This window comes from Acanthopagrus latus, chromosome 20 (genome assembly GCF_904848185.1).
Source record: "Acanthopagrus latus isolate v.2019 chromosome 20, fAcaLat1.1, whole genome shotgun sequence".
Taxonomy (NCBI): domain Eukaryota; kingdom Metazoa; phylum Chordata; class Actinopteri; order Spariformes; family Sparidae; genus Acanthopagrus; species Acanthopagrus latus.
In genome coordinates, this window is record NC_051058.1 from 18,473,653 (window position 1) to 18,593,417 (window position 119,765).

Here is a 119,765-nt window from a genome sequence, read left to right on the forward strand (position 1 = left end):
TCGATGGTGCAAAGAGCCACACAATCAGCAACACTACCTTTTTTATTCGCGAGGTCATGGCACCGCTTACCTTACCCCAAATCCTCCATCTCAGTTTCCTGCATCGATTTAGGATCATAACTGGCCTCATAAAAAGTTTGAGAGGGGACGTGAGAGCCAAACTCCAGACCCAGCCAGCGAGTTTTAATGGTACAGGTTTATAATGAAACACTCCTTGAGCCTTTCTCCCAAAGCGCTGACGTTATCCACTGGACACACACGCATATTAAAAGCGCACGCTATTTATAAAGTGTGGGACTATCAGCGAGGCACGGCGGCGGGGTGCTGAGAGGATGTGGAGCCTCTCTGTGTGTGTGTGAAAGAGTGAGAGTGTGTGTGTGTGTGTGTGTGTGTGTGAGAGAGAGAAAGTGACCGTTACCCGCAGGTTTATCTGCCTCGGTTGCACTCTTTTGTCATGAGGGGTTTTCGGCCGTTCGAGCGGATGAGCAGCGGCGCTGTGTTGTTGTAAAGAGCAGATGTTTTGAGGTCACCGCTGCTCCATCCGCCTCCCTGCAAGTGTCGACACTTGTGGGTTGGAGTCGTACTTAATGAGGGAATCATGATGTGTGGGTTGCGGCTCATAGGAAACACAGAACGAGCACCGCAGCCGTTCATATCCTCCACGACGATGATTAGCAGCAGCGGCCCCCTGCCGTTCCCCAGGTCTCATCAATCCAAACTCTTAATTTGTGCACAACGGTGCCACTTGATGAGACTTTTATTTAAGGTGGTTCCTGTAATTGCTCCTCCGCCGCAGCCTCCTCAGTCCGTCCACGTCGAGCCTCCACCTGCTCCGTCCACACACGCTCGCATGATTTCCCCCTGATTAAGGCTGAAATATTCCCAGGTGTGGTCACCGCCAGGGTGCAGCGCGTGGTTAACTCTCACCCAGGCTGCCCATTTTCAACATTCCTGCCCCGTCCGGCCCATTATCACACAGCGATGATGTCATTTCCTGCTCCAGGCGCTCCTATAGACAGTATCTGAAACATGAATCAGGTTAGTCTCGATCTGATACCTCTGAGCGTTCCCTCCTGCGCGACTACTGGACGGGGGGAGAGTCATCTCTCAGATTGGCTGTTGGTGTTTCCCAGAGTTTAAAAATACACACTTTGATGCACGCGATGCCTCAACAGCTGCAGGACTTTAATCTTCGGTCTTCTTACTCTTCGGAAAACACTCTCAGAGGAGCATTGTGTAAAGTTGAGGTCGTTATCACGTGGCTGACACATGGAAAACCCAGTGACTTAATGCATCACAGGAGGTTAGAGTGTGCCTTTTTTTTTTTCTTTTTTTTTTTTCCTGCGTCTGTGATTGGAGGATGCTGAGGCAGGAGTACACATGAACTTCCATCTCCTCCGAGGCAACATCACTGATGAACTCTGTGTGTGTGTGTGTGTGTGTGTGTGTGTGTGTGTGTGTGTGTGTGTGTTGAGCCACAGCAGGAAGTCACACCAGTCCAGTTTCTTCATTCATTGTTCTTCTGCTGCCATCTGCTGCCGATGAGGAGAAACACGTCCTCGAACAGAGATTCGTCTGCTCAAACATTCTTGAGAATTAGCACTTTACTACAATTATCTAAATTAAAACATGTTGCACTGTTCTTCTACAGTTTCTCCACCTCACATTTGTCAGCATGACTGAGGTTGTTTCCAGTTACCACCGTTAGAGTCTCCGCTAAAACTATACTATACAAATCTAAATATAAAACTTGAGTGACACTCAGTAGAGCGCATACATCAGTCAAGGCCCATCAGACCCCTTTATCCACTACAGATTGTGCTCATATATAAATACCAGCCATCTAAATACACTAGGTTTTGTTTTGTTTTTTTGTCATCAAGATCAGCAAAAAAAAAAAAAAAAAAAGTCCCACAGCATCAAAGAAAGTGAAAAAAATCCCAGATTCGTCCTTTTATCTGGATCCGCACCGAGAGTTAATGGGGTCTGTTCAGGGCTGAGACTCATCCTCCATCCCAGTTTGGTGGAAATGACATTATTTGTATTTGGAATTAATTCCATCTGAGCACTCTTTCAGCTCTATCAACCATGTTTGTTGACTTTCTGATGTTTCATCGCAGGGATTAAGGCCACTAGAGGGGGGTAAAGGCAATATGAGGGCAATGACAGGCGACCAGATGACGGTGACGGTGAATAAAATTACAGATGTCTTTGGGTTTAAACGTTGAAACTGAAAAATAACAAATATTAAATGAAAAGGAATCAATAGAGAGGCTGACTCTGAGAAAATACCCTGACGTATTATCACACTGAATGATGATATATTATTGGAGAATGTTGCATAGACTTTAAGCTTGAGGTTTATTTTTGTTGTGAACAACAGTGAGATGATGTGTGATGTGTAGACTGGTTGGACTTCCTCACACTACCAGGATGTTTGACTGTGGAGTGACTCAGACTGTCAGCGGAGGAAACAGACGCAGAAACAACTTCCTCCTGATTAAAACAGAAACCTCTTCTTTAAATTTAGTCCACTGAAGGAGTTTGTATTTGTTCAGCTGCTGGACGCGGCTGTGAGTGTGTGCAGAGGTGGTGAGTGATGTGAGTCAGATAATCAGGATGGAGGACTCAGTGTGGAGGGGGGTCACATCAGATCCGTGTTTGGGTCTCAGACAGTGTTGAGAACGCTCACCTCAAAATCAGCTCAAAAATGAATAAACTCTATTAACAGTGTCCTGACCTTTGACCTCATGACAAATCAGCTCTTTCATTGGTTAGTTCATCATTGTCTTTGCATCTTCTTCCTGATGTGTTACTCTATCACAGGTACACATCTGGTTACATTTCAGGAATATCTTTCGTGAAAATAATGTTGTTAATAGTGTTGGGGGTTTTTTTTGTTTTTTTTCAGGAAATCTTTTATTTCTTTTATTAAATCTTTTGTATTTCTTTCCAGAGATTTTTTAAAGTTTATTTCACAGCAAAAGTAGATGATGAAAAAAAGACATTTTCTTGTCAGGATTTTTTTATATATCAGAAAGGAATTGTTCTTTTTCAGGAAAATATAGTTTAGAATATTTTTCAGAATTTCAGAAAGATTTTCACAAGATTTTTAGAGGAACTATTTTTGCAGAAGAACTTTTTTTTTTTTAGAATAATCTTTTTTAAGAAAAAAAATGCATGTCATGATCATTTTCTCTCAGGAAAAGAATATATTTTGGTAGCTTTTTTTCAGAGGAAACGATTTTTTTAGAGGAAATTACTTTTTTTCCTGAGAAAGATTACTTTTTTCTGAGGAAAGAAAATACTTTTTTCAGAGGAAAATTACTCTTTTCAGAGGAAAATTATTTTTTTCCAGGAATTTCTTCAGGGAAGAAGAATTTTTATTTTCGTGATTTTCTTTCAGGAAAAAGGCATTTTTAGGTAAAATTCTTTCCAGAGAATTTTTTCTTTCAGGAGTATTTCATTCAAGACTTTTTGCTTTTCTAGGATTTCTTTCCTTTTTCAGGAAAGAGGAAAGATATTCTTTTAAAGAAGAAAAATATTTTCTTCAGGAATGTTTTTTCAGGAAACAGACATATTTAGGTAACATTTATTCAGGAGAAATTTCAGGAAGATTTGTTTTTACGTGTGTCTATGTAAATAATACCAATGTAAACAGTGTGCATTGATATCCAGGATTTATTAAATGACCCCCAGTACTTATTGCGCATTATTACCTTAACATGTCTGGGTCCTTCAGGAACATTCAGATATTTCAGCTTCTTCTGAGCAGTGCAGTGGTTCATTGTGACCACAGGAGGGCAGACTGCTCTCATGCTCACCTGACTGAGCGGAAACAGGACAGGTGTCAACAGGTGACTGAAAACAGCCAACTGGGTGGTTTGGAGGATTTTCTGCAGAGATGTTCCTGCCACAGAACAGAAGACAAAAGCGACCTGATAATAACATTTTAAGAACTCGGTTATAACGTTTAATAGTTTAATCTAAGCTTTATTATGAGCACTTGAACTTTATGATGTCTACAATGCCTTTATTATTTCTAGTAACTTTTTAGAAAATGTCTTCACCTGCCTGAATTGTCTACAATTAACTTACGGTTACACATTTTTCTTGTTTTATCACATTGAAAGCTTCAAACTGACTCCAGAGGTCCTTCAGTTATCAGCAACCTTGAAGAAATAGTGTGTCACAGTCAGAGAGACAGGTGGGAGGGAGGGGGTGACTCTTGTCTCTCACAGCTGATCAGTATCACAGTGAGCTACATGGCTCATCCTGCGGCTCTGCGCTGCGTCTGGATGTGGAAACGTTGCGCGCAGGCGAGGCGCGCGTCTCCAAGAGTCAATGTCGGACAGACATCCGAGCGCGTCAGTCCATCAGGATGAATCTCTCCTCCTCGCTGAACTCGTCCTCCTGGAGAGCAGAGTCGGTGGTCATCTCTCTGGGCTTCTCGCTCATCTTCCTGGTGGGCACCGTGGGGAACTCTCTGGTGCTCGCGGTTCTGCTCCGGAACGGTCAGATGAACACCAAGACCACCAACCTGTTCATCCTCAACCTCGGGATCGCGGATCTGGGCTTCATCATCTTCTGCGTGCCCTTCCAGGCCACCATCTACACCCTGGATGAGTGGGTGTTCGGTCCTGTGGTGTGCAAGGTCGTGCACTTCATCATCTTCCTCACCATGTACGCCAGCATCTTCACCCTGACCGCTGTGTCCCTCGACAGGTGCGTCCAACATGTTGTTGTTTGTTTGTTTGTTTGTTTTAAAATAAATGTTAATATACAGAAAAGTTCTTTATTTTTATTGTGAGAAATAATTCAAATGTAAAGTCATATTTTATTTAACTGGTTGTGAACTGATGCAAACCGATAGGATTTTTGATGGATGGATGGATTTGACTTCATGTGTTAAAGCAGTCAGGAAATAACATAAAAATTAGATCAGTGAGACAAGATAGAACTTAAAAAGTCAAATTAAACAGGCTACAATAAGCAGATTACAATAGAAAACAATTAAAAGAGGGAAAGAAATCTTAATTTTTATGTAAATCCTGTCACGTAAAACTAATTAATTCCAGGACAGTGAAGGCATCACCTCATCTCCTCTCAGATCAGCAGTGATTGAAACACGTACACACTCAGACAAACTCTCCATTAGCAGCTCAAGCTCCATTTGTGTCCTGGTATGCACACCAACACACCCAGAATCATCCATTTCCTGCTTCCTGTTTTATACGACTGTTTTCCAGCAATTTTAAATCACGTCCAGTTTCCTTTTTTCAAAGTCAACATCACAAAGTACAGCAGTTTGATTTGTTGATTCATATCTTTCTGTAATAAACTACCTGCATGTAGGAGAAACTCCCAACTTCTATCTTAAACTTTTGCCCAGATAATATTTATAAGTTCCTTAATTTTTTTTTCCATCACTGAAAATGTTAAATACATAAACATAGAGAGAAATGTTTTTTTTCCCATATATTTCAGGAGTTTCTTGTTGTTTGTCTGGGAGAAAATGTTTCAGAAGATTTTTCTTTTTTTCAGGATTTTTTTTTTTATTTTCTGGGAGAATTTTTCAGGATTGTTTCTTGTTTATAGGGAAAACACATTGTCAGGAGATTTCTCTTTTTTAGGAGAATTTTACAGGATTTTTTCTTGCTCATCTGGGAAAAAAATTAGGAGATTTTTTTTTTCTTTTGCAGGAGAAGGGTTAGGGTTTTTTTATTCCAGGAGAACTTTTCAGGAATGTTTCTTTATCAAGAAAACACATTTTCAAAAGATTTTTTAGTTTTCAGGAGAGTTTTCGATATTTCAGTAATCTTTAAAAAAATAAAATAAAATAAAAAATCCTAAGATTTTTACTTTTATACTTGGCTTAGTAAATGGAAAAAAAAAGTTTTTCTCTGAAATTAACTTTCCCCCATTTTCACAGATGAAGAAAAAAGATGTAACTTCCAAAGATTATCTGGCAAAACTTCTTTCCCACCAGTTCTCAAGTCATAAACACAGGAGAGTTAGACAAATCATTAAAAACAAAATCATCACTCTCCCTTCAGCGCTTCCATCTTACCCTGCCAGAGAAGCTAACACTGATGCTAGCTTGGTAGAGAAGCCTGTGATAAGTGTAATAAGACGGTTGAAGTAGCAGTTATGACATCTTTTCATAACAAGGCCCTGGCTCACGTCCTCTCTGCTCTTACAGGTATTTAGCCATCTGCTACCCGCTCCGCTCCAGAGAGATGAGAACACCAAAGAATGCCCTGACCTCCATCTGCCTGGTTTGGGCCTTGGCGCTGGTTTTCTCGGGCCCGTATCTCAGCTACTACACACAGATGGACCTGGCCGGCGCTGTGGTGTGTATCCCCGCCTGGGAGGCCAAACCTCGCATCATCATGGACGTGTGCACCTTCGTCTTCGGCTACCTCATCCCCGTCCTGGTGCTCGGCCTCACCTACGCCCGCACCATCCGATACCTGTGGACCAGCGTGGATCCCGTGAAGGACATGTCAGAGTCGAGGCGCGCCAAGCGGAAAGTCACCAAGATGATCATCATCGTCGCCGTTCTCTTCTGCCTCTGCTGGCTGCCCCACCACTTGGTCATCCTCTGCATGTGGTCTGGAAGCTTCCCCCTCAACCACACCACCTACGTCCTCCGCATCCTCTCCCACCTGGTGGCTTACACCAACTCCTGCCTCAACCCCATCGTCTACGCCCTCGTCTCCAAGCACTTCCGCAAAGGCTTCAGGAAGGTGTTCAGCTGCTCGCTCAGGAGGGTGGAGGTGAACAAGGTGCACGTGGTCCAGGCGGTGAACACGGTCAGCAGCGTGGAGACATCCAACTGAAGACAGCAGCCAAGAACCGGAGCAAGATGGAGGAGAGGGAGAGCCTACTGAACACCGTGAACTATGAACATACCCAGAAACTGTCTTTAGATGACTCTATGACCCAAAAGTGTTAAATTCATTTCAATGTCTGTTGAGTAAACTTGTCTATGAGGAAGACTTCAGGAAAACAGAACAGCTGCTGATGAACAGAGGAAAAACTTTACTGATAGAAAAAATATTGAAGGTGATTTTTTTGTCTTTCAGGAGAATTGTTTTTTCAATGTACCAAACTGAGTGAAAAAAAAAAATCATATATATATACAAAAAAATGGAGGTCATCTCGCTGATCACTGGTGCAGTCAGACTGATAAACAGGAGTGAAGATAAATCCACTTTCAATCCCAACAGTTACAAACTAATCTCTGAGCTCTCCAAATGCTCCAGATCAGAGCTGAATTTCAATGTGACTCTGGGTGTTTATTCCTCCAGGAGGTCCGGCTCTGCACCCGACTGCAGCTTGATTGATTTCCCCCTTCAAGTTAATTACACATTGTGGGTTTAACTGAAGATTGAAAGCCGCCTCGCCTGATTTAGCTCATCACTGTCACCCAAGTTGAAGAGTTTTTCGATGGCTCACTACAGTTCAGGATTTTTTAAAAAATCTCAGATAAATCTCACGACGATCTAAGACGATTCTGTCTGAGGAGCTGTGGGCGGTTTTGGAATTGAATGATTGATCGTTATGCAACCAACAGTTGTCAGACAGATTTTCAGGGACTTCACTCGAATATCTGAATATAAATCTGTTGTGCTGCTGATTCAGCGACTTGTACAGATGCCTCCACAAGCCTCGGTGTCTTTTGAAAACGTGCTGCATGATGATCTATTATCAGTGGAAACCTGAGTGTTGTAATGTTGAGTATTTATGACCTGCTTGTCACTGAATATAAAACAGGTTTCCTTATCTGTAAAGTGAGACACATTTGTGTTGTGATGCATGCTGACAGTATTACCGTGGTGTGTACAGAACACGCAGAACAAGAGCTGTTGGAATAATAAATCCATCAAGTTGTTGCCTAACTCGTCTCTCTGTGTGTCTGCGCATCGACATGTCCAACTCCAGACATTAAGTGTCTGCTGCAGCCCTTCAGTAGATCCTGACATGTTACACCTGTCGAGTGGCTTCCTGGATGTGATGTTGCATGATAGCAGTAAATACTGAGAAAACCTCATCCATGAGTGTGAGGTTTAATGCAGTTACAATGAGCATCAAACTAAGTCTTAATCTGTGTTTCAGAATCAGTCCTTGCTTCTATAATGCGAGTCATCAGAGTCAGAAATTTGACGGAGAAACTTCTGAGAGGGAGGTTCATCTTACCTGTTTTGAATCTCCCCCCACAAAACACGACCTCCCGTCATCACACCAGGCGCCAGAAACACCTCATTTATCATTTAGCAGAGCTCGATCAAGCAAAACACTTCATTCAGTCTCTTCGAGCGGAATCAGGCTCGTGACACAGAACAGGACGGTGTAACGAGCCATGGTCACCGATCGATGCTCGACGCTTTTTATCGCCAAGGACACAAAACTCAGGATGTTGAGAAGGGCTGGTTGCCTTGGCGATAAAAGGCAAGAAAAAGTGTCTTTACCTCCGAGCAGCGGGATGGAAACACTTCACCATCCAGACTGAAAGATGACTGCTCGGGCTTCAGTGAGCCATTTGCTGGAGGGTTTAGTGTTTAATGGTGAAAGTCGTTCTGCTCCTTTTAGTGAGCATTTTGTTTTCTGCACCTACAATCCAGAAAATGAGAGGAAGAAAAATCAGATCATTATTTTTGCCTCGTCTGTTGGAACTCTCTCAGAATTCTGATGATTGATGATTGATTAATGATTGCTGCCGTTGCACAAAAGCCTCCTCCCAGCCCGTTTCCTCTTCTTCTTCTTCATTCTCATGAATGAATGAATTACTGCTCAGTTTAGACGAGCAACAGGCAGATGACCCAGATGATGAGTGATGTAATGAATGACCCACTTCCTCAAACATTATATATGTATGGAGCCATTTAATGATGCTCTTCAGCTGTTTTTTTACATTCCCCATCTACTTCAGAACACTGCAAAGCTGTTACGCTCATCTTTTTCCACTCTGTATATTACTGCACTATTGCACCATTCTTCACTTCAGTGCAACTTATGCTGTGATAATGCATCGTAATTAATCAGCTGATTTATATTGTCTCAAGAATTTGAATCTGCAAAGTCACTGAAGCTTTGAAATAACTGTAATGGAGAAAGAGTATGAAGTAGCCGAAGAAGGAAATACTCCTTTTGATTGATTCCACCACTGATCCGTCCATGTTTCACGTCCATGTAGTCATGTAATCAGTTACCACGTCAGAATATTGATAACAGCGGCTTCAACATGACAGAACGAGCTCGGGTCTGCACACCAACCTGTCAGCGGAACACCAGACGCTCGTTATTTGTCTGAAAACCAAAACGCAATCTAGAGCGAGGCGCTCAGCAACAACCTGTTCAACAAACACACACTTCCTCTGTTCAGATGTCTCGAGCTCGTTAGGTATTTTTGTTCCAAATGTGCACATGTGGTGGAGACGCCTCGACAACCCTCGAAGGCTCATTAGGATGCACAACATCCGGATGCTCCTGGTTTTAATGATACGTTTCTGCTCTGAGGGAGAGAAAAGAGCAGCTTTCCCCGATGTCTGCTCGCTCATTCATGCAAACGAACGCTCGAAGTGGTGAGAGAACAAAAAAATGGGATAACAAACGACAAAAGGCTCTCAGTACTCAGCCCCGTGTTGTGTCTCATGTCAGTTAAACAGTCTAATTACCTGCTCTGTGTTCTGTTGTTGTGCGACCGTCATCGACAAAACAAATCACAGCCACGGCCAGTTCACAGAATTCCCTTTAATTTGTTTGAAATGCTAAGCTGGAACCGGAACTAAATGACATAAATACATCATGTTGTTATCTTTATACAAAACATTTGTCAGACAGAGGAGGGTGACGTAGTGTGAGGAGAGTGCTGCTGGAGGAGCTCGTGTTCTGCCCGGGGTGAGATGTGTTTAAGGAGCGTGGGGAAGTGGAGCCGCGGATGATCAAAGTGCAGCTCAGGCGGACGTGTCGAACAGCCTCTCGATCATCTCCTCCACCTCCTCCGGTCGATACTTGTGGTACTTCTCGGGGTTCTTGGTGAAAGAGATGTTGGCACATCTGGATGAGGCAAGAGAGGAAAATGGTCTAAATAAGAGGCGTATGACTCCTTTTCTGTTGTTTTTTTTTTTATCGTGTTACATTCAACATCACGAACAGCAGAAAGCAGCCAATCAGACCACTTGTGGGTCTTAAACCAATGACGCGCTTGTCACGATCCCTGCAGTGCTCTCGAAGAATCGCCACAAACAAAGTGGCTCCTCTAATTCAGTTACAAACACGTTTCATTTCCTGTAACTTCTTCACAATAAATCAAGTCATTTAAAAAGCATCATTTTATCATGAAGCAGCTTTACAGGAAACGTGTTTGCTGTAAAGCTCGGAGGCATTCGTCTGATGGATCGGATCATTTGGATCCAGTTCTCAACGGTTCTCTACTCCATCCAGACATCCACCAGGGATCCTTTAGACTGTTGAATTAACTGTGACATTAACATAAACATATCAAACTGTTTTAAGTGTGTGTTTCCACCGGCCTCACCTCTGCAGGAAGGACCTGTAGGCGTCCGACACCACCTTCTTCTGAGACTGACGGATGAAGTCTCGCTGCTCTTTGTCCGGGATCGCCCAGCCCTTCTGGATCTTACACAACTCCTCCAGGCCGTCGTTAAAACCCTGCGAGGGAAAAACAGGTCAGACTTGTTTGTTCTCTCAGGTTCCTGATATGACGGTGTGGATTTTTAGAGCATTTGCTATGTTGAAACGTCTTTGACCTCTGACCTCTCACCTTGAACTTGTCCTTAATGACCTGCCGCTCTTTATCTTTCAGCTGGAGGGAGCAGAGACGGCAGTTACTAAAAAATTTAATGGAAGATTTTACACAGTATGCATTCATCTTTAACAAGTTTTCTAATTTCCCAAATGTCAAAGAGCTTTTAAAAAATTCAGATTCATCTCATTTTTCTCACGTTAGCAGGTCAGTTTTAAGCTACAATCTGAGTATCTATTTTTCACGTATGGACCAAAGAGCTCCCAGTGGTGTCTGCTGCTCTACGTTTGACCAGCAGGAGACACACTGGACGCAGTATCAACTTTTCACCGCTGCCAAAATATCATACAGGCGTGTTAAAGTTGACACGTCTGTACCAAAGTTGGCTTTTCACAGACAGCAAGAGATGATAAAGTTCCGACCTTGGTGCCAGGTTGGAAGACGGGCATGTTCCTGTCGGCCAGGTGCTCGGTGACTTTGTGCCAGCTGCAACAGAGTTTAACAGATCAGGTGAGGACGAGCGCAGGTGTGACGGACGTATGAAGCGTGTTGGAGTTTGATTCGTCTACCTGCTCTTGTACATGTAGATCTGCTGCTCGATCAGCTCTTTGTAGGAACTCTCAGCCTTCTTCTGCGTCACCGTGACCAGCTGGATCAGCTCCGACCTGAAGAGACATCCAGATGTTTATGTGCTGGACGGATTCACTCGCTGACGACAGGTTTTGGACAGAATGTTTCAGCCCACTTACTGATTAATCATTTTAATTTACAGCAAACTATGCTGCTGGATTTCTAGAAGTTTAAATTTATTTTCGTTGACCTTTCATGCAGCGATGGAAAAATCCTTAAAAATGTTTACGATCAATTTCACACATGGGAAAAAAAAACATCTCCAGGAGAAAAAGAATAAAAATTCACTCTGTGTGAATTTGTGAAACGTGTGAAATGAAATGAAATTAAAAAAAAATGTTCCCTTGGAATATTGTTTTTTTTCTCCACTTGATTTCACAAATAATTCATATCAGACATCAAGGACGTGGAAAAAGAAAACTCACTTCTCCAGCGACTTGAGGATGTAGTTGTAGTTGTTGTGCAGAAAAATGGCGCTCAGAGCCGAGTCCTCGTACACTTTGGACTTACTGAGCAGGTTCAGCTGCAGGTTCCCCAGCACCTTACCTGAGAGGAGAAACTCAGCCGTCAGGTCTGAAATCTGCTCACGTTAACAAGAACAGGCGGTGGTTTGTTTCCATACTCACATATGTAGGTGCTGAGGAGCCTCTTGTTGAACTCGGAGGTGTAGCTGCTCGCTGATGAACTCGTCTCTGGAGGAAACACAGACGCCTTCAGCACCAACGCGACTTAGAATTCACTCAACAACCCACAATTATCAGTTTTGCTGCTTCATTTAATCTAATAACACTCGCTTCATTTTCTCCAATGACCAAGACTTAAATCTTCATCTGCACTTCATCTCCCCTCTTGATCACAAGTATTAATTACAGAGGAGGGACTCAGGTTTCCATGACAACACCGTAAGTGTCTCCTTATGAATCAGACTCCTCTACAGTCACTCTGCATTAATGAGCTGCAATTATAGTTGTAAAAATCGGCATGAAAACCACTTCAGAGCACAGAAAACATTCAGAGTCAGCAGCAGAGGTGGAAAGTCACCATGTACATTTACTCAAGTACTGAACTTTAGTGCACGGCTGAGGTACATGTACTTCCACTTTATAATATTTCACAATTCTGCATTACTGCATACTGCCATTGTGTTCAAAATTATTATGCATATACAGTTTTTCTTTGCATTAGGAGTTTTCTTTTTCTAAATTCTAAGCTATTTCAATCAAAAACATTGTAACAGATCAAGTTACACTTTATGCCCACAGCGGCCAGGGCCTCAGTTGGACTTTGGAAGTGGAATTGAACTTTCCCTTGAAGCAGGATTCTCTTTACTCTTACATTTATTTGTACTTGAGTAAAACATCAGAGTGCTTCTCCACCACTGCTCATCAGGAGCCTCCACGCAGTCTGTTTCTTACCTCGGGGGTCTAAAGGTATATTGTAAGTGTCCCCCAGTACTAAAAAGGGCCGAGGCAAGGCAGAAGAGAAGAGAAGAGAAGAGAAGAGAGGCAGAAGTGCAAAAAGGTTAGAAAAGATCTGTTAGTGCAGAGTAAGCAAACAAGTCATCAGCCAGCAGCGAGGGGTCGAGTGTTTGAAAGGAGACGAGTAATGAAAAGGAGACAGGAGGGAGCCGGGGAGCTGCAAATACTGATTTACAATCCACAGAGGAACGGCGATTGGATTATGATTCATAATAAATCTGATTTAAACAAATGAATCAATCTTTTATTTAAGTATTAGTGGGACTGACGCAGAGTCCCCGAGTCTGAACACATGCTGGTCACAGAGTCACAGAGGCTCCCTGTGAGAGAAGAGACAACAACGTGAAGCTGCGAGAGGAGAGGAGGAGGTGGAGGAGGGGAGGAGGTGGAGGAGGGGAGGAGGTGGATGAGAGGAGGAGGTAGAGAAGAGGAGGAGGTGGAGGAGAGGAGGAGGTGGAGGAGAGGAGGAGGTGGAAACATACAGAATAAGTGAGGGGAGAAACTGAGACAGTGTTGGACTGCTGTTCCTGAGGGAGGGTCCATGTGATCTTAGATCCTATATATTCCTCTGTGTCTGGATTCAGACACAGTGTTCAGACAGCGACTTGTTTTCTTGTCAGTTCAGAAAGAAATCTAATATTGTTGTGAAGCAGCAGAACACACACAGAGATGTTGAAGTTGTAATTACCAACATAGGAACACTATGTGGAGATCTGTGCTGTAGGACACATACTTTTTCTAGAGGAAAAGAAGAAATAATTTTTATTTCGCCTCAGGACTTTTTCATGTGTGAAAACAAGCGAACAAACTTTTTTGGGGGGATAAAGGTTTGACCCCCCCAAAAAAAGAATTTTTTTTTGTTGCATGTTTCCATCTGTGAAAATATAAAAAATAAATAATTCAAAGTTCCAGTTCAATATTACTACTTTCTTTTAAATAAGAAGAACATGTGGAACATGACGTAATAAGAATATATATTGAGCTGGAAACGTTTGTGTTCAGAAGTTCTGCTGCAGTTTCCTTATATTTAAATCCAGAACCAAACCATGAAAACACATCACTGTCCAGATACTTCCTGACACATTAATGCATGTGGTGTGCAGGTTAACAGAGGACCCGTGTTAGTGTGGTGACATGATTAGAGGAAGCAGCATCGTGTCAGCCCAGCTGTGCCACCGGAGGTCTGAGATGACGACAGCTAACGAGTCGTGTCGGCGTGTCTCTACCTTGTGAGGCCAGCATGGCTCCGGCTGTCTCGTGGAAGTCCAGCAGCTGCTGCAGGAACAGGATGGCCTGCAGAGAGAAGTCAAGGTGAGCATCGCCTCGGTTTATTCATTAAACCGAGATGCTTTGCTGTTTCCAAGGAAACCACCTGGATGCCCCAGAGACGGACAAAAGGCAGAGTCCTTGCAGGACGGTGTTGAGTGTGAAGTGCAGAGAGAGCAAATACATCCAGAGACGTAACCTAACAGAGAAGTGAGAGAGCGTTGGCTTACGTTGCTGGTCAGCTCGTGAACTGTTCCATCCTTGGGCATGTTGTACTCTTTATCAGGATCGTTCTGTGGTCAGACAAGAGAGAAATCAGCAAACAGCTCTAGAGTATAAACAGAAAAGATATTAAAATGTGTGCTTGTTGCCTTGATGCTGTCTGCAAACTCCTCCAGAGCTTTGGCTCCAATCGTCTCCATGGAGGTGATGAGAGTCGGCAGCTTGTTCTTGGTGCTAGCTGCTGTTCCCTGCAGACGAAGGATGACACAGTTACGTCAAAAAAATCAAGTATTATTTATATGCAGCAGCATTCTGTGTAAACAACAAGACTGAAGTGATTTAGACCTGCAGAGTCGTGTCAAACTCCGACTTGTTCATCTTCAGGTGTCTGAGGATGGGGAAGATGGTGAGGACGGCCGAGTAGTCGTGACGCATGATGGCTCTGCGAGCTGCAGACACGATGTTGTCTCCCTCCAGCATCAGGTTGTCCAGCGCCTCCTGTGGACAGACGAGGGGACAGGACGGAAGCAGATATAAATGTAATGGAGACGTGGATATTTTCAGCTTTCTTTTCGTCCTTTTTGACAGTAAACTGAATATGTTTGTGTTGCTAACAAAAGAGGATGTTTAAGGACGTCATCCTCAGCTTTGGGAAACCACTGAAGAAGACTCAGGCCATCACGCGTCTGACCTGAATGAGGGAGTCGAAGGTCTTCTTCTGGTGGTGCTCGGGGATGATTTCTGTCAGCAGGGCGTACTCGCTCTGAGCCAGCTTGACGAAGGCACTGATACAGTGGATGTAGGAGTCGATCTCGATGTCCAGAACGTCGTCCTTTCCTGAGAGGTACACGAGGAAACATCCAGTCAGTCGGGAAGCAAGAGGAGTTTCTTTTATATATACAAAGGCATGAGGTCTGGTGCAGTTACTGTGTGTGTGTGTGTGTGTGTGTGTGTGTGTGTGTTCAGATGCAGGGCAGTAGTGAAACTGTACTTGTTGGTTACAGATAATGAGATGTGTTAAAGCTGCAGCAGGTGAGACCCACATCAGCCTGTTTTTGTTCCTTCTGTTCCCCACATGTTCCCGTCACTCACCTGCGGCGGCCCCGTGCTTCTCGGTCAGGGCGTCACTGTGGTGTTTGACCCGCAGGTCGTGATCGTAACCTGGTGGGTGAGGTGGGGGGGCAGCAGGAACACAGGCCTAGTCAAACCACCGGGGTCGTAACTAGGCCAAAACCTGAAGCTGGAACATCTGTACCGACCACCACCAAGCACCCAGCAGGCAGGGGGGGGAGCAGGGACACCCACTGAAGTGCCCACAGAGGCTTGTTTTATGTGTGTGACTCATATCTACGTTAGTCAGTGTGTGTTTCAACTACAAAGAGAGCTGGAAGAGGAGCGTCACAACAGCTTCTGATTCAGTGCAGCTTTAAAGGTGAAAGACATCCTTTCATACTGCGACACTGTTTAATATTTTAGATGTAGGTGGACTGACTTCCCTGCAACCTGTTTTGTCAACTTCTACTTTCCTACGTTTCCCAGAATGCCTTTCAACACCTCCCACAGAATATGTATCCCTAACTTCCTGAGGATCCTAAGTGTGTCTTCTATTGGCTTCTTCACCAGCTATGTTTACATGGATGATGTTTCTTCATTCTTTTAAAAAACACTTTAAACTACCTCACTGTGCCGTTTGGTTTGGGTTTGTTCATACGGAGCATTTTAATCTATTTGGACAATCAGATTATAATCTGAATATTAGATTCTATGTAAACACAGCCACAGTTGTGTTTACCTTCTGTGTTGTTGCATGAACCCTTGAGGTCTAATGAACGTGTTGTATCCATTTAATTTAAACCCTGTGTTAAGCCCCACCCTAGATGATTGTGATTGGTTAAAAGGAACACAAACAAGGCAGAGCCTTTTATTCCCCCGTACCAGAATGAGCTGGAAGATTCTCCAGCGCTGCTATGAAAGATCAGTTGATTACTAGGTCGTCTGAAAACAACAGTTTTGACAAGTGAAACTTTAACGTTTGACAGTAAATGTGTTATTCATGAATCACAAAAGTCAAACAAATTTTTGAGGTGTTGGTCGACCAAAGCGAGACGTTTGAAGACATCACTTCAGACTATGGAAACTCCAGTTTTTTACATGAGCCACGAAAAAACACTGCATTGCATTATGGTCATCTGAGGCGACACTGACTTCCTCTGTGATTTTGGGGGTTATATCAATCTGTATACTCTGTAGTTGAACTGTTAAAAAACTTCATGTCTTCTTCTGTACTTTTAATGGCTGCCGCATGAATTTTCCACTTGAGGCAGTAAACAATAAATTCAAGGTGATTGATTTGTTTTTACCACGGTGGATCTAAATATAGCCCTCGGCTGTTGAACTAATGTTCATCATTAATATAAAAGATCAAATTAATATTTTCTCCGGTGAAGTTCACTGTGACTCTGCAAGAGATATGATGCTGTGATGTCTATATTTGGCTGGCAATCTATATAAATTATGATTATATACTATAATATATCATACTCTAAATTAAACAGCGTCGAGTGTTTCAGGATGAATGCGTTTACTTTAAATGACTTAAATAAATTGTCCCATCCAATTGTTTTTTCTTTGATTTATTACAAATCATCTAAATGATTCTGAAGCTGTTGTGACTGTCATCAGGAGATTTATGTGCCTGTCGCTCTGAAAGAGAAACAACACGGCAGCACGACATGAGAAACACCGGTACACTGTCAGCGAGGAGGCAGAGACAGACACCGAAGAGAAGACCGAGGTGCGTTACCTTCCAAAGGAGTGAGGTTAGAGCCCCCCTTTTTCCCATCCAGCCCATGCTGTGAGTACTGTTTCAGAAGGTTCTGAGCCTTGCGAATGGTCCCTGGTCCCATAAACACAGAGACAGAGTCCAGAGGAGGAGGGGGGAGGGGCCAGGTCCAGACAGCCAAGAAAAGAAGGAAGGACGAAGAAGAAGAAGAAGAAGAAGAAGAAGAAGAAGAAGAAGAAGAAGAAGAAGGGAGAACTAGGAAGTGAGTGATGAAACACAGACACCACCACCGAGACAGGCAGCAGAGGTTTGTACGTGGCGGAGGGGGGGGACAGCCTAGCACCACAGCTACAACAACAGGATGTTCAGGAGAGAGATGGAGCGACTACGTCATGAAAAACACATCCGAGCACATGTGCTCTGACACACAGCGCCCGGAGTGATGTGAGAGCAGAATGAACAGGTTAGGTCAGTTTAAACACAAAACAGCCATCAATTAAAACAATTAACAGTCATATCCAGCATTAACATCACTAACATTACCACAACATGTTGTTACATGGTTTAGATCTACAGGACATTCATATTCTCAGGATTAAAACACAACATCTGAGCTTGGTTAGCTGGTTAGTAAGCATGTAGCATGAGTAAAGCTGCAGTCGTTGATTTATTTTTTTGAGAATAGATGATTTTCCGCATCATGGGCTTATTGTTGCATTTTCAGCAAACAGCTGGCTATTAACACATGCAGCAAACACAGAGCAACCTTATGGCGTTTTTTTAAGTCCAATATCTTCTTCCTCTGAATCCGTCCTCACTCTTTACCGCTATAAAACCTTTCTAAACCATTTTATTTTTATTTTTCCGGTGTTGTTATGACACTTCAGCGGAAGCATTAGCAGGACCGAGCTGTGAGTGCACGTTGATGAAATTGATTCAGATTCGAGCAGCACTGATGGCTGAAAGATTATACTTAGACTGAATTTTGTTTGTGCTTGAGGAACCAGAAAATCAGCTACAAACTCTACGCACGGTCCTGTTAGACACACGATCCACTCTGCACAACTAATTTACACAACACTGAAACTCTGCAGCCTCTAGTTTCATGGTGGCAAACTGCTACAAATGTTTCAACGGCAGGTTTTCATTGCAACACGCATAATGAACCTGCAGGCTAAATGTTTTATTTGTGGAGCCTACTTTGTTTTTGTAAAATGTTCTTTACATTTTGGATCGACAATGCAACCACAATACAGTCAGCTGTTAATGGTAAAGGCTAGTAAAGGTGTGTAACACTACATTTTTCATGCATTGCAGAATCCCAATATCTGAGTTTATTAAATAAGGCACAATTATTAATACTTTTCCAGGTAATTATGGAAAAATTCACTGGTGCCAGGTTCTCAAATGTGAACATTTCATGGTTTTCTTTGATTGTGAACTGAATATCATTGAGTTTTATGTGTCCGTAACAAATAAAAGATTTAAAGTTGTCACCGTGTCCTCTGGGAACCGCCGATGGACATTCATAACTTTCTGACAACTTCAGACCAACACGCCTAATTGGTAAATAAAATCAGAACTTCAAGATGCATTGTGGCTCATTAATAAAATGTTTTTTTAAAGTGTACAATGACTTTTAAGTATGTCCCGTCTCCTAACAGAGGGGGCAGTGGTTACGACCGCATTAACTGAGCCAGCCACGGGGGGGCAGTGTTGGAGAGTTAACTTACAATATATAACGGACTACATATTACTAGTTACTTTCATATGAAAGTGATAAGCTACTTTTTAATATATTACTGTTTATGTTTAGTAATGTATTACTGATTACACTACTTTTGTGTTACTTTGATCAAGAACCTTATAACAGTCCTAAATAACTACATGTACTGTGTCAGTAGATTTTATGTTTTACGTTCACTGACACATTTCCTTATTTTTAAGATGATGACCCAAATGTTTTCTATCAAGCAGCTGCAAAGTAAACTTGTTCCACCCATTCAGTCCCTTGCAGCAGTTTCCAGCAGCACATTCCACAGTGAAACTAGAGGTCCACATCTATCGTACACTGAACACAACCTGTGACATCTCTCCAGAGAACATATAAACTTCTGCGCTCTCACGGTCCTACTTGTCACAGCTAAACAAACTCATGCTGTCACTTAATGTGGCATCCGCCGGACAGAAAGCAAGCACGAGGCACACACTGAAGCTTGTCAGTTTACCTGGGATGTAGACTGTCATCACAACATTGGGATTATGAAAGAGGAAAGGATGAAGGATTAGTTGGAGCTGAATGTAAAATCACAGAGAAACAGTGTGGAGTGGTAGCGCTGTACCGATCAGTGAGGAGGATAATTAGAGAGACACTTGAAACAGAATAATATGGCTGGATGGTCGTCTAATCAAACAGACCTGATGTGGTGAAGACTGTGTGCTGTTATCATTTAATAATCAACATTATGCAGAATCACACTCTATCGTGAGACTAATCTGTAAAAGAGGGCTTCTATAGAGGAGTGTGATCATGACTGAGGTGGAGTGATAATGGAGTTCGTCTGAGGAGGAGCGGTTGTTGCTGACCTGGTCTCTTGGGAGCCTTTTTGGTGGGCGTGTCCTTGCGTTTGGTTTGGACAGCGGGCGAGTAGAGGATCCCGGAGGAGGCGCTGTTCTTACGGAAGTGATCCTTCAGGCCCTTGATGGAGCGATCGAGCTGGTTGGACCTGATCTGGAAGTAGACGTTCATGAAATCTGAAGGAGGGAGGAGGGAGGAGGAGAGAGGTCAGGACAACTGCAGTCGTACTCACTGCCAACAAATCCCATAAAAAGACTAACAAGGGCTCCAAGTGATCCTCCTGAAGGTGGAAGAAGGTGAGAAAGTTGAGGCTCTATCTTAAACCTAGAGTAAAGTGGTATTTACAAGCAGCAAAACATCATTTATATCGTGTTCCACAATGATGCATAATGTAATAAATCACATGAGCCGATTATACTTCCACCTGTTAAGGGTTTATAAATTCAGTAACACAGCCTGCTCATCATTAACTGAAGCACCATATTTCTGGAGTTTCAGAGTTTGACAAATGAAACTAATCTTAAATGGCCATTAAAAATATTAACCAAAGATAATAAGTAGTCAGGAAAGCTCATGTTTTATGACACAGGACAGAAACCCTTACAATGCCGTGAGAAGTCCAGAATCAGGTTGGCACAAACTGACTTCCGACTTATTCTTAGATCATTATCACACGCAGAGCAAAAAGTAATCTCTCCCACTTCAAATCTGTCCATCTGTTCTATATTGAGGTCCCTACAGACTGACATTCTCTCCAAACCACCTATGATGTGGTTTTAGCCTGTTCCCGCTGTTTCATTCTCGCCTTCTTCTCTATGGAGCTGATAATGTGACACTCTGGACCTGGTCTGACACCTGCATCAGTTCAGGGGCCACAGACAGGACATAGACCCTCAAAAGTGATGCGTGTGAAAGCCTTTAAGATGGAAGCTGCATTGATAGTGACAGTTGTATTTTCTGTTTTCACTCTAGAGACACTAACCAGGCGTGAACAATCTCATTTCTCTGTAAGAGAGCTGCGAGACACGAAAGACTGAAGAGAAAAGGTAGAGAAGGAGCAGCGCATAGCAGCAGGATGTACAGCCATCGATATAAAGCCGTACCCTGGTTACGTCCGTACTCCACCAGCCAGCCGGCAATGCAGATGATGTCTTGGAGCACGGCTTCCGGCAGGTGTTCGAGCACAATGTCCTCCTGAACCTCCAGCTCCTCGTCCACACTGATAGCGTCCAGGATGAGGATCGGGGGAACAGGTTTACTGTAGCGGGTCAACAGGCTGCGGAACTCGGCCTCCAGCAGCTCTTTACCCTTCTCAAAGCGCGCTTTCTGCAGAAAACAGACAACATTTTGTGTATTTTCAGGAAAATGATGGTAAACATGAAGAACATTCACAGCTACACAACCTTTGATATTCAAAGTGAGGTGGTTTTGTTTTTTCCTGTGTACAGTAGTTCTGGAAATATTTGTAGGTCTACAACCAACAACAATTTTCATTAGTCTACAGATTAGTTTCACAGTCAATCCATTAATTGTTAACTCAATGCACATCTTCAAACTGTATGACGATAAAAGGTAATACTGTACCACTGTGTTGAGTTCGGGGCTGTCAGGGTTGTTATCTTGAAAGTATTCAACAGCCTTCTGAATCTTTGCAATACAAGCGAGGTACTCATCCAGTCTGCCCGTCGGCCTGAGCCAGAAACATCCAGAGTAATGACACATCTAATGTTTTGTACATCAATTCCCCGACACCAATAAAATACCAGAATCTCACCCCTCTCTGATGATCCTGTCGGTGTCTTTGGCCACGTGGTAGTAGCTGATGACGTGGTCCATGCAGGACAGAGTCTTGTCCACGTTCTCCTGCAGACGCTGCAGGTTCTCTGTCTGTTTGTGGACCGGGATGATGGAGTTCTCCAGCTGCATCAGGCGACTCTCAAACGAAGACAGGATGGAAACCTTCGAGGGCGAGAACGACATCAGCACAGGTTGGAAACAGACATCTGCTCATATGACCGACCTGAAAAAGCTGTGTAGCTTTTTGCCCTATTGTTCCTTATTGGTTTATTTGTTGTGTATTTATTTTGCATTTCTATCCCCTTCAAACAATTTAAACCGGGTGTGTGAATACTACAGATTGAGAGCTAAAGACCAACAAGGAGATGAGGTAACCAACATGTATTTATACTTATATATAGTAAAAGTTCTTTGTTTGCAAGTCATTAAATAAAGATGTGTGTCCCCTCTGTGATGCAATAACAACATTTGCTTCCTGACAAAGTCTAAGGTTAAACGTATTCAAGTATGTCTGTTGTGTAAAATGTGAACTGCAATCATGTTCAACCAGGTAATCGTGACATGAAATTTTCATATCCTCCGATGTGTTGTGGGCACAGAAGAGGTCCTCTGTACGTGACAGAGATCAGGCTCTTATGCATGGCAAGTATAGCAACTAATTAATAATGGATTTAGGACAATTGCTCTTCATCTATGACTAATGGAGGAGTTACATCTTTGAGTACCATTAGAGGTGTGTGTGTGTGTGTGTGTGTGTGTGTGTGTGTGTGTGTGTGTGTCATACCATCCCCTTGGTCAGCTGATCACTCTTCTCCAGGTTTTCTCTGATAAATGACAGCGTCTCCTGCTCCTGTAACATCACACACACAACCAGTGACTCACTTCTCTCATGTTGACAGCACCAAGTGACGTCTAACTTATCAATAAATAACAATTCAAACGAGCAGTGGGGGCCAGTTTGATAAATAAGCCACTGAACGGCTCGTTTGTGATGCTTCCTTCCTCTCCTGTCATGTCTGACCTGCTTCAGTTTCTCCTCTATCTCCCGCTTCCTGGCGGACGCATCCTCGGTGGGGATCATCCTGGAGGAAATTCCCAACAAAGGACGGCCGCAGGTGAATTATAACCGATTAATAGATCGGTTTAGGGCATAAAAATGACAACAACGACGTCCTGGGGCTAATGTTGTGGATAGCTAGCAGCAAAGGTGTCAAGCTAGGCAAGATAACGGCTACAGGGTCGTGTTTCCGGTTAGCTTTTCAAAGTAAATCACCCTGCTGTTGTATAGCGACCTACCTGACCTTATTTTACACTCACTACTTATCAATAGTATCAAGATCATTGCGACTTGTATGGTAATACTTTCATGTGCTTAAATATATTGAGTCTGTCTACAGATTTACCGCACAGGAAAGAAAAGTCCCTGTGTACAGACTGAGTATGCTTTATCTTGAAAGTACACTATTCCAAGTTCCGGAAATGACCACATCATCAACTTGACAAAGGCGAGGCTTCTCTTCCGGGTCCGCCTGGTGATCCTGGGCCGGTTTGGAACAACACTGACGTCATGTTTGTTGTGACCAGGAAAAATATTACCAATTATAAAATAATTATACTGCGGCTCATACTTACTGATTAATACGTTTGTGAGAAATACAAAACTCATACCAGGCTACATGCAATAACCCCAAATAAACGCTGGGGGTCGTTGCAGTCTAGTGAGGCACCAAAACACAAAGTAAATAAAGTGTTCAAAACATTAGATATTAAAATTATTATTATTAATAAACCATTATATTCACATGTAAGTATTCCAAACTGTGTGAACTGTAATCTATTGTATCAAATGTTTAAATTCAGCTGAGTATCATATTTGCTCACCAATCCTTTTGTCATTACAAAGTGATTAATTGCACGTAGTCATAATTACTCCAGCTGTTTTTTCCCCCTAAGCAGACCAAAGCAACAGCCAATAACTTAACTAGCTCTGAATAGTTTGGCTTGACTGAAAGACAAAGATTTTGTGGTGTAAAATGAATAAACAATTTTGGAATTTTGGGGAAAATTTGGAAAACTGCTGTTATGACACAAAAACAAATGGCTGGAATCAAACAAAAAACAACCTACAAAATCTTAATGATTAGATTTTTTGTGTTGTTTGTTTTTAATGATAATTATTTCAAATTAACACAAACTGGGTGATAAAAGTAAAAATCCCAGACTTCTTCTCAAACCACTAGCAAAGAGAACTAACCAGATTTAACTTGTACTTTTTTCCTACATTTTACAGTAAATAAATATACTCAGAAATAAAAACAACCACCATGTTCGGAAAAACGTTACAAATGTATTAGCACAAAAGAAGATGTTCCACATAGTTTCTTTACATACATATTTACAAATCTCCTGGAATACTTTACACTCATACTTTACAATCCTGTCTATTGCTCAAACAAAATGTTTGTACAACACCTCTCACAAACAAACTCAATTATTTACTTATATAAAGATTGGAGTTAGAGGGAATGAACAAAAACTAACTAAAGAAGATACCAAACTAAATGAAATGTCTCCGGGAGCTGTGAGACTACAGGACACATTGAACCTTTAACATGTCAAGCCCTTTTTTCACTCATGCATTTACACTTCAGTGTTAGCCAGAGTCTGGGGGTTTATTGCTGGGCTCCAGTTACTGAAAACAGCTACCAGACCTCAGACCTCTCTCTATCAGGACTGATTGAATCACACATTACATACACAAAGAAAGAAACGCATCACAAGGTGTTATTTCAGTTCACGTTGCAAAAAGATTTCTCTGTGTGTATCCGCTTGCTAAAAGAATAAATGTAAGAGCATTAATAATAATGCAAACGTGTTAAAATCGCAGAGCGGCAGTCTACGATTCCTCTTCTTTAGACAGCGCCTGTGGATGAAAACGAACAAGACACACGTGAGACTTTGTTTAACAAAATAATGTAAATATTCTCTGTGTTCTAGTCAAAATGTAAAATCACCTGTTTAAGAAACTGTCGTCCAAAATAATTCGTAGCCATGTTCTTTAAGCTGGTCTTGCCTCCCACTTTACACCTCACGTAGCCGTAGAGGTTGGCTCCTTGCAGCACCAGACCCATGATCACTACAGGCTGCGAAGGGACAGACAGAGTTTGACAGCAATGGGACATTATTTAGTATTCAGTCTTTTATATATCACTTCAGGTTCACTGCATTATCCATTTCTCTGATTACCAATAAATCACAAGACGAGACTGAAACTAACAGTGACTGTATCTCCTGTGTGTATCACAGCCTGAATTATCTTCTTCCTCTGGGCCGTAGAGATCCATTGTTGTCCAAAAACTATTTAAATACACATCAGTCAGCCACTAGGACGATGTTTCGACGTGAACAGCTTGAACACACACACTGTAGTTTAGTTTGACTCAATCCTACACACACCATCCTGCTGCACCAAATACTCACTAAAGTCGGGCTGCAACTAACTATTATTTTCTTTGTCAAGTATGTACTTGATTAATCTGAGTTGCTGAAAATGCTGAAAAGTGTCAGTCAGTGTTTCCTAAAGTCCAAGATGATGTCTCCAATCTAAATACATTCAGTTTACTGAGGAGGAAAGAAACCAGAAAATATACACATTTGGAAAGCTGGAATCAGAGATTTTTTTTTCAGAGATTTCCTTCTATTAATGTAATGTTTGTGAAATTACAGAGCCTTTCGTTGAAACAGGATTTCCCCTACATTCAATTACAGCAAGTATTCATTATCTATTTTTAGAGCTGCCTCTCTTCAGTAACGGTAACCAACATCCTGACACATTAGAAACCCTTCTGGATAAATGAGACCCATAGAACAGGGAGTGCAACCAAATGTTCCAGGAGCTTCACCACAATTACGGTCTGTTCAAGGATTATTATACTTATTTTAGGATGAGCCTGTGATAGTTTTACAGTGACGTCAGGCACTTTTCTGCTACAAGATGAGTTCATTTTAACTGAACAGCACGCACAAACACTTAAAAGCCTCTAGAAACCAAATGGAAAAAAGACACCCATCACTGCTAAAACTGCTCTCTGTCAGATTGAGCCCTCACACTCTCTCTCAGTTTAGTCAAGTTTCGTAAAATTTGCAGCTGGTTAGGGCCAATGTCACTTAGTTCCACACTGGTTTTGATAGTTTCAATAGGCTGCATCATTAAAACGTCCTTCCTCCACATGACGCCCAAAATCACAAGGTGTGTTTTTTGAGGTGACTTTATAAAGCACACTGCTGAATAAAGTCACAGGGAAAGAGAAACTGAGACAGACAGGGTAGGTGCCACAGTGATACTGTGGGAAACACTGTGGAAAACGGCAAAATAAGCCATTTTTCCCCTTCAAAGTTGAGAACTTACCACCCATTTAATCCTGAAGGAAAAGAGGGTGCTGAAAGCGAAGATGACCCAGAGGACCGGACAAACGATAAGTCCGAGCCAGAAGATTCGGGACTCGGCGTCTGACCCTTGTTGCTTCCCAGTACCCTGAAGAAAACAGGATATTCTCACAGTCAGAACAGCTGCAAATAGTATAAGTTTGATCGGCAGTAAACAAGTACATTCATCAACTCAAACAGTACAAGAGGTCAGTGTCATATGGGGTTAAAGAGTCACATGTGGGACGGAACATTTACTGTAACAGAGAAGTAAACTGGAACAAACTGAGGAGCATCTCACCTTCCTGGACTCAAACACCCAGTGGCTGCGTCCATCATCGTCCACCTGGTTCCACCACCGGAGTCCAACCATCAATCTCCCAGTGATGTTCTGTAAATGCACAGTATATATTAACATCAGCACAGTAACAATAATTCCTGTTTTGACAACAGAGTTGTTATAAAATAAGTATGAAAACAAACCTTTACTGCCCAGAAGTCACATGAGAGCAGGAGGATTATTGTCACCATGTAGGCGATGAAACTTCCACCCATAAACTCACAGAGCAGGTACACAATGATGGCCATGACTCTGAAGAAGAGGTGGAAGAAGGAGGCCACTGGATGCCTTGTAAATGAAACATATAATATAATTAAACTTTATTACTGAAGCTGTAGTCAGAACATCTGGCTTAAAGTAGTAAATCAATGGTCAAAGTAGTTGTTGTTGCTGGTCTGCTGTGCTGTACATCAGCCAGTTCAATCCATCAGCCATGTGTTAACTTACTTAATGTTCGTCTTCTTCGACCTTTTCCCCACATCTTCCTCCGCATCAAACAGAGACACGTCTTCATCATTGGTATCCTGAGGGATCAATAAGGAAGAGCTAAACCCTCGGAGACACAGTACACACACTCATCTCCACCAGAGGCTCATTTTTTGTTTACATCTGATCACATGAGCACAAATTTTTGAAGTCAGTGTATCATATTAATCAAAACTCCTACACCACGTTGCTTCCAGTGGGTTGTTCAGAAACTAATTTGTCATCAGTATGAGAAAATATCTCTGAATGTATTGTAAGGTTACGTCTTTTTATGTGTGAGCTTTACTGTCTGTCGCTTGATGTGTTACATGCTAATTGCCCACTGCTAAAACATTTGAACACATTTGCTCACTAAAATTAAACATGGCGAATAACAACGCGATCCCGTTGACAGATCTGCGAATACATACTTCTATTTGATGAAAATAACGATGTGTCAGCAGAAAGGCAACGTCTCTAACTTTATTTTACTACCGCTAGCTGACAGTGAAGCACTTCAGTCTGCTAGCTTAAGTTATCTGGCTATTAGCGATAGTGTTGACGCTAAAACAACCCGAAAAACACATTTAGGCGTTTAGCAGAACAAAACTGTACATGTACTGTGTTTTGAAACGATAAAATAAAGTTAAGGTCGGCTGTGTTGAAATGTAAATAGCTAACTTGCTTACTAGCATGCTAGCTAAGTAACTAGCAACATTAGCACGACAGCTGTTCACCGCAGCTGGGAGTGTTTCTGTGTCGACGAACTCGTTTTTCAGCAGTTTTTAGCCCCATGAGATGAAACGACATCATCTGATTGACATATACTATATGATGGCTAAAATATAAATATTAAAAATTGCCACTTACGGTTATCATGTTGAAATCCGAGCAGGCTCTTCCTGGTTACATGCTCAGTTGGAAGACACGTCACTGTACCAGGCGGTCACGTGACCACAACGTGCCACGTCGGTACTACGTCATAATTTTTGTGGTTGGAGTTATAGATTTAATTGAATTGTTTACATTTTCATTCTTATTATCTAATAGCTCTCAGAACTGATGCATTTCATCACAATGTATATATCTGATATTTAATAATTCTTTTGTTTACTGATATTGATTTATTGTGTATTGAGGCACAGTATCCCAAATAATACAGTTTACAAGTGGGTAAACATCTGGACATCATTTGCATTGTTTATAACTATGAAGAACCTTTTTAGGTCCCTGCATCATTTATTCAGACAGCATTTTATTATGTAAGAGACTGCACTTTAAGCTAAACCATTAGTTTACTGAGTTATACTACATGATTTTACTGTATTTCTTTGCTCCTTTTTGTTGTGTTAATTAGGTGATGACAGTCAGTCCTACCTTGGACTTACATACATACAAATACAAACATGCTCAGCTCCATGTTAAGCTGTGAATACAACATCTCTCATATCAGTAGTGACATTTCAGGGCGAGATAATTGTCTAAAACAAAATCAGATTGAGGTGAGCCTGTTGATTAAATATACTGAATATGATTATAAAGAAACTGACATTTTTCTGGCAAATGATGATACAAATGATTTATTTGCATACAGAAAAAATAGAAGTCCTCTGAATTCACAGTGTGTTGAAAAAGTAACATTAGTCCCAAAACGTACACATGACCTGAGCCCAGACATACATGACATAAACATTCATCATTTATCCAGCAGTTGTATGAAACATTTGTGGCAAGACTCTCAATTTCTTTCCCTTACAGTTTTTTTGATTTGTCTGTTATTTTTGTCGTTGTTTTCTTATACAGCAGTAGTCTTACATTGTTGAATTGTCACTTAAATGATCTAGCGCAAACAGACTTTTTTTCATTTTATTCATCGCTACGCTGCTGGTTTTGAAACAATAGCTCCGCTTGCAGGTGAGGTGGGAGGAGAGGGACTTTTGAGCCGTAATGGCTCCCCAGGTGCCACCAAGGCTACAATATTCTCCTTCTTGGATAACCAGAACGCCGGGTAAAGAGGCTCCAGGAACTCTGCCTCGTACTTGTGGATGAGCTTAATGGTTTCATCCACGCCGTAGAAAGCCAGGAGGCCTCTGCTATAGTCCACATAAACCCCGATACGGGTGAATTTCTCCATGTTCAGAGGGGTTTCCACGTCGCTGTGCCAGGCGGAGAAGGTGCGTCCGTTCCACTGGAGGCACCAGGAGAAGTTGTTTCCTGTGATGCAGCTGTTGCTCTCGCTGCCCTTGCGGTCGATGCTCTTGTAGGTCACGCCGATGTGCGTTCCCTCCCCGCTGATGTCTACCTCGAAGTAGTGCCGCCCCAGGTAGAAGCTCTCCGTGGCCAGGACCTGGCGCCAGCTCTCAAAGCGCTCAGGTACATCAGGATAAGGATGCTGCCAGGGCGTGGTGTTAGTCACCTTCCTGTTTTCTTCTGTCAGGCGCAGGAACTTGTGAGCCGTGTCAGGGTCGAAACTCACGTGGGCGGCATCTGGGGGAGGATTGTGAAAATATTTGTCAACGGTGCAAATACCACGGCTGTCACCAAGGCCATCATTTTGTTATTGTTGTCTACTTTCTCCTCCACTTCATCGTCAGACAGCCAAAGTTGTGTCAGTTTAAATCTTACCTAAAAAAAAACATCAGCTTATGATCGCTGCAAACTTGATCAGTGCAAACTTGTAATGTCATTTATGATTATGTGAATTATGTGTCGATCACAGGGCCCCACTGACTGCGCTTACCTTTGATTCTTTGATTAAATTCATCTGATTACTTCTATACTTTTGCTTACAAAGGAACTTCTACTTTCCACATTGTTGCACTGCTACTTTTACCTACAGTGTGGAGCATCCACCTCTGATGCTCTTGACATTGTTATTTGAGTAAAGTTCAACTTGGTTCCTTTAGTTCCCTTTCCGAATTGAGTAAAAGTCCAGGGATGGTCCAAAGCAAACCAGGTGGAAACAATGCGGCTCTGTTATAGACCTGTCCAGGTGTCTTTGGTACCATGAATGCTGGAAAAGGCTTCAACCCACTGTGTGTTTGAACAAGATGAACATTTACAGATGGACAGATGAAGGTTTTCAGTGATGTCTTTCTCTAGGTTATTACTTCCCACCTCCAGCCCTTCAGGCCAGATACTTTTTTCTTTCAGTATTCAGGAAGTTGTCCACCTGGTTTATCTGATCCAGAGCCTGTTTGGTAGCTAAATGGCCTCAAGGACTGTACCTGAAACAACTGTCTGAATGTGTCATCTTTACTCTGTGATGTCAGGGAAGTGGAGCGCTTTACCTCAGCGTATCTAAAATCACTACGTCAACCATGACCGCCCTGTCTCTGCCCTTTGGCCCACATTCATTCACACATCTTGAAAAGCACTCACACTTGAGGAAGTCTCCATGAGACACTGGATCCGGTATGGACATGTTCTGCTTCGCTGCAACAATCTGCTGCACCGTTGTCTTTATCCCCATTTTGTCTGCAACGAAAGGGAAAACAGCACTTCAGTGTCTGATAACATCACAGTTTGGATTCATTTGCATGAAACTTCAGCTGGCGCGACAATGCATCGCAGGGAAACAAGTATGTGCTGTCTCTCGGCTTTAGTCGGTGGCACACAAAACAGGTGAGTCACGGAGCTCACAGGTGGCTCATGAGCATATTTATGTAAATGCCATCGCCCACGTTACCGCCTCTGTGTACCTGAGCTCCACAGCGATGACACGCAGGCTCGAAATTCTTTACAGGTGTGAACACGCCCCAGACAGACAGTCTGTACAGAATACTTCTGTATCTTAGTGTGAACCCCGCCGTTTTATCGTGCTATCTTTTCTCACCGTTCTTGCACGTCTCTTTAACTTTCTCTATGTATGACGACACGAGCATGGCACACAGCTCCTGCGTGGAGTCGACGATCACGCGGCTGAAGGAGTTCAGGCGGTCCATGAGGCCGATGTAGACTCCAGGCAGGGAAATGTCAGTGGCTTCTTTCTTCCACTCTGAGTACTCCTACAGAACCAACAACAAACATAACAGACGTGAGGACTGTTGCAGGACTTTGACCTCCAGAAACAAATGATCTCGCTCCTGCTGGTGTTACCTGTAAGAAATCCACGTCATTTTTGTTCTTGGAGAGCTTCTCCATCTGCGCCTGTGTCTTCTTCAGCTCCGTGCACCTCTGCTCCAGGTGGACGCGGATGCCCTCGGCCTGCCTCAGCGCCTGCTTCTCCTCGCCCTCCAGGATCTCCGTCAGCTCCCGCTTCGCCCTCTCCACTACCGCCTGCAGCTCCTCAAACTGCTGCTCGATCGTCGCCCGCACCTCCGTCACTGAATTCTGTGGAGTAAAGCTTTTAGTTCAGCTCGGCTGCCAGAGTGAAAAGTTTACAATTTACGTTTCTGCAAACTATGAATACGTTAAATTCGTATGTATGGTGGTTTCATGACAGCTGTGCGAGAGGGTGCAAGGCAAGAGACCACTGTTAATTTCCTCTAACACCGTTAATTCCCCTCTTGAGGAAATCTATCTATCTATCTATCTATCTATCTATCTATCTATCTATCTATCTATCTATCTATCTATCTATCATTTGTGGGCGTGAAACCACTGAATATCAATAAGATGTTTCATGATGTTTGCGGCAACAAAAGTAACTATTTTTGACAAGATGTTGAGATATAGGCGTGAAACCACTGGATACTTCTTAACAAGACTTTGGGACATTTTCAGGGCAGGGTTTTTGAATAAGCGTGAAACCACTGCATATGTTGATGTTGATTTTGGGACATTTTCAGCTGTGTTAGAGGCATCAAAGCCAGGTATTTTTGATAAGACATCTGTTTTCCGGACGTGTTTTGGGCAACAAAAATGGATATTTTGATAAGACGTTTTTCAAACTGTACCTGCGGCGACTAGACCGGGTATTTTTAATGAGACATTAGAGCAATATGCCAACGTAGTGACAGAGCCAAGTAAGCCAAAACATGATCTTCTCCGAACCCTAACCAAGTGTTAGGTTCAGGTGGCAGGTAGGGAATGCATCAGGTCACATGATGGTTTTACATAACTGGCAGCTCACTGAGGGATCGCTTGGTTACCTCACCGACACTCAATTAAATGAAAACATTGATTTCGCCACACACCGCAGGGGAACCTGTTCGGTCAGGGGAGACTCCGATACCTCAGTCTTTGCAGTCTGGTGGTTTCACAGTCCAAAAATAACCTGCTGATATTCATTAAGTATTGTGACAATCATGTGACATAATGACAGGAAGCTTGTTTGTGATTAGTCATGTGGTGGGTTTACCTCAATGGAGACTGTGTTGAGTTGAAGCTTGTTGATGGCGTTCTCTGCTGCCGTCATCGTCTTCACCATCTCAGTCTGCTTCTGCCTGAGCTCTTTCTGTGAGCATCAGAAGAAAACTGAAGTCAGCACAGAAAAAAAAAAAAACCACAGCCATGTTCTCATGCCGAAAATATGTCCGATCCTAACAGATGGAAAATAAATGAATCTGGGCTGATGTAAACATTCAGGCTGTTTCTTCAGGAAAACTAAGCTGTTTCCTCTTCTCTCTGTATGAGGGGGCACACATCCTATTCTACACTCTGGTTTTCAAAGTCTGAATTCCTCGGGCATGTCCGGGCGAATCTGGATGTGAAGCTGCTACACAAGGAGATTCTTTTCCATAAGATTCAGACCCTGAGGGGAACATTTCCACTGTGATGGGGCATCAAGCCTATGATCAAAAACCAACCAGACATGTAATGTGGAATTCTTATTAAAATACCCTACAGCTGTAAGCTGTTGTCTGAGGAATTTCATGTACCATGAGGGGAACATGACAGGATCCCTTCTCTACCCCTCTCTTTTTCTGTCTCAGTACAGAAATATCTAGATCCAAAAGTGTGGCTTAGTTATGTAATTCATCTTGTCATGTACATACAAACAACTGGCCCAGATCGATTTGTGACAACTAAAAAGTTGTAGTTGTTGTTTGCTCTTTTAAAGCTCCACCTGAACTTCATCAGTATAACAGCTTGTTTGGTACATATAGGTGACAGTATTTATCGCTCATTTTTGTTCATAGTGTTTGATGTTTAGCCAGTCAGTTAGGCTAGCTGGCTACTAAAAAGAAAAAAAAAGCACCGATGACTTTATGAGCAATGAGTCTGGAGCTTTACTGCTCATGTTGTCAACACAATATTCATCAGGCACTTTGATTTTTGGCAACTCTTCTGAGCACTGCGTGTAAAGCAGTGAGCCATAGCAAGCTAACGTTAGCTAAGCTCTGAAAATGGAGCTAACGCTAGGGCTACACTGAGTAACTAGCTAACGTTGCTTGCTAGTGGTTATCTGTGACACTGTGGGGGTTATCAAAATGATCCAAAATGCTACTGACAGAAAACAAAATGTTAGATACGTTACACTATGTAAGTTGACTGGAAAAAAGTGACCTAACTAACTTATGGATAAAAAAATAACTGTTATTGCTGAGGTTGGAGGCTAACATTTCAGGACGTAATCTAACGTTAGTTGACAGACAAGCAGTCCGCAAAACAGATAAGTCTCAGATAAGTTGTCTTGTGGAATAGATGATTTGATGTACCAGATCACAAATCTTATGGACATACCACTCAAGGATTTTACTTGTGTTCAAGCTCAAAGAGACACAGAGTCCATCCTCAAAACCATATTTTTTCTTTCATTAAGCAGGTGATGGAATATTTCTTTGTCCAGGTGGCAAAATAGACTTTTTAAACAACCCTCTGGATTTGGGTTATATGACGTAATGCTAAATAAACAAATTCACCAACACAAATTCCTTCTGGACGCAAAAGCTGAGTAGCTGTTGGGTGTGTTATAGATATTTGTCACGGTGCCAACAAATGAATTTGACCTACTTGTTTGGCAGAAAAGTGTTTCTGCTAACACTTGCTGTTACTTGTCAGCACAAGCCCTCTGCTTCTACTCTTGGCCTCGTGTGTCGCCACAGAGCTCAAACTGATGGATGAGTTAACATGTCAAAGTCAAGTCACATTTTAGCATCTATACTTTTTCAATGAAAGAAGGACTTTTTTTTTTTTTACATGTTTCTCAAGTTCAAGTTTTGCTCGACTTATACAACATGAACCACAAGTAAAAACTATATTTCCAGTTACATTTCTCTGTTTTATTGTCACTGAGTATTCATTCAAAATTATGCATTAAAATTTGGCATTGAACCTCGCCTTGTTTAAAGGTGAGGTGAGCAATTCAGGAGAAAGACAGTTGACCATTGAGTCCGGCAACCTGGGGCGTGAAACTCAACGATCAGCTGCCTTCCTCCAGGTCCGCTCACCCCACCTGTAACTGGGGCGAGGCCACGGCAAAGCATCGGTGGACGGTAGGATCAAACAGAGGTTTGAGTTATGTCAGGAATTCTTCAAAAGGAGGAATTCTGGTGCGTAAACGTGGAACATAAACTCTAAGGAGGAAGTTGTTTTACTCTATTGTCCTCCATGTTTTTCTTCCTGTCGATGTCTGTCCTGTTTGAGTAAATCTCTTTGAAGGAAAGTTCTCCTTTAGCAGAAAATATCAGTATTATTTATTACCCTCTTTGTTTTCCATTCAAACACAATTAGAGATGTTATAAAACATGTTTTGCAACTGTGACTGATATTCTACCTGCATTTTCCAACAGCTTTATTGACACTACGAGCTTCCTGACACTGTTTGCTTTACTGCTCTGATGAAGCACTTTGAGGTTTTGCAACAACACACTTCGCAAATAACAGGTGTAGGCTAAAAGCACCAGATCTCTGCGGGAATCTGGACTGGAATGCTTGAACCTGTGGGTCACGAAGTGTCAAAACCAAAGACAAATGAGACTTTAGCTGAAGCTTGAGCTTTCTCTGTGTCAGAGGGTGGAAATAGACCCGAGTATTGAGTTTCCAGACTGACAAACCATCTTGTTAATCACAGAGCAGACTATGATTTGATGAGCTTTACAGTGGATAATAAGTCACAACGACCATCCTAATTAGATTTAAAGTGATCAGAGCTGCATTGTAGAACAACTGTGATCCACGCAGAAGATACAGTTTATCCCTGTCGCACCGGAGCTGAAGGTCACGGCCATCAGCTAGACATCGCTATAAATATCTGTTCTTCGATGTGCGAAAGCTGCAGGCTTTAAAGGATTAAAGGGATACATTAAATTCCATCACCATCCACCCACCTAAGATCCCAAACTGATTTGAAAATACGTTATTTACACTCACTGTAGCTGCTAACCCTGTCTGAAGTGGGCACACCAGCTCGACCGCACATCAGTGGTTAATAATCGAGATCTCAGGAATGTTTTGTGGCTTTACATCAGGGTTAATTTTCAATTCTGGGTGAAATTAGAGTGGAGCTCATCTTGCAAATGACTGTCATATTCTCTACTTTTGATGTTGAAAAAACTTCAAAACTTAAGTCCTCAGTGTGCCTGCTCAACCCGGTGGACTCCACCTTTACCACCCATCGTAAAATAAATAAAAGAAAACACACAGCGATCAGGTAACAAAACCACACTGGAGGCTTGTTGCAATTTGAGAATATTGTGGACTTAAAATGCTGCTGCAACTAAATTAGGATCATCATTAACAATAATTTTATCTTATAAAATGTCTTACACTGATCCTTAAATCTCTGCACTGGCTTCCTGTGTGTCAATGGATAGATTTTAAAATCTTCTTGCTTCTCTGTAAAGCGCTGAGTGGTCTCAGGCCTACACACCCCTGATAAAGAAATATATGTGACGAAGCATTCAGACTCCTCAGTTCATCAAAGACGAGCTGACTCAGTGTTCCCCCGATCAAAGCTGAAGCAGCTTTTAGTTTCCATGCTCAGCACCTGAGGGACAAACCTGAGGTCTGCTACAACCGTCAGCTCATTTAAAGGTCGTATTTAACACCAACAATAAAACGTTTAAAAATATACTCCTTAAAATGTTAAAATTTAGAATTTAAGATTTAAAAAATGTTGTCAGGTCCAAAAATAATAGTTTGTCTGTTTCTGTGTAAGAAGTCTGATGTTTGGTTTGAGCCTCTCACAAGCCAATCACATGTCAGCGTTGCTGTCACATGGTGTCTGTGTTTTGTTACGAGCAAACGAGGATCGACCACAGTAAACATTGTTGGAGTCACACCGAGGTGGCCACGTTTCTCCTTGGTCAGCTGGAGTTTAGGGCTGGTGGCTAATGCGAGCTAGCGTTAGCAACACTGACGGTAGCTAGCTAAAGTTGGTTAATTGGGAATATTCACTGACACTTCTAACACTTCTGTATCGTTGACAACTGGACTTGTTCCAGTTTCTTGAGGAATTTTCACCTCTTGTCCAAGAAGCTTCTTCAGTTCTAACTAACCCGAGGGGAACTGCAGGGTTTGTCCTTACAGAGTCGTTAAGGACACGTGTGAGCTCTGAGTTTCAGAGTCGTTAGGGCCCTCAGTGGGTCGTTGATTTAACCGGCCTCAGTGTTGGTTGCGATGGAGTAGGTGAGCCCAGGTGTGAATGGTTGTTGTTAAGCTGTCTGGGGAGAGAACTCAGACTAAATACGACCAGAAATCACGGCATGTAAGTAAGTAATGCATTAAATGCATCATTTCTACTTAATATGCAACTATTTATTTGCTCATTGTGGTTCATTCATTTTTCTTTTAAATGCAGTTTATTTAACCCTACTTTTGTCATCTGAATTCAATTTTACCATTTCCTCTGTCTTGTGTTTAATCTGTTGCTGTGCCTCTGTGCAGCACTGTATTGCCTTGTGTGTGAAAAAGGGGGCTCAATAAATAAAAGTGCCTTGCCTTGGCAGAGAGTCCAGGAGCCCAAAGATCTCATGATATAAAACAGACAGACAAGCAAATCAAACAAAATCTGAAACCAGTGAATGTTTGACATTTTGGTTTATAAATATTTTCCACCCTGAGGGCCAGGAACCGAGGGATTAGTTCTTCTTTTTTTTTTTTTTTTTACTTCTTAGCTTATTTCTTGTGAAATGCAGAATACTTTCACCTCTCCAGGCTTCCAAAAATCCTTCATAGAGGACACATCTGTACAGAAATAAGTACTTTTTACTTTAGCTGTTCTCAGTTTGTATCTAAACTGAGCTGTCACCTGAGACAAGGGTCCTTAAATTTATGTGACATAAAATCTTTTTTTTTCCTGTTTTTTTTTTTTTTGGATTATGTTTCTGTTAATTTCTTTTAATATGATATAAGTGACCACTGATTAAATGACTGATTGATGATATTAATTGTTATCAAACACAATCAGATATAATCAGAGAATCATCTCAATGTTTGAGAAGTTTAGTTATACAAAAAAACGGTGTATTTAATAGATTACGATGTATAAACATGCAGTTCTGATGAGCTGTAATGAAAGTAAATGAATCCAGCATATGAGTGAAGTGTCTCTCACCTCTATCCGTCTGCGAGCCTCCACCACAGGGACGATGTTGTGGCCCTTGTGCTCCTCCGTCACACAGTCCTGGCAGACGCAGCAGGAGTCGGCGCTGCAGAAAAGCTCCAGGGGCCACTTGTGGCTCTCGCAGGTCCGCCTCTCGATGTCCCGCAGCGGCTCCACCAGCCGGTGGTTCTGAAACTTTGTGTTCTCCAGGTGAGGCCGGAGGTGAGCCTCGCAGTAGGACACCAGGCATGTGAGACAGGACTTGAGGGCCCTGCGGGGGTTCTCGATACAGGAGTCGCACACCACATCGTCGGGGCCCAGAGGTTCCTCCTTCACCTCCTCTTCTTTGACCTCCTCTGCCTCTTTCTTCTCCTCCTCAGGCGTCTTGGGATCCTCGGACTCCTTCAGATCCTCTTGGATCTTGGTCTCCTCGGTGGTCTTGGGGTCCGGCTTATCTTTGCTCTCGATCACAGGAGCTTCAGCCTCCGTCCCGTTCTGTTTCGGGCTGTCAGGTTCAGGCTTGTCGGGGCTCTGCAGGCACTCAGGACATCCTTTACTCTTGTCCTCGAGGCAGGAGCCGCAGACGGAGTGACCGCAGGCTGCCGGCTTGTCTCCGCTCAGGGCACCTGAGCAGACTCCACACAGCGGCTGGTTGGAGATGGGAGCTGTTTCTTCTGCTGCTGTATTTGCCATGTCTTCAGCCGCTCTCCTCTGCTCTCTGAGAGTAACTGGCTCAGCCACTTTCTGTCAGCTGGTAGTTCCTGGATCTCACTGAACAGCAGTGAAAGCCACACCTAGAGGATGTCACTTGAAGTCCATGGTTTCAGCCTAAATGTTACCCACTCACATGCAAGCAGGCGGGCCAGCACACAAGAGATACACCCACGCCTGAATCACTGCCCTCCCTTCCCCAGAGGAAAAGAAACCACAGGGTGGAGCCCACGCTGTAAGGAGGTGTAGAGTTTCTCCCACATGCACTGTGTCTGAACACAAAGCAAATCTGACTGCTTAAATTGTTGACAGATGTTTTTTTCTCACCTCACGGATTGATTCATTCACTGTTCTGTCGCCTCTGTTACAGCATGATCGAGCCGTCCTGATAAAAACCAGGAAGTGATTGCTGCAGCCTTTTGTCAAGTGAGTATTTCTGCTGCTGCTGCTCCAAAGTACAAGTGGAAAATCCAGTGGAAATGTAAATACACTGAGTGAATCAGCAAAATGATACTGCCACCATGTGACCACAGACTGTGGTTATCAGAGAGCCCAGTGTGAGTAAAAGTTACAGTGGACATTAAGACACATTTATCAGATGACTCAAGAGGAACTTTCAGCACAGATGTGGTCATGTGATTAATCACACGTGTGTTCAACCAATGAGACACATGGATTCGACCTACTGTACTTCTGCCTTCAAAACAACATGTTGAATGTTTTACTCTGCAGAGGCAAATATGATTTTGATGATTTAAAGGGTTATTTTTATTTGTAGGTGATCTTTAATTTGCACAATTCACACGTGAAATTATCAACAATTTGCTTCCAAGTACAAAATAGTGCTGCAACAATAAAAAAGTGAAGTGTTGTGTGAACTGTTCATTTTGCTGCCCCCAAGTGGCAAAAACATACATCAGCACTACTCAATGTGTTTTAGACTGTGTGAGTGTGTGAAGGATGAGACATGACCCCCTGAATCCTGGCAGGAATGTGATTTGTCCCCCATAATATTTAATTCTAAACACAACTCATTTCATTTTTATTTCATTTCAGTATCATTAACGCACATTTAAGACACACTTGAGCCATTCGGCCCTCAGCAGTGACACATGATGCAGATACGTCACGTATGTGTGAATGTGACTCAGTGGCTGACCTCCAGTAAGTTGTTCAAACAAAGGTTATATTTATGACGTTTCTTCCCACAGAATACAATAAAACACATTTAAAGTCACAAGTCATCAGATCTTGAGGACATTTCATGTATTTCCCCTCTAAAGCTGACATCAGATCTGCACCCCCCAATTTCATTAAAGCTGCCTGTAGGTTTAAAAGAAATTCTGGATAAGTTTAATTTCCATATAAAAAGACAATCATTTATATTTTTTTTTATCAGGAATGTCAGTTAAAGAACACCTGAACACAAGCAGCACCGATGTTTGAATACTGGACTCTGACACAATAAAGGCAATAAAAGACATTTAATTCTTTAAAATTCATGTTAAAATTTATTATCAGAAGACATTAAACACACTGAGACAACTCTTTAACGTATGTGCTAACTTTATGTGCTTGTAGCTACAGTGCAGTCAGGTGGTGAGACAGAAAACAAACGTCTGTCACTATGGAAACAGGAGCCTGTCTCATGAAGCAGGTGTATTAATGCCTGCTGTGTGGTTATCATATCATTTCTCTATTCCAGTTGATTGTTTTAATATTCTGTGGCTGTGTTTACTGTTTGTAACTTTACCCCAAAGCAGCCACAAAGAACTTTTATTTATTGATTATGGCGCCCCCCTGTGGACCAAAGCAGTAAGAGCACCACAACCTCCTGTAGGTCTTGACCTGGCTAAAGAATGTTAGCCACAAATATGTCCAAGGTTGAGATTGGTACCACACAAGACATATCACCTTTCACATCAGCAGGTGGGGAGGATGGTGGTGGTCTTATTATAATCCAGAGGCTGCCCAAACCGTTTTTCAAGGGAGGTCAGACCATCTCCATCTGTGATCGTGGTGACCAAAACAGGTATTTTAAGCCAAACCGCGATGTTTTCCTAACCCTAACCAAGCGATCCGACATGAGAGAAATATAAAATACAATCTAAAAGGTGCTACATGAGGTTCAGAGTGAATAACACCAATTTGTTTATATCTCATGAAATGAGATCCTCTGACTCTCTTGATGTTGCACGCTGCTGTTAAATGCCATTTATAACAGGCGGTTGGTAAACCGTCTTGTTGAACCAGTTATCAAGGACCAGCCGGTGCTCACAGAGAGAATCAGTCAGCTGAACGAACGGCTTCATGAGACAGACTCCAGGTCAGCAAACATCAAACTCACTCAAGTCGGCTTTTGTTTGAGCTCTTAGCTTTGTGCAATTCATTAAATTACCTCTAATAGAGCAGGCTATTCAGTCAGTTAATATGATCATTAAAACAGCTATCATGAGGATTTCTTGTTGATTTAGCTCCTAACATCATGAGTGTATGTGTTATTGATTAAAACCTATCCTGAATGTTAGAGACTATTCAAACCTGGACCGTGGAGGCAGAGATGTACCTAGACACTGAAGTGGTGGCGGCGACAGTCTTTAGTCTGAATAGTTTTTCCCCTTCATTACTGCACCCCCACCAGCTCTGTGATCGGCGGGGCGAACACCATCAGCTCCTGGTATTTGTGGAAGAAAATGTTGAGGCGGGAGAAGTAGCTGTCCTGCTGGTACGGGAGCTTCTTTTCAGTCAGGTACTTGGACACGACGGGCTTCACCTGCAGACACACAGGGTCGGTTTAACATGTAAATCTTTCTGCATATTTGGTTTGGTTAACCTGCTGTTGTACAATGTTTATTTTTTATATTTTAAAGGGATAGCCCACAGCTTTAGTACTGCATTCCCTTAAAGGTAAAGGGCTCACTAGGGACAGATTTAAAAAAAAAAAGAGAGTCAAAATTGAAACGGCAGAAACATCTTGACTCGTCAGCTCATCGTCGGGATCATTTTTCATTTTCATGTCTTTTGAACGTTAAAGATTTTAAAACATACTTTATAACCAAAATTTCCTGCTAAAATTGAAAGTTTCAGGCTCAAATGAGGAAAAAAACATCACACAAGTTTTCACAGGTTGACTTGAACTCATCATGCGACCGCACTGATTAATAACTGTAATCTCGTAAAGCTCTTATTGATAAACCAAAACAAATAAAGCTGTGTGAACCAAACAGTGATATTAAGAAATCGTTATCAGTGTTGGTTGAAATCATTTGGCTGCCAGATTAACTGTGATATAATGGTGTAATAATGACGGTCATGACTAAAACAAATGGAAGCTTTTTATTTGTTGCCGGTCATTTTGTTGTGGCTCTTTGATAATGAAAAGCTCCGTTTGCACAATGCATCAACTTTTATTAACGAGGCATTTATGATGTAATTACTGGTCAAATAAAACAAACAATGCCACAGAATTATTACTGTTGATTAATGCCAATACACAGCATATGAGTATTTATTTGTCTGAGAACTTTTTGACTTTTCCTCCCTTCATCTGACTTACATTTTCAAAACAGGCTCATTACCTTAGTTTGAATGCATCTGAGGGGAATTATGAGTTATTTTTCTTTTGCATCATTACACGCTGCCTTCTCAACATCACAAGACTGATTTCAACCTGTCAGTGCACATCACACATGGCAGACGTAACGAGATAACAAGATAAAGCCACATGTAGACTGATAGTACATAATAGTTTTCTCACCTTTAAACACATGTTATCAGACAGAAAGGGGAAGAGATGGTGCTCCACGTGGCAGTTGATAAGCGAGTGTCCAAATATCCAGTCGAGCACGGGGTTACGCGGCAGGTTCAGGACCCCGTGGGTCATCTGGTAGATCCTCTTTGGTCGGCTGGTCGGAGAGAACATGTCGAGGCCGATGTGCTGCAGATCACACACGGTGTTAGTTTGGTTTGATGTTCACAGGCAACGCCACAGGTTATGAAAAGCAAATTAGAAAATAGAGGTACACTGCACCTGGATTTTATCTTTACATTTGATTCTTAGGAAAGAACGCAGAATAACAGTTTTTGTTGTTTTATGGGTTTGTGTGCATGTAAAAGGTCTTAAAGTTAAAAAGGTCAAAGTCAGCAGCAACTGAAGAACAGATGAAACTGAAAACCCTGGATATGTTTCCTTTAAAACAAAGAAATATTTATTAAGAGTGCTTCCTTCTCTTCTCCATTTCTCTGTCCGTCTCTCACTCACTGAGGAGGATGAGACGCATCTGTAATTTACTGTACCTCAGGCTGTACAGTGCTAGAAACAGGTTGTGATAACTATAAAGACGAAATTAAAATTTGTCATAAAAAGGAAGAAATAGGGCGGCTGTAGCTCAGCGGGTAGAGCAGGTCGACTAGTGATCGAAAGGTCGCTAGTTCAAATCCCGGCTCAGGGCAAGGCTGAGCTGCATGTCGAAGTGTCTTTGAGCAAGATACTGAACCCCACATTGCTCATCAGTGAGGGCCCTGCGATGAGCTGGCGACTTGTCCAGGGAGTACCCTGCCCTCGCCCTGAGACAAGGCTGGGATTGGCTCCAGCAGCAACACCCCGTGACCCCATGGAAAGGGATAAGCGGTTACGGACAATGACATGACATGACAAAAAGGAAGAAATAGAGGAGAATTCTGACCCAGGGAGGAAACCTGGGGAGGGGGGGATGAAAAACACAAATCTCTTGTTTTGTTCATTTTGTAAATCAAGAACGAGCTCAACCAAACTGGATTTCAATTCCTCGAATTTCAATGTTTGCTCGCCATTGATGAAGCAAAAAATCAAAAAGAAATCTTCCACCACTGCTGCATGAGTCCAAAATAAGGGATATAACATATTTTCACTTTTTATCCACTGTCACTGTTTAGTGTTTTCATATAGAAGGGAAATGAGGAGAGTTTTATTATGACATGTTTTCAAACGAGACACCAGAGTCGAGGTAACCAAAGGTCATCCTCAGCTAGAAGTCCATGGGAGCACTGCGTTCAGGTCAGAAATATAGACCGACAGCCAAGAACAGCAGCAGCAGCAGCAGCAGGCAGGTCTGAACAGGTCTCAGTGTGACCCCCCACAGAGAACAAACCCTGCTACACCTCACATCCAGAACCTGTGTTTTCTAATCCACCTTCACACGCTTTTGATCAGAACAATGCACAATGACCTGCCGGACTCGCACTCCATCACGCATGAATTGTTCCTCTTGATCCCCTCGGCTGTGTGACCGATCTGATCTATGAGAACACAAAGCTGCATTGAAGCAGAATTTCTCAGAGTGCAGAGTAACAAGAAAGTGCTCTCATGCTGGTTTGGCATGAAGTGACACGGCCACAGTGTCAGTCTGAATGCAGTATAGGAGCACATTTAGGAGATAGAAGGAGCTTTCAGTCATATCACGAGATCTTTATCAGCAGAGGGATTTCACCGAGCTGTCAGGGAGCGACCTGGGAACCAGACGGTCCTGAGAGTTCATGTTTTATTTATCAAGATGTGTCTGATTGTCCATCCCTCAGATTTTCATCCAAACTAAGCTGTGTTGGGTTTATCAGAACCATTTATCCAATTTGAGGCGGGTTTGATACCTCTACAGTCTGTAGTTTGATAAGTCTAGAGTCCAGAAACAGAAGTTCCAGGGAAAGTCCAGGAATTTGTAGCTAATATGTGATTGACTGACTGATTGATTTACAGTAATGAGCTGCTATGTCAGCCTGAATAAATAGAGATGAAAGGACTCTTGATTTGAAAAGACATGATTTACACCCGTTTTTTTTGTGCTGAAATCTTCACTGTAGCTGCATGACTTGAAGTTAACTCCCGGTCTGAAGAGCTCAATTACGTGTCAGGGGTGTAAATAACATATTTTCAAATCAATCTTTAACTTGGATTACACCGGACGACCTGTATGGAGCCATTGTCTGTTTTTTAAAGATGTTTTTGTCCTTAAAACAAGTCCCCAGCTACCTAAAAAAGGTCAATGTTCTGTGGACCTACCAAACTTCCCCTGACGTTCCATCAGCATGAGGGTGAGGAGATAACAACTGGATTTACATTTTGGAGGTGAACTGCCTCACAGAGATAAGACCATGTGGTGAGCAGGTACAGTACAGCAGGCCGGCTGCAGGTATTTCTCACCTGGAAAATGTTGACGTGGATGTACGGCACCGAGAACATGGCTCTGCACACCAGCATGCAGAGCAGGGCGGTGAGAGGCGACTGGAAGCCGGACACGTGGATCAGCAGCCAGTACTGTGAATACAGGCCCAGTGTTACCATCAGCATGGTCCTCACGATGAGGGCCACAGAGTGCCCTTTGAGGTGAGCTGCATGACCAGAGAATCAGAAAACTGTCACATGCGTGAGAATAAACTCACAGCCGAGTGAGAGAGGCGAGGTAGCACGGCAACATGAACAGGATCAGATGGTTAGAAGTCTCAGTTTTACGCTGAGTCACATTTAATGTTGAAATATTTGCGTGAGCTCATAAACCATCTCTGGTCCTGTGGCGCCTCTCACCGAGTACAACGAGCGGCGTGATGATGGGCACCGTCAGGGGAGCGATGAACAGGTAGATGGTGCGAGGCAGGAAGGGGACCTTCCACACGCTGGAGTCGCCCAGTCCAATGACGTTAGTGTGGGCGTGATGCATCTTGATGTGGCCCTGAACGCCGGCACGGGCTGAGAACGAGCCACAGATCTGAGGGGATGGAGGACACATAGCAACACAGATCAGTGGAAATCATCAGGAAGGAAACTGACTGGATTATTCTTATCATGTGTTGATAGGCAGGGTGAAAGAACAGCAGAGGTTATGATACCGTCTGTTTACTTTTCATCCACATCCATATTCACAGGTTCAGAAGTTCACTGTTAAGACAGCGGGGCTGTTAAACTCAGCTTTACTGACCTGGTCCACATCCGTGAAGGGTAATCATTCACCCTCGTGAATATTACTGTGTCAAGGACCATACATGAGCTGGTAATTCACCTTTCACCTGCACTGTACAGGCTTCTGATCTGGATAGTTGTGCAAATGAGTGCATCTTTAATTAGACTGCCTCATTTGCATATCTAATCATAAGATATTAGAAAACTTGCAAAGGAAAAAAATATTGTCTTACTGTACAGTGATAAATAATGGAAGTTATGTGTCCATGGTGATATCTGTCTGCTGGTTGTGGCTGTTATACTGCAGCATACATTTAAACACATTTTCCAACATATTGAGAAAGAAATTCTTTAATCCTCTTTTTGTATCAAGACAAATGTGCTTATTTTAAATCTGGCTATTGGTTAGATAAGTTTTAAGGTATCTCTGAAATGAGATATTTTCACTTGGTAAGTGAAATCATCCTTGGGTGAAAATTTGTCTTATTTTAAATAATATATATTCCATTTAATTGCAGTTTTTCTTGTTTTTCTTTGGGAGAGGATTGGGCCCACCAAAATTATCTTTTGGGGTGATTTGGACTTCAATCTCTTTAATCTCACTTTTTTTCTCTGATTTTAATTCTGAGATTAAAGGTGCTATTTGTCAGAAAATTTGAGTTTTGAGTCTCATTACCAATTGTTAAATACAGATGCTTCGGGATTGTAGGGCGGGTCAGCTGCCAGTCCTAAAGCATCAGTTTTTGACGAGTTGGGAATGAAACTCAAAACTCCACTTTTCTTTTGAATAGCACCAGAAAAAAAGTCAAATTTTGAGAAAAAAGTCAACCTCTCAGTTAAAAGTATATTTACACACAGTATTTATTTATTTATGTATTTTTTGGTTGAAAACTATCTGTATGATCTTTCCAGGAATTTTTTTTAAAAAACACCAAAATACCAGTAAGAATATCTAAAAATACAACAACACTCAATTGATTTGGACTTGGACCTGAAGCTCTCTGCCACAGAGCCACATGTGATCATACTAAAGAGAAGCGTTCCCTCAGGTGTTTCATGACAGCCGTCAGTTTATTTCCGAACATCACACCTCGATGAAGAAGACGGCCCAGAACTTAGCCCAGGCCTGAGACTCGCTGAGCGCCCCGTGGCTGGCCAGATGTGTCCCCTTGATGGTGATGACAGCGTGGGCCACGCCCATCAGCAGCACGCCGCCTGAAAACCACAGGAGCCGAGAGGAGCCCAGCAGCAGGAAGGCTGCAACACAAGGGCACGAGGAAACAACGTCAGTACATTCACAAAACATGACGTAGTGATGCTTTGACTTTGTTAATGTGACAACGACTATTCACACAGAATATTATCTATATTATGTTGAATTTACTTCTACCTAACCTTTACATAAACAGTTACATTTATGATCCTTTGAATTATCTTTAACAATCTTTATTTGAGAGTCTTTGTTTTCTAAATTCATGTTGGGCGCGTTTACTGACCTCTCACAGTTCAGCAACATTAAAAGTCTTTATTAGCGCCCCCATGAGGCAACAATGTCCCCTGCACCAGAAAACAAAGCTGCTGGATGCATGAAAAACAGAAAGACAACCTCTCAACTTCTTCTTCTTCTGAAGGGAACTTTTGCTACTGGCAGCTGCAGAAGGTAAACTTTGTTTTATTGCCACATCATAAGACTGCAGAGCAGCTTCTGTCCTCAGACTACGAGCCTCCTCACTTCATCCTCAGCACTCCACCATAAAAAATAGTTTTCAACTTTATGACTCGTGCATCGAGCAGCTGTGAGTTTGTCGGTTCTTGAACCTCGAGCCTATGAGTTGGAATCTGACCCGGTGACAGACTTTGTGGAGGAATAAACACCCGCATCAGATTCTGTTCTGATCTGGAGCTGTTTACTGAGGGAAGGGGGGGATCAGAGATTACTTTAAAACTTTTGGGATCATAAAGTGGATTTATCTTCACTCCTGTTTATCAGCCTGACTGCAGCAGGGATCCACGGAGGTGAACTCCACTGTCGGGTGTTTATGATCTGTAATGTTGACTGCTGACTGGAGCTGGAAGGGAAATGTGCTTTACTTCCTGAACGTTACGTTCCGGAGAGGAGAGAGAGAACCAGAGTCTCTGCTGACTGCTGAGTTCACTGAGAGTTCACCTGAATTTAAACACACAGAGGCGCTAACGTAAGCTTTCATCTGGGGTACAGTAATCTGTCTTTTCGGGGCAGATAAACACTGCATGAGTTACGCTCATAAACACAAATGATCCTGCCATTTCATTCACCTTAAATTTAGTCTTGAACATTGTTGGTAGTACACAACTCAACAACATCTATACATATATAACAAAGGTATTTTTAATACAGAATTAGTTAGTATTATATATTTAAGTGTTGGACAAGTGGATGTTTTAATCTCACATGAAAAGTCAGGGGTTCACCAGAGACACCTGGTTCCATTCTCTGCTCCATAAATGGCTCTTCTCACAGTTAATCCATCCAGTAGTTGGACCAACAGACCAACTGAGCCACACTTCATCCCCACAGCAACGCCGCTGTGTGGCTAAAAACATGCAGTGTTGTCCCTGTTATCTGTGAGCAGCCACCCGTTTATTCCACTGCAGCAGCAGCAGCAGCGATGGTGGTGTTGGTGGTGTTACTTTCAGCCATGACAGGCGGAGGATCAGGTGGAAGAAAGAAACTTTATCCTTAACTGGAGGTGACTGTGCTGCTCTGTGTGTGACACTGTTTCATCTCACACAACGGGGTTCCTTTCAGGATTACATCACCGTGTAATGTCTCTGCTTACAGGCTTCCACGTGATGCAGAAACAAGCATCTGAACTCTGTTGGTTTTCTTGACTGTGAAGTCAGTTTGATCACAGAATGACCTCACTCTGATCACATTTAATAATTCATGAGACGCAGCAGATCGATGTGGCTGCGCTGTGGTTTCAACAGAGTTTTAACTGACATAACTCTGCAGCACAGGCAGCCAGTGACCAGACCGACTCCTGCAGCCGGTTTAGCAGCCATGTTTCTTTCCTAACCCAATAAAACTGTGCTAATAGGCTGCACCTCCTATTTCAAAGCAGCCTATTTCGAGGTGATAAGTCACGAGCTCTGATACACAACGACAGGAGACTCCTCGGCTCCACTGTGAGACTTAGAATCAACTCAGATGTGAGCGTTTTCTTCACAGTCAGAGAAAAAAAACACAGCGAATCTAAACTTGAACCAGGCGTCACGTAAAGCTGCTGAGAGCTGTCACTTCCAATGATCGAATGACAGGAGCGACAACAGACTCTCGTCCTAATTGAGGTCAGTAGCTGCCCACCAGTGACCCAGTTACAGGGGGGCCATGAGAGACTGGGAATGTGTGAACCAGTCATGATAACAGACTCAAAGATCTGTGTTTGTATGTCAGGAGGCAAATAAATGACCTTCAAATACGAGTGTAGGGAGGTGGAGAGAGACTGTGACTTAGAGAAAACGCATACAGCAATAACAGAGTCATTCAATTAGTGAAAAGACACACCTGATATATTCATATATCAATATTTGTTTTCTTTTTTTGGTAAGGCACTTTGGGACCCTGTTTAGGAGTGCAATATAAATAAAGTGTATAATTATCACATTAAATTTGGACAATTTCAGTGGATTTCAGCTGATAAATTGATTTTTTTTAACTGTATGTTCAGACAAAACAAGCAATTTAAAGTCATCACTGTGTGCTTTGTGAAGTTATGATTCACATTTTTTTCATAAATTGCAGATTATTTATAGATTTAACAGTTAATATTGAAAAGAACAGACAAAAAGACACTGTGAAATGCTTTTTCTGATAAAATAGCAGCATAATAATCATCATCCTAAGTAGGTTAGAACATTTCTGTGTTATAGGCGGATGTAACACACTATGAGCTGGTTGGAAGTCACTATAACACAAGTTTAGTCAATGCAAGAAAAAGCACACAAAATGCTGTTAAATGCATGCAATAAATGGAATGTTATATAACTTACATAACCTATAAAGTCAAAGTAATCCATAATACTAATGTAATTACTGAAGTAATAATCATATTCATGATATCATCATTTATCAATCATAATATTCATAAGTGCTTATAACTATAATTATAAGGTGCTATTGGAGAATTATAACACATTCAATGTACATTAATAACATGTAACAATGAGTTAGAGACATTGGCTTCATAGATTATGTTACCCGATACTTGATAATCACAGAAATATTTCCATGACTGAATAAACAAGCTGTCAGGGGAACTTAAGGCCCCCAGAACACTGTTCAAAACTAGAAAAGGTGGCAGGGTCCGCCAAATGTAAACAAAGTAAAACAGTAGGAGACTATGTTGACCTTTAAGGTCAGTTTGTTTATTCAGTTTTTCAGTTGTAAAACAAAGAGAGTTTATTTATTTTATTTGTATAAAGTGAAGACCAGCACACAAAACACTGCATCAGTTAATTATTTAAACTATCACCAACATACAATAACAGGATGACTCCATTACGAGTTATGATTATTGCTATGAGGAATTATTAATATTTATGAGTACTTATAATTATGATAAAAGTGCATTAATAATGCATTATAGACTTGAGATTCATACTGTAGTGAAATTGTGTCAGATTAAGCCAAAAGGTAGATTATTCTGAGCAGGTAGACATCATGAAACAACTCAAAAACTTAAAACTACTGTTTAAGACCTTTATAGTTTCGGTGATAACTTATTTTTACCTGTTTACCAACAACATTTAGTAACTTTTTACTCTTTGTGAAGCAGCCGTGTGAAGTTTCCTCACACTGTTACTCACCAGGTGGCAGGCAGAGGAATGCTGCTGCCAGGATGCTGCAGTCGATCCCCCTCCTCTCCCACCAGCTGCTCTCCTTCACCATCTTCTGCACCAGCCTCGTCAGCTCCATCATCAGGGACTCCTTCTCCACCTCCTCAACGCCTGTCCCTCCATTCTTCTTGCACTCCTCACTGTCCTCCGAGCCCACCCTCCTCCTCACCATCCTCTCCTCTGGTACATTCTGCATGTCAGCCCCTGTGCTGATGCTCAAAACAAAGTCAGCAAGCAGCCGGAGCTGAACACTGCCTTTTTCACGCTGCACCCTGAGCGCAAAGTCCTCAGGTCAAAGTAAGCATTGCGAAAGTCCTTATTGGCGAGAAGCATTGTCAGGGAGGCCCAGCCCCCTTCCTGCTGCTTCAAGAGGCTGGTGGACCCTCCTCTTCTCTCCTACCTCCTCCTCATCTCTCTTACAGTTTCCTCTCTTTCTCTCCCCCTGTCAGCTGACTCCTGGTGCAGTCTAGCAGCAGAGGAATGTGATGTCCCACGGCCTGAAGATGTAGGACTGCCCCCGTGACGTGATGGATCCAAAAACTACCAGCCGCTCGGCTCTGCCTCTCCCTCCTCTCTCATGCATTCTGCATGTCGTTCACCCCCTCGTCTCTCTTTGTGTCAGCCTCCCCTCCCCTCCCCTCCCCTCCCCCCCTCTCTCCTCCCATCTCTATAACCTTGGCAAACGTCCTGGGAAAGGAGAGGGAGAGAAGGAGGTGGATTAACAGAGGCCGGTCAGTTGTTTCTTCACTGGGGGAAAGGTTCAAGATGCTGCTGTGCAGGAATGAGCCCCCGATAAGTGGGGGTGTGTTTATGTGTTGGCTCAGGTGAGAGTATAAATATCTGCGTGCACAGATCTAATGTCAGCGCTGCTTTTTATTCTGGAGGGAGGCCAGTGTTCTGGGCTGGAGGCCAGGCTGCAGTGTGCACTTCAACAGAAACTGTGTGCGTTTTTGAGGCCGCAGGACAGCAGGTTCTGCAGAGGAGGGAACATAAGAACACCAGGGCGTCTGACAGATCTGCTTACATCCTCCCACAGCCTTCAGCTGCTGGGTTTTATTTATGCAAGCACTAATCGACCGTCAGTGTCTGCGTTTTTGTGCACGCAGGCCAGAGAGGTAAAGCACACAGTCAGCAAACAATGACCCTTCAGAAAGAGACCACACTTCTGCTGTCAGTGTACTTCTCTAAATCGAAACAATAAGAGTATGCCTTTTATACTCATCAGAGATATAGTGAACTAAATCAAAGGTCCACTCTGTGTCATGTTTGAGTGTCATGTCAGAGTCTTCTCACTGTAGGTCGAGTCAACAATCCCAGAGCATCAATACTTGGCAAGTTGGGATGATAAGACTCTGAGCGAGACTAAAAAAATTCACGTATATTTGGTTTATACTGACAATTACAGAGAAAAATCTTATAAATTCAGTTTATTCAATATTCAGCATTTTTCTGATTATTAGATCATTTCTTTAATTGATTGATTGATTTCTGATCAAACACCATGTAAAGTGTTCTTTGGCTCTGATGCAGTATGTAATCTGCAAAGTTACTAGAAACTACAATTATTGAATAAATGTAATGGAGTAAAAAGAAGTACAATATTTGCCTCTGAAATGTAATAGAAGTATAAATCACCTCAAACGTACCTCAGGTTTGCGCAGTAAATGTACTTAGTTACTTTCTCTCACCGCCTTTGACAGTCTTAAATTACTATTAAACTGTAGCATTCCATCACTACTGCCAGTATAAAACTAATTCACAGTAGTTGTAGTTTGATATGAACTACTTGTGTACTCAAAGTTTACAATTAAACTCAGAAGTTGACTTTTATAATCTAAAACAAGGTCCCAAAGTATTAAAGTGGTACACTTGTAAGTTAACTACTAGTGCACTGATATTAGTGTTCTTACTTGATAAAGTAAACTTGAGATATACATGAAGTGTTCTTAAGTTTACTTGATAAAATGTACTTTTATGTTATTTTTTTTTAGAGTTGTTGGGAAAATAAAGATTTATCAACACGAAGAAAACAATAATATTTTTCCCTTTATTTTAATAAAACATCATATTTGGAGGAACATCTTCAGATACAAAAAACAGATATTTTTAAAACAACATTCATGCACAGTCATCCTCTCAAGTGCACACACACACACACACACACTCACACAGACGGACCTTCAGTGAAACCAAATACGCCTGCAGCAACCTGAGATAACAGTGTTATCTAGCACACACTCACACAGCCCCACAGAACCACCCCATTGTTTTTACTATTGCAACAGTGTTTGCAGAGCAGCAGTCAGTCTGGGGCTGCTCCATTCATAAATAACCCCATTAATAGTAGGTCACCAGTGTTTATGTGCCACGGAGGGATATAACGTGTTTAAAGTAATACAAACGTACAATGAAGACGTCATGAAGGACACGTTAGATTCACTAATACATGAATCATTCTATGATACATGAGTTAATACAAAAACATCAGCGGTTACAGTAACAGACACTGGATGATGTTGTGGAATTTCAGCTCACTTGACCAATCAGGAGAGATGAAGAAGACTCAGAGACATCGATGACTTACGTTGAGATAACAGCACGTCTCTCTGCACAGAGTGTTGCCATGATAATCCTAACGAGTCTTCCCAAATGCCCAAATTATATCTGCAGCTTCAGGAGGCAGTGCTTCCACACATGAGCAAGTGAGGGGAGTAATGCAGAGTCTCTCCCCTCTCGCTAGAGGACGAAGAGGTAAAATAGGTCAGGATTACCCTCTAGGTCTGCTGATGTAGACAGATCGAAGGCCTCCTTACGAGTTTTAAGCAAACAGTCACCGTTGTCGTGGCTTGCCAGACATCTGCTCTGTAGACATGACATCTACAGCAGCTTTGAGTATCTAGGTTGCAGAGACCATGAGATCTATGCTCTATGGGCACCCTTCACTATCCTTATCAATACTTTAACGTCTGCACGAGATACTTATGACCTCCTCTTGTATGGAGACAGAATGACGTGGGAGAATCAGTTTTCTTCTCCAACAGATGAGAGTTTGTGTATGTGGCAAAGTTTGAGTCAGATTTCTGGACTCCATGTTGTCTTCACTGACTGTACAGGAAACTGTGAATAAAACAAAGAAACATTTACTCGATGTATGACTGATGAAATGTATAGTGATAAGCAGTATAAGTGCATTGCAACTAAAAGGGCTTAAAGGCATCCAAAGCTATGAAATCTGATCTGGTGTATCACTTTGTGCCACTAGGTGGTGCCATTTAGCCTGTAAGAAAGCCAAATCTATCACAGCTCAGGTTGAAGTCGGGTGGAGGTATTATGGAAGTTTGCTCTGGAAACTGAAGAAGCGGTGCAGTCGAATAGTTTTTCTTAGCTCAGTAAGGTTCTTAACTGAGTGTAGCTAACACCTGGTATAAAATGTGATTATAACACAGATTAAAAACTTGGCTATAGTTACTGATTAAACACATATTCTTACATTTCATTCTGTTATTTAACAGAACTGTGGGAAAAATGTATGTGATGCAGGTGCTGCAACAAACCAGGACAATCTGAAACAAACAATCTTTCATACAAAGAGAGGAATAACTGAATGTCTTAAATATTCCAAATTCACGAGAGGTCAGATAATTAAGAATTTATCACAGACACTGTTTTACTAAGTTCATAAAGACTCCCTGAGCTCCCACACATCCCACAAAAATCCAGGATTTTTAAAGGGAGTCTGGGGCTGATTTATGCCAGGTATAAATGCAAAGGCAAGAATGGATCATTTTTATTCAGAAATATATAGCTTTTTAATAAACATTTGCTTAAAAGTGTAAGTAAAGGACAGTGTTTCTTCCCATTAAAACAAACTGTTGATTACTCCACACTGACCTTCAAAGCTCTGTGTCTTCAATGGCCTCTGGTTCATCTATCGTTTCCAGACGTCTCTTGCAGGCGTCCAGAAGTTTCTTCCTGGGGCCCAGAGGGATGTGAATGCTGGTGAGGTCCTGATCTGAACACAGCAGCAGAGCCTGCAAGTCGATCTTCTCCCTCCTGAAGATCTGCATGAACTCACTGAGGCTTTGAGAGGCCAGGAAGGTTTCCAGAGGACTGTTCTCTGGCTCCAAGTCCTGATCCAGAGCAATATCGGTCTCTTCCCAGGGCAGCTCCTGGAGGTTTCTTTCCTGCAGGCTCAACGCGCTGCCGATACTGTCCTCATCGAAGCTGGGCGAGCGTCGAGGCAGACGTCCTCGTAGACGAACATTCGGCGCCCTGCCCACAGGTTCACTCCCTGCTACACTCCCCTCATCCCTCGCTCCGATCCCAAACATGCCTCCACTCATATAGTTCCTCCTGAACACCATGGTACCGAGCCCAGGTCGGGTGAACAATGAATCACGTCCGGAATCAGCGCTGATCTCAGAGTACGCAGCCTCATGCAGGCCTGGGTCACTCATGGCACGGGAGACGGTGTCGGCGTCGTCGTCATTGTCTCGGTGGAACATGTCGCGGATGTCGAGGCGCGACCGCTCCCTGGGGTTGGCATATGTGCCCTGTTTGAGGAACATGACATCGTTGCCGAGCTGCAGGCCGGACAGCGAGCGCACGCTTTTCCTCCCGTCCTCGTAGATCTTAAAAGTTCCATCGACCTGCTTCTTCTTCTCCAACTTCTTCTGGATCTTGGCCTTGCCCTTGGCTGTGGAATGCAGCGTGGTCTGAGAGGGAAGTTGAGACAGTAAGGAGTTAAAAAAGACAAACTGAATAAAAGTCTTGCTTCCTCTCCAAGAGCTTAGCTAGATAATGTCTTTTCTCATCTTTCATCAGTGCTGGCTACTCCAAGCTAACATCAGTGTTAGCTTCACCAATAGCAAATGGGAGATTCTTGCTAAGTGATGAAATAAACTCGTTTTGGGAAAATATGTTGAGAAGCAACAGCTAACAGAACAGTAGCTAACTGTAAACCCAGAGTAAAATTTAAAGAGTAACCACCTGTGAGTATGGCATGTTGGAGGTGACGGTGTTGAACTTGCGGCTCAGTGTGCTGCCGCTGGTGTAGCTAGAAAAGCTTATAGCGTCTAAGTTGTCCAAAGCCGCCGACTCCTTCATGAACCTCCTCTCCATTCGTTCATGGTGCTTCTTCTGGAGTTTCTCGCAATCTTTGATCCGGCGCTCTGCGGCGCGGAACGCCCGGTCCTTCAGTTTGCCGACCAGCTTCGGGTTGAGGGTGATCTGCTTGGCGGCGATGGAGTCCAGGTAGCGAACGCAGTCCATGTGGCCCTTGGTGGCGGCCATGTCCAGCGGTGTGTGGTAGTCGTTGTCCAGACACCACACATTGGCACCGAAAGCCACCAGGAAGGACAGGCAGTTGTGGTGGCCATTGGCAGCCGCCAGGTGGAGCGGCGTGTTGCCCCAGATGTCACACTTGTCCGGGTCACCTCTGGAAGACGGATGATACGATTTCAGCTGATAACCTTAAAGAAACATTTTGCGTGTTTCTCTTATCTATTACAAATGATAGGAACGTTTCTCACAGAGATCGACTACAGTGCAGACTTCAACACAGGTTCACTGAGAAACTCAAGCTCACCTTGCTGATCCTCTTACACAACAGACTGAAGTTAGGAAGTAAGATGACTCACATGACCTGCAATTATGTCACTTCATCTCCTGTACAGAAAGCTTGTAGCATGTTATTACTTAAGTCAGGTAATGAAACGGGTCACATGCGATGATTATCATCCACTATAGTAAAACCTTGACTCAAAACAAGGCATCTAAAGACACCACTGTGGATATTATTCACAATTCTTTGACCTTAAACCAATGTTGTAAGAATTTCCTAAAAGTATACTTGAGTAAAAGTATCTGATATTAAATGTACTTAAGTATCAAAACTACCCATAATGCTGTGCAAGCAACAACAGTTCTAGCAACAACAACACAGTCTGGACTTTGTCTCTTGGATACATATTGATTACAGTTCACTGACACACATGCAGCATATTGACTCTTCCTCACTTCATATACAAACATGTCTGCTTGGTGTTTGTATTGACCTGAAGCCCCTCCCCTTCCTGTTCTCTCCCCGCCCCTTCACCGCCGGGCCGCGGCTCAGCCCTGATGAATAATTGAAGTGCCACAGGTTAAACATGACAGAGGTGACTCTGCATTATTCATCCCACACACCAAGTCTTTTTCTCTGCAGACACCCAGAGACACGGTCACCACACACTGCGGGGTCACCACCGTCATCGGCATCAAGCCTGATTTTCAGATCCGCACTGCACGCTGGCCGAGCAGACAGATATCTCAGGTGATATCGGAACAGACAGTACGAGGTTTATTTTTATGTTCAGAGAGTCGTTCTTTACTTTCATATCTGTCAGCTGAAAGGGCAGTGGAGCAGATCATATTCCAAAATGAAATGTATCAGTGTAGCAACACCGAGGAGGAATCACACCGAACTATCACTGATAGTAACTGAACCATCTGCTGCTCTGCCAGGAGCTCTGAGTCAGGGACGACACGCAAAAATCACACAACACATGTTTATCTCCTGTATAACTCCTCTTCCTAATACAGGAAGGACAACATCGTGTCTTTGGTACCAACTAAATATACCTGGAGCCCGATAATAAAAACTCAAGTTCCCACGGCCGGGCTCAGCTCCGAAGGAGCGTCCTAACAAAAATGTGCTTGTTGAGCTGTAACAGAGTGCACAGCAGGCTGCATGTGAGGCATTGTTATCTGCTCATAGACCCAGAAACTAACTTGTGGTAATTGAATATCACCGTGATAACAGTGTGGCTCTGGAGATGTAAATGTGGGTCTGTCAGTTAGTCCACCACCTCGATCCGGACTGAGCAAGCGTTGGGTGTTTTTTCCTCCAGTGCCATCACCAGGTCCAAAATGTATTTGGTCCTTTGCTTTTGTTAATTACCAAATACTTGAACAATCCTACACATTCCCATCAGCCTCAGTTGTGAATCAGCTAGATTTGATGACAGTCAGTCAGCTGGTTGTTTGGTCACATTAAAAGTACGTCCACACAGTCCTGATGATGCACATTAACTCATTTAGTTCAGTGTTAAACTTAAAATAAATAAAACTTCAGGTGTTATTTAGTCAAACATATCATATCATACAGAAGTACTTCAGATCTGTAGCCAAGCTTTCAGGGCACATTTTACATATGCCCCCTCTTCAAGGTATTAATATTAAGTAATATTTATAAAGATCTAGTTCAGCTGATATTGAAACTAATTCAGTCAACCTATGCACGTACCATAAGTTGGTTTATTAACTTAAGAGCTGCAAATTGAAAGAGAAGCAATTTGATGATATCACTTTCGGCTCTTGGAAATTGTGATAACAGTGATTTTCACAATTTTTTTGTCATTTCATCGATTAATCCTGAAATAAGTGACAAAAAATGAAGATAAACCCAAGTTACAGCCCTGGTTAACGTATATTTGACAACTTATATCATAGTTTTTTGTTGTTTTGTTCTTTTTTTTGTTTTGGGTTTTTTTTTTCACATTTTTTACACTATATTTTGTTTAGACAACGTTTCCTTCATCACTTTGGTGACTTCAGAAATTTGTCCTATGTTGTAAAATAATTAAAAAGTTTAAGCAGGAATATATGTTCAGCACTTATAATTAAAAAGAAAGAAAATAAAATCAGAAAAGTAATTCAAAGAATAATGACAACATCTTCTGTTAAATCTTCTCTGCTTCTGTTGTTTACCTCCTGCTGTGAGCTCTGACCTGCAGCTCAGATTTAGTCGTCTTCGTTCGCCTCACAGTCGCTCTGCAGGGTCGCTCTGATGAAGAACTCATACCATCCATCACTGTGACCTTTCCTGTGTCTGCAGTCGCTCCAGCATCAAACTCAACTGCCTCCTCTTTACTGTTCGCCTAATAAACCTGCCAGCAGCAGCATGACAGACGGTGACGGTAAATATCATCCTGCCTGAGAGGCTGCTGCTCCAGAACCTCCGACAAAAGACCTTCTGATACACCACCAGCAGCTAATCTCACAGAATATAGACTTACACCTGAATCCTCTTATAATTGTCTCATTTTTCACTCATATCTAAAGCCTGTGAGCTTACAGTCGGTTTCTGTTCAGCCGTTTCAGTAACTGATCGGTATAAAAAACGTCTCAGATCAGATTAAAACCCTCACCTGCACTCACCTGCTATGTAACGGATTAGCCTGAGCCACATTAGATATAAAGTTATCACACACTCTCTCTGTCTCTGCGCCTTATAGAGTGAGAGTGTGTGTTTATGTTCCACATGCTTGATCTCCTGCTGCAGTGACCTTTCTCTGTAATCAGGCTGTTAAAATGTAAAGAGCTCCATCTGCAGCTGCACTGATTAGATTAGTGACGGAGGCAGGAGCGAGTGTGGCTCCATGTTTTTAGATTCAGGCTGATATGAGCTGGCACATCAAGAGTTTCCATTTCTGTGAATACATTATTTTATATCAACTAACAGCAAAATGGGAACTGAACTACAGATGACGTCCTCAAATGTCTAGTTTTGACAACAACGCAAAGATATTCACTTTACTGTCATCAAGAAGAAAGAAACCAGAAAGTATTCACAATCAAGAAGCTGCAATCAGAGAATTAACCAATTAATTAATTATTTAAATAGCTGCAAATTTATTTAATAGTCAACAAATGATAGATTAATTGTTGAAGCTCCAACCCACTTTATTCTTTGTTATTCTTATATTCTTACAACTTCCTGTTTACAAAATAGTGATGTCATTATAGTGATTAAATCAAGTGAGGTTGTATGGAAGCCCATTTCTGCCAGTTAAAGAAAGCACTGATTAGAACTTAGCTTTACTATATATATATATAGTAAATTAGTAAATAGTAAATTATAATTATGGGACAAAAAGTCTAAAATTGTCGAATAACAAGACAATTATGGGTTAGAAAGTCAAAACGCTGACATAATAAATCTAAATTATGGGGGGAAAGTCATAATAATGACATGCAAAGATAAAAAAAACCCAAATTATGATATTAAAAACAGTAATTATGAGATTAAAAAACGTCGACTTTATGGGGTACATTTTTACTTTTTATCCCGCGATTATGATTTACTATAGTTACTTTTTTTTTTCCACCAAGCTTCCACAGATCTGTGACTGAAATAATAAAGTACACTGACAGTTTGTCCACTGAACTTCTCCTCAAAATGACACATCCTTCTCTCAGGAGAGAATAAATAATCTCCCTCTGGTCGACAGGAAGTCTTTCAGGAGCCAGGTCCATTATTTCACCCTCTCTGACAGCTTTAGTTGACAAAGTTAATAAGATAAACTCAAACTCTGATCCTGGATCAGATAACTGACCGTATCCAGCTCCCGGTTCTGCTCCTCGGACTCACCCTCTGCTCACGATGAGCCGCAGCGCCTCCAGGTTGCCGTGGTACGCGGCCCACAGGGTCGGTGTCATCCCATCCTCGTCCGGGGCGTCCAGCTCCTTCCGTGTAGCCTCCTTCAGCACGTCCAGGTAGCCGTCCCGGGCCGCCCGGTGGTACCGGTCGTTCATGGCGGCGCCCTGCGCTCACTCTGAGCACGGTTCCATGGAGGTTCTGGACGGTTCTGTCCCGTTTTCTGGACCACGTTCAGCCCGGGACTCGGCGTGTCCGGTCCGGACAGGCTGACAGGCTGGTTACTAAGGAAACGAGTACGAGGCGTGCAGTTGTCAGGTAGGGGCGGAGCTACGAGTAGTGGACACGCCCCCTCGCTAAGAGCCAGTGTGAATATAATAGAGTAGAACTGAACAGAACAGAATATAATATAATATAACATAATATAATATAATATAATACAACTGTATAGTATATACTGTTCTATTCTGCTATGTTCTATTATATTATGTTTTATGTATATTTATAAATATATAGTAATTTATAATTATATATATTCATAAAGCAGGAGTATGGAAACTTCACACACAAAATGAAAAAGTATTTCATATTGAAGCTCGCACATTGCTGATTGATTGAACCCCCTTCAGATGAGTGTCTGCAGTGTATTTTGCAGTAAACCAGAGTTTTTTAATGTCATCTCTGTAAACACTCTGCACTGTCACAGCAGCAGCTATATACGCCATTAAGTGCCACTAGAGGGAGACAAAAGTTCAGTACTCCAGCTGTTGTTCCAATGTCTAAACATAGGCCTGAAAAATAAAAGTTAATTGTTCTTTAACAGGGGCTCTTGCATTATTTTTGCTTTTACATTATAATTAGTGTCAGTGGCATAAAATGGTGTTTAAATGATAATAATGTTGTTTCATCGCTATTATTTCTGTGGAACAAAATGGTCTAATAAAAGGTAGTTATCATGACAGTTCTACCTGGCATGAAAGGTAAAATAGAATAGAATGGAGCTGACAAAAGCAGCTAAATAAGAATCTTAGTGTGGAAACAATCGTTGTGATTCTGTTACAACTCCAAATTATTGTGTTATTTATTATGTCATAATTATCCTGTTGTTTGATATGGACGACTGGCTTTCAACCAAAATCCATGTACTTCCTCCTCTATCAAGAGAATGCATGTGAACTGATATAACTTTGGTTTTAACTCTCATTCACACATCTAAACGGAGGAAAAGCAAATTCCATTTTTTCCCCAACTATATCATCTGATAAGAAGACACGCTGTGCTCTCTCCTCAGAGTTTATCGGACACTTAACACACTTATTGATCTATAGAACAGTTGTCTTTTATCTATTAATGACTTATTAACTTATTTCTTTTAATATTAGTTGGAATACTATACTACTATACTACAAACAAAGTAAGTCAAATAAAACGTGTGAGAAAATGAATGAAAGAAGAAGAGCAGATGAGAGCAGAGCAGAGGTCAGTGTAGTATCTGAGAACATGTGGACTATTGGACTGAGATCAGCTGTAATAAAACACAATACAATAGCAGATGATATTATAAACAGAGTCCAGTGCTGTGAGAGATCAGACAGGTAGAAGACAGCAGCATGTAGACAGTGGAATATAATAGAGGACAGTAGAGTAAAGTAATGTGGACTACTGTGCCAGAGTGGGGGGGGGGGAGAGTAGAATTGATCGGGCTGACGTCACAGACTCTCTTCCGGGTGTGAACTGATTCTTCAGATGATTGACCAGCAGCTACAGGTGAGTCGATCAATTTCTTATCAATAGATCAGGAGACAGATCATGTATCGCGATGTGAATTTGTCAGGCAAGATCTCTCTAGAATGTCTCTCCTATATTTATCCCCAAAGACTCAATTAAGTATTAGTTATTAATTGATTGACAAACAGGAGGGCAGAAAATAGGGCGGAACTGAAACTTCACTTGATTTGTTTGATTATTTGACTGCGCTTACCTCCAGAAATGTAAGTATAATATAAATACAGATGTATTTACTCAGGAGCAATCAGGTGTAAAAACACTTTATTTAATCTAACAGGCCATAACAGTGCTGACATGCTCCTCAAACCAGATAATCGATGTGTGCAGGCAGCATGTTTGGTGATGTTATGAAGCAGTGATTGATTTATCTCCACCTGACTTCACTTCACATCAGTCTGAAGGGCTGCAGCCATGCATAAACCCACAGAATGATTTCAGCCAGACTAAACAAATACTTGATTTACACAGTGGAGCTCTGCTGGCTGCAGTTTTACTCCTGTGGCATCTGACTTTTGACTGCTCATTGTCTCGTCTTTTCACAAAGACTGCGACGGTTTAATTAACTTCAGTTCATCTAATAAATCTCACTCCTGATGTATTTTTTCAGCAGTGCGTCATGAACCCTGATGGTCTTAATAATGTGTCTGACTTTATGACAGGCTGTGTATTTGATCAGCTGCTGTCTGAAGCAGACAGATGGGAGTTGTTTAGTCGCTCATCTTCAGCTGCTGTAAAACCAGACCACGAACTACACATTTATACCTCCACTCACTGTTGTGAGGGTCATTGACAGCCCAGTTACCAGAATGAAATGTTGGCATTTTAGCCCACTGAGCAAAAACATGTCCAAAAGACATCTTTCAACGTTAATGCCGATGTTGAGAAGATGTCTGCCGGAGAGCCAGATTAAAGGTTCCTCAGTTTTGACCTCTTTTCAGCATTTGCTAGTGATGTCCAGGTGACATCTGTACAGGGTTCAACTGTTTTACATCAAGTTTTCACAGTTTTATTTCAGACATCTTCAATTTCACAGTTGACGTCTAAAGAGCTTCTTGTGGTTCAAAATGAGGCATGTACTTTACCAGGTGAGCTATTTATCAGATCTTTTTTTTTTTTTTTTTTTTACCATGTTTTGCTCATCCAACCCTATGAAGTAAGTTTATATTCAAAGCGTGGATAAATCGGATGAACAGCTCACCTGGTAGAGGGCAATAAATGGGCTCAAACATGCAAAAAAATTGCAATGACCCTTTAACTACAGCACTCACTCCACAGCTCACATTTAAGAGTGTGTCTGCAAATTCTGACTCCTCAACTACGATTAACATGCGATGTGATTTGTCAAAATCTCTTTGCATCCTTCAAAGCTGCATTACATGATAAACTTGACTTCCTCAAATCTCCAGGAATCACTGAGGGTACGTCCTCAGTCTTGGTTATGTTCATTTAAATCAGAGTTAATACACACAGATATGGTTGAAAACTGATATTCAGAAATGTATCTTATCTGCTTTCTATCAGTATTGATAAAATTCTACCTGATAAATGAAGATGATATGAATTTATCAACTTGGGGTTAACTGTGATGGACTTTCTCTTTGGGTTTTCACTCTGAAATGAATGAATGGAAAACCTTTATATTTCTAAAATAAATCAACATGTTTGATAAAAGTTAAAGCTGTGATGTGAAGTTTGAAACGTACAAAACCTCCCGTATGATCATTCACACCAGAGAGTGAAACGGAGCTGCGGCAGGTTATCAGCTCTGACTGAGCCATTAGCTGCTACTTGAGGCTGTGCAGTGATAAGAGCGAGGTGAGATTTATAATCAGTTCCTGGTGTCGACCGTGTGCAAACAGTGACGCAGAGCCCGGCTGATAAACACCTCCAAAGTAAAATAACCTCACTGACTTTTCGAGAAAAACTCAGCTGAAGTGTGACAGAGACTCTTGTCGTCTGGGGCCGTGAAGGAAACTTTGTTCAGGTGCTCAGGTGAAGGTTCATCAAGTGGTTTGACAGGGGAAAAACAGGTGAGCATGAAAAGTAAACATGATACCTTTTGCTTTTCCTGTGAAAGGTGTGTCGTTATTAATGCTCTGGATCGTGACCACGCCTGCGCCAGCGCTGGAAGGCAGCTCAAGAGGAACACCAGCTCCTTTCATGCCCTAACATGTTGAGAGAAAAGCCTGAAAACTGGATGGAAAAGAGAAAAAGAAGACAGAGGGCGGAATAAACTAAAGAGCGAGTTTAGAAGAAGAAGAAGAAGAAGAAGAGGAAGCACTACAAATATGAATCCAGATCCTATAGTCACAGAGCTGGACTCTCCCAGCAATGAACCAGTCCAGAACTCAGACCACCAGGAGCCAGAGCTGGACCCTCTTCTGGTCTGGGCCCCCAGCGGCAGGCGGCTGATCTCAGGTCTGCTGGGTCTGAACGTGGTGCTGCTGGGAGCTGCTCTGGTGGCCGGGGAGGCTTTTAACCCCACGGGACTGAAGCACCACGAGCCCCAGGTGTTCATGCTGCTGCTGCTGGGGGTCAGTCTGGTGTGGCTCCTGTGGTACCTGCTGTGGGCCAGGAGGCAGCCCGACATCTGCCCACATAAAGACCACCACGCCGGGGGGATCACTGTCACCGGTGAGCTCCAGAGGTCCTTCATCACAACAGATTATAAGTTTGTTCTGGATCTTTTACTTAAGTTACTTCCTCCTCCCTCCAGTGGTCCTGATGCTCTTTGCTGCCTTCAGTCTGCTGCTGTACGTCTTCAGGATCGGTTATCTGATCAGTATGAGGGACTGCAAGCCGGCTGCTAAAGTGGTCGCTCCATTCATCGAGGCGCCTTTCCTGGCTCTGCAGGTAAAGATATTTACATCCTGGTGGAGACTCTGCAAAAGAAGTGTTGAAAAAGCAAGAATGCAGAAAGTAAAAATATGCTAAAAATTGTGTTTCATTATGTTCGTCTGTTACCTGTGGCTACAAATAAAGTAACCTGCACCTGAATACATTTTAATGTATTCAAACTATAATGTGTGAGATGTGTTATATCAAAGTATTGAGGGATTTATGAGATATGAAATCAGCGCTTCTGTTATCGACCGGATGCAAACCAAAAAATGCAACAACAAAAAAAGACCTCTGGCTCCTTCACACTTCTGTCCAACAAAGTACTTGAGCATCAGAGATTGCATTATAAAAAGAAATCATCTTAATATATCAATCTTTCATTTCTTAAGTATCTGTCCTGATGGCTCTGTTCTTATTCCCCACTGAAAATGAGTTTATTTTTCCTTTGCAGACATATTTACTGTGGGCTCACTCCAAAGACTGCATCCACAGACACAAGATAATAACCAGGTGCATCTGTCTATACTTTATATTTTATTGTCTATGTATTGCATATGTGCTCTTTGTATTTATGTCTTTACCTTCATATTTAAATCTGTTTATATATGCACGCTGTGTTCGGTGTAGGTCCGGCCTGATGTTGATCCTCTCCGCTGACCTGCTGCTGTGGCTGAACGCAGTGACCGAAGACACCATCCACACAGAGATCGAGTTAGAAAAAGAAGACAGGCTCGATTTCAGCAACACAAAATCATCTGGAGCAGACGTGACTGATTTAACAGGTAGCTCAAGATATATCATGTGACATTCCTCCATTGAAATGTCTGGAAACAACAAGACATTTTTTATCGAGCTGTTTACTTACATTATCCCAAACGTGAGTGAGGAAGGAAGTCGGCAAACATGAATAAACTTATCGTGAAAAAACGTTACCTCTTCTGTGAAAATTTGTGCTTAAGTCACATCAGAGAAGCGCGGATTAGACCATGAAATCTTTCACGTTTAATTGCGTTATTCAAATGGAAAGGTACTCATCCCAGGAGTGAAGATAAATCCAGTTTTATATCCCACAAGATAAAAAGTCAAAGTAAAAGTAAAGTATCTCAGAGCTCTCCTGCCTTCCGTTAACAGCTCCAGATCTGATGTGACCTCTAGGTGTGTGAGGGTGTTTATTCCTCCAACTAGTCCACAGATTGCAGGTGATTATTCCTCCAGAAGGTCTGACATGACTGTTTATGTATTCCTCCGGACGCCCCATGTGACTCTGGGTGTTTATTCCTCCAGAAAGTCTGATATGGCTCTGGGTGTTTATTAGTGACAGTGACCAGAGAAAACAGTGTCTCTTACTGTCCATCCATCCATCATCTGTACATATTCTATGTACGCCGCTTAATCTTCTGCAGGGTCGCGGGGGGGCTGGAGCCTATCCCAGCTGACTTAGGGCGAAGGCAGGGGACACCCTGGACAGGTCGCCAGTCCATCGCAGGTCTCTTACTGTTTTGGTTGATGCTCTTCCTTTGCGTCAAAATTCAACCTTCATTTTTCGAGGAAAAATCTGTCCTGGTAGTTGAAAAGTTAAAGCAAAAAAAGTTGATTGAGTCTGTTTCCTCGCCTGCTTCCAGGAGTTGCCAACTCAACCTTCTGTCAGTGCAGTGCGAGTGCAGCCTGCCTCACCTTCAGGAAAGCCATCGAAGTCCTTTACCCCTTCAACATGGAGTACTACCTGATGGCCGGCTGCATGATCTACGTGATGTGGAAGAACGTGGGCCGCAGGATGAGTCCAGATCACCACCACGTCACCCAGAAGCTGACCCTTCATGTCGTCTATGAGGGTGGGATCATATTCGGCCTGGTGCTTGGCGGACTCGTCCTCGTCGCAGGGGTGACCGTCTTCATCTTCTACCAGGTTTGGGTGGGTCAGAAGCAGCTTCGCCTCACCGCCTTCCTCATATTCTACGGCTACCACTTGGGCGTCATGCCCGTGATGTCTCTCTGCTGCCTGGCCGGGATGCTGGTCCACAGGCTGGAGAGGAGGGCGAACGAAGGCGGACACAACCCGACTCGTAGCCTGGACGTGCTCCTCCTGGTCGCCGCAGCTCTGGGCCAGCTCGCCCTTTCCTATTTTTCCCTGGTGGCGGCCCTCGCCGTGGGGACCGAGGGGCCTCTGGGGAGCCTCGACCTGTCTTACTCTCTCCTCAGCCTGCTGGAGCTCATCCTCCAGAACATCTTCATCATCGAGGGCCTCCACAGGCACCCCAGTCTCCTCGCCAAGAAGAAGGAGAAGCAGCGGAGCAGCATTTTCAAGGTAAACGCCACCATGCCTGCATTTCAGCGAGGGTTTTGTAAACTTGCACATGTAAAGGTTTTGTTTTGCCCCACAGCCGAGGAAAAAGGTCACTGCGTCGATACAAGAGGAGAGGAAGACGGATATTTCACTCCTGGAGGGGAACACACCAGCTGCAGTTCAAGAGCATGATGGGAAAAAACCCTGGACCAAACAAGCGTTAAAAGAGATCTGCGCTTTCCTCATCCTCTCCAACATCATGGTAATGCCATGTCTGCAGAGAAACACACACTCCTTCGCTGTTTCTACATTTATAAAACTTATCCATGTGTCCTCTCCCTGCAGCTGTGGGTCATCCCTGCATTCGGAGTCCACCCTCAGTTCGAGAACGGCCTCGGGAAACAGTTTTTTGGCTTCTCCGCCTGGTTTGTTCTGGTGAACCTGGGCCAGCCGCTCAGTGTTTTCTACAGGATGCACTCAGTGGGAGCTCTGATGGAGCTGCTCATCACTGCATGACGAGAAGCAGACTACATGACTGTCACAGTAGAAATAGATTATAAATTATTTAGTTTACATGTTTTGTCGTGGCTGCTTTTCGTGGTTTGAGCTCTTTAGTTCATATTCAAGGACTTCTTAATGCTACAGCGCGCAGTGATGTTTGATAAATGTGTTTGTATAACTTTGTGTTTGTCTCTTTCCTGTTTCAACATGATGAAAGCTGCATTCCGCATACTTTCTTTTTTTTTTTTTTTTTTACCTTGGTGCATACAGCAGCTGACCTCACAAAGTACACACTGTCAAGTTGTCACCTGTGTTCTCTCGTTGGCTCAGTCGATGTAACGCATCATCCACTGTGCAGAGGATTGTGGGTCTTTTATCCAAGTTCGGTGTGGAAGAACACGACCAGTTAACAAGATCTGAAACAAAACTACAACATTTTACAACAATATGCGAAAAAATTAAAGCGAAATTGTGCTGGAAAATGTATTATTTCATATTTGTATACCTGATTCAATTAACAGCCCTTAAAATGTTTGAAATGCCTTTATTTGACTGTCTCCATGTTCTGTTACCTTATACTTCTACTGAACTACATTTCTGTAAGTTAATATCGTACTTTTTGCCCCACTCCATTTATTTAATAACTTTAGTTTAGTTTTTTGCAGGTATGTGCAAAGAGGCACTTCATAAACTTCATCTGCATCTAGATAAAAAAAATCACCAATTTTAATTTAAAAAATGCAGAATATCAGTTATATCTATAATTTACTTCTTCTTGTACTTTTAATAATAAAGTATATTCAATGTCAGACACTTTATGACTTCTTCTCGACCACTATTTGTATGGGTGACTGAACGGGAGTCTTTGCAGCAGGATCAACATCTGGAGGAAGGACAGAAACCAGAGGAGTCGAGGCGATTAATCACTTCACATTCACGTGGGTGTGATGATGAAGCGTCCACACACTTTTGGCCACATAACGCTTGAACTTGAACTTCCTCTGAGCTCAAACCGATGTGAATAGGTTTTTAATTCAGCATACAACACACTGTATTTACATTTGCAGGACAGTTTCGGTTCCCTTTCAGCTCGGTGTGAAAGGCTTCAGCACAACAGTTTCCTTCAGTCTGCTGTCTGTTGTATCCAGGAGTTCATATTTGGCGAAGAGTTTAAAAGACAAACAGAAAGTGTCGAGTGTGTTCTTCCCTTCCAACTACTAATTATATTTTGGCAGAGTGATTACATTAATATTCAATTAATGTCAGATCTATTTTCACATATAATGACAATTTGGCATTTCTTTCTACTCCGACAAGACGTTTTGACGCGTTTTGGTCTGGATCCTGATGGTTGGCAGGAAGACTGATGATCGTCTCTTCCTCTGGTCGCAGCTCAGGTGTGAGGGAGGTGAACCGGATCTTCTCTGTCAGGGAGTGTGTCAAGAAAAACAGCTGCTTTAAATCCTCTGGATCTCAAAGAGCCTGATGTCCGTGTCGTACCAGATCGGAGGATCAACGTTGCTACAAAGACGAATCAGGGAGAAAAAAAAAACAAAAACAGGTCATTGTTAAAACTAAAGCCGTGACAGCCAGAGTCTTACTCAACACTCGTCGGGCTGGTTTGAAATAAATGTTTGTTCTTCCACGTTAATCCACCAACTGCTTCCTTGTTATTATCCAGGTCCACACACATAATAAGTAAATTAAACAGGCGCGGCTTGTTTACCGTAGGTAGATGACTCCCCACATGTAGGTACGGAACCACATGGCCGTGCCGGCGTTGGCCTGGTACTTCCGGATGAGGATGGGATGGGGGACGGGCAGGAGGCCGACCAGCGTGCCGTGCTGAAGGAACTTGAGGATTTCTGACTCGTCTGTCAAACCCCTGAGAACAACACGATCAGACTGAAGTTATTTTTTTCTGAATAAAACTTTTATCATCATCATCATCTGTGAATGTTTTCAGAATTAACTTCTTTGCGGTAAAAGACAGGAAGACATTCAGAGGTTATTATGTTTTCCTGGCCCACTTGAGATCAGCTTCGGCTGTTTAATTTAAAGTTTCTAATAGTTGCCAATCCAAACATCTGGTGTTGGAGACGTTGTTACTAAGAGACTTAAGATTGAGAAAGGACAGGGATTTATTTTATATTCCCAGCAGCGGCGGAGGCAGTTGTAATATTAACACAATAAACAGATAACGAAGCTCCTGTGATGTCGCTGTTTCAATAAAGTGTGCCGGAAATTGTGTCCGACGAAGAAAATCACCTCAAACCTCAAAGGTGCGTCATTCAGTTTGATTGTTTGGAAGGTTTTTACAGCCAAACTATGAGAGCAGATCAATGGAAACATGATGATGTACCGTATGAGAACATTAACCAACATAATGATGTAAAAAAGTCTCTAATTTATTCAATATCACTCTCACTTTAATGAATATGGTGGATGAAACTGCACCAGAAGATACATTAATGTTTTGTTTCAGCAAAATATATCTTTATATCAAGGCCTTTGGGACAGTTTACAGTAAAACAGTGCAGAGTTACATCTATATTTAATGTGGCACCATGTGGATGAAACAGATTTAATAACATGCAGGCGTCTGGGACTTTTATTGCATGCGATTATGAGACTGACACTATTAATAGCCAGGTGAGGTTGTTTTAAACTTCACAAGCCACCAGAGGGCGCTGTGTTCAGTGAGGACCTGAAGCTTCAGGAGGCTCCACCTGCCCATCGGTAGGTGTAGCATGAACACCAAGAGTCACAGCGACTGAACCGGCAACACAAAGTGCCCCACAAATACAAGACAACACAACAGTAAGATACAACACCAAAAAAGTCACGTAATCTATTTACTTCAGGGTTTAAAAGTTAAATTGTTCCCTACTTGTCGATGCAGATCTTCTCCACCTGAGGGACCAGAACCTGTAAGAGCCGCATGATGGTCTGAAGAGGAAGCTTCACTTTCCATGACAACACCTGAGATGCACAGGTAACAGAGGGAGGAGGAGCACACGAGCTGTGTTACACTGTACGTGTGATAGTGTCACATCTTCTATAATATTAAAATTAAAATATCTATAAATGTTCACACTGCTGTTGGATGTTGAAGAATACAATTGAAGATTACATTTTGTGTTAGTATTTAAGATAAAGGTCAAAATATATGTGCAAGTAGGTATTAACAGGACACAAAATAACATTTCCAACAGTTCAAGTTCACACAGTTCTCAGTCAAATTGTAACAAATTAGTTCCACATTTGTACAAGTATCACCTGGTGTTGACAGAAAACCTGTGAGTTGATGATCAAAATTAATATGTTTGATTGAAGACTGAAACTAAATGAAAACATCAGAAAACAGTTTAGACTCTTCCGTACCCAGTCTGTGTTTGGGCTCCAGGCTGCTGATGACGACACGCTGGACAGTCGACTCCTCGTCGCCTCCGACTCCGCCTGATACACCTGACGACAGGATAAATCACTTTAACAGCAGATGAAGACGAAGACGTGGCGAGAACATCAGTGATGTGAGGCGCCGTTACCTCGTGGTCTCTCTCTGAGTTGGACTCCGTGTCGCTGCCTCCGGCTGCAGCGCCGCAGTCAGCTGCTGCCTGTGGAGAGTCCGAGTGTGGCACGGCGACCATGGTGCCGTCCTCACTCACCTGAGCCTTCTCTGTTATCTTATCGATGCCTGAGGGACACAAGAGAGAAAAGGCAGATATTTTAAGCATACAGTCTTCTCCTTCTGTAAGGCTGGAACGACGAGAAGGTTGTAACTTGTTTCCTTCTTACTGAATAAAAAGCGTTACAGGAGACAAGTTTGCCTTTCTTTTTTCTTTTTTTCCTTGTATGACACGTTCGTCATCACAAACGCGCCAGAAAAAAAAAGAACAGCAGAAAGCATCAGATCACTTCCAGAAGACACTGAAGTCGGTTTAAAAAGTCTTAATCAACAACATTCTGAATCGGACACATTGGGTTTTTTTTTTGTTTGTTTTTTTTTTTTACCAGAGCTGATGATGGCAGCAGTAACCAGTGAGACCTCTCGCTTCTTTCTCATCTCTGCTGAGAGTTGCACATGTGCAGTAGCGACCAGGCGGCTGTCAGGCTCAGAAGCCCCTCCGGTGGATGCATTTTTAATATCTCTTACTTCTGTCACGTTTTCAAACTCAACTTGGAGCGCTGCTTGAACAGAGGCGGGTGGAAAAGAATTAACAAGCGCAGCTTCACAGCATCGCACCGGAACAAGGGGCAAAACATGAGCGTGTTCGTCTGGATGTTTTCATGACAAACGATCAGAGCTGGAGCTGACAAACACCCAGAGATCTGAGCAAAGTGTTGCTGGGATCTTAGTCCAGATGAAAGAGGTATAAGAGTTCTTAAAAGTGAAACTTTCAGTGTTTACTGTGATCTTCCTTCCTACCTGGAGTGGCCTCTAGGCTGGCTTTGAGCGTGCCCGGCTCGGCAGGTACAGCCGGTCTGGAGCCCTCCATGGACACTGTCTCTATGGAGTTCGTTCTGGAGATCCCAGACTTCTTCTTCCTCTGCAGGGCCTTCTGGATAGACGCCATGTCGGACGGCAGGTTGGCCAGCTGGTGGAAAACGTTCCTCTTCCGGATGATGGCGTACACGAGGTTGCAGTTCCCTGTGAGGGAGATTCAGTCGTCGGTAGAGGCTGGTGGGATATTGTTTGATTCGACCTGAGTTGACGATCTGTGTTCTCACCATCAAACTGATACTGGATGATGTTGTTGAAGACCTCCAGCAGGAAGAAGACCAGGTGGTGGTTCTGGGGTGAGGAGAAGAGGAACCAGGGGGTGGAGAAGGCCTCCAGGAGGTGGAGCAGCTTGTTCGCTGCCACCATGGACAGACTCTTCAGATACGGAGAAACTGCAGGGAAAAAAAATAATAAAACAGGAAACAGAGTCACAGAGACTTTAAAACACGCTGCACTTCTTCTTTTGAGCCACCAGATGGCGACCTGTCCCGTGTCATGTCACACTCACTGTTCACTATGACTGTGAGCAGGCAGTCGAACAGAGGGTGGAGGCGCTGGTGTCCACTGGTGATGATCTTGTGGAAGATCTAAACACAAAAAGTAAAAGACAAAATTGACATGATAGTCTGGAAACACATAAAATATTCTTTAACATAAAACGTCTTCACTACGGGATTAAAATGGAGGGTCTAATTTACCAGATTACCTCAGATTTAATCTGTGGAATATGTCCTTTGTCAGCCTCAGATGTGCTCAGCAAGTAAATCTGAATTATATAACTCCAAATCACAAACTCACCCAAAACATCTACACTTCATTTTGATTAAAATGTCCCCTTTTAGAGTAAAATGTGGATGCTACTATGCTAATGTTTAGCATGTAAAATACAAGTTGCTATCTGGGCTGAATTTAGTGGCATAAAATAATAATTATCAGTTTCGTGCACCCATTTATATTTCGTGCCGGCCCTTCAGAGAGTCTATAGGTGCCACTTCCTGTGTATGTCATCCTCTAGAAGGTGGCAGATGTCTGTAATTTGATTATTTCTTTCTGTCCCTCTGTCACTCAAAGACTCTAATACAACAGCAGAGTCGACTGAAAACTGATTTCACCTCGGAGAACCTCTTACCACGATGAGCAGGTCGGCGTGGGTTCCTGTGAAAACAGGAATGTCCATCGGGATGCGCAGGATGAACGGTTTGTTCAGACGGACACCGAAGTTTCTCTCTCCGCTCAGCAGCAGCAGGATGAACACGCCGATGTGCATGAGGCCGACACGAGCTGCAGAGGAGAAGGTTTTTAATAATGATCCCCGCTTGTTAGCACTTAATACACATGAATTATATTTAATCTTCCCACACACAGCGCGCAGGGCGGCTCTGACTCACACTGGTCTGCTCGGGCATCGTTCAGGTAGAAGAGGATGGGAACCAGCATGTCCAACACATCACTGCTCTTCAGCACAAAGAAGAGGAATTTCTACAAAAACACACAAAGTTCAACTTTTAACTCCCCCACATAAAAAAAAAACAAAACTACTGGAGCTTTTGTTTGAGTTTTCAGAATATGAATATTGTGCACTCAGTTACTGTATTTTTACATTTTAACGATGTTCATATCAACCCTACTGTTCTTTTCTACATTAAATACAAAAGTGGCTTCAACACCATCCGTAGCTCGAGCTCCACACCTTGTTGAAGTCACAGAACTTCCAGAAGAGGATCAGCAGCTCCTGGTGGAACTGGATCTTCTTGGTGGAGTGAGGCAGGTACGTCTGGACCAGAGGGTTGTTGAGCAGCCGAGCCAGACCTTTGAGGATGAAGCTCAAGTCCTGGTGAGCACAGAAAACACATTAAAACACCCTGAAGTACGTCCCCTCTTCACGGGTTGATGGTCAGCTGTGTTTACCTCTTCTCTGTGGATCCTGGAGAGATAATTCACAAAGAGGTTTTCAGGTCCCGCTGACTGAAAAAGGAGATAACTTAAAGTCAGAATCACTGTTTTTTTTTTGATTATGAATTAAAAAATGACTTCTTCATCTTCTCACCTCCTGCTCCTCCTCAGCTGACGGAGATGCAGACCCGTTCAGGGCCTGCAGGGCGAAGCCGGCAGCCGACCCGGTCTCTTGCTCCAGGGTGACGATGAGGATCTGGACCGCCTGCTCCACCAGCAGCCCCCGCTGGTCGGAGAACAGCAGGTGGTTGTACGGGAAGCCGTAGCCGACGGGGTCGTACGCACACACCACGTTGAGCAGGGAGGTGAAGAGCGGCAGGGCGTGTCTGACGGGTCACAGACGGGTCGAGGTCAGAACGTATATCTCACACATGGAGGCCTATCAGTGTCCCAAGTGTTCAGAGCAGTGAAGGGCTCTTCAGAGGGGACATGTCATGTTCCACAGTGTGGGTTAATGCACAGCAGGTCCTATTTCTGTCCCCTTCTTTGTGAACGTTTCTCTGAACATTTTACTGACTGACAGAACAGACGAGTCAAGAAAAAAAGTTGTAAGCCCTGGGTCTCGCCTCTCAGGTTACATACCTCATCTTATCTAATTATATCATGGATTTATCAAGGATATAACAAGGAAAATCTGAATAAAGTGTTGAAGGCTGGACCTGATTCATTATTATGTTCCTGGGTCCAGTCCCGGCTATACAATTACCTGGATCTTCCACCGCCCACAAAGCGTGCACACTTCCAGCTGACCTACACTTTAGGCCTCCACTGACATTTTTGGGGCTTACATGAAAATTTAACTGCGCAGCTCTTATCTGACCGAAAGGGATCAAGTTATGAACGTGACATTAAAAATTCTGCACGGGTTTTATGACACTCAGAAAAATTGCCACTGTGTCACACTAGTGTTAAAACCTTGCTTAATGCAGTCTGAGAAGAATACCTGCCAGACGCTACTCAGGGCTGAAAACATGGAATTATGCTTGTTTTTTCTGAGATTACATTTGTATTTACAGTAACTCGTGGAGTTCCAGGCCGATTATTGGCCTCTCCAAGTCTCTTATCAGCTTCAAATAAACAGTAGAATCGTGTACCTTTGTGTGTGTGTGTGTGTGTGTGTGTGTGTGTGTGTGTGTGTGTGTCACCTGTTCTCTGTGGAGCAGAAGAAGGAGACCCAGGGGTTGAGGTTTTTTCTCTCGGAGGATGGAGGGAGATACATGGCTTCAGAGAAACAGGTGAGGAGCAGCTTCAGCAGCTCCGTCCTGAAGACACAAGCAAACAAGAAACGTATTTACATTTTACAGTAGAAAAATTAAAAATTTAAGTTGTCAAAATCCCTCCTAAAAATGTGCTAAGGCAGAATATGGTGCTGTCCAACAATCCTGGCACTGTTAGATCTGGATCTGCACCACTAAGTTAACGAAGACGTCAGACTCACCTGTTGATGTCGTGGACGTAGTTTAGAGGTGGAGTCTGAGCGAAGCCCACCCCGGCCTCCCAGATGTACTCACAGCTGTCGATGGACTGAATGTCCTCAGCTGCATCCTGATGAAGAGACAGAAACAATGACAGAAAAACTCCTTCCCACTCTCCCACCCTTCCTACTCCTCCTGATGTTTTATTCTGATCATTACCATTATAATTAACTGGTTGAGTCATCATTACTGCGAGGAGAGTCTGTGAGTCATTAAATTAGCAAAACATCAGACGTTCTCTAATTCAAGCTCCTCAAACGTGAGGATATTGGGTAGATAAATTAAAAAATAAATATTATTTTGAAAAAAAAAATATGCCTATGAAACAAAACCTGAAGTTAATAAATAATATGTATAAATAAAATTCAATATAAATATAAAAAAGAGTCAATATAGTATTATATAATAATATTCTCATTCTTAATTTCAAGATTTATTTTGTAGGCATATATATATATATATATATATATATATATATATATATATATATACACTATTTTTGAATCTAGTTTGGGTGAAATATTAAAAACCTTTTTGCAGAGTGTCTTCTTCTTTTTTGTTTTTTTTAAACGATTTAGCCACGTTAATAAAATTTCCTTCCTTGTTGAACAATCAATGATAAATATGTCATTATTCCCTGCTGTAGTATGATTAAAAACTCAGGTCTCTGTGAGAAGTCGATGGAGGTAAACCACAGTCAGGACCAAACTGTCAGAAACTTAATGTTATCAGCCGAAAAACAAACAGAAGCGTTTTAAGGTGAACTGAGTCCCGACTGACTGGTTAAACTGAGGATTATCAGTGTACAGTTACCGACCGCCTTTATAAACCGGGACTCAGCACTCACAGTCTGCTTATATAACCATTAGAGACACATTCGACTGTGTTCACACCTACTTCTTACCATGTGATTCAACAAGTGGACTAAGCTGATGATGTGTGTGTGTGTGTGTGTGACACATCAGCACAGATAACTACAGCTTCATGAATAGATCCGACGAGGCGCTGCTGTTGCTAGCTTCATGAGTAAACTGACAGCAGAGGGCACCGAGCCGAGACACACAAAAATGTATCACACAGGAAGTGACTGACTCGCTGGAAAAATAAATGTTTTGAAAAATAAAATGAGATTCATTCAGTAAATGACGATGTTTAAGAGGTGTTGATGCTAAAACTTTGGACAGAGTCAGCCATGCTAGCCTTTCCCACCTGACTCCAGTGTTTATGCTAAGCTAGGCTAATCACCAGCTGATTCCTGCTCTGTACATCACACCCACATGAGGCTGATATCTCCTCTAATTCTCTCAGAAAAAGTTAAGTATTCCCCAAAGTTTCACGCTAATCTCCCAACAGTCAAACAACCTTCTTCAGCTCAGTGTTTGCTGAGTTTCTGCCTTGAGGCTACATCAGTGTCAGTCCGGTGCTGCAGGTCTCTCTTAGTCACCCTGCGGCAGTACCAGTGAGCTCTGTTATCTCCCTCACACAATCTCCTCAGTCAGTAGCTCCAGTTAATGAGTTACTCCTCATGAGGCGGAGGAGTGGCCATGTTTGTCTACTGGGCCGCGGAGAACAGGGCGGACGCTTCTTAACCCGGTTGAGCAAACACACGCAGTGCCGGAGAGCAGGGAGGTGACACAAAATGGCTGCCCTGAAGGCCCCAACCCCTCCATGATCGGATCGCTCAGAGGAAAACATCAGAGTTCACTGGAGCGCGAGTGAAACTGTGACGGCGCGGCAGGTGGAAAATGACCTCCGGCTGTCGTTTGTTCTCACCTCGGTGACCCGTGAAGCATGAACATTCTCACGGAGTTCTTTCTGTCTGAGCTTTCACTTCATGGTCAGGACTTGGAGGTCAAAAGATGTCTTCATTAAAGGTCCTGTTTGTCAGAAAAGTCCATTTTGGAGTCTAATTCACAACCTGTCAAATACTAATGCTTTGGGAGTGTAGGTCGTGTACGCAAGCATCCCAAAGCACTTGATATCAGTTCTTACAAAGAAGACCTTTAATGGTTCGTTTCACCCAAGTTACCAATTTATCGGTGTATTCCTGATAAACCGACGCCTGTGGAACGACTAGACATGGTCCTATCCCCTTACATCCGTCACCAAGAGGGGTGGAGGCTCTGCAACTCGGGCACCACTTGGCAATTCCTCAGCCTGCTCAGTCGTCCTCCTGGATCCACACTCATCATATATATTTTATAGACTTTGTAATCTATGATATTGCTGTTCTGTTCTGGACATGCAACAGCTACTGTCTGTCTGTCTGACCTGGGAGAGGGATCCCTCCTTTGTGGTTCTTCCTGAGGGTTTTATTGTCAACATGACGAGTGTTTCCTCATGAGAAATCACAAGCAAAGTAGTAGAAGTGTAAAAACAATGTTGCTGACAAGAAAACACGGACTCCGGGAAGAAATGGTTGAACTGAGCCTGGCGAGCCATTTCCCCCTGCTTACAGACTTAATGCTAAGCTACGCTAACCACCCCAGCTCTTCTCGTCTCGTCTTGGAAACGAACGTTCCCAAATTGTCGACTGTTCCTTTAAGCAGCCCTGGCTGTGCTGCAGAAACGTCACTCGCATGTCAGTGAATGAACCCGAGGCCATGCTCTGGTAAATCTGTAATTAAATACTGAATATTGGCAGGTGTTTGTGTCCAGCTGCACTCTGGGATAATGAGGCCGCAGCTGAATGTCAGCGTAACATAGGAGGCGGAGGACTCACCGCGCTGCTCTTCTTGTGACTCTGAGTGGTGAAATCTGGACAGAAGAGCAGGTCGGCGATGGCCAGCAGCAGAGACTCAGCCAGCGGCCGCGCCTCGTCCTCACCGTCGTCTTCATCCAGGCGCTGGAAGGCGAAGAGACGAGTTAGGAGGCGTCGCAGATGTTACAGACTGTCTGATATTTGAGAATATGATGATCTGAGCATCATTTTAGTCCAAAACATCAAACTACCGCAGCATCACAAACAGCCTCACCAATCAACATCTGCAGCATCGTCATTTGATTTATCTCGACAGATGTTTACATTAGTGTGTCCACACCTACAAATAGGAGTTCACTTATACTGCATACAAATAAAAATGTCATGGATTATCTATAATTTCAGTTTCTACATTTCTTGTCTTTGGATCGTGTCAGTAGCAGCATCTCTCTGCAGAACCACAATCTGCACTTCACCTCAGTCCCACACTTTAATTAAGCGACATTCAATCCCTCCTTAATTCAACCAGTGGCCAGGAGGACGGGGGTGGGGGGACACAATATGGGCAGTGTTTGGACTGTGGGTCCCCTGCCGACCAGGTAACCAGAGAACCAGCTGCCGTCAGGAGGAGGGAGGAGGGGGGAGAGCAGGGAGGGAGGGAGGGGGTTGTTTTTTGGACAGTGACCTCGACAGCATCAACAGCTACAGCCTCAGACAGCACCATCACTTCTAACGGGTGTAGGTTTTAACCGGGAGTCTCAAAGGGGCCTCAGATCGTCTGATGTCTGCAGAGCTGCTGACAGATTAAAGTTCTGCAGGAGGATACAGTTCCTCCGTCTGATGTTTCAAACAGCATGTGGTGCAGTTGACTCAGACAGCAGAGCTCTGTGAGTTAGTCTGAAGGAAAACTCAATGATTTTTTTAAAAAATTAATGAAGATTTTTTTTTTTAACAGGGTGCCAGATTTGTGTGATCTTCACTGTCGAGATTTCTCCAAATCAAAATGTAAAGGTTCTCTGCAGAGTTCTCTTCCTGTAAACAAAAAATCTTCTTTACATTCACAGTTTAGTTGGAATATCATCTTTGCTATTCGTACATATTACCATGTTAATTTTTCTCTATATTTTATCTTTGTTTATGTCTTTGACTGTGAGGCATTTTGTGACTGCTGTCTGTAAACGGCAAACATTTTCTTGCTGATTTAACAGCCCATTTTGTGAATCCTTGAGGTCCAACACATGTGCCAAAAGTGTTTCCTATCTCATTAAACATTAAGCAGACTCTTATCAATATTCTGATCCTTGCATTGTTCACTATGTCTCCTTCTTGGCTGCCTTTTGCAACAGTCCTTGGTGTGTTACTGCCACAAAGAAGCTTAAAACCTTTGGCAGGAATCACATCGACTGTCTGGGACCACACAGAGCTCCACGGTGCCACTAGTGGTCAGAACCTCCACTGGATGCCTTTAAGTTTTGCTAGCATGATTCACTGGATTTTGACTGTTGGTGTAATGTAAGTTGATTCCTGAAAGTTCATTGTTGACCCTGAAACTTTAAACTGCATGTCACAATCAGAAGAGCGGCGATGGGGCTGGAAGTTGGAAAAAGCTCCAATGGACACTGAGTTACAAAGTCAAGTACAAGTCCAAATTAAAATGGTAAAATTAGTAAACATTGTCCTTCCAGACATGATCGTTTTACCAGTCAGCATGGCAATTGACTTGTTTTTCTTTGAAGTTCACCAAAACTGGTTTTATACTATTTTACATCTTTTAAAATTTGGTAAACTGCTCCTTTAACATGTTAGGGAAAAAAAAAAATCTGAGATATTTTAATTCTTTTTTTGCCGTGTATGTAATTAGTCAGTGTTTTGACATTAAACTGAAAATTGCTCTGCCGGTAACTGTCAGGGAACAACTTCCTGTTAATAACAGATTAAAACAGTAATTTAGATAATAAGAGAAGAAGAAAGAGCCTGAAAAGATCGCAGCCAGGTCTTGTGTATCGGTACACACACTGAGGTCGGTTAACTAGTAGAAACAGAATCCCTGCTTCCTGTTCCAGCCCACACACAGAACTGAAGTGACTAACAGCACCAGGAACTCTTTCAAACAGCCGAGCGTGCAGACGTTACATCAGGCCTCAGCAGAGTGTTTGTGGCCTCTCTCCAGAACACTTCCTGTGACAGATTGTGTGTCGGAGTGGAGTGGTTACCCCCGCTCTGCCGGCGCCGGGCACCGTGGACCAGAAGAAGCCCCTCCAGTCGGCGTCCTCGAATATGTAGGGCAGGATGCGGGTGAGCAGGCGGACGCAGTTCAGGACGATCTGCCGCTGTTTCTCTGAGGGGCAGCCGGAGTCTGCGGCCTGGACCAACCTCTCCACCGCCTGAGGACAAAAACACACATGAAGAAGAGTTTAAGACCTTAAAGCTACTAAATGGGCAAAGAAAGGGAAAAGTGGTTGAAATACTTACAGAAGTTTTAATGTTAAGATGTTAAAACAACAGGTTGTGGTTTAATGACACTCTCTGCCATAGACATTTTTTTTTACATCTCTTTTCGTTTAACAAAAAATATAAAAATTCTCAAACGTTATAAGTCGTCTGAACAAATGGAGCTATAAAAGAACTCTGTCGAAATGGGAAATAATGGGGGAAATTCTGACTTGAATCAAAAAATATCTGATCAAACAATGAACTAAGACGCTTACGACTCTGAACTCGTGCTTTACCTGTAACTGTAGATCTGTTCCTTGTTGCAGGAATTTGTAGAATCTGCTTTTTCATTCTAATATCCCCTGACCTTTACGAACACTGATGTGTGTCACGTTTAAAGTGTGGGAACGACAAACAGCAGCATTCCTTCGACTCTGACTGTATCCAGGATGGAGCCAAGACACCAGTGGGAGGTAACTGAGTACATTTACTCAAGTGCACAAGTACTTTGGTACAGTTATTTGCCTCGTTACCTGAGTATTTCCATTTTATGTTACTTCATGTTTTTACTTCACTACATTTCAGAGGGAAATGTTGCACTTTTTACTGTCTTAATTTATTTTAATTTACTTAATTTATACAAATATCAAAGTACATCTTCTTAAACAGCCTCTAACATTGGTACAGTATATGTTACCTTGTAGCAGAGGGTTGCCAGGTTGGACGGAGACTCCTCTCTGACGGCTCGGATCTCAGCCGCCGGCACCAGAGCGAAGACGTCCTGGATGGTGGTGGAGGAGTCAACCCAGAACTGATCCCAGAAGGCATCGTCTGTGGCCTCTACGGGCTGCAGCAGAGGACAAAACAGGTGAGTGCAAGTGAACTGTTGTTTCAGTTGTACATCAGCTAATTTCCTTCATTCACTGATTCATTGTTTTTGTCAGAAAATTGTCATCATAACTATCAACCTAACAATCAAGTAAAAAACAAGACCACCTCAAAGCTTTGCAGAGCTTTGAGGTGTTTTGTAGAAACTTGTGGAGTCCATGCAAGCTCGACTACATGTTGTCATTACAGAAAAAAGGGTTGTGGTTCGGTGACTGTGGAGGAAGGTCCATGACCGCCAGGACTCCTCGGCATTCTTTGGACTTCAGGTAGCTCTGTCAAAGCTTTCAGGTGTTTTGGACAAACTTGTGGAGTCCATGCCAGTTTGAGTGTACGCTGTCATTACAGCAAAAAGGTTGAGGTCAGGTGACTGTGGAGGAAAGTCAATGACAGCCATGACTCCTTGGTCTTCTTTGGTCTTCAGGCAGTTTTTACAAAGCTTTGACATGTGTTGGACAAACTTGTGGAGTCCATGCCAGCTCGTGAAAATGATGTCATTAAAAAAAGAGAGGATTGAGGTGAGGTAACTATGGAGGAAAATCAGTGACTGTCAGAACTCCTCAGTCTTCTTTGGACTTCAGGTAGTTCGTACAAAGCTTTGACGTGTGTTGGACAAACTTGTGGAGTCCACGCCAGCTCGTGTACATACCAAATACTAAGATATTCTTATTTCATGGGCATTTTATAAAAGATTTGACTTCACACTCATATTGTTAAACTTATGTCATCATCTGTAATGAAAACAATAGCATATTTGTGGTCTCACAGTTTTTGACCCGACTGTAAAAAATATATTTTTGCTTAAAAATGGACTGAAATGATTGATCGATTTTAAAACAGTTTGCTTGTGAATCACTTTAACTGTCTAATCGTCACAGTTTGAATCAACACACAGTACTGAAACAGGAGGGGAACCTTGTATATTCAAGTACTAGTTAGTTCCACCTTAAGTCCACCTGTTAGGATAACACATCTCTGCTTCCTGCTGTAAACTAATTCCGTTCAACATGTTTCATGTTACATGTTTATGTTATTAAGAGTGATCAGCTAAATAAGCAAGACATTGGAATAAGTGAAAACAGCAGAACATAATGATGGTTTTCATTGACTTCAACAGGACAAATATTAAAACTAAAACCTAAATATTGCAGGGGATGTCTTTATATTTAGTCTGAAAACCAACAATATAGACTGACTGTTATGTTTTCCTTTTCCTCTCCCCTCTTTCATGTCATCTGGGCTGCAGTTCAGGCTACCATCTGGCACTCCAACTTTATCTCCACAGCCAGAATTAAAACCACAAACGCACGACCGACGCGCTCCACGCTCATCTCCGTCATTTAACGGTGTTCAGTTGTAATAAACCGACCTGAGTTTTGGTCGTGAGCTGGATCACCGCCTTCCTGAAGTGAAGTTTGGTGTCGGCGTTTCCCATTTTGTGTCACTAAACACCTCCTGCCTGTGTGGATCCGTGTTAACACTGAGTCGCAGTAAAGGAGGATAATCTCCGTCCTCATCCACCGCTGACAGCCGCCGCGCTGCTGACGCCTTCAGGGGAGGCTCGGAAACTACAGCTTCCAGAGAATGTAGGCCAAGACTGTTTTCTTTTTTAGAGAAAACAGTCTTGTGTGTGTGTGTGTGTGTGTGTGTGTGTGTGTGTGTGTGTGTGTGTGTGTGTGTGTGTGTGTGTGTGTGTGTGTGTGTGTTTTATTCAGCCATGGTTATAAGCTTTATCTGTCTTGTATTCCTTATGCATGCTTGCTAATTCATAGGCCTGTGTATTTTATCGTTGTATTGTATTGTATTGTATTATTATTAATAGTATTATTATAATTTATTATATTTTTAATCACCATATGACACTTTTTTGTGCTGTAACTGCCAAAACACGAAGATAAAGATGTAAATATGTGAAGTGTTGAATTGTGAAAAATGTGATTTGTAATTTTTATTTGATTCCATTTTAATTTTAATATATGGGCCTGTAGAGCTAGCACATCTTTTGAGAGTGACAACCAAAACAAATTAATTATATATTTTAAAAAAAGTCAAGTCATGTAGCACCTTTCAAAGTCGCAAAGTGCTTTACATGGGAGAAATTTAAACAAAATCTAGTATTACAATTACATGTAATCAATCAAAAAGTTCAAACTGTGAGTTCAATAAAATAGATTATGTAAAAAGTAATACAAAAATTCAAGTAACATTACCTGGAAGTCAGGTATGTATTAAAACATGAATTAAGGGCTTTTTAAAATAAAACCATTACGATTTAAATGACACTTCTTGTCCTGCAAACATTATGCCGCTATAACAGTGCTAAACAACATTATTTTCCGGTATTCCCGTGTTTTTAAATACTGTTATGTTCAAGAGTTTTTATAATTCCGACGGCCCATAAAGGTTGCACAAGCCAAGCAGGATCCAAACTCGGACACTTCCGGGATCCCACTGTTTGCTCTCGTTCAGGCTCTTCATTGGATGAAACTGCCCTCATTATCATAAAACCTCAGACTCCAGGTGCAGGTGTGAAGACTGAAAACTCATCATCATCATCATCATCATCATCATCATCATCATCATCACATTGCCTTATCACTATTATTTGTTTTCAGTGGTAAGTTTGTTTGTTTGTTTGTTTGCTTGTTTATTTCTTTGTTTTCTAGTCTCCTCAGCAGATGGACATTTTTTGACACTTCAGGTACAGTCAGGGTAACTGAGCTCTAATGTTCAGAGAGCAACAGTGACATCCAGTGAATCAAATGTAAATTACACCAACATACTTTTTTTTTCTTTTCTTTTCTTTTTTTTTTTGGTTTTTTGCTTTAGTTACAGTACAAAAGGGTCCAAAAAGTTTAGTCAAGAGGCCACAAGTGAAAATACTTTGATAGAAATAATTTTCCATTTTAAATAATAATATAAGGCCAAAAACTGGGTTTTTAAAACATTTATAATTTCACTCTGCTGTGATCAGGGGAGTTGTGATATACCAATAATGACAATAGTTGCATTTAAAAGGAAATATTGATATTGTGTCAATAATGCACTTATTATAACATCATGTAAATAATCCATAATCTCCCATAAACCAAAACAGCCAAACTACAAAGGCAGAGAGGTGACATGGATGTTGTTGTTTTTTTTAAAATGTGCATGCAAATGTGTGATATGGAAATGTTGTCTGATGTCACAAAGTCTCTGATTCATGTGCGAGACTGCTGACGAGGCGTTTGAGGAGCAGGAGTGTTTGCTGTGGGAGAGAGGAGCTTGTGTTGGTGTGAACTTTGACCTTTTTAACTTTCAAGATATCCACACGCACATGCAAATTTAAAAAATGAAGAAAAAAAAAGGACGTTAGCAGTGGTCACTTTTCTTCGAAACAATTTATTTATAAAATATGTCATATAACAGAGACTTTGTGAAATTATGTCAAAGGCACACCCACGACCCACTGACACAGTTTCTTCTCCACATGATCATTATAAGTATTTTAGTATCACTTTCCCAATATTTGCTGCAGCGTCACTGATGAGACCTTCTGAGGTGTCACTGGGTGTGGACACCATCATGCTGCAGCGGCATGATGTCCAGACGGTCTAAACATGTTTAACACTCTGGTTTTATTATTCATCCACGCTCACTTTAATCCAGATTCTGATAAATTCACCACTCAAACAGCTGTGTGTCCAATCTGACACCCCCAGCTCCCAACATACCGAAGTTACTGATGTGCTTCCTGAGAATTACAATGAGGATTAACAACTCTTAGTCATCCGCAAACGCATATTTCTTCACATCAGATCGTGTGGGCCAGCTCCCCTCGGCCAATCACAGCGCTCCCCTCCTCCCTGCACGCAGCAGTCAAAACACGATGAACCCTGAGGAGGTTCCCATACAGCTCTCTGCAAGCACACGCCTGCTGTTCAGATTCCAATCTGTGCAGAGATCCAACATGATGATGATGAAGAAGAAGAGTTTCTGTGCTCTGATCTGCAGCCTGGCAGCTCTGTTGACTGCTGAAGCAGTAAGGATATTTTTATTTATTATATACTTGATTGTTCTGAAATGTTGCATTTATCTTCATGAGAGCTGATCAGACTTGTTGTGTTGTTTAGGGCTCATTGAGGGACAGAGGACGGGACAGATCATCTGTTTTTTCTTCCTCCTTTCCTTCCTCCTTCTCCTCCTCCTCCTCCTCCTATTCTTCATCCTCTTTGTCCTCTTCATCCTCTTCATCCTCTTCGTATTCGTTCTCCTCCTCCTTCGAAAGCTCAGGTAAGAATCCGTCAAAGCTCTCTGGTTCCCTCCAGGCTGCACCGAGCATGAACTCAAACGTATCCTCTCTTGTTATCCAGGTGGGGTTTGTCTGAATGGGGGCACCTCTGTCCCAGCCTTGACTTCTGGGGAACACATGTTCTGTTTGTGTCCTGACGGCTTCACAGGGGAAAAATGTGAAACGGGTAAGAAGCTTGAACGCAAACCAAATTGCACTGATCTTTGTCAGGGTTTTCAAAACAGAACACTGTCCTGTTCCCTCAGTGAAGAGTGGCGACTGCTACGAGGGGCTGGGACTTTACTACAAGGGCACGGTGTCGACATCGGCGAGTGGACGGACGTGTGAGGAGTGGGACTCAGACACCAGGCAGCTGTACCTGTCTGCAGATGTGAATTCAGGGAGGCACAACTACTGCAGGTAGTGCTGCTTTATGATATATATTCAGCCTGTGAGTACTCAGTTTTGTTTGGTCATTTCACTTCTGTGGAGTTGGAATTAAACAATAACTATGACACAGTGTAGTCAGCCGAGACCAAGACCAGAGCGTGAGCAGACCGAGACGAGACTCTGAGTGGTTGAGATCAAGTCAAGACTGACACAAAAAAATGTGGATCCTGTTAATCCAACGTGAAAAGTTTGATAAAAAAATAATGTCAAACATGGTTTCAGTTTGTTCCTTCTTCATGTTTTGTTCTAAGTTTCCCTGCAAGAAAAATGCTTTGTGCTTCGTATTATAAATGAAGCTGTATTTCAGTGAGAAAAGCTTTTTCAAGCAAGTTTCCTGCCAAGCAATGCGTAAAGATTGATAAATACGATGGCTGGATACCATAAACTCCTCTCAAATTGATGCACATTTACATAAAATCTACCCCAGAGTTATGTGTATGTATGACTTTCACATGATTTACTTGATTTCTACAAGCAAACAAATACAAACACGAAGGAGCTGAAATGAACTTTTCCATGTTTAACCATCAGCCCATCACAAGACTTTTCTTGTACAAGCATCAACTTTACTGGATGGTTGTTGTCCTGAATTACAGAACCTAGCAAACAATTCAGTGATGTTCCTGCATTATCGAGGTAAAATCCAGTCCTCTGTGTCCAAGACCAGACGGAGAGCAGAGCCGGTGCTTATTAAAATAAACAGTTTTCCTTGATGTGAATGCTGCTGAGCTTAAGACCTGAAAATCTTACATGTTTCCCTGAATTTAAGTTTGGTAACTGTTGGTCACTTATAGCTTCTCTCGCCTCTAATGTTTAAATCCAAATCCAGGACGTTCAAGTGATGTGCATTCACAAGTAATATCTTCACATGTTATAGTTTGATTGATCTGATGTGTGTTTTCTCCTCAGAAATCTGTTCTACAGACGGCGTCCGTGGTGTTACGTGCGGAGGAACCTGCGGCTGGTGTGGGAGTACTGTGGCGTCCCACGTTGCACCTCTGAGTCGAGTAAGAGCGCTCTCTCTTTACAGAAAATCTAAACCAGAGTTCATGTTTTATTGGCGTTAATCTCTCTAATCTTCTAGTTCCAGCTCCTCCTTCACCTGCACCTGCACCAACTGATCCAGAACCAGGTAACTTCACCCCCCTTTCTGAACTCATCACATCCTACTGTCGTGCGTTTCCCCTGAAGTATACTGATCCTGGTTTCACCCCCCAGCTGCAGACACATGTGGCCGACGCAACAGGAGAAAGCTCATGAAGATCGTGGGTGGATCAGTTGCCACTGTGGAATCCCACCCGTGGGTCGCTGCCATATTTTGGCGCAGCGCGACCAAGGAGAAGGTTTTCCGCTGCGGGGGCAGTCTGATCTCATCCTGCTGGGTCCTCACAGCTGCCCACTGCTTCCCTGACGGGTAGGAAGTGAGGTCACCCGCTGTAACAGCAGCAGGTGCTGAGGAACGGCACGTTGATCTGACTTGTGACCTCTGTTTCAGTTCTCACACCAAGAACCGCCGCTTCTCTGTCGTCCTGGGGAAAAATGCTCTGAATGAAAGCGACCCGACTGTGGAGCAGGCGTTCAGGGTGGAGGACATCATCGTCCACGAAGGGTTCGACAACAGTGAGGGGAACTTCAACAACGACATCGGTATGAACATCTTAAGATGCTTCAGTATTGATGCTGTGATGAAATCAAAGCACTAACTCCTTGACAACCGTCTTGCAGCCCTGCTGAAGCTGAGGGCCAGAAACGGGAAGTGTGCAGAGGTGAGTAGCTCAGTGAAGACCGTCTGCCTGCCGCCGCCTCAGCAGAGCCTCCATTCTGGTATGACCTGTGAGATCGCTGGATACGGGAAAGAGAAATACGGTGAGGAAAGTCCTCTGGGTGATGTCTGATTGTGAAGTCGACATACAGCAAAGAAGTATGTGGACACCTGAATATTAAACCTACAGACGGGAGGAGAATGGACATGAAAAACAACAGGATATTGGCGGTTTATCCAGCAGCCACTTACTAGATTCTCTGATCCTTCATCTCGTTATCTCGTCATCATAACATAAATAAGCTAAGATCTTAAGAAAACATTTCAAAACTGACTCACAAAAAGGAAACAGAGGAAATATAATCTTTGACGCATGGCTGTATAGGGCTTCTGTAGTTCCCAAAAAATCTCATGTTATAAAATTTAAATCTGCAAAGTAACTCCCAGCAATCTGATATGCCTTGTGGAGGAAAAGTGGAAAGTAGAGAGCCAGACTTAAAACTATACTTAAACTCACATGATGTAATAGTGCAATTAAAACAAAACAAAAAATGTTTGTCGAGTGTTGGACGGATGGAGAGAGTCTGGTAGAGAACCAGACCTACTGGAGGAATAAACACCCAGAGTCATATCACATTCTGCTACTACTTCCTTACTCATGAAACGCACCGTTACCTTGAGTGAACTTTGGATTTCTCCGGGTTTGAACTACAAAAATGCAGGAGTCTTACACAATATGCCTTTAACTGCAGCACTTAGATTAATATAATCCGCTTGTTCCAGCCACTAATTATATCTATTTAACATCATGATTTGAGTATTTGTCTGGTTTTAACAGCTTGTCTCCTCTCCAGGTCTGTGGTATAAGTCTCAGTACCTCCGGGAAGCTCAGGTGAATCTCCTCGCTGACGATATGTGTCGACACGAGGACTATTATGGAAACATGATCACTGAAAACATGTTTTGTGCCGGGCGTCCCGACTGGAGCCAAGATGCCTGCGAGGTATTCACTACAAGTCCCGACTCGATCAGGCTCTGCTTCCACAGATCCGTCTGTTGATTCTCTTTAACGGTGCTCGTCTGTTCGCCTGCAGGGAGACTCGGGGGGCCCGCTGGCGTGCGAGGTCGGTGACAGGCTCTTCCTGTTTGGAGTGATCAGCTGGGGCGACGGCTGCTCGAAGGCGTTCCGACCTGGGGTTTACACCAAAGTGACCAACTACAACCAATGGATCGAAGGGAAGACGGGGCTGTCGTCCATCACTGCTGGGTCCATGTTCCCTCAGAAGTGACTGTCAGGCTGAGGACGTGATGTGAACCGCTGTCCTGCTCCCCGTATTGGTTCTAAAGGATACAGCTGAGAATATTTTATATTTTCCTTGACAAATCCCAAGAAATTATCAAACAAAGAATTCATCCAGTGGCAAGCCTTATCTGTGCATCCAAGGCGTGATGACCAGCAGACTAGTCTGGTTCCAAAAATAAGTCAGGTTGTATGTAAGCTTATGAGAAAATGACCCTACTTCTCCCTTGATTTATTATCTCTGTAAACAGTTTCCTGATGAGTTCATGGTCTAAATCACTGGTTTAAAGTCTCAGTCATTTACAACATTTTGTAAATCAGGGTGCAGCTGACCGGTCTGCGAGGCCTAGGGTCACGATTCCCAGGTCCCAGTCCTGCTGTATAAGGCCCGGTCACCAGTGGCTCCCTGGCGAGCTGCCCTCCCAGGTCTGGTTCTGGTCTGGGAGGGGCCACGGTGTTCCGAATACTGGAGAGGAGACCCATCCCTCCTGTGGCCGGTTTACATGATTCCTCCAGGTTGGGGTTGAGCTCCTGTCCCGAGCAAAGGAGATTAAGTATCTCAGGGTCTTGTTCATGAGTGACAGGAAAATGGAGAGTGAGGCAGACAGGCAGATTTGTCCGGAGTCAACGGAAGGAATTAGATTGCGGATACAAGCAGCCAAGTTTCTGTAGGTGGTTTTCTGGGCACGACGAACTGGAAGAAGACCTCAGGGCAGATACACGACTCACTGGAGGGATAATATATCTCATCTGGTCTGGGATTTACTTGGTGAGGTAAAATGAAAAACACTGCTCCCCGATAAGTGGAAGAAAATGAACAGTTTTTTTTTAGTTATCTGTTCATAAAGCAAAGTAATGAACAAGCTGAGGTATTTCACTTTAAATCAAACATATGAAAAACATCAACATTTTGTTGGTCACCAAAGTCATGGACATATGTTATCTGGACATTTCTTGGCAATTCTTCACATGGTTGTTTAGATATTTTAATCTGGATCAAAGTGGTGGACAGACATTACCATCTTTAGAGCCATTTTTATAATTTATACATTTGATATGATCTACAGCTGTTTCAGTAAAAAGTATGTATTTGTGAGCCGTTTTTAAGGATCTTGAACAGGAACCAGTGACGGTTCAGAGCCATCGACAGGGTAAAGACAAATACCAGCCTTTAAAGTATGTCTGCTATTAAATGTTTTGGCCTGTTTGTTAATCAGGTAATATTGTATTTTACCTCACAGTTAATTGTTTTTAAACATGCGTGTTGCTGTCTGTTCTCGATCTTTGGATGGACAGATTCCTCTCATACTTAACAGAAGCCACTGGTTTTCATTCACTCCGTGTCAAACGAAAATTGACCTGTGTACTTTTCTTATTTTTTGTGTTGTGCAATCCTTCACATCAAGCCAAGAAATACATTATCATTGCATTATTTTCATACTGAACAGTATTATATAGAAAACCAATGGCTGCTGCGATGTTGTGGGACAAATACATCCAAACAGGGTTCGTAGACAAACAGCTAAAACTTGAACAAAAACCATTTCAATACATTTAATTTCAATACATTAACTGTATCTTTGTGTCTGGTGTGTCAGGGTATTTCATACTGATCTGTTGCATATGGTTCTTATTGCACTTAATAGTTTGCTGCTTGCTTCTATCTTTTATAAAAGAGTAAGCATGTATTCTGTTCAAATATATGATTTATTTTTATATTTGTTAGATTATTTTTGTAGATCTTCTGCTCAAAGCTTTTTTGTAAACATGTTGTTTTTTCATATTGTTCATAATACATTGATTGCATTTTATAAAGATGTAATGATGTTCACCTGTATCCTCCTTGTCAAATAAACTGTTGAATAATTCATAAAAACACAGTGTCACTCTTTGAGTGCGGATGAAAAGTTGGCCAGCCACATTTTTTAATAGCCTTCAAAATAAATAGTCTATCTGGTGGTGGAATCTTTTCATGCAGAAGGCTCAACTTTAATATAGTTGTTTGGATAATTTACAGGCGACTCATGCATGTTTTTTTATTTTCATGTCAACTGACCACAAGATGGTGCTAGAGGTTAAAAATGAAGGAACAGCAGTTGATCAGCGATGACTGGATCACTGACTGCAGCAGCATGTTTATGTTGACTGGCAGCGAATGTATGAAATGATCTGATGCATTCTGTTTGTTTGAAGACAAAAGCCATACAAAACTAATGTAATGAGGTCAGGTAGTAGTTTCTGTCTGTCTGCGCTCATTTTGTGTGTCTTCGAACACATACAACGAGCTGTACTTCATTCATCTAAAGCCACTCGATTACTGATGTGACTCTCCACAGGAACAGGACGGTTTGGTGAAGCTCTGTAGGCTGAAATGCTGCGCATACTGTACGTTCATTCACCTGAGCTGACACTGAACGTGTTTACATCTTTGATATTGTGAAAGACAGCTGCCTCCCTCGTTTGGAGACACACAAAAAAAAACATATTTCAAATACTCAACATGTTCTGTTGCAGGAGTCATCACAAGACGACGTGTCAGAAAAACACCAGGAAAATTCTAACAAGACGATGTTCTGCAATCTGAAATGAAGCAAATGTCTTGATGCTGATGCATTCAGTTAGTAAGAACATTTGCATCTACGTGCACACGGCGTCACTGCAAGTATAAATGACTAAATGAACTTCAAAACAAAAGTGCTCTTGCTTTGTGGTATGTTTGTGTCTCTGTGGTTGTTTTATGTCTCTTTGTTGTTATTTTGTGGTCAGGGTCTCTTTGTAGTTCTTTGTGTTTCTTTGTTGTTGTTTTGTGCCTCTTTTTGAATCTTTATATTATGTTTGCATATCTTTGTAGTTGTTTTATGTCTCTTTGTAGTTTATTTTGTGTCTCTTTGTAGTTTCTTTGTGTCTCTCTGCAGGAATGTGTCTCTTTGTGGTTGCCTTGTGTCTCTCAGTAGTTGTATTGTGTCTCTTTGTGGTCGTTTTGTGTCTCTTAGCATCCAGCTTACCCCTAAAGCCCTCCGGCTTGCTTGCAGTAGGCCTGTTCAGTCATCCATCCATGTGCATGTTTGTGTGTGCGTCTCTCAATCTTTTCTGTTCTTGTTGATGGACTGACGACTTATTTAAACACCACCTTTCGATCTATTCAGCACCTGCTGCAGCCGGCTCCACCTGCAGAAAACAATGACAGTGTGTGTTGCATGAAGTTGAAGCTCGTTTCTCAACGCGAAATCTAATTAAACACACTCAAACATAACAAATCGCACTGAGACTGTTTTTTTCAAGCCTGTGGTAAAAAGAGTGACAGTGCATGTAATAAATGAATGCATCCCCAACTGTCACAAAGAGTTCTGCGTGTTGAACCGGTTTGGGTTTGGGTTGCGACCAAAATGAGTCATTGTCATCAGGTGTACCGGCTGTCTGACAGGTGTGTCTGCTACTCTTTACTCTGTAAATCTCAGCAGACATTCAGGTATTTTCTCCACCAACTGTCAGACACTGAGGGCTTATCTATTGTTCCCCTGTGCAAGCGGTGATTTTCCATCTTGTGCCAAAGTGATCATCATTACTGAGTTGTTTAATTCACACAGTGTTCCTGTTCTCCAGTCTATTTCACTGAAGCTGCAGACTTAACAGTTCACACTTACATTATTATACAGGTAGGTTTCTGAGGATCTGACTACGGAGCACGGACACACCTCCTGTCAGCTCACACTGACGAGAGGTGTGACTCTCTTGGGGAGGGTGTGACTTCAAACTTGTGTCCGATCCAAAGTCAGACCTGCTTTCAGAAGCCTCTCCGCCATCCTGTGTGAGACATAAAGTAAGTACATTTACTTTGACATAGTTATGCAGCAATCACCAAAGATAGGCTTGTTTGGAAAAACAAATGTCTGGTGGTAATATTGGTAGATAATAGTGTGTAGTAATGGTTAGTAGAGATGCCTTTAACACTTTATCTCGTGACAGTGTGCTGCTGGGCGTAACATAATGCATCGTACTTTATCTTTGTGTCATTTAGAATGACTGCTTGCATGCCTCTCAGCCCTGAATGTAAAATAAAAGACATAGTCAAATTATACTCAGGGAGATTTTAGTTCTAATGATGATAAATCCTTCACAGCTCTTTTTTTTCTTCCTCTATCATTCAGCCGTCATCCAGCAACCGTCAACATGCCTGAGACTGCAGAGTCCCACGCTGTGGCCCTGACCACCAACCGCTTCTGTGTGATGGAGGTCACTAACCTCAGCTCGGTCTACTGTCTCTGGAAACCAAAGTAAGACTCCCTGTTAGACAAAAAAACAAATAAAGCACTTTCTAGTTTGGGTCCCTCGTCAGGTTGTAGATCTTACGAGTAGTTTCACCATATAGACATGTCAGCGCCGAATGTCTGAGATGGTTTCATTAAAATAATTGTTTTAGACCCAAAGAGGTTGGATCGTCTAATAGAACAGTAAAATGCTGCAGAGATATCAGCCCCTTTAACGCAGTCTGTGCAGGGTGGAAGGAACAAACTATTGCAACAAGATTACTCCCCTGAAACAGCATAAAATATTGTTCTCATTTGGTAATTCCAAGCAGTTCTCATTCAAAATTCAACAAAATTCTCGTTTGAATCTCCAAATTCTGAAATCTGAGGAAAAAAATATATGAATAAAAAAGAATTATGGGGGAAAAAAGGTTAAAACTTGAAAAGAAAATTATAGTAGAGATAGACATAATAACAATGCATGATTTCCCTAAAACACAGAACCTTTTTTAAACTGAACCCAGCCCAGCCCCTCCACTCTGATCACACCAAGGTGGAGGGTGGAGGGGCTGGGCCGGGTTCAGTTTAAAAAACAAACTCTACTGCAGTTTAATTTTTGCAACTTGAAGTACATTAACCTGATAATACTCCTGTTCTTTTTCTCTCATTGAATCTTAAATGAAAGGTGTTTACTTGCAGTAAAGTATTATTACATTGTGAGACTAGATTTCAAGTTGAAAAATCTCAGTACTTCTAAGTACCGACACTAATGACTGCATCCCTCCTCTTCTGCCCTCCAGGGTTCACATGGAAAGTGGCTTCGCCTTCAGCCCTCCCACGCCGACCCTACGCACCAACGTGACCGAGGTGTTCTCCTTCACCAAGGACGACAACACGGCATCAGGCGCCGTGGGCATCTTGACCTACGAGATGTTCAACATGAAACAACGCTCCTGCACGGAGCTCATGGCCGTCATGTTCTCTGTGCCGTTCGACTACAACTTCTACAAGAACTGGCTGGGGGTGGGCATCTTCGATAAGTCGCAGCCCTGCGACAAGAGTCTGTTCAAGCGCATGTACAACGACAATCAGGACAGCTTTGTGCGCCACGAGGCCAACGGCTCTGGGGTGAAGTTTCAGGGGAAAACGGTGGATGTGAGGGCCACCATGTCCGATGAGGGCAGAGCTTTTATCAAAATGGAGCTGTATGACAGGATGGGATGAGTCTGTTTGTAAAGCTGTGAGATTAAAAGCAAATAAGTGGAATAAATCTTTTAAACACAGTCCATGCAGATATTCCTGAAAACCTACATGCAATTTGTCTGTCATGCACATCATGTATGGATGATTTAACTGAATAAAAATCAGTCTCATGAACCTGAATGTCTTTGGTATCGTCTTTAATTTGTATGATCACAAACATCTGCATGCATTCAACAACAAAATGAAAAGTCAGTTAAAAGATTTGCTCCAGTGGACACAACATGAAACAGTCCTCACTGACGGTGAAATCATCACACTGTTGTCTTCACATTCAGACAGTGAGAACATCACATATACTGGTGTGGAGGTGTGGTGCATACAGACGCAGGGTGGGGTGAGACAAAAGCCGAACGAACCGGCTCCTCGCTTGGAAAAACAAAAAGGATCATGAAAACAAAAAGACACAGTGATGTTATATTGGTTGGCTGCACCCTGTCCTCATGCCTCTGTGTACACGCCTCAGGTGAAGACGGGACAAAAAAAAAGTCTGAGACAGTGAGCAACAGGGAGTGGGTGTGTGTCCTGGGTGGAGACACTTTTGGGTGGGATTTAGGTGCCACACATTCCCCGAACAAGAAAGATCTACAGACTGAACGCAGTGTTTCAAATCTGACACTCTCTGAGCGAGCTGCACACCTCTGATCCAGACAGGTAAGCTTCTTTTTTCCTTACTGACAAGTACTATTAGTGAATTTTGATGTATGAGAGGGATTTCGTACTGTAGGTATTTTATTACAGGCTCTGTAAACTGATCTGCAGTTTAAACTTCTTGTGATCTGTCGCAGCCTTTTAGGAGCATCACCATGAGTGAAACTGCAGAGGCTTTGGCTGCGAACCTCAAGAGCCGAAGAAATGTGACCATTGAGATCTCCAACGTCACCAATAACTACTGCCTGCTGGACCCCGTGTAAGAACTGTTAAAACAATAAGTGCATGTTCATAAACTTTGAATGGATAAACTGAAGTTAAAGCAACATCATGTAACTTTTTCACTGCACAATAACAGCTTCAGAATCACGTTGATGGCACAGTGTCTTGTAATGGGGTGAACGGTGTCTGTGTTACTTGTTTCTGCACCGTGTAGCCGCAGTGGGAGGGTAGAATCACAGCGTGACATTCATGTTTACCTCTAGACATTGTCTGACTTAGCACCTTCATTATGTGCATTTAAGACAGTGGTGCTGCTTGTTTTCTAGGACACAAAATGTTGCTTAAATGACAAGGTGCCAGTTTCTCACCCTCTAGTTTTTGCCCTCACTTTTATTCCTCTCTTAGGGTTCACTTGGAGAGCGGCAACTGCCACAGTCCACCCCAACCCATCGTGCGCCCACTGAAAACCGAGGTGTGCAACTTCAGCAAGACCAGTGCCAAAGCCTCCGGCGCGGTGGGCCTCCTGGCCTACGACCTGTTCCAGCAGAACAAAGGCGAAACAGAGAAATTAGTCATAATGTTCTCTGTGCCCTACGACTATGGCGCGTACAAGAACTGGGTGGCCATAGGACTCTACGAGCCGGGCAAAGAGGTCAACGAGGCTCTGTTCAAAGAGATGTATTACAACAAAGAGCAGGTTAACTTCGTGCGGGCAGAGGCCACCGGCTCCAGTCTCATATATGAGGGCAGGAACCTCGACATCATGGTCACCATGTCACCTCTGGGCAGGGCCATCATGAAGGTGGAGGTGTGGGACAAGCTCTTCACTCCGAGAATGTCACAGGGTCCGTACTAAGATGCATTTCTGTCAAAAATAATCTAGTTTGACACATCAGCGTGTGGTGTCACACATGTTGAGGCCTCTGTACATCTGTGCTACTGTACCATCTGTTCATGCAATAAATCCACAACAAGTCTGATATGACAAAACCTGTGTCTCAGTGATCATTACAAGGAAGAAAAAAAAAAACATTGGCACAGCTTCAGAACAGTTGAGCCAATTCATGGAGCAGGTTTGTCTCCGTGACTCATCTCTGCAATCAACCTGCATTTGTTCTCGATTTAAAGCACAAAGACAGAAAGACTCAGCACAAAAAATATGAAAATGTGGAAGTTTTAAACATACAATCAAAGACTCATCTGAATTATTTTGTAAAAATGAGGTCCAGTGTTTATTTGTATAATCAAAATAGATGAAACTTAGTGGTAAAATCCCTCCAGTTGCAGAGTAAAGTCAACTGAAGCTGGTACTAATGCAGCTTGTATGTATTGCACAAGGTCACCACCTCCTGGTCCAGAGTGATTGTTGCAGTGGAAACTTTAAATTCTACATGTGCTTAGACAAAAGGAAAACCATTGTATATATGTTTTGTGTGGATTAAACAGACAAGATACAATTTTTATATAAAAGTGAGCTCAAGATAGATTAAATATAGGCTATTCTAAGCTATTTGTTTCCAGTGTTTCCTGTTTTTTTATGCTAAGCTAACTTAAAGAATCTTCTGGCTACATATTTATACTTAACAGACAAATATCTGTAAGCTGATTAACTGATAAGAACTTGACTAAAGTGATGAAGACATGAGGTACTTCTACTTCTAGTCCGTTTTCCTAAATATCTTTGGGTGAAAGAAACATGTGACTGTCCTTTATAGTCAGTCAGTGAAGTAAAGTCAGTGTTGGCTTCTTTAAAGCAGGACCACAATCCCTCTGAAGTGAGTAGTGTATGTCCCTACACCTAACAAAACCTTAATGATTTTAAAGACTAACAGGTGAAGAGAATAACATTGATCATCTTGTTATAATGCAGTGTTCTGCTGGGAATACTTAGGTCCACCTTCACAGACTGTGTCCACCCCCGTCACGGTAACAGCACTCCCTGATGGCAGCACAGAAACTTTTCCGCCAGAGGACCAAAATTTGCTCAGGGCGTCGACCTGGCCTCAAAATTCCCCAATCCGATTCAACCGTGGGACATGCAGGAACAAGCCCGATCCATGGAGGCCGCACCTCGAAGCCCACGGGTCTCAAATGAGCTGCAGCATTAAAACCACTGAGACCAGCTACAGGTGTTCAGAGCCTGAGGTCATGTGAACAGCATGTTCTGTTTGGATGCTCCTAATTAGGCCTTATTCTTAATCCGGCATGTCCCACGGATGCTCGATCGGGAAGGGACCCGGGGAATTTAGAGACCAGGTCAAAGCATTGAGCGAGCGAGGCACTGCCATCAAATAATGTTTGGATGCCAGGTCAACGTGCTGAGCTCTTTGAAAGGCTAACTGTTTCTCTGTTTCCAGTCTTTATGCTTTACTAACATCTCCTCGTCTGCTGGCGAGAGTGGAGACAGAATACTAACAATTTTGGATATTGGCTGACTCAACGTACAAAGCCTCAGTAATCAAATATCTTACCAACAGGAGCTCTAACTGCCAGTAAAATTCACCAAATGAGGAAGAAATGTTGTACTTGTATTTGTCAGAATTACGTGAAATGAGCATTAACATTTGTAACTATTTAGTTTGTGTATTTGTGTCTCCGTCTGTGCAGGATCAGTCTGACCCAGAGCACCGCTCATAAAAAACACTGACAACAGTTTTGAACCTGTCCTTCAGATACATCTCAAGTGTTTCCAGTGGCATTTGTCTCACATCGTATCCCCTGAACTGTTTCTTAGTTTTCTCACTTATGGGCACAATCTCCTGGGAGCTGTTGCGGTCGTTGCGGCCGATCGCAGCGTACGTGGGAAACGCATCCTTCAGTATCGCTGGAAGACTGTTGTTGTAGCTTGGGCAGCAGTAGGCCGACCAAATATACTCTGGCACGCCAACGCGATGATTCTTGAGCCAGCGGTCTTCGTTCAGATACGGGATGATGCCGGTGATGATGTACGACTCTCTGAGACAGTAGGTCGCCAGAGTTTTGCTGACACTGTTCTCCAGCAGTTCCCAGGGCCCTTCATTAGAGGCTGCCTTCTGAGGCACTACGTTGGTGAGGGTGAAGGTGGCGGAGCGGTTTTCGCGGCTCTGGTGGTGAAGGCTGGGGTTTAAGTGGCCACGAGAGTAGGTGGAGTTAATGTAGTCCTGGTCCACCGCCTGGCTCTCCACCACGTTCTGGTCCAGAGGGCCCGGAGGGAAGGGGATCATGTTGCCGTCAGCTCCTGGGTAGGCTAACTGTTTAATCGGTTGGAGGAAAAAAGTGATGTAGTTATAATAAAGAATTCGAGTTGGAAAAAAACAACTTTTGATGTCAATGTATTCGGTTGCAGAGATATCTAATGACGTTAGCATGCTAATCAGCTAGCGCTGCCCCGTCTTGGTCCAAAGCTCCCCTGCTAGCAATGTTAACACCAACACTGACCAAGTCAGGACTGCTAGATGCACAGCTAACTATGCTAACTAGTTAACCGACGGTTTGTATAAGTAGATATAAATTCTTGAGTTTTAAAGAGAGAACTTTAAATTCATCTGTCCAAGTTGTTTTGGCGATGTCGTCACAGTTTACCGTCCAGGGTTACCGAAACTAAAAATATACACACGTTCTTTGCAGCGTGGAGAGTTCAGTTCTCCTTTACTGGGGCTCAGTTCTGCCTTTTCTTGTTATTTCCCCAAAACACGTTACATAAATGACGCTATACTGGAACATCAATCTGTACGAAATCAAACAGAGTCTTTTGGATGTTTAATATTCACGTCCTGTTTCAGTGCTGACGTAAGCATCTGAATAAACCAGCAAAACTTCAGATCAAAGCCTGTGAACATGCTTATACCGTCTTTGGACTGCCCCTCGACTTTCACCTTCTTTAATATTTTAATTTTTAATTTTCAAATCAATGAATCAGACAACAAGATATTCAAAAAGATCCTCACCTGTGGCTCAAACTTCCAAGATGCGGAGGGTCTCTTCCCTGCCGGTACAGAGTAAACATATGCCGAAAACCACGGGGAGCGTCGAGGTCGACTGTACAAGGTGGCGAAGCGGTACTGGTTGTAATAACGCTGGCAGATGGGGGTCCCAGACAGACCTTTAGGAGGCCAAGACTTGTAGAAAAACTGCAGGCATGGAGCGAAATCCCCAACATCAGCTGCACACAGGCACCAGCCTCCAACGACGGCCAGGACGACCACAGTGAGAGCGGAGTAAGGCGAGATCATGATAACACGCCTTCACACAGACACTCAGTGAAATGCAGTGAGGCACGAATTCATTGAGAGCTGTTTTGCTTTGCATGAACACATGACCCCTCTGTGAAAGAGGAAGAGGTTTCAACATTAGTTTCACACAGCTGTTTCTAGCTTACGTACCATGATTGTTGCAGATGAGGGAGGCGGGCGGGTTCAACAAAGGAGGGAGCTTTAATGAAAGCTGAAAGGATGAAGACAAAGACTCACATAAAAACAGGAACAGAAGTGCCAACAAGGCTGATGTGAGACAGGTGTGGGGAGGGAAACAGAACTCAGGTGAGCAGGAAGAGGAAGGTGATGAGAGTAAAAGACTCATTATAACAAAGTAATTGTTTTTAGTTGTAGTTGTTTTGGTAGTTTGGTGAGTTTCCACAGCCCTCAAGATTCGCTGACTACCCACGATTGTGCCTGCAAAGTTGCAGCCCGAGACTTGGACTCGGTCAATGGACTTAGGTTTCTATATGCTCTTTTCCACTCAAAGCGCTTTACAACACATGAACACATTCACACACAAATTCACACACTAATGGCAGAGGCTGGGATACAGTGAAACCAGGGGAGCACTGATAACTGGACGACCCGCTACAACCCCCCGATGACTTACTCAGCATCCTTCTCCTGGAGATTAATTTTGCATGATGAGCTCATTGTCCAGATCACAGCATGCGAGACAAAAACAGTTTTGGGGAAAATATTGTGTTGCTGCCCAGTGTGTGTGTGTGGATGTGTGTGTGGGTGGTTGCATGTCTCCCTGCAGTCCTGTGTGTACAGCACAAAGAGAGGACGTCCTCTGTGGGAAAACCCTCTGCCTCTCCTCCCGTTTCAAAATATACACACACACATCTGAAGTCCATTTGTCGAACCCACCCTCCCCCACCTCCCTCCCGTCCTTATGTAACACAGTAATCGGGTTTGGAGTTTGGATTCCTGTCCGAGTAGGAGCTGGACCTCGCTCATCCAGAGGCTCACACTGATATTTCTCAACTTTTTTCAGAGCTTTTTAAGGTAGGCTGCAACACTTCTCCATTTTCAACAACCAATTGCCGTCACAGCTTTACAGAGGAAGTGAGATTCTGTTTAGCTGATACTAACTTTAAAGCACTCTGAAATAACTATGTTCAGCAGTTTTAAATCAGAGGAAGTTGCTGATCTGTATGCATGCGGTTAGATTCCTGTTTTGGCTTTCTCAACCTGCAAAGAGGGAAATGGGTGCTGGAGAGAAATGTTTTTAAAGCCTGCTAGTGTTTTTAGCCTGGTAGGAAGTCTCTGCTGAGAACAGATGTGGCCTTTGGAACCAGGCTTTATTCAGTCCAACTCCGAAGTGTTAGAGCAGCAATTGTTTTTTCAAGCAAAGGCACTCTGGTGTCCATGTAATGACTCCTTGTCTGATTCTCAGAGGGACTTTAGCTAACTTAATCCCATAAATTGGATATATTCATTGAATCAGACAAAATGTTACTACTTGCTGCAACAGCAACATGTTGAGTAACTAACTCAACTCTATTTTTTTGGGCATCGGGAGGATGTTGTTTTACTTTATTGGAGAGTGATTCCACATGTATGAGTGTTGTTAAAAAGGACTTGGATCACATTGCTGTTTATTTTTTATCCCATGAAAAATGAACAACATGTCACTTTAGATAGTCTACTGCAGACATGAACCTTCAAATCTGACTGGCAACACAGAAGATATCAGACTGAAAGTAACGTTAGCATACATCCGTATCTAAAGCACTTGATAGACTAATGTCACGTTAGCTTACCTTTTTACAAAACAGGCATGCCAGTCTGTTGTAGTTTGTTTCGTATCATAGCTGCTTGTCATCTGATTCTCAGTGGGTCTTCAGCAGAATAAATCATATAAAGTGGATATTTCTATTGAACCGTGAAGGTTGGCTAACTGTCACACATGTATAATTAATTCAGTGTGTGCGTTTGCTCTTTTCCTCAGAGGTGACCCATGGGGTGCATCCCAGGAGTTTCACTTCTGCTGCTGGTGGTGAGTTTGTCCCTCCTGACAGGCCCCACCGTCCAGGGCGGAAAGATCTTGGTGTTCCCTGTGGACGGAAGCCACTGGGTCAACATGAACCTGTTGATCCAGAGGCTCCATGCCAGAGGCCATGAAGTCACCGTGGTCCGCACGGCCACCAGCTGGTACGTAAAAGAAGACGCACCACATTACAGCTCCATCACCGTCACCCTGCCAGAGGCCATCAGCATAGAGGAGCAGGATTTCTTTGTGACCTTCCTGGTTAAGATGCTGGCGATTCAGAAAGAGGGAGCGTCTGTTATCGGCTTCATGAGCTTCTATTGGGAAATGCTCACTGCGCTTTCAAAGATTCACCAGCAGGCCAGTCTGTTGGCGGTGGAAATGTTTGAGAACAAGACTCTGATGCAGAGTATTCGTGACACTCAGTTTGACTTGGCTCTTATCGACCCGGGGTTGCCTGTTGGAGTTCTGGTTGCTCATGAACTGAAGCTGCCGACTGTTTTTAACGTGAGATGGATCACCAGCGCAGAGGGGCATTTTGTGGTGGCTCCATCTCCAACATCCTACGTTCCAACTTCAGGAAATGCTGCTTCGGATAAAATGACCTTTGGAGAAAGAGTCAAGAACATATTCCTCTATATCCTTAACATATGCATTGAAAAGTTCGCAGTATGCCCCCACTATGATAGACTGGTAGACAGGTACTTTGGTCCAGATGTGAACTTCTATCATCTTCTCCAAGGAGCCGACATCTGGCTCATGCGGGTGGACTTTGTCTTTGAATTCCCCCGACCCACCTTGCCAAACATCGTCTACATCGGTGGTTTTCAGTGTAAGCCCTCTGAGCCTTTATCGTCAGAGCTGGAGGACTTTGTTCAAAGTTCGGGAGAGCACGGAGTCATCCTGATGTCTCTCGGTACTCTCGTCAAAGGCTTACCTACAGAAATCACTTCTGAAATCGCTGCCGCCTTTGCCCAACTTCCTCAAAAGGTCATCTGGAGGCATGCCGGTGAGCGCCCCAACAATTTGGGCAACAACACCCTCCTGGTGAAATGGATGCCCCAGAATGACCTGCTGGGTCATCCGAAGATTAAAGCCTTCGTGGCTCATGGTGGTACCAACGGGGTCTATGAGTCAATTTACCACGGAGTGCCGATAATAGGCATACCTCTCCTGTTTGACCAGTTTGAGAACGTTTTGAGATTGGAGGAGCGAGGAGCGGCGAAGGTGGTGGATGCCACCAAACTCACTCATCAGAACTTCTTAGAAGCGATACAGGAAGTTCTCCACGATCCATCCTACAGAAATAACATGAAGCGCCTCTCTGCTCTGCATCGGGATCAACCGATGCATCCTCTAGAAAAGGCTCTTTACTGGATTGAGTTTGTTGTGCGGCACAAAGGGGCTTCACATTTACGCACTGAGTCTTATAAAATGCCGTGGTATGTCTATCATTCTGTGGATGTTATATGTGTTTTGATAGCAGTACTGTTGTTGCTGACAGCCATTGTAGTGGGATCAGTACGATTCCTTTGCCTTAGACTCTGCAGGAGGAGAAAAGCCAAGCAGGAGTAGTCATGGACTCCTCACATGAGATTAGTGTTTATTAAAAGAACAAGTTATCTTAAAAGACTGGTAATAATTTATATTCTTAGCCATGCTATAGTAGAATTGGTCAGTCAAGCCACCATTTTGGCTCCAGAGACTTAAATTACTAGAATTTTGAATGAAATTGGAAGAATTTGTCTTTTTAACTTTTAAACTTTTTAGTTTTGAGTAAAATGTCCCACCTAATTCTAAAGTATTGCCATTAAATCTTGTACAGACAGGCTCCAAAAGTATAATTCTTAATAATTTGGTGATACCTGTCCTTTTTCTTTTTCTCTAGCACCATAACTAGGCCAAAGTTTGCACTACTCCAGTGAAATATCTCAACACTGAAAGAAGGGTTGGCACCAAAGATTTGTGGTTTCTGGTGAAATGTCTCAAATTTAATGGCTTGATTATAACGATGAATTGTATAAGCTTTGGTGATCCCCTATAGAGAGGAAGGTGCGTGACTTCAGCTCTTTATAATGCTGTACGCTGAATTTGTCCAGTACTTTCATTTATATATCTTAACCAAGGACTGATGGCACGACTAAATTAGAATGGAGAACATGATACACAGCGGCTGATATTCACAGTATTTTTGCAATGATCCCTCAAATGTGAACACAAAGATAACAAAACCAGCATATTTTATAGTTTAATGATAAACTTCATTGTCTTAAGTGACATCTGTGCACTGAAACAGTTGTCTTAACTTTGAAGAAGAAAGAAGAAAGAATCTTTTTCTGCATCATAATACGTTTTCATACTGGACAAGATATACGCGGATAATATTTTCTGACATATCATCTTGTTAGCATGATTAACATAGTCATGTTAAAGACTTTTAAAAAGAAAAGGCACTTTTTAAAGCACATTCAGGATACAAATGTGTCCAGACTCTTGAAGCCATTATCCTCACATTAATATTATGAATGCAGCCAAAAAATAAAGTTTACAGAATTCCTTTTTACACACAGCAGTCAACGTATTTTCACTTTACTGTACCAGCTGTTACTTTGATTGTGTGTTTAATCAAAGTTATGCTATGATTGCTTCTCTCAGGAGACAAGACATTTGGTGACGGATATGTTTATTATCCAAGATTTTGGTTAACCTGAATAATTGCGCCAAATTATGTTGAAAATGAAGAATATTCCTTAAACATAACAGTTGAAATACATATTTTGTGAAATGTTCAAGACTTGACAACGTGGTGACTTCAGTGGGAACAGAGCCACAACAAGTATTAAGAGACAGACACACAGATTATTGTTGTTGCTGGTTGTTTCCTGAAAACTTGATGATAATAATAAAAATACATATGATATCACACCAGACTTAACTTTAACTGATGCATCCCAACACAAACAAAAATGTCTTTCAGAGGACAGATGTGGAATTGTTTTGGAGCTTCTTAACATCACAACAATTTAAGATTCTGCGTTAAAAACGCACCAAATGGAGAAAAGTCAGCGGATACACTGATTTATTTCCAGCCGACATCTGTGTGCCTGTCCTGAACTCCCTGTTGTGTAACAGCAAATCATCTGAATTTGGTTTTACTGTCAGCGGTTTCTAAAGTATTTTAGTTTTCTGCAGGATGTGAAATTTAATGAGCTATTGTTTCTGTTTCGTTTGATGTTTTTATGAGGATCAACATTTCACATTGAAGGACGTAACGTTATCTTGTTGAATCATCACTTGAAGAAAACACAGTCTGTTACGTTAAATCTAACCTTATATAAATAAAAAAGTAAGAAAAAGACAAATTCCCTGGCAGATGTTGTTTTCATTCCCTGCAACTTGAGGACTTAATATTGTTTCATTTTGAAAGAAAACACTCACATTTTAATACATGAAAACAATTGTATATATCATACTGATATAGTCTCAGAATTGCCTTAACATAGAAAACTTAGTAGTGTATTACTGCAATATTTACAATATGACATGTATAAATGTCCGTGGACGATCTAAAGGTTCTTTTCACAGATCCATCTATAAGGAGTCTTACAGGATCCGTCCATCCAGGACTGGAGGGGGTCCTCACTGGTGTCCATGTGCCCACAGTCCTCTCCTAGAGGGTCGTCCAGCTTCCAGTCGTCAGGTTCCGTCCCCACGCCGGGTCTGCTCAGCCAGAATCTGGAGGACGAAGGGAGACGCTGTGTTACAGGTCAAGACAGTTTTTTTTTTGTCTTTTCTTTTCTATTTCCTTCGTAGCAGTAACACATTATGTCAAATCAAATCAGCTCAAGAACTTTGACTCACTGTACTCCTGTTGTGACCGAGCTGCCGTCCACCCAGAACCATTCCCCCTCCTCCTCTGCATCCGTCAGACCGATCCACAGCCTGGTGTCGCTCTGACCCGACGCCTGGCTGCTCTCAAAAATAAAGTCCTAAAGACAGAGAGATGATTCAAGTTAAACAACACCTGGGGGGAATTCTTTTTTTTGTGACTCACGTGGTCTTCTTCTCATCCTCTTACCTGTTCTGGTTGACTGTCGATGACGAGCAGGTCGCCCCCTTGTGTCTGACACCAGGACCTGCTGGAGCTCCAGGTGAGCTTGCGGGAGGAGACGTAGTAGCACTTGTTCTCAAACAGCCTCCAGCTGTCAGGACACTTTGTGCAAATACGCTCTGCAGAAACACATGAAGATCAAAAATCATCTTATTCCACCCTGTCCAACAGTATCATGTACTGTAATCAACCTGTTCCAGCTTTTCATTTAAGCTAAAAGATATTTACTTTCAATGTTCAAACCAATTTTGTACATATTTCCCAAACCAAGAGAGGACACTGACACTGCGGATTTAATCATCTGTACCTTTGGTCTTGTGATTAACCACAGGGCAGTGGAGGTCCAAGGAGCGGTAGTTCGCCTCCATCCTCTCCGTCTCGTTCCTCCTGTCGTCCTCTCTCTCCGCTGCTTCCTGCCTCTCCTTCATCAAGGTGCTGCTCAGGTTCTGGTTCTCCTCCTGCAGCTCCGTCAGTCTCTCCTGGAGCTCCGTGTTGCGCCTCGACGCCTCCTCACAGTCGTCCAACAGAGCTGCGATCTGCTCGCTCTGATTTTTGATCTCTCCCTGAAACCTGTCGTTGATTTCCAGAAGTTCTTCATTCTTGTCCCTCAGTTGAAGCAGCTCTTCCCTCAGGAGGACGTTGATCTGGGAGAGCCTCTGTCCCTCCTGTTCTTGTAGCTGGTTGGACTCGACCAGATGTTCGATAGTTCGAGACGTGTTCATCTTCTCCTCCTCCTGCTCGGACGTCAGCCGGACCAGACGGGCGTGTTCTTGCGTGAGCTGTAAGTTTGTAGAGGTCAGATTCACGATTTGCTCCATTAAGTCGGTGCTCTCCAGACTCAGAGCCAGATTGACAGACATGAGTTTGGCCGAAGTCCTGTTGAGGAGTCTGGCCTGTTCGTCCAGCCAGGCGCTCTGCTCCTTCAGGACCTGGTTGTCTCCTCTCAGGACGCTGTTGGCTTTAGAGAGACTGACGTAGCTCTCGCTGACGTTCTGGTAGTCAAACAGGAGGCTTTTCCATTCGGGCCTGCTGTCTGACTTGTTGTTATCTGAAGATTAATGACAAAGACTAATACGTTTTATTCAAACACAGCACAGATGACTTAAAAAATGTGGACATAAGCAACTTAAATTGTAGTGATTCTGTTAATGTTTTGTTCATGACTTGTTTCTGATGCCCCCAAGTGGCAAAAAAATAAAAAAATAAATAAAATGAACAGAAATTCAGTTATTGTAAGATGTTTGAACAGAGCCAGGCTAGCTGTTCCCATCTGCCTCCAGTCTTTATGCTAAGCTATGCTAATCACATCCAGATTCCAGCTTCCACACACACACAGACATGAGAGGGATGTCAAACTTCTCATCTCGCCCTCTAAAAAAGAAGAAATAATAAAGTATTCATGACTCTGCTTTCGTCTCATCGGTGACTTTCACTCACACAGGACAGAAAGCGCCACACTGGCCACGAGCAGCAACAAGCAGAGCGCTGAGAGGCCGACGACCGGACAGAAGCGCTGACGGCTCAGGTTCTTCCTGCTGCCGAGGCAATCCAACGCTGAAAACAACATCAGACAGATTCTTTAGTATCATCATAATCATTGTACTGCTTCTTCCCTGCCTGCTTCTAATTGTTATTATTTGTAGTAGTAGTTTAAACATCTCCTTTTTATCAAATCGGTTACTGAACATGTCGTACGTTCTTGAAACAAGTGCAAGTACTTGTTTCTACTTCTTCTTATGTGCTTTGTATTATTTCCATGTCCTCAAAATGCAAATCAACCTGTCTGCTTCAAATTAAGTTTATTTTTCTCACCGGCTCTTCTCTCATTTTAAGATCCTGACTCTCATCTCCCCTTAAATTAAACTGATTTCTGTTGGGATCAGATGAAGTACAGCTCTGAGGATTTAACTATGAAACCATATTTTAAAAAAAAATAAAATTCTTGAGCTTGTTCATCAGTATGAAGTACTACAGGTCAGGATGAATTAGAAACATGTCAGGAAATACAGTTTCAGTGCAGTTACTGCTAGAAGAATCACTCCTTATTTATCATTTGTAAGCTAACATTTAACATTTGTTCAATGTTGATATATTGCTTATAAATAAGTAAAGTGTGGCCGTGCATGAGTCGTATATTACTTACATACTTCCTGATCCTGCTTGGCTGAAGTCACTGTGATTGAGCCAGATGTTGGATTGTTATTCCAGGGGAGCCACCGATGACCGACCATTTTTACCTGAGCAGCAGCAGAGCGACAAAACAAGAAGCCTTAAGTCTTTAAAAACCTCGTGTCAAAGGTCACACGTGTGAAGCAAAGGAAGCATTGTGTTGAATTTACATGTGTATCCTGGGTGTGACGGCACGCGAGGAAACATAAATGCTCCACTTGTCGTGAATCAGCCCACAGATCTACAGACTGACGGAGTTTAAAGTGAGTCTAGACATCAAACAGAGCGAATACACAAAATCTTTTAAAGCTCCTCAACGCATCCACCAGGTGATTGTGGTTTTCCTGTTATGTAACATCAAAGAGTCTCGCAGCATTTCTGCAGACTGTCTACGCGACAGTGACTGAACGTCACACTGTATATACAAACAGTACTTTTACTCTTCTCTTTCTCTCTTGTACTCATATATAACTAGAGCTGAACTGAGCTAAAATCAGGTACTTTTACTTGAGTGTTGCCACTTTTTTGCAACTTTATATCCACCACATGTCAGAGGGAAATACTGGTCTTATTATTTCAGTATATTTATGTCTGTAACAGATCAGTAATTTACACATTAACTGTACACTTATGAGTAGCTTATAAAATACAATATATTGTCATTGTATTATAAACAATAATGGAATGGAATAATAATAAGGAGCTGTTCATTCTTAAAGTGCTCCAGAGAAGAAATGAAGTCAAAACAAGTTGGTTGTGGCAAATCAATATTAACTTAAAAGCATAAAATAAATGTTTAAAAAGAAATATCAAATTAAAACGGTGACATTTAAAATTATTACATTAAAGTAAGATAATTTTAAAAAATAGGTCTTGATGTGTTTGTTAATGTGAGATTTGAATACAAAAGTTTGTTCTTCTGCTTCAGTAAAATGATAAAAACAGTCCATGTACCTTTCTTGTAATAGATTACTCTTGCAGTGTGATTACTGGAGCAAAAGTAAGATTTCATGCAGTATTTATACAAATAATGGAGAGTGTCTACACGCTCGTACTCACACTATTCATGTATACAGATTGAAATATTCCCTCCAACATTTACAGCTCCAGGAAAACAGATTCCTCGTGACTTACCTGGGTTGACGTCCTCCTCAGAATAAGAACTGTCCTGACTGTCAGCCTCCGTCTCTTTTATAGCCTCTCACCTCCTGCTGCTTCACCTCCTGTAGGTGTAGACACTGTAATGTCCCCGATCTGTTTGAAGTTAGCTTATCTCTCCCTCAACAATAAGAAGACATACAGTGCCATCAGAAAGTATTCAGACCACTTCAATTCACTTTCTTAGATGCATTTGCAGAACATTTCAAATACTCTGTTTACGCTTTGACATTATGGTGTATTGAGCGCAGACCGGTGAGGAAACACATGAATTTAAACAATTTTAAAGAAGTGAAGGTGTCTGAATACATTCTGATGCACTGTAATCCTTCACTGGTGTTATTGAGGAGCTTCAAGTGCTGCAGCAATCATTTTATTTGTCTTAATTTGAGCCAGTAGGTGTCACTGCGTCCATTTGTCACTGTGTGGACGCGTCTCTTTATGTGCAGCTGGTTTGTTCTGTGGTCTGTCTTCATGGTCCCTCACTTCTAATATGTTGCAATCTTACATACATAAGAGCAGTGGTTAAAAAATAGGTTGTAACCACAGACACTGTGACGGAGTTGTTTCTCTGAATACCAACAAAATACCGTCCTTTTTTTGATCCGTCTCTTGTTATGTATGATTTATTTTCAGTTTCTCTTCAGTTTATTTCAGTTTATTGTGGAAAACAGTGTGTGTTCATAAATATAATGTTATTTATATTACATTATACAAACCTACAGTGGCAGTTATTATGCAAGTAGCATTCTGAAGTACAAAAAAAGTCATCCCTGAGTAAAAGTATAGAGATGTTGTGTTTAAATATTATTTTGGTAAAAGAAGAAGTCAACCATACAAATTGTAGTTCCGTAAAACTCTTAAAGTATCTGATATTAAATGTACTTAAGCACTAGAGTACAAGTAAAAGTAAATTATATGTATATGTATGTACACATCTTACCAGATCCAGTGTTCTTGTTTTTTCCTCATCAAAATGCTGCTTGAAATATATTGATCTTAAAATAAAAGTGCTGCTTTTCCTCTGATGAAGCTTTAAATCTGCAAAGTAACTAAACTCCACTTCATCTCAGAGGCGTCTGATTTAGTTATTAGTGACTTTTTAGATTACCCTCCTGTCCAGTGAAAACCACGGATCTCCAGATATGCTGGAGTTGAAGGTTTGGGATAAACTGACAGTATTGTCAATGTAGAAGTAAATTATATCTATAATTATATCTATATATATCTATATATCTATATATCTATATATCTATATATATATATATATTTATATATATATATATATATATATATATATATATATATATATATATATATATATATATATATATATATATATATATATATATATATATATATATATGTATTTGGCTCTGATGCAGCATGTAATCTGTAAAGTAACATGCAACTAAAGTTATCAAATGAACATTGTGGAGTAAAAAGTGTAATTTTTGCCTCCCAAGTGGTGGAGTGGAAGTATAAAGTAGCAGAAAATGGAAATACTCTGCTAAAGTAAACCTTAAAATCTTCACGTCAGCTTCATCAAACTGGCTGAACTGCTGTGAACTGCTGCAGTTAGGAAACAATAAGAGGTGGCATTGTAGCGTGATGGTGTGACTGAGCGCTCCAGTAAAATGTGAAACATGCAGCCAGCAGCAGGACGTCTGTCGACCACAGAGGCTGCGAGATAAGAGACACAATGATCCGTCTCTGCCGGGAGAATCACCTGCAGAGATCTGCTCCAAGCGAACACACCGCCACTGATGTGTGTGTGAGAGAGAGAGGAAATGTAGATCACTGTTATACCAGAATCTGTCTCCTGTCTGTGGAACACCACACAAACCAAATGGAAGCTAACATCATGGGTACAACTGTCCGTCTTCAGTGTGTTAACATCAAATACACGATGTTTCATCAGTTGCTTTATGACGCCACCCTGAAAGCAGGTTATCTCTTAATTACTGGCCTGCGTTTCTTCAGTTGAGCTGCCTGCAGCACATAAATCATGTCATTAAAACAGGCATTTCTGGATTGAAACTTCTGTTTGAGGTTTCACACAGGATGAGAATAACAACAGAAAAAAAAAAACTCAGGTTCAGTTTACAAAAAAAAACTGAGTTTCAGGACAGAGTATGTGTGTGGTGAAGGTGTGAAGGGGGAAACTGAGAAATTGTGGCTGAAGCAAATTACCTGTGTGTGTGTTCGTGTGTGTGTGTGTGTGTGTGTGCATACAGAGGAGTGTTAGTGAGACTCTGTGCTAATGATTTCTTCTTATCTCCAGCATCCTTATTATGACCCAGCAACATCACAGGTCCTTTGTCCCAGCAGATTAGCCTGTATTTATTCTCATGAGGACTCTCTTTGAATAGACTCTTAACCTCGACCTTTAAAGGAACAGTTCAGCTCAGTTATCTGCTCACAACGGCACTGCAACGCTGCTGTACTGCGAAGCTCCAGAAATGTTCTTTGACCTGAAAACTTCACCCAACTGCCCGTCAGCAGCGAAAAATGCCCTTGCAAAGACAGCACACACACACACACACACACACACACACACACACACACACACACACACGTGCAAACATACAAGGTGCTACCAGGAACAACAGCGGCCATGTTTTCTCTGAAATTTTAACTCAGGAACTCAGATTCCACAATGCATTTTGTGTGCGTGTGTGTGTTTGCATGTGTGAAGCCACTAGCAACTTTGCATGTGTTGCAACATGATTTTTTTGGCAACAAGTAGCGCTACAGAGCGGTTCAAGCCATAAAGAGCTTCACACTTACAGTAGCAAAAAAGGACAGGTCACCAGAGTAACTGTATGTTTCTGCAAAACCAATGACAGGTTCAACTGAACATTTCTTCATGTTGCATCTTTATGTTTGTTTAGGTTAACCTTTCTATTTCTCGCGTGTCACAACATTGCGTTAATGGTCTGGTTAGGATTCAGCTTCCTGTGAATAATACGCGGACCCAGGACTTATCTTTGGTTTGCAGAAACGTGCACATCTAAAATGACATGCATTACAAACTGCACGCTAGCAGACAGGACTGCTAGCAAACAATATATCTGAAATGATTTAAGAGCAAAGAAATGGTTTGGGTGAGTTACACTGAATGTAAACACACCAATAAAAACTCTGCATCGCACCTTTAAGGGTGAAAAACAATTAATAAAGTAAAAACACATAAAGGGAATTCAAATGGTTCCAAGCATTTCCAACTCTAAATCCTCTGCTATGCTCATAATGTCATTTTCAGTCAACCAAACAGGACGGCTCACATGTGAAATGAACACAACACACACAACATATTCCTGACTTGATTTAATGAAAACATGTACAGATACAGTATATGAGAGTTTAACGTTCTGATTTTCAGTGTTCAGATTCAGAGTAATCTTAATGCTTCAGCATTTTTTGTTCCACCAGTTTGTCGTTGTCTCCTGTCCGGTTTCAACATGACAAAGCCATCGAACATACCAAGCTCCATTTAAAGGAAAGGCTCTGACTGGATTGGATGTATTCATCAGTACATATTGTATTAAAAGTGCAGTATGAAATCATTTCAGCTTAAAACATTCAAAAATGTGCAAAAAAAACTGTCAACAGAATGACGTAACGTCTTGTGTTGAAGAAACAAAGTTAGCGTGCTTACCAGCTAGCCCTGGGCCTAAAGAACCTCTTTCTCCTCCTCTTTCTGCTTGTAGTCTGGCTAGCTGCACAGCTAACTGAGCTAACAAGCTAACAGTAGCTACAGTCATGATGTCTGAAAAGAATACAGTTTGCATGCATAGCAGTTACTGCTGCTATTTTTTGGGAGTATGACTTCATGGTGGACAATTCTTACAGTTGATTGATGCCACTCATGTGTTTGGAAATTATGAAGCTACAGTCAGCAGAGGGTTAGCTTAGCTTAGCATGGAGATTGGAAACAAGGGACAACTACTGCCGCTCATGTGGGTGCTGATAACTTCAGAGTCAGGCTAGCTGTTTCCCACTTCTTCCAGTCTTTATGCTAAGCTAACCAGCCTCTGTCTTTAGAATGAAATTCAGTGTAGTGTAATTATGAAAAAGTGAGACTGTTCCTTTAAAACACACTCAGAATCACACAGTGAACACACATGAACACAGTGTGATCGTGGTGCCGAACACGACTCAATCTTGGAATTCACTTTTCCGAACCACCACATAAACCAGCACGGGGATGATGGTGACAGGGATCAGAGTGAGGACGATCACCATGCTGCGTGGAGCATCCGTCTCTAGAGGATCCTGACTGGAACAGTCCTGGAAGTACAGAGAGTGGATGTAGATGAAGAAGTCCTGAATGTCGGGGTTTGGGTAATAACATCCGAGCACCTGAGACACTTCCTCCAAACAGATCGTCATGGCGTTGTATGGTCTGAAACAGATCGAGAGATTTATTAACCATGAACACACAAGGAAACCTTTCAAATTACTGGCCCATTATTACTTTGAATTTTAAGATATTAATGAAGCAAAAGTTGACAAAAGTCTCCAGTTCCAGCTCGTGTAATGTTGTGTTTAAATCTTTCGTTTTTGGACTGCTGGTCAGTGAAATGTGCTTTCTGATTTTTTATAGAACGATCAGTTGATTCACTGAGAAAACAACAGTCGCTGACAGTTCTCTGGGTTTGACTTTGTACAAAAAGACAAACTTTTTTTTAGGCGTCTTTAAACACTGCAGTATATTTTACACGGTGTTTAATGATGAACTGATGTAATTTCGTGAGTTGTTTTTGTGAAACTGGATAACCCACTTTGTGCGGCACATCTACCTGTAAGTAAAACAGAGAGTGCTGCGGTCAAACATTTCCTGTGAGAACGTAAAGTGAGCATATATACTCTGCACTCAGGGCGCAGCTGTTTACCCGGTCTTGATGATGGACATTTCCTAGTACCACTTGCAGCCATTACAAACCTTCACACATAACTCAGCTTTTGACAATGAACAGTGACTGCTGCTTAAAGATAAGACTGCTATTGTTCTACATTTTGTTTTTGTTTTGTTTTTTTTTTGTTTTTTTTTACAATTGTCAACATGAACCATGAAACGACAAACAACGTGTTAGTTCATCTCTCAATATCTGACTTCTCCTTGAAAACTATAAATTTTCCATTTTTCCTTTCGTTCTTTAACAAGATGCTGTGAACGTTGCTCCATGTATTTGTTGGGGACTACTTTAAGCAGCGGACTAACACACATTTGGCGCCCTCTAGCTAGCATTTGTTGCAGCAGAATGATGCATGTGGTACTAAGGCAAATAAATTGACGTGTGTGTTAATGGTAATCGAGGAACAGCGACGACAGTGTGGCTCAGTCTTGTGTTTTTAAAATGGCGTCTAGACCCCATATGGACCCCCTCACTGTCCTAAACTATGACTATATGCATTTTCTTAGTGTTGGGCATTTGTAGGTAAACTATTTTTAAGCGTTAAGCATTATTATGTTGGGCCCCAGTTGGATTTTGTGGTCAACTGTGTGTCAAATGAATGAGGACAAGCTTAAAAAAATGTATAGGAGCATAACTCTTGTAGCATTTTTTTTTTTTTTTTCAAATTGTAGAGTTCTTAAAAGAAGAACAGGAGGAAATCTAAGTGTGTGAAACCAAGAATACATTTTAAGTAGATGTTTAACATAAGAATAAGTAACAATATATATACAAGCCTGTACTGTGTAGGTACTCACCTGATGACATTTTTCAGAACGCACCACTTTGCTGTGCTAACTGACTGCATTGCTGTGTGGAAAGGTGCACCGCAGTACTCGTGACTGAGGTTTTTCAGGAGGTGCTGAAGACAGTGTTTGCTCGGGAAGTAAATTTCCTGGTCTTGAAAATTCTCTGCAAAGCAAAGAAGAATGGATACCTCTGACACACTCAGGCTAACAGAGGCGAGCAAGGTAATATCGTTAAGAATCGCAGTGCTCTGATTGTCTGCCTGCATTTAAATAGGTGAACTTCAGAAATTGCCTGTGATATGATGATTTATTCAGTCTGCAGGCTCTTTGAATCCCCCCCACTCCTTTTCATAAAGTTATGAGCTCATTCAGAAGCCCGGCAGCGCATGTTGCTTTATCTCGGCTTTTGCCCGAAAGCGAAACTAGATCCCTGACACCACAGCACATAGTAATGTTTCATACAGTTACTGAAGCACAGGAAATTTAAAGGGGACTGATAAGGATTGGAGTTTCCTTCCCTCCTGCAAGTAAGAAGAAAACACTCACCATCGTCCTCGGTGATAACAGCAGATGTTTGGTTGTTTAGCAGCCAATTCTCAGTCTGACTGTTTTTGTCTCTGTGTGAACTGGCCGTCCAGTTGAAGGATTCTGTTGTACATGCAGGCAAAAAAAAAAAAAAAAAAGTACATTCACTGAGCAATGTTGGGAATGTTCGGCGAGTGAGTAATGTCACATCCACACCACTGCCTGCAAATTCTTATTAAATAGGAAAGAGGGAGGATTTCTTGAGAAAGATAGCGAAGCCATTGTGACGAGAGCTGAGTCTCGTTATCAAGGTCATCAGACAGACTTACAAATCCCATAATGAAACACGAAGATTATAAGAACTAGAGAGGCAATCCCTATGGTGAATCAAAAGACATGAAATAAAGACGTTTTTTGAGACGGGATTTGAAAAACAGCCAACAATGACAACATTTTCTGTCCGTTAGGGGCTGCAACTGCACAGGCACGATCTCCTCTGTGCTTAAACCTTTAATCTGGGGACGACCAAAAGCTCCTGGTCAGTGGACCTGAGCGACGTTGAGGGATCATTGGGAACATGTGGTAGTAAAACGTCAGAGAGGTAAGTCGGAGCTGGCCCATTCAACGATTTGTGATCTTGGAATCACTCCTGAAGCTTACAGCGAGCTGGTTAAAAGACACAGAGACGGAGGTCGGGCTAGCACCATCAAGGGCAGTACAGTAGTCTAGTCTATGTATGACCCTTTAAAAAACACTTAAAAGGACCTTAAACAAAAGCCTCAGATGGAAGGAGGTAGATTTACTTACTGAGGTTACCTGTCTGTTAGATTTAAAGTCACTTTAACTTTGAATTTAAAGCACTGCCGCCGTGTCAGAGCCATAGATTAAAGGGGTTAAACAGGAATGGTTGCCAGGTTGTCTTTGCCTGTTGTTGCCATCAGTGTCAACATTTTAACATAGAAATAAGGTGATAGTGATATTGACACTACCATCATAGTATTAATCAGCAGATTAACTGACAGGAGATAATTAGTTGCTACACATACTCCAAAAAAGCAGTGAAATAAACTGCCTTACTGTTTTCAGAAGTGAATGTGCGGTTCCTCTTTGCTGTGCTCAGCTCCTCCTCCGTCACGTTGACTGTGTGTGAATCCACAACACCTGCTTACACAGATTGAGCAAAAGCCATTTGACATTACACGAAACACGAAAAGTCCACAGCGTTATCAAAGACTCTCACGAGCAGACGTCTGTTTGCTGGCTGCAGCTAAAGAAAAGAAAGTAAAGAGGAAAAAAAAAATGCCTCAACCACCTTCTTCCCTTGATCAATCCCTCACAAAGGCAGGACAATGGACCCTCATGGAAATATGCAGCAAACTCAAAAAAACAGGAAATACTAAGAGATAAAAAAAAAAATAATAATAATAATTGTGTGTTAAAATGAAAAATGTGTGAAGTGGGATACGTACGGAGGATGAGAGCAGTGCAGAGCAGGTACAGGATCATGGTGGGGTGAGCTGATGGGAGCAGCAGCAACCTCTGAGGCCGGCCGCTGACCTGAGGAGCCATTATGAAACTCGGAAGGTCTGAGAGCCGAGTGTGTTCAGAGACAAGCCCAGCCCCTCTTTATCTCCCACTGCCGACTGCTGTGTGTGTGCATGCTTGCGTTCCTGTGATGCTGAGAAATGCCTGAAGAACAGATCGAAGAGGATAGAAGAGAATTAAAGTTGGAGATAAAAACAGAGGCATGAGAGGAGGACAGTATCTTAAACTGACATACCGTCAGTTTAATGATGAGGGGCAACTCAAGCTATTGTCATCTTGTAAAGCTGATATGGCAAACACTTTAGTAAGCAGACAGGGGTTAAAATGTGGTCGGAAACTTAATCCTGAATCACAGAGGGCCGTCTGTGTGTTAAGGACGACCCAGTAAACTTCCCTTTGTATGACAAAACATGGGCCGATTTTAAAATATTCAGTTATCAGCAAACTCAATCATAGTCTTGTAGAAGTACCTCTGTCATGATTTTCACACAGGTTCGTTGTAGGTTTTGTTACCACAAAAAGATAATAAAATCATACCCAGCATGCATTGTGGCTGCTAAAAAAACATGGCCACTGGATTCTTTCATCCACCGGTGCCCTTCAGCTGCTCAGCAAAGTTTTCAGTTTATTAGAGTTTATTACAGTGTATGAATAGTCCAGTAAGATGCTTAGGAGTGTCTGATTTAATAACAAGCATAATACAGTTTGTACAGTAAATAAATAAAAAGGTTGGTAGATGATTGAAAGGTAGTAATGAATAAATAAAACATTTTGCTTTCTGGACGTTTTTTATAACTTCAGGATGGTTGAAGGTGTTTTTTCTGGACAGTTTTGGAACGTCGGTGGAAAAAGACAAAAATTGTGTGTGTTTGCTGTTGAGCAGGTAATGCTCGGAGGATTTCTGCAGCTTTTTCTTCTGAGAGTGTCTGTCTGCTGTGGCTGAGAACTACACTGTGAGAGTGGTGGGAGTAAAAAAATCAAAACACTGAGGTGAAACTTGCTGTAACTCTCTGCAAACCGAGGGAAACGGTGTCCTGACGGTAAGAGGTGTTGCAGCTTTGTCCTTTTGGTGTTTTTACGTTCATCACACGCTGATTTACGTAAAGTTTACAACCGACCAGTTTCATACGAACTTCATCTCCATATTAGTCTGTCAGGAGTTAATGAGGGGAAGTGCTGGTATGTCCGACTGACACAAATACATGATTATCCTTAAATCTACTAATTGGACTGGGACTGCCCTGATGTCGGTGCTCTTCCTCACATAGCTGTTGAAAACTCTCTTAAGGAATTTCCTCCCCCATTTACGACGGGGAAGGTGGCTGGACTCAGGAAGCTCGTGCAGCATGAAAGATAGCCAAGCTCCCAAAACACATAAACAACATCTCATTAGGCTCGTAGGGAGCTCGGACACTTTGGTGCGCAGGGCAGCAGTCATCACACACACACACACACACACACACACACACACAGAAAATACTCAACAACACTTTTGTGTGTGTGTGAAATTGAGGAAACTATGTATGCTTGTGCCACTCACACAACGACTATACTATGTTTAAAAGCAGCTTCCTGTACTTTGTGTTTTTCAGCATGCAGGATGTCAGCTTTTTTGTAATCGCTTCAGACAGGAAACTCTTCTGGCATTCGGTGGGGGGGGGGTCGCCTCGCCGCATGTGGAAAGACATTTAGGGACATTTTTTGAATTTTTCTGAAAGCAAATCAAGGGCATGTTGCAGCCACATGATCTCAGCCATGATACTGTCTCCTGGACCGGCTGCTGTTTCTGCATGTAGACGCAGAGATATCATAGTCTGTCGGACTGAAAAATAAAAGTGACGGTGAGTTCTTGCAGTAAAAAAAACACTGAATTTTCATGTTTTTCACTGGAGCTTTGAATATCATATAACTTGTATTTTTTCCGGCAGTACACAACATCTAAGAAATCAGGATAAACTGTTTTTTGTATGAGTTTTTTTTTGTATATTTAGATGTACTGTATTTTATCTTTCACGTGGAAATGTGTTGTAACTGAAGCCACTAATCACATTTCCAGTTACGGTCAGATTTGTTTGTCACCTTTGAAAAGACATTTCCTCCACCGCTCCGGTTAAAGAAAGACTGCCGGAGGCCTGACTCACGACAGAATGACTCACACTGCGGCTGAGGGTACACAAACACCTTTACTGTACATATCATATCACACGACCTGTATCACCCTGTTAGCCGGCACAGACCATTATGGAAGAGCATTTTTATGAGGAATAAAAAGGAAAATACATTTACTGAAATATGGAATTCGGATAAGCAGCCAAATCTGGCGAAGGAGCTGGACCACGTTAAAGGAACAATTCACCCTAAAACAACAGCAAAAAGAAGGCTCATGCAACATAATTGCAGGTTTTTGAGGCCCCTGAGAGCCCGACTTGCCTTGAAAACATATTTACACAATTCGTAAGTTGGAAGTTAAAATGAATAAATCCAGGGGCTCGATAACACCAGATGAACTGTTGTTGTTGTTGTTTCCATCAGCATGGTGGCAAGTATATAATGACTTCATTTTTGTGTGTACTGTTCCTTTAAAGGCTTATTCTGTGACAACCACATTTTATCAGCATGCAAGCAAGATGCACAAACTTGGCCTGGAGGTTTTGAGGAGTTGAAGCGCTTATTCACTGACAAAACGCACCATTCTATGATGAGTTACAGTCCAGCTGCTGGGGCCGGGTATGAAGCTTCAGTACTTTATTGGTGGGGACTGAAATAAATCCGCACCACTGAAGTGTTAAAACTGTGGAGTGATGGAAGCTGTCATCAAATGTCCGCTCAGAATTAATCTTTCACATTTTTGATCCGATAGTTCCAGCTCACAATAAAGTTACTGAAAAATGTACTTTAGGTAAAAGTTCTCCTGCCGTTACTGTGTTTACAACCTCAAGATTACAGATATCTTTAACTTCCTCAGACTTCTTCTTCAAACACCGACCACTTCCCTAAACTTATTGTTTATCTTATAACAGCTCAGCCCACAAATATAACAAGTAAAGAGCAGCTACAACACTTTATAGGTCGTAAATGAATGTGTAGTAATGAACATCTCTAGCCAACAACAATGGCTGCACCGTCAATTATAATTAAAACTGGTTTTAATTCGCCCTCCAGTGGTTAAAAAGAGCTGTTGGTGATTCAGATGTATCCTTTTGTTCTAAATACTGTTGTTGTCTAATCAACTTAATCTGTACCTCGTTTTATTTTCACACCATCTCTTCCCGAACATCTGGTCTAGCTTCGCACCTTCAAAGTTTCTTGCTTCAGATATTCAGTCGGACAGTGTGAAGATCAGACTCACCGAGAAGCTGCTCTCTGATGAAAAGTGTTTGTGTGCGAGCAGGTATCATGAAAAAAAAATGAATTGCATCTGAAACAAAATTAAAATGACAATAAATTGTCTTACTTTATGAACTGTTTTATTGGATAACGCTAAATTGTACAGATGTGAACCAAAGTCTTAAGTGTATAACTCAGTTCATGAATAATTAAACTGACATGTTCAGACTCCAGCAAATGGTGCAACATAATTTTAATAGTTTTGTTAGTGAAAACAAGAGTTGTGATGCAAAATATATCAACCCCACAACGTGTTAATCATAATATCTGTCAAAAATGTGTGA

At 42.4% G+C, this 119,765-nt stretch overlaps 15 protein-coding genes across 34 annotated transcripts; 6 read left to right on the forward strand and 9 right to left on the reverse strand.

Annotated features, from left to right (window-relative positions):
* The first annotated feature begins 3,755 nt into the window (after positions 1-3,755).
* LOC119009726 (galanin receptor 2a) lies at positions 3,756-7,894 on the forward strand. The gene is made up of 2 exons (XM_037081261.1): positions 3,756-4,725; positions 6,203-7,894. The coding sequence occupies exons 1-2, from the start codon at positions 4,382-4,384 to the stop codon at positions 6,840-6,842; spliced, it is 984 nt and encodes a 327-aa protein (XP_036937156.1). The 5' UTR covers positions 3,756-4,381; the 3' UTR covers positions 6,843-7,894.
* Positions 7,895-9,736: 1,842 nt separating this feature from the next.
* On the reverse strand, positions 9,737-22,762 carry exoc7 (exocyst complex component 7). Of its 12 annotated transcripts, XM_037081249.1 has the most exons (22): positions 22,546-22,762; positions 22,309-22,374; positions 21,502-21,686; positions 21,312-21,417; positions 20,831-21,053; positions 19,736-19,903; positions 19,378-19,389; positions 17,171-17,263; positions 15,460-15,528; positions 15,059-15,204; positions 14,713-14,865; positions 14,517-14,615; positions 14,376-14,438; positions 14,106-14,172; positions 12,817-12,855; positions 12,028-12,093; positions 11,827-11,947; positions 11,341-11,436; positions 11,194-11,257; positions 10,790-10,831; positions 10,544-10,677; positions 9,737-10,062 (listed from the first exon to the last, which is right to left on the reverse strand). In XM_037081249.1, the coding sequence occupies exons 1-22, from the start codon at positions 22,603-22,605 to the stop codon at positions 9,960-9,962; spliced, it is 2,175 nt and encodes a 724-aa protein (XP_036937144.1). In that variant the 5' UTR covers positions 22,606-22,762; the 3' UTR covers positions 9,737-9,959. The 12 variants fall into 12 exon arrangements, with proteins under 12 accessions (XP_036937144.1, XP_036937145.1, XP_036937148.1 ...); XM_037081250.1 differs by lacking the exon at positions 19,378-19,389; XM_037081253.1 differs by lacking the exon at positions 15,460-15,528.
* A 1,089-nt stretch (positions 22,763-23,851) lies between these two features.
* Positions 23,852-27,708, reverse strand: tvp23b (trans-golgi network vesicle protein 23 homolog B (S. cerevisiae)). The gene is made up of 7 exons (XM_037082564.1): positions 27,625-27,708; positions 26,737-26,813; positions 26,433-26,577; positions 26,251-26,340; positions 25,933-26,058; positions 24,539-24,667; positions 23,852-24,447 (listed from the first exon to the last, which is right to left on the reverse strand). Exons 1-7 carry the CDS (start codon positions 27,631-27,633, stop codon positions 24,421-24,423), a joined length of 603 nt encoding a protein of 200 aa, XP_036938459.1. The 5' UTR covers positions 27,634-27,708; the 3' UTR covers positions 23,852-24,420.
* A 610-nt stretch (positions 27,709-28,318) lies between these two features.
* Positions 28,319-39,238, reverse strand: trim16 (tripartite motif containing 16). Its single transcript, XM_037082229.1, has 6 exons — positions 37,196-39,238; positions 32,057-32,152; positions 30,853-31,086; positions 30,590-30,761; positions 30,136-30,231; positions 28,319-29,241 (listed from the first exon to the last, which is right to left on the reverse strand). The coding sequence occupies exons 1-6, from the start codon at positions 37,874-37,876 to the stop codon at positions 28,631-28,633; spliced, it is 1,890 nt and encodes a 629-aa protein (XP_036938124.1). The 5' UTR covers positions 37,877-39,238; the 3' UTR covers positions 28,319-28,630.
* Positions 39,239-39,382: 144 nt separating this feature from the next.
* Positions 39,383-50,270, reverse strand: fads6 (fatty acid desaturase 6). Its single transcript, XM_037082230.1, has 6 exons — positions 49,671-50,270; positions 45,913-46,079; positions 44,451-44,631; positions 44,070-44,257; positions 41,652-41,831; positions 39,383-40,667 (listed from the first exon to the last, which is right to left on the reverse strand). Exons 1-6 carry the CDS (start codon positions 49,894-49,896, stop codon positions 40,518-40,520), a joined length of 1,092 nt encoding a protein of 363 aa, XP_036938125.1. The 5' UTR covers positions 49,897-50,270; the 3' UTR covers positions 39,383-40,517.
* Positions 50,271-51,728: 1,458 nt separating this feature from the next.
* Positions 51,729-59,402, reverse strand: LOC119009828 (Usher syndrome type-1G protein homolog). 5 transcript variants are annotated; one of them, XM_037081465.1, is made up of 5 exons: positions 59,113-59,250; positions 57,450-57,628; positions 54,690-55,137; positions 53,592-54,415; positions 51,729-52,817 (listed from the first exon to the last, which is right to left on the reverse strand). In XM_037081465.1, exons 2-4 carry the CDS (start codon positions 57,548-57,550, stop codon positions 53,594-53,596), a joined length of 1,371 nt encoding a protein of 456 aa, XP_036937360.1. In that variant the 5' UTR covers positions 57,551-57,628; positions 59,113-59,250; the 3' UTR covers positions 51,729-52,817; positions 53,592-53,593. The 5 variants fall into 5 exon arrangements, with proteins under 5 accessions (XP_036937360.1, XP_036937361.1, XP_036937359.1 ...); XM_037081466.1 differs by lacking the exon at positions 59,113-59,250 and adding an exon at positions 57,900-58,053; XM_037081464.1 differs by lacking the exon at positions 57,450-57,628 and having other exon boundaries at positions 59,113-59,402.
* Positions 59,403-60,656: 1,254 nt separating this feature from the next.
* On the forward strand, positions 60,657-67,341 carry LOC119009827 (proton channel OTOP3-like). The gene is made up of 8 exons (XM_037081463.1): positions 60,657-60,885; positions 62,984-63,540; positions 63,623-63,759; positions 64,199-64,257; positions 64,375-64,529; positions 65,370-66,052; positions 66,129-66,293; positions 66,377-67,341. Exons 2-8 carry the CDS (start codon positions 63,195-63,197, stop codon positions 66,545-66,547), a joined length of 1,716 nt encoding a protein of 571 aa, XP_036937358.1. The 5' UTR covers positions 60,657-60,885; positions 62,984-63,194; the 3' UTR covers positions 66,548-67,341.
* A 185-nt stretch (positions 67,342-67,526) lies between these two features.
* hid1b (HID1 domain containing b) lies at positions 67,527-82,036 on the reverse strand. Of its 2 annotated transcripts, XM_037081460.1 has the most exons (20): positions 81,853-82,036; positions 80,296-80,445; positions 79,379-79,549; positions 77,187-77,309; positions 74,428-74,534; positions 74,135-74,251; positions 73,084-73,315; positions 72,945-73,001; positions 72,727-72,867; positions 72,425-72,515; positions 72,166-72,317; positions 71,545-71,623; positions 71,264-71,428; positions 70,962-71,183; positions 70,547-70,720; positions 70,081-70,229; positions 69,917-70,000; positions 69,423-69,514; positions 68,259-68,417; positions 67,527-68,053 (listed from the first exon to the last, which is right to left on the reverse strand). In XM_037081460.1, the coding sequence occupies exons 1-20, from the start codon at positions 81,916-81,918 to the stop codon at positions 67,990-67,992; spliced, it is 2,595 nt and encodes an 864-aa protein (XP_036937355.1). In that variant the 5' UTR covers positions 81,919-82,036; the 3' UTR covers positions 67,527-67,989. The 2 variants fall into 2 exon arrangements, with proteins under 2 accessions (XP_036937355.1, XP_036937356.1); XM_037081461.1 differs by lacking the exon at positions 70,547-70,720 and having other exon boundaries at positions 81,853-82,034.
* Positions 82,037-84,333: 2,297 nt separating this feature from the next.
* plaub (plasminogen activator, urokinase b) lies at positions 84,334-90,261 on the forward strand. The gene is made up of 11 exons (XM_037080438.1): positions 84,334-84,507; positions 84,599-84,758; positions 84,839-84,943; positions 85,023-85,176; positions 86,116-86,213; positions 86,291-86,338; positions 86,425-86,620; positions 86,702-86,853; positions 86,932-87,072; positions 87,823-87,971; positions 88,063-90,261. The coding sequence occupies exons 1-11, from the start codon at positions 84,355-84,357 to the stop codon at positions 88,255-88,257; spliced, it is 1,551 nt and encodes a 516-aa protein (XP_036936333.1). The 5' UTR covers positions 84,334-84,354; the 3' UTR covers positions 88,258-90,261.
* Positions 90,262-91,948: 1,687 nt separating this feature from the next.
* LOC119010323 (bryoporin-like) lies at positions 91,949-93,898 on the forward strand. Its single transcript, XM_037082377.1, has 3 exons — positions 91,949-92,088; positions 92,417-92,542; positions 93,316-93,898. The coding sequence occupies exons 2-3, from the start codon at positions 92,439-92,441 to the stop codon at positions 93,737-93,739; spliced, it is 528 nt and encodes a 175-aa protein (XP_036938272.1). The 5' UTR covers positions 91,949-92,088; positions 92,417-92,438; the 3' UTR covers positions 93,740-93,898.
* Positions 93,899-93,904: 6 nt separating this feature from the next.
* Positions 93,905-95,633, forward strand: LOC119010322 (tereporin-Ca1-like). 2 transcript variants are annotated; one of them, XM_037082376.1, is made up of 3 exons: positions 93,905-94,429; positions 94,564-94,685; positions 95,054-95,633. In XM_037082376.1, the coding sequence occupies exons 2-3, from the start codon at positions 94,582-94,584 to the stop codon at positions 95,502-95,504; spliced, it is 555 nt and encodes a 184-aa protein (XP_036938271.1). In that variant the 5' UTR covers positions 93,905-94,429; positions 94,564-94,581; the 3' UTR covers positions 95,505-95,633. The 2 variants fall into 2 exon arrangements, with proteins under 2 accessions (XP_036938271.1, XP_036938270.1); XM_037082375.1 differs by having other exon boundaries at positions 93,905-94,685.
* Positions 95,634-95,853: 220 nt separating this feature from the next.
* LOC119010321 (endonuclease domain-containing 1 protein-like) lies at positions 95,854-99,574 on the reverse strand. Its single transcript, XM_037082373.1, has 3 exons — positions 99,494-99,574; positions 98,575-98,950; positions 95,854-97,878 (listed from the first exon to the last, which is right to left on the reverse strand). The coding sequence occupies exons 2-3, from the start codon at positions 98,857-98,859 to the stop codon at positions 97,258-97,260; spliced, it is 906 nt and encodes a 301-aa protein (XP_036938268.1). The 5' UTR covers positions 98,860-98,950; positions 99,494-99,574; the 3' UTR covers positions 95,854-97,257.
* A 189-nt stretch (positions 99,575-99,763) lies between these two features.
* Positions 99,764-102,970, forward strand: LOC119010305 (UDP-glucuronosyltransferase 2A3-like). Its single transcript, XM_037082342.1, has 2 exons — positions 99,764-99,894; positions 100,841-102,970. Exon 2 carries the CDS (start codon positions 100,850-100,852, stop codon positions 102,452-102,454), a length of 1,605 nt encoding a protein of 534 aa, XP_036938237.1. The 5' UTR covers positions 99,764-99,894; positions 100,841-100,849; the 3' UTR covers positions 102,455-102,970.
* A 144-nt stretch (positions 102,971-103,114) lies between these two features.
* LOC119010306 (asialoglycoprotein receptor 1-like) lies at positions 103,115-107,422 on the reverse strand. Of its 3 annotated transcripts, XM_037082343.1 has the most exons (7): positions 107,330-107,422; positions 107,134-107,227; positions 106,428-106,544; positions 105,298-106,038; positions 104,958-105,109; positions 104,741-104,868; positions 103,115-104,614 (listed from the first exon to the last, which is right to left on the reverse strand). In XM_037082343.1, exons 2-7 carry the CDS (start codon positions 107,219-107,221, stop codon positions 104,446-104,448), a joined length of 1,395 nt encoding a protein of 464 aa, XP_036938238.1. In that variant the 5' UTR covers positions 107,222-107,227; positions 107,330-107,422; the 3' UTR covers positions 103,115-104,445. The 3 variants fall into 3 exon arrangements, with proteins under 3 accessions (XP_036938238.1, XP_036938240.1, XP_036938239.1); XM_037082345.1 differs by lacking the exon at positions 106,428-106,544; XM_037082344.1 differs by lacking the exon at positions 107,330-107,422 and having other exon boundaries at positions 107,134-107,295.
* A 4,210-nt stretch (positions 107,423-111,632) lies between these two features.
* Positions 111,633-116,175, reverse strand: LOC119010426 (receptor activity-modifying protein 1-like). The gene is made up of 5 exons (XM_037082572.1): positions 116,019-116,175; positions 115,627-115,710; positions 114,571-114,672; positions 114,034-114,187; positions 111,633-112,725 (listed from the first exon to the last, which is right to left on the reverse strand). Exons 1-5 carry the CDS (start codon positions 116,116-116,118, stop codon positions 112,479-112,481), a joined length of 687 nt encoding a protein of 228 aa, XP_036938467.1. The 5' UTR covers positions 116,119-116,175; the 3' UTR covers positions 111,633-112,478.
* Between the last annotated feature and the right edge of the window lie 3,590 nt (positions 116,176-119,765).

Excerpts from the sequence above, each read along its gene's own strand:
- LOC119009726 (XM_037081261.1), top strand. The coding sequence starts at position 4,382 with ATGAATCTCTCCTCCTCGCTGAACTCGTCCTCCTGGAGAGCAGAGTCG. Across the intron at positions 4,726-6,202 it reads ACCGCTGTGTCCCTCGACAG|GTATTTAGCCATCTGCTACC; the intron begins GTGCGTCCAACA and ends CTGCTCTTACAG.
- exoc7 (XM_037081249.1), bottom strand. The coding sequence starts at position 22,605 with ATGATCCCCACCGAGGATGCGTCCGCCAGGAAGCGGGAGATAGAGGAG. Across the intron at positions 21,418-21,501 it reads GACAGGATCATCAGAGAGGG|GCCGACGGGCAGACTGGATG; the intron begins GTGAGATTCTGG and ends TTTCTGGCTCAG. Across the intron at positions 14,616-14,712 it reads AGTTTGACACGACTCTGCAG|GGAACAGCAGCTAGCACCAA; the intron begins GTCTAAATCACT and ends CTTCGTCTGCAG.
- plaub (XM_037080438.1), top strand. The coding sequence starts at position 84,355 with ATGAACCCTGAGGAGGTTCCCATACAGCTCTCTGCAAGCACACGCCTG. Across the intron at positions 84,759-84,838 it reads CTCCTCCTTCGAAAGCTCAG|GTGGGGTTTGTCTGAATGGG; the intron begins GTAAGAATCCGT and ends CTTGTTATCCAG. Across the intron at positions 85,177-86,115 it reads GGGAGGCACAACTACTGCAG|AAATCTGTTCTACAGACGGC; the intron begins GTAGTGCTGCTT and ends TTTTCTCCTCAG.
- tvp23b (XM_037082564.1), bottom strand. Across the intron at positions 26,341-26,432 it reads GTGACTTCTGGGCAGTAAAG|AACATCACTGGGAGATTGAT; the intron begins GTTTGTTTTCAT and ends GTGCATTTACAG. Across the intron at positions 26,059-26,250 it reads GGGTGTTTGAGTCCAGGAAG|GGTACTGGGAAGCAACAAGG; the intron begins GTGAGATGCTCC and ends TGTTTTCTTCAG.
- LOC119009828 (XM_037081464.1), bottom strand. The coding sequence starts at position 59,276 with ATGAACGACCGGTACCACCGGGCGGCCCGGGACGGCTACCTGGACGTG. Across the intron at positions 55,138-59,112 it reads CGGCTCATCGTGAGCAGAGG|AGGTGACCCGGACAAGTGTG; the intron begins GTGAGTCCGAGG and ends TCCGTCTTCCAG. Across the intron at positions 54,416-54,689 it reads CCAACATGCCATACTCACAG|ACCACGCTGCATTCCACAGC; the intron begins GTGGTTACTCTT and ends CTTCCCTCTCAG.
- LOC119010323 (XM_037082377.1), top strand. The coding sequence starts at position 92,439 with ATGCCTGAGACTGCAGAGTCCCACGCTGTGGCCCTGACCACCAACCGC. Across the intron at positions 92,543-93,315 it reads TACTGTCTCTGGAAACCAAA|GGTTCACATGGAAAGTGGCT; the intron begins GTAAGACTCCCT and ends TCTGCCCTCCAG.
- LOC119009827 (XM_037081463.1), top strand. The coding sequence starts at position 63,195 with ATGAATCCAGATCCTATAGTCACAGAGCTGGACTCTCCCAGCAATGAA. Across the intron at positions 64,258-64,374 it reads AGACACAAGATAATAACCAG|GTCCGGCCTGATGTTGATCC; the intron begins GTGCATCTGTCT and ends TGTTCGGTGTAG. Across the intron at positions 66,053-66,128 it reads AGCGGAGCAGCATTTTCAAG|CCGAGGAAAAAGGTCACTGC; the intron begins GTAAACGCCACC and ends TTTGCCCCACAG.
- fads6 (XM_037082230.1), bottom strand. The coding sequence starts at position 49,896 with ATGCAGAATGTACCAGAGGAGAGGATGGTGAGGAGGAGGGTGGGCTCG. Across the intron at positions 44,632-45,912 it reads GGGCCGTCTTCTTCATCGAG|ATCTGTGGCTCGTTCTCAGC; the intron begins GTGTGATGTTCG and ends CCATCCCCTCAG. Across the intron at positions 41,832-44,069 it reads TCCACGTCAACATTTTCCAG|CACATCGGCCTCGACATGTT; the intron begins GTGAGAAATACC and ends TGTGATCTGCAG.
- LOC119010322 (XM_037082375.1), top strand. The coding sequence starts at position 94,582 with ATGAGTGAAACTGCAGAGGCTTTGGCTGCGAACCTCAAGAGCCGAAGA. Across the intron at positions 94,686-95,053 it reads TACTGCCTGCTGGACCCCGT|GGTTCACTTGGAGAGCGGCA; the intron begins GTAAGAACTGTT and ends TTCCTCTCTTAG.
- LOC119010321 (XM_037082373.1), bottom strand. The coding sequence starts at position 98,859 with ATGATCTCGCCTTACTCCGCTCTCACTGTGGTCGTCCTGGCCGTCGTT. Across the intron at positions 97,879-98,574 it reads CTTGGAAGTTTGAGCCACAG|TTAGCCTACCCAGGAGCTGA; the intron begins GTGAGGATCTTT and ends CCGATTAAACAG.
- LOC119010426 (XM_037082572.1), bottom strand. The coding sequence starts at position 116,118 with ATGGCTCCTCAGGTCAGCGGCCGGCCTCAGAGGTTGCTGCTGCTCCCA. Across the intron at positions 115,711-116,018 it reads CTGCACTGCTCTCATCCTCC|GTGTTGTGGATTCACACACA; the intron begins GTACGTATCCCA and ends CTGTGTAAGCAG. Across the intron at positions 114,673-115,626 it reads CACATTCACTTCTGAAAACA|AATCCTTCAACTGGACGGCC; the intron begins GTAAGGCAGTTT and ends CATGTACAACAG.
- hid1b (XM_037081460.1), bottom strand. The coding sequence starts at position 81,918 with ATGGGAAACGCCGACACCAAACTTCACTTCAGGAAGGCGGTGATCCAG. Across the intron at positions 72,516-72,726 it reads AGTTCTGTGACTTCAACAAG|AAATTCCTCTTCTTTGTGCT; the intron begins GTGTGGAGCTCG and ends GTGTTTTTGTAG. Across the intron at positions 72,318-72,424 it reads CGATGCCCGAGCAGACCAGT|CTCGTGTCGGCCTCATGCAC; the intron begins GTGAGTCAGAGC and ends TCTCCTCTGCAG.
- LOC119010305 (XM_037082342.1), top strand. The coding sequence starts at position 100,850 with ATGGGGTGCATCCCAGGAGTTTCACTTCTGCTGCTGGTGGTGAGTTTG.
- trim16 (XM_037082229.1), bottom strand. The coding sequence starts at position 37,876 with ATGGCAAATACAGCAGCAGAAGAAACAGCTCCCATCTCCAACCAGCCG. Across the intron at positions 30,762-30,852 it reads ATGACGTGGATTTCTTACAG|GAGTACTCAGAGTGGAAGAA; the intron begins GTAACACCAGCA and ends TTGGTTCTGTAG. Across the intron at positions 29,242-30,135 it reads TCATGGAGACTTCCTCAAGT|ATGCCGCCCACGTGAGTTTC; the intron begins GTGAGTGCTTTT and ends ATCCTCCCCCAG.
- LOC119010306 (XM_037082343.1), bottom strand. The coding sequence starts at position 107,221 with ATGGTCGGTCATCGGTGGCTCCCCTGGAATAACAATCCAACATCTGGC. Across the intron at positions 106,545-107,133 it reads CAAGCAGGATCAGGAAGTAT|CGTTGGATTGCCTCGGCAGC; the intron begins GTAAGTAATATA and ends TGTTGTTTTCAG. Across the intron at positions 104,869-104,957 it reads TCGACAGTCAACCAGAACAG|GACTTTATTTTTGAGAGCAG; the intron begins GTAAGAGGATGA and ends CTCTGTCTTTAG.